The sequence below is a fragment of the Podarcis filfolensis genome, assembly GCF_964270895.1.
Source record: "Podarcis filfolensis genome assembly, chromosome: 8".
Taxonomy (NCBI): Eukaryota; Metazoa; Chordata; class Lepidosauria; order Squamata; family Lacertidae; genus Podarcis; species Podarcis filfolensis.
Window position 1 is genome coordinate 5,550,932 of NC_139611.1, and position 143,799 is coordinate 5,694,730.

General features: G+C 45.1%; 2 protein-coding genes across 12 annotated transcripts; both read left to right on the forward strand.

Annotated features, from left to right (window-relative positions):
* The first annotated feature begins 1,857 nt into the window (after positions 1-1,857).
* Positions 1,858-87,460, forward strand: SLC23A2 (solute carrier family 23 member 2). 11 transcript variants are annotated; one of them, XM_083629440.1, is made up of 18 exons: positions 2,042-2,296; positions 6,195-6,250; positions 6,899-7,051; positions 36,861-37,125; positions 38,605-38,703; positions 45,739-45,855; positions 48,467-48,624; positions 53,599-53,687; positions 59,094-59,164; positions 60,401-60,582; positions 65,344-65,464; positions 68,207-68,363; positions 70,528-70,675; positions 72,283-72,388; positions 75,792-75,921; positions 77,593-77,730; positions 79,807-79,902; positions 81,219-87,460. In XM_083629440.1, exons 4-18 carry the CDS (start codon positions 37,021-37,023, stop codon positions 81,452-81,454), a joined length of 1,953 nt encoding a protein of 650 aa, XP_083485566.1. In that variant the 5' UTR covers positions 2,042-2,296; positions 6,195-6,250; positions 6,899-7,051; positions 36,861-37,020; the 3' UTR covers positions 81,455-87,460. The 11 variants fall into 11 exon arrangements, with proteins under 11 accessions (XP_083485563.1, XP_083485567.1, XP_083485572.1 ...); XM_083629437.1 differs by lacking the exon at positions 6,899-7,051 and having other exon boundaries at positions 1,858-2,296; XM_083629447.1 differs by lacking the exon at positions 6,899-7,051 and having other exon boundaries at positions 36,861-36,938.
* Positions 87,461-92,685: 5,225 nt separating this feature from the next.
* Positions 92,686-143,099, forward strand: RASSF2 (Ras association domain family member 2). The gene is made up of 12 exons (XM_083629628.1): positions 92,686-92,723; positions 109,396-109,487; positions 112,021-112,096; positions 113,561-113,712; positions 115,956-116,044; positions 126,223-126,383; positions 129,010-129,111; positions 132,474-132,525; positions 133,634-133,755; positions 135,480-135,577; positions 136,273-141,600; positions 141,920-143,099. The coding sequence occupies exons 2-11, from the start codon at positions 109,429-109,431 to the stop codon at positions 136,340-136,342; spliced, it is 981 nt and encodes a 326-aa protein (XP_083485754.1). The 5' UTR covers positions 92,686-92,723; positions 109,396-109,428; the 3' UTR covers positions 136,343-141,600; positions 141,920-143,099.
* The last annotated feature ends 700 nt before the right edge of the window (positions 143,100-143,799 follow it).

Genomic DNA, 143,799 nt, shown 5'->3' on the forward strand with positions numbered 1-143,799 from the left:
GCCATTCCTTTTGAGATGCTAAATACTTAGTTCCTGAATCCAGGTCACAGGCTCACCCTATTCATACACAATACGCCCTTAAGACAGGATTTGTGAGCAAAGAGACAATGGGGAGGTTTCCCCATTTCCTTCCTTACTGCAGAGAATTTTTGAGGTGGCTGGAAGAGTCAAAATGGCTTCATGACTGTTCCTCCTATACTATTTCAGACATGTGGTGTATATAGTTATGATCATAAATCAACAAGGCAAATACATACATATGATTTATATATATATGAGACCTTAAGGTAATATGAGACCTTCTGATCGGCAAGTCCTAGGCTCTGTGGTTTAACCCACAGCGCCACCTGCGTCCCATATGAGACCTTAGAATTCCTATAATACCAGGCAAAACGTGCCCTATATATTTTTTTAAAAAAGCAATATACTGTAGACCCAACCATAAGTAGTCAGGTGCTACCATGAACCCAGAAATTTTTTTTCCAGGAGGTGTTCCCTTTTTTCACCCCCACTCAGGTAGGCCACCTCTTAAAAGCTTTGGTACAAGCACACCTTGTACCCCACAGCGGCCAGTCTGATGCCTCAGTGGGAAGCCCACAAGCAGGCATGCTGGTGATTCCCAACCTGGTGGACTCCCAGGTGTTTTGGACTACAATTCCCATCAGCCCATCTATATGATTCAGGGGCGCTAAGTTCTAAAATCTTAGAATCATAGAATCATAGAGTTGGAAGAGACCACAAGGGCCATCGAGTCCAACCCCCTGCCAAGCAGGAAACACCATCAGAGCACTCCTGACATATGGTTGTCAAGCCTCTGCTTAAAGACCTCCAAAGAAGGAGACTCCACCACACTCCTTGGCAGCAAATTCCACTGTCGAACAGCTCTTACTGTCAGGAAGTTCTTCCTAATGTTTAGGTGGAATCTTCTTTCTTGTAGTTTGGATCCATTCCTCCGTGTCCGCTTCTCTGGAGCAGCAGAAAACAACCTTTCTCCCTCCTCTATGTGACATCCTTTTATATATTTGAACATGGCTATCATATCACCCCTTAACCTCCTCTTCTCCAGGCTAAACATGCCCAGCTCCCTTAGCCGTTCCTCATCTTCCTGGATGTTTTAACTGTGTATTGACAAATGTACTTTTTTCTGACTGACGGTCGAATAAAAGGTTGATGATGATGATATTCAGGGGCTGATGGGACTTGTAGTCCCAAAGAGCCGGCAGGCACCTGGGTGCTGGGGCTAAGCTAAGGGGTCGTTCTGAGACACAGAACCACGAGGACCTGTGAGAGCGTCACACGGAGTTGGGGGTGGGGAGCTGAACCTGTTGCATTTCTACCTGTCACCACAACTCAGAAGAAATTCGCCCTGAGAGGATGGAAAAGGGGAAATAAGAGAACAATTGGCTCGTTTTCTTATTTGTCCGCCACGTTTCCTTTGGGAGTTTGTTGAGCCACCTCCCCCCTCAAATGACGGGGCTGGATGTTGGCTGAGGCAAATAACAGCAGCAATAATAAATTCCCTCTCACACACATATTAACATATTCTGTACAAAAATACAGGGAAAAATAGCAAAAATAAATATATGGTCGAATTAACGTATTTGGGTCGACTTGCGGGTATAAGGCGGCATATAAATTCAATGAATAATAATAATAAAATAATATATCCTGCCCGAATACGTAATCTAGGCATGTCCACTCGTTCGTTTATTCCACTCCGAGGATTTTATGGAAAATAGGTTTTACCGTTTCATGTACATCGCCTAGATAGAAATATATAGAGATATACACACACAGCATATCGATTAATCCGTTTATGAAAACCAACAGCGAGCGCAGCAGCCTCCTCAGAGAAGAACAAAGGGGGCGGCGGCGGCGGCGCTATCTCCATCCCCGGCCTGCCGGGCCGCCGCCGCCGCCTCCCTCCAAGCCGCGGAAGGGGCCGCGGTGGGAGAAGCAGCCGACGCCGCTTCCGAGACGCCGCCGACGCCATCACCCCCGGGCGGGTGGGGGGAGACGCGAGAAAGGAAGGCCGGCTCTTTCCGCGCTGCCCGAGGGGCCGCGTCGGAAGGCGCCATCTTGTGAGGAGGGGGCGGCCCTCGCTGGCTCGCTCGCCTGCCCGCCCGCCCGCCCTCGCGTCCTACCTCCTCCGCCTCCTGCTCCTCCTCCTCTCCCATGCCTCGGCCGCCAAGTCCCCTCGCTCGCGCTCCCTCAGTCTCCGCCGCTCTGCGAGGGAGCGCAGCCACCCCAGGCCAACTCAGCCGCCGCCATTTCCAGCCGCTTCCAGCCATGGCAGGTGAGGGGAGGGAAGGTCGCTCGGATAGGGGAAGGGGGGGGGGTGCCCCGTTCTTCCATTAACGCCCACCTGTCCGGGCCTCCCCCCGAATGCCTCGCCCCCCCCAAAATATCCAGGTTATTTCTGGGCTCCTTCCCTCCCTCCCCGGCTTCGCCATCCTTCCTGAGCATCCCTTTCGCGTTTCTTTCCATGATCGCTGGTTTCTTCTTGCCCTGTCAGGCCCAAAGCCGCCCCGTTATCCTTACACGCCCGCCCAGGTGTCCACACGCCGCTTGGGACCCCCCGCCCTTGACCGGCCTCTCCAAGCATCGCCTTGCCCCAGAATAACGACCCCCCCGATCCAAAAAGGTGGGTCCCGCGCCCACGTCCTTTTGCATCTGCCTACCTCCCCGCCCCCCAATATAGCCCATTTTGTTCACCTCTTATGCCCTTCCCCTCTAAATATTCGGAATTTACACCTCTTTTTCTTTTGGCTACCTGGATCAGTAGTTCACGACTTCGCTTTCTTTCTACTCTTTGCATCTCCTGGTTTATAAGGCGCAGTTATTGCAACCCCCCTTTTTCTCTGCCCCCCCGCCCAATAATCCATACTAACCTTTGTACTGTACACTGTTTTGTGCAATGTTAATAGTTGCAGCATGCACAGCTGTCACACCCTTCCGCGAACTCCTCTTTACAATGTGCCTGGAGTCATTGATTCCCATGTGTGCGTTCACACAAATGTGGTCCCTCAGTTGCCCCTTCTTTCCACCTTGGCATCTTCTGCCTATAGGAATCCTGCCGTTCCTCTTCCCCCCACTAGACCCTGATGGTTGCAGCCTAGATACACATATTTTTTCCTCCATGCCAAGCATTTGCCATCATACCCTCTGCCCCTTTTCGCATCTTTTCTGAGGTGAGCGGCCCCTGGTTCTCTTTTCTTCCCACCCCCCACAGCTGATTTGAGTTCTGGCTTTCTACTTGTAGCAACCCGTTTCCTCCACTTATGGGCACTTGAAGTATCTTTCTGTTTCTTTTTATATTAACCCAGTTTGTTGCCTCCGTAGCTGTAACTACAAAAGCCTTGTTATCGTATGAGATATTCATTCCATCACTTCTGTTTCTCTGTCTGTCTCTGTCTCCCTGATAATGCCTTGTTACTACAGCAGATATTAGCCTCATTTTGCTCCCTTCTTGTTGGTACATTAATAATAGCATTCTAGCCATTCTCTGTGTGATACCAGAGCGAACATCTAGCTAATTACTGCAGGGTTTTTGCCTTCAAATTGACTGCTGGAAAAGGATAAGAGGATTGAAATGGGTTGGTGCCAGCGAGAATCATCCATCTGATTAAAAATGAATGCTTTCTCCCTAACGCACTCCTGGGTGTAACCTCTCCCTTTCACTTGTATGTCCATCTTTTTTTGAAACAAAATGGGTGGCAGACATATAAGGCTTATAAACCAGGTGAAGAATTTAGGTTAATTCACCTGCAGTGTTAGACTACATTCCCTGTCTGGCTGGGACTAATTTAAAATTGATGCAGGGATAGTGTGTTTCTGTAACTTTAACTCATAAACTGCCTGCCTTTCAAACTAGGAAGCATTTATTGTATATTAAAATATTGGAGGACAAGGAATTAACTCTTCTCTCTTTCACTGAGCAGCATCATTCAAGCCTCTCCCCAGCTTATAGATAAAATGTATTCTCTAAAACTGAATGACGTAGCTGATACCTACTAATGTTGCTGAATCCATACACGTACTGTATTCTTAAAAGATAGTATATTCTACCAAAGCAGTATATGCACGGTCACTTTTCATCCCTTCATTTTGAAACTGACATAGGTATTCCCCTGCGCTTCAAAGATAAGCTTGGAACACAACCTTGATCTGCTCCTATTCTAGCTATTCTATCTATTTTCTTTGAATGCCCAGTTCCCTCTTGAAAAGCAAAAGATTAAACAATCAATGAATTTGCTTTGAATGACTGAAATAATTGCTTTTCCTTGTCAGAATTGATTGCATTGTCTCTCAAGGATTCTGGGTCAATGAGTGCTCTGTTGCTGGACAGTTTTTAACCCTCATTTTAGTCCTTGTTTAACTGGAAAGTTGGAGACTCTGCAGGACTGGAAATGCTGGACAAATACTGAGTGTGGGTGTGGACTGACTATTTAGATTTGTGCATTTTGGGGAGGTGGTGCAAGAAGTGAGTGACACTGGGAAGAGGTGTCAGAGCAAATAATAGATTGGCCATTTGCAGCCCTCTACTGACTAGGAATTGAGAGAGCATCAGACAATTAATGTACAGAATCCTACCATGTCATGTAGTCCAAGCAGTTTGCTTATCTACACGATTGCCCTTGTTGACTGGATCTTGCACTCCAGCAGCATTGGAAGCAATCTAGATGTTTTTTTAAAGGTAGTTGTTAAAGATCATAGTTGATAGGAAGCTTAGTGTGAAATCTTAATTCTTTGATGGTCTGATGCTAGAAACAAAAGCTATCCTGGAACAACCATTGATGTTTGGTTAATAGACTGTAAACAAAAGGAATGAACAAGAAACTAGATTGGAGGGCAGAAATGAATGTTGCTTGGAATTTTTGTTTTTATCTGTAATTTATACTAGTAAACAGGTTTAGATGCACCATCTTAATACCTGATTAACTTTTAAGAACAAAGATAGGTCACACCTTAGCATGTATTCTTGCTAGCAGAGCATAATGCCTGGTGAATTGGGGGTGGGGCGCAGTAGATAACAAAGCACAGTATAAAATATTAGGATTATAGTCTCCTCTCCCAAATTGTTATTTTCCACTGTATAGTAGTGCCTTATGTTTTAACTCTTGCTCTACAGCCCACAATGCCAGTAAATGTTTGAAGTAGATCTCATTGATTTCAGACGAACTTGTTTCCAAGTAATCATGCTTGAAAGCAGTGAGGATTAACTGGAAATATCACTTCCATCCTCTACAGAATACTAAACTGCTTCCCTCCAACTTTATAGAAGCTCAGTGTTTGATTTTCACAGATTCTTCATGAAGTTATATGTAAGCTGTTATAATTAGGTGACATAGGGATCCTGCGTATGATCAAATATCAGCAGTGTAATTGAAAACTATTGACCTGTTTGGTTATGTAGGCAGTTAGAAAAGTCCGCTCTGCCTAAAATAATAGTGGTTGAGCAATTAACTGTAAGAGCAGGATGCAGTTTTGGTGCAGTAAGTTCTCTTCTGCTGTTGCCTGTGGATGTACCACAGGTCAAAGATGCAGGAGGTGCTTGACAGTCCTCAGTGTCTTAATTGGACGCACATAGAATGGGAAATGTAATGCTAGTAGCATCTCAGCTGTGTAACAACTTAAACACAGTGGCCGCTTCTCTGCATGCCAAGGATGGCTGAGACAGTATAAGTTGTGTTGTGTTTTATTTATATACAGTATTGCTTTTTGGCCCAAAGGTCTCCAAAGCGGTTAACAACATATTAATACAAAAGAAAGATACCACAAATACAATCAACCAATCAAAACAATATAACATAGCAAACCACAAAATACCCATCAGTTACAATGGATATCACAAGAAGATGGTCATATGAAAACGATCTAGTAAGCAATGCTAGGGAGTGTTGTAGGTATTGCAAAAGATGTCAGGGACAGGGCAGGATAGAATGCAAAGCACTGAAGGGGAATATGTACACAGCTGCATTTTTGTAGGCTTGTGTGTGGGCATTTTGAAAATGTGAATAATGCATGGATGGCCAGACTTTGCACAAGTAATGTACAAACAGTTGACAGATGTTGGGATTTTATTCTTAAGGCAGTCTTCCTCGTGAAAGTGCTTGGACAATAATAGTGTTTGTTAAAGAAGCTGTTATGAAAAGCTGTTCATTAAGTTAAAACGTACTTTTTGTTTTACTCAGAAACTGCAGGAAGAGGATATTAACAAATGGGAATGTCCTTCATGATGTCGAGAAAGGTAGGGAAAAGATTAAAGATGGAAAAATAAAGCTGCATTCCGTGTTCTGTTGCTGACTTCAAAGCTGGAATGGGGTGTAAAGAGGAACATGTTTTGACCAGAAGGATTATCTTTGGTTTTGATAAAAGTCTTAGGAAAATACTTTTCCAGCAATTTGTAGAGGAGCGAGGACCTTTATTCTCTTCAAAATAACAGAAATCGGGCTATTCACCAATTCTTTGAAAGCTTGAGGTTTGCACAGTTGACCAAAATTTTCTCTTGTGTGGCACCACCTTTCTAAATAGATCTGCAGCAGCCAGTCTTGCCTCCCAAGTCTCTGCTTCAGTAACATGCCCACCTTCAAATGAAATCTACTGGTTCACATTCTTGTTCTGAGCATCATAGATTCAAATGTTTATTACCAGGAGAGTTGTCATGCCCTGACATTTTCTATAAAAGGGGGCGTAGCTCAGTGGTAGGGCTGGAAAAGACTGCTGCCTGAAATCCTGGGAGGTAACTCCCACATAAGTTGTGGACTTACTTTACTTTTAGAAAATGTATAGTTAATGTGGTGACAGTGTTAGACCAGGGAGATTCAAGGTCTCACTCAGCCGTGGAGCTGCCTGGATAACCTTGGGCCAATCAACATTTTCCTTGTCTTCTGTACAGGGGTCTTGTGAGAATCAGATAGAGTGAGGGGCAATGTATGCTACCCTGGGGAAAGGATTAAATTAAAATGTTATAAATTAAACCAACCAACCTTCAAACAATACCTGATGCTGATTGCCTCTCCTCCCCCCAATATCCATTTCTGGAAACTTGGTGAGTCACTATGCTTGGCTTCTGCAGCTCACTGGTGGGTTCTAATAAATCTAATAAAGATTATTACCATTTTTAAAAGAATTTATCTGGCATTTATTTTTCCCCTTGGCATTTGTTCAACCTGTCTTCTCGTTGAAGGTTGTTGTAATGATTAGATACAACCTTCAGTGTCACGTGAAAGCTATTGCTTCTCTGATAGCTTGGTGATTAGTTCTCTGTCTTTGATCCACCAACTGAATGTGATCAGTCATCTAAACCTATTAGTAACCAATGAGGATGGGGTATCTAACTGAAAGTAGTTTATTCTAGCTGAGTCACTAATTTCTTAAGATGCATGCAGATAGTACCGTATTTTTCGGACGATTGGATGCACCAGACCATAGGACGCACCTAGTTTTCAGGGGGGGAAATCAAGGAAAAAATATGACCCCCCCCCCCGCAGCTCTGGGAGCAGTGGACAGGCTGCACGCAGCCTGTGCGCTACTCCAAGACCTTCTCCCTGCTTTTGCGGGAGGTGGCGGAATTCCCCCACCTCCCGCAAAAGCCCACAGGAGCCCCGCGTGACTCCTGCGGGCTTTTCGACCAGGAGGAAGAAGGGACTGAAACGGCCAGTCAGTCCCTTCTCCCTCCTTGGGGAAAAGCCCCCAAGAGCCGCTCGCTCTTTAAAGGCTGCGCGGCTCCTGCGGGCTTTTCTGCGAGGTGGGGGAATTCCCCCACCTCCTAGAAAAGCCAGCAAAGCCGCGCAGCCCATTTAAAGAGCGCACAGCTTTTGCCTGCTTTTGCGGGAGGTGGGGGAATTCCCCCATCTCCCGCAAAAGCCCGCAGGAGGGAGAAGGGACTGACTCGGCCAGTCAGTCCCTTCTCCCTCCTTGGGGAAAAGCCCCCAAGAGCTGCGCACTCTTTAAAGGCTGCGCAGCTCTTGCAGGCTTTTCTGGAGGTGGGGGAATTCCCCCACCTCGCAGAAAAGCCTGCAAGAGCCGCGCAGCCTTTAAAGAGCGCACGGCTTTTGCTTGCTTTTGCGGGAGGTGGGGGAATTCCCCCATCTCCCGCAAAAGCCCGCAGGAGGGAGAAGGGACTGACTCGGCTAGTCAGTCCCTTCTCCCTCCTTGGGGAAAAGCCCCCAAGAGCTGCACGCTCTTTAAAGGCTGTGCGGCTCTTGCAGGCTTTTCTGGAGGTGGGGGAATTGCCCCACCTCGCAGAAAAGCCTGCAAGAGCCGTGCAGCCTTTAAAGAGCGCACGGCTTTTGCCTGCTTTTGCGGGAGGTGGGGGAATTCCCCCATCTCCCGCAAAAGCCCACAGGAGGGTTGGAGAGTAGCGGGAAGGCGTCGCGCGCCTCCCCGCTGCCCCCCATCCTCTGGGGCTGGCGATGGGGGAAGTGCTGCTTTCCCCACCGCCAGCCTCGAAGCCGGGTTGGAGAGTAGCGGGAAGGCGTCGCGCGCCTTCCTGCTGCCCCCCATCCTCTGGGGCTGGCGATGGGGGAAGCGCTGCTTTCCCCACCGCCGGCCTCGAAGCTGGGTTGGAGAGTAGCGGGAAGGCGTCGCGCGCCTTCCTGCTGCCCCCCATCCTCTGGGGCTGGCGATGGGGGAAGCGCTGCTTTCCCCACCGCCAGCCTCGAAGCCGGGTTGGAGAGTAGCGGGAAGGCGTTGCGCGCCTTCCTGCTGCCCCCCATCCTCTGGGGCGGGTGATGGGGGAAGCGCTGCTTTCTCCACCGCCAGCCTCAAAGAGCAGACTCTCCTGGCTTCAGCGGAAGCAACGCGAAGCCTCCGGAGCACAGGCTTCGGAGGCTTTGCCTTGCTATCGCTGAAGCCAGGGAGCCTGCATTCGCTCCATAGGACGCACACACATTTCCCCTTCATTTTTGGAGGGGAAAAAGTGCGTCCTATAGAGCGAAAAATACGGTATATAGCAGGAGTTAACATGTATAATTGCATACCCTCCTCCTAGGGACGTCCTAGTCAATAATAATAATACTTTTATTATTTATACCCGACCCATCTGACTGGGTTCCCCCAGCCACTCTGGGTGACTTCCAATGTATATAAAAACATAATAAAATGTTAAACATTAAAAAAACCTTACCTATATAGGGTTGCATCCAGCTGTCTTGGTGAAGATAAATGTGGAGAAAAATGTTATGTGTCAGTCTGTGGAATGGATAACCTTTGCAGGAAAGACAGTGTGCTTCAAATCATTTAACTGTTTTTCAGATGACAGCTGAAATGTCTGCTTTTCAGTTGTTGCTAGAATACGTATTGCTGTACTGATGTATAAAGAGTTTAAGATTTGTGGGTCACTTTGCGAGATCTGGTATTGGCAGGCTACTGGAGTTCAAGCACCATACATGTGAGAAATTCTTAATAGTTTAGGCAACATACTTTCATTAAATAATCTGTACTGTAGCTCCAGACTTTCTAATAGCAGTAGGATAGGTTTGTTATAAGCAATTTGTAGGCAATTTGATTAGAAAGCAGTTTGGTTGAAGAAAGGATAGTTATAAATTACCCTAAAGGTAAAGGTAAAGGGACCCCTGACCATTAGGTCCAGTCGTGGCCGACTCTGGGGTTGCAGCGCTCATCTCGCTTTATTGGCCAAGGGAGCCTGCGTACAGCTTCCGGGTCATGTGGCCAGCATGACTAAGCCGCTTCTGGCGAACCAGAGCAGCGCACGGAAACGCCGTTTACCTTCCCGCCGGAGTGGTACCTATTTATCTACTTGTACTCTGACATGCATTCGAACTGCTAGGTTGGCAGGAGCAGGGACCGAGCAACAGGAGCTCACCCCATCGCGGGGATTCGAACTGCCGACCTTCTGATCGGCAAGTCCTAGGCTCTGTGGTTTAACCCACAGCGCCACCCGCATCCCCCATAAATTACCCTAGCTTGGTTATAAATCACCCTAGCTTGATTCTGCCAAAGAGAGATTTACATTGATCAGTTATTCTTGCTTTGCTCCACTCTCATTGTTTCTCCGCTGAAAAACTTGAATATATTCAGAAGCATAAACACAGATATTGTAACATTTGAGCACAGAGAAGCACTTTAAAATATTTTTGATGTCTGTCAGAAGTTTGTCGCTCATAAAGTTCTTCCTCACGTGTTTTGGAATAAAGTATGTGTTAACTTCACTGCCATGCCTAGTGCTTTGGCAAATAAAACGTCATCCAGTAGGATACTTCTACTGATATGCTTCCTCCTTGTCTCATGAGCAGGCAGGCTGCTAAACCCAATGTGAAGAATTCCAGCTGTGGCAGTAATTAATAGCCAAAAAATGATATGGAAATTGACATCCTCTGCTAGCACAAGACATTTTCGTGCCTGAGTTTAAAAAATCCAACCCCGCCTACTTAACATTAGGATATCCTCCCTTAGAAAGGTTGCCTGTATAAGCCTTGTTGAAATGAGCAAGGAGACAGTAGAATTCTTGTTGTGCATTCATATTAGCTTTTGTTCAGCAAAACATCTAAGTAGGTTGGACTGTATATGTCAGACCTATCCCTGCCCACCGCTGCCCTCAGTGATACCCAAAATCTGCTGCCCTACTTTGTCTAATGATGGTTGCCACCTCTGTCTGAACTTACTGAAGTTGAAATACCTTCATTTGCCCTGTTAAGTATTTCATGACAAGCATATTTTATCAAAAAGACATTAGGCCTCTGTCCAAGTTGTATAATAAGAAAATAGCATGTGTGTGTTGTTTTTTTTGGTAAGCAAGCTGTTATCCTTCATCCAAGGACCAGCTTGCATAATCATTCTTTAATGGCTCAGTGACTCTGACCTGCGTTCAAAAATGTATTGTGTTCCTTGTCAAACCTCCATGCTACAGAGTCAGGACTGTAGGAAAAGTTTTCAGACTGGATACATCCACGTTACTGCTGCTGTTTCAAGAAAGAATGTAAAGCACAAAGCCAATGGCTTATAGATAGGTGAAGCCATATTTGGTCTAGGGGGAAAAAATGAGATATTACTACAACTATAGCTAAAGTTGCACAAAAGTTGTACAAGAGCCAACTGGATCAGACAATGTGGAGGATGCTTAGTAAGGGTTTCTGTGGGATCTGCCAGAAATGTTCTTAAGTGATTTTCAAGCTCTCTATATGCAGGTAACTCTTTCTGTTTCAACATGTTAGTTGGTTCTCATAGGATTATGGGACATGTTTTTGATTGTTCATGCAGATTGTGGCCTCATCAGTACCATTAGTGCTTCTGAATGCTGATTTAATGTGCCAGGTGTTGTATAAAGTGCCTAAGTGACAATTATTCCTGCTCAGAGGCTTCTAATCTACAATAGATTATCATGATGGGGACTAGTCAGGTATTGGAACAAAATTGAGTTGGGGAGTGTCATGGCAATGGAGAAGCTTGGATGGTTCAGGAAAGGCTTTGTTAAGGTTATGTGAGATATGGAAAGGACTTTGAGTGTGGAAAGAACAAGAAGCTTCAGAAGGCATTCAGATTTGGTGGAAACCCAGCTATGTGGGTCTGTCAGATGGGTTTTGGGTAGTGGGTGCTTTCTGCCAACATTGGCTCTCATGGTTCTAAACCACTTGCTACAGCTATGTAATGGCTTTTTGCACCATATTTCTGTTGGTTAAGCTTCAGCTAAGCTTGGTGTAGACAACTGCTGGCCTGGCTCCCAATGTGGTGCTTGAAACTTGTGTTAAAGGTCCTTCATTTGTAACCCCCCCATTAGTAAACATATATTTAGCTTTAGGTGTAAATGTTATGATCATATACAATGTCGGCACCATAATTTTATTTTTAGAAGATAGCTCTTTGCCTGTTTGCTTTTTTATATTGAATCACTCTGACTTTCACCGATCATTCAATAACTTTTTAAGGCTTGGAACAATGCATCTGTTGTACTAATTATAGTTGGAATTGGTTTTTTTCTGAACACTGTTGTGACAGCTAGTAATTTGTTGAATGGACAGAAAATCACTGTTGGAGGCACTACAGATGGTGGGTCTCCTCAAAGAGGGGGATAACTAACTTCTCCCTGTAACTGGGGGAAGCATCAGACAAATTTATTTATTTCAATGCTTTTATAACCCAGCCTTCTTCATCAGTACAGTAGTGAAACCAACAAAACATTGTTAGAAACAATGGCAAACGAATTAACTGCAAACTGCTTAACAGCGAAGACTAAAACAACCAGTCATTGAACACCTAAAAAGCCTAAGGGAACAGATATGTCTTTACTTGTTGCCAAAAATGATGTGGTGTCAGCACTGAATGTACGGTACTTATAGAGGAAGGGCATTTCACAAATAGAGTGCTACCTTGTAGGATGCTCCACCACCCCGGGCAACCTTCTCTTAACAGTGTGATGTGAAGAAGAGCTGCTGTGCAAGTAAACAGGGTGTGTTTTATACATAAGAGGATGCACTGAGGTAGTTTGCATGCCACGCTAAGCCAAACCATGGCTGGGCATGAATGCATTAGTGTGTGACTACTTGGAGGAAAACTAGTGCTGCTCCACTCCCTCTCCTGGTCCTCCTGCACTGCCTTAAGCTAAGCCAGAGGTTGGTTATGCATTATGTCTGGATTCTGACCCACCCCCTGGGTGCGTAGGTGGGGGTCATGAGTTGTCTCACTGCAAGCAAAGCAGAAGCAGTAAGCCAAGGGAAACCTTGGCTGCAGCTCATGGTTTCTCTGGAGTGAGCCTGGTTTCTCTGGAGCCTAGGTTGGGATGTAATGCTAAGGCAAACATGACTTACCTCCTGGTAGTGTGGCTAGCAAGAGGATGAGGGGAAAGGAAGTGGAGTATTAGTTGAGAATTGGGCCACTCTGATTCACTGACAGAGTACATCACTGAAATTCTTATAACAAACTTGAAATGTTTACTAAAACATTAGCAGTGTAGTCAGAAGAATTCACATTCATTTCAGTGGGGCTTACTTCCAGGCAAATGGGTACAGGATCAAAGCTTAAATTTATTTATCGTTTATTAGCCTCTTTCTAAATCCCCATGTCAGTAACAAACTTTATTAAAAAGATTCATATCTGTTTACCCTAATTTTGATGTTAGAACAAAATTCATACGTAGAAGTAACTGATTAGTGAATTTGTAATTAAGTTCTGACTTCCCCAATTTTAATATAATTGAAAAATAGTAATGCCATCTTGCCTGCTAAAAGAGATCCATGTTGCCTGAAGCTTGATACCTCCACATTTATAAACTTTGTTGTTTTTTTAAAAAGATATTTATTAGAGTTTTACAAAAAAACAAAGTGTTACAGAGTAAAAGAAAACCAAGAAAACAAAGAATTCGAAAATACATAAAAAAGAAAAAACAAGGAAAATACAAAAAACAAATCCAACTTTTGGTATTTCAAAGCTCATTTGCTTATTTCCTTGACCTCCTCACACCTCCCCTTCTTGCATTCCCATTTACATAATCAATTCAGCAAATCCTTACCCTCTTTCATTTATCTTGACTCTATATCTTAACATATTATGACTCTATCTTTTCATCCATTTAACAATTCATTTTTGCATATTCTTATTAACTTTTGTTGCTGAATACCACTTATTGCCAATCCGAACATGATTTTAACATTCATTAATTTTACAATATTTCTGAAGATAGTCTTTAAATTTCTTCCAGTCTTCCTCCACCACCTCTTCTCCCAAGTCTCGGATTCTGCCAGTCATTTCCGCCAATTCTATATAGTCTATCATTCTCATCTGCCACTCTTCCAGGGTGGGTAGATCTTGTGTCTTCCAATACTTCGCAATAAGTATTCTTGTTGCTGTTGTTGCGTACATAAAGAAAGTTCTGTCCTTCTTTGGCACCAATTGGCCGACAATGCCCAGAAGGAAGGCCTCTGGTTTCTTCAGGAAGGTATATTTAAATACCTTTTTCATTTCATTATAGATCATTTCCCAGAAGGCCTTAATTCTTGGGCACGTCCACCAAAGGTGAAAGAATGTACCTTCAGTTTCTTTACATTTCCAACATTTATTATCAGGCAAATGATATATTTTTGCAAACTTGACTGGGGTCATGTACCACCTGTATATCATTTTCATAATATTCTCTCTTAAGGCATTACATGCCGTAAATTTCATACCTGTGGTCCACAACTGTTCCCAGTCAGCAAACATAATGTTATGACCGATATCCTGTGCCCATTTAATCATAGCAGATTTAACCGTTTCATCCTGCGTATTCCATTTTAACAGCAAGTTATACATTCTTGAAAGTATCTTAGTTTTGGGATCTAACAGTTCTGGTTACTCTGGTTTCTCTTCAGATCGTATAAATCTTTCGCCTTTCACATTTATAAACTTTGAACCTGTGAACCAGATTGCCTTGCCTGCTGTGTATTCTGTTTTGGGGAGCTAACAACTGTGTTACCAAGCAACTCATGAGACATGATTCTTATACTACCTTTGGTGAAGAATATTCTGTATGGTAGTAGCACATATTTTATAGTGATCAAGTGTCAAAAAACAACACTCATTTGTTTGGGTAAAAAAATGTATGTATTGTCAGAGTTGGTACTCTAAGTCAGGGTTTTCCAAACATGGGTCTCCAGTTGTTTTTGTTTCTTACATTTGTTTTATTGGTTAAAGGAAGTTATAACTCATTATAATAGTTAGTTGGTCACAAATAGCGGCTTACTTTTCTGCAAACTTGGTCCAATAAAATAATTTTGTGTTGATTTAGTTCAGCTTTCCCCAACCTGCTACCTTCTATATATTTTAGACTACAATGCCTAGCACTCCATCACCATACAGCTATGCTTGCTGGCAAAAACTGATGGGAGGGCACCTGGTTGGGGAAGATGGATTTAGTTGTGGAGTGAAGGCTATTCTTGAAAACCATTTTCTAGTGTGCCAGCAAGTTCTCTTACAGTTATGTTGGCCCTGCAGTAGTGAAATAGCACTTCTTTTTGACACTGCACCTTGAGCATGGCAGAACATGAATGGGAAGGGGGACAGAAGTGTTATGCCTGCTGTTAGGATTAATATAGTTGGTCAGCTAATTGCCAGGATTGTGGCAAGGCTCACAATTATCCTGCACAGCAGATTGCTTTATTAGAACCATAGCAAAATCAATAATGAAATCTGATTTTTGTTTTGTTCTTTTAAATGTTTCTGATAGGCACTTGCAAATCCAGAGTCTCTTGAACTTGCTTGAATGTTAGGTTTTGCCCTGCCCTGCTTTAAATTTTTCTCCTTTTTCTCAATTTCCTTAGCAGTTTCTCATATCTGTTCATACATGTGGTAAGAGGTGCCATTAACCTGTGGGATTCAAAAGTTGTTCATAATCCTTTTGTTCCAAACGCAGTGATTGCATTAACAATGTCCGCATTCAACGTGGAGCATTCTTATCCAATCCATAGTTGTAGCAAGCAGTTTTTTCCTAGAACTTCCTGCTATAGTAATTATGAGTAGGCTTAGGTAAAGGTAAAGGTACCCCTGACCATTAAGTCCAGTCATGGATGACTCTGGGGTTGCGGCGCTCATCTCGCTTTCCTGCCGAGGGAGCCCGCGTTTGTCCGCAGACAGCTTCTGGGTCATGTGGCCAGCATGACTAAGCCACTTCTAGCGAACCAGAGCAGCACACAGAAATGCTGTTTACCTTCCCGCCGGAGCGGTACCTATTTATCTACTTGCACTTTTGACGTGCTTTCAAACTGCTAGGTTGGCAGGAGCAGGGACTGAGCAACGGGAGCTCACCCCGTCACAGGGATTTGAACTGCCGACCTTCTGATCGGCAAGCCCTAGGCTCTGTGGTTTAGATCACAGCACCACCCGCTTCCCATATGAGTAGGCTTAAGTGCAAATAACTGAAGCAAATTGCCCCCCTGAGTGAGTGCCCCAGGTGAGAGATGGAGTGGTTTCTGACTGGAATGGTTGGATTGATCTCTTTTATTTATTTCTCTACATTCTACTATTATGATTAGAGGTGGGTTAACAGCAGTACAGTGGCACCTCAGGTTACAGATACTTCAGGTTACAGACTCCGCAAACCCAGAAATAGTACTTCGGGTTAAGAACTTTGCTTCAGGATGAGAACAGAAATCACGCAGCGGCAGCAGGAGGTCCCATTAGCTAAAGTGGTGCTTCAGGTTAAGAACAGTTTGAGGTTAAGAATGGACCTCCGGAACGAATTAAGTTCTTAACCAGAGGTACCACTGTATGTGTCTGGGTCAGAGACAGAGGAGGGGAATGAGGCTGCCATCTCTGTGGTGCTGGGCAGGGGGTGGTTTGAAGCTGGGCAAAGTTATGCAGAGACAACGAGGAGGGCTAGTTATACCACAGCCCTTGCTCTCTGTCTGCCGTATTTCAGAATCTAAGGATACTGGTTAGCCAACCCCATCCTCCTGGTCTGATGATCTTGCTATTAAATGTCAGGTCTGATTTGATTATGGGTGAAGGGGGTGGCTTGGTGTGCGTAACAGAGACTTAGGTAGGTGAGTTGGGTGGCCATATGGTCACCTGGTACAACACCACTCTGGGGCGGGGGGGGGGAGTTATAATTGTCCATAAAATGCTATTTCCTTGCCAGGAAATTGCTCCGATTTGGACATTGCCTTCTCCTTCCTCAGTTGACTCCACTGTGTTAAATTATAGATTGTATGCCTCTTGGGGTAGAGACCCATCCTGAAATACTTTGGAAAGCACCATTCTTTGTGAATGTGCCATACAGTACAAACAAACTAAATGGTTATTATCAATGGTATGATTTATATCTGGAGTAGGGCATATTTATCTCATGCTCTGTGGAATGTGCTGTTTTCTGGCTTTGCATTATCTCTCTTGATGAGATCAAAGCTTTTATCTTGGCAACAGAGCCAGCTATCTCATCTTTGCCTGCAGCATGAAACAGATGACCTTGTTTGCTGTAAAAATGTCCACTCTTCTGGTTCCGATTAGCTCTGTAGACTCTGGTCATGCACAGGAGCTGAGCAGGACTGTACTCCCACAGTCACAGGGAAGTGGAGCTATGGTACAGCACATGATTGGAGCCTAGAAAACCTGCTTTTTGTGTGATTTGAGACTCTGCATGGGAAGTCTTTAAGCTGCGAATACTCAAAGTACCCTGCAATTCACTGCCTGAAATATACTCCCCTGGGTGCCATTCCTCCTCCCTGCAAAGTTATTAGAGTTAGTCTGGAACAGGGGTCTGCAACCTTTAAGACAAAAAGAGCCACTTGGACCCATTTCCGAAGAAAAAAAAACTGGGAGCCGCAAAACTCGTCATTATAAAAATAACTTTTTTGTCACTTTTTTATTATTTCTTTGTTTGACCCCTCAGAATTACTCCTCCTCATAGAAATAAACGTTAAATTAACAAGTTACCTTTTTTGTGTGTGTGTTCTTCACTCCCCTTCAAAACAGTGACCAGCGTACATGCCCCTTACAATGTAGTGGGCGGGCAGGCGGGAAGGTGACGTCGGGATGGTGCGTGACTAACGCACGCACCGCCCCCATGCGACGTCACAGCCAGTACAGCACCCGCCACAGTGGGGAGTGTCGGGGCGCACAATGCGCCTCCTCCCCTCGCTAGTATCCGCCCGGAGCCGGGGCAAAGGTGTAAAAGAGCCACATGCGGCTCCGGAGCCGCGGGTTGCAGAGCCCTGGTCTGGAATATCCACAAATAAGACATAACCTGTAATGGATTCTCTCAAAACATTCTGATTCTCTCTTCCCTCTCCTTTTGTGCATGAGGTTCAGTATTACCCTGAAGCTAAAACTTGACATGTGGTTGCAAATGAAGAATTCCCAATCCAGTGTTTTGTTTTTAAGGTGCAACAAAGGGACCATTGGTGAGGCAGGTTTGCAGGGAAGGGCAGGAAGGAGGACGCCCTTCCCCTGCCCTGCCCTTTCCTCTAGTCAACCTGAAAGCCCAACCTTGCAGATTTGGGTTAAACAGCCACTGACTGCCATTTCTCCCCCAGAAAAGCACCCTGCCCCCTCCTTTTTATTTCTGTTTGCTACTGAATGTCTAGTGGAGCCCTGAAGCCTGCTTCACAAATATTTAAGATGTGCACATAGAAAAGAACATGTGATTATGTCATGGGTAGGCAAACTAAGGCCCGGGGCCCGGATCTGGCCCAATCGCCTTCTAAATCCGGCCCGCAGACAGTCTGGGAATCAGCGTGTTTTTACATGAGTAGAATGTGTGCTTTTATTTAAAATGCATCTCTGGGTTATTTGTGGGGCATAGGAATTCATTCATTCCACCCCCCCCCCCAAATATAGTCCGGCCCCCCACAAGGTCTGAGGGACAGTGGACCGGCCCCCTGCTGAAAAAGTTTGCTGATCCTTGGTATGTGATGAGCACATAGCTGGGCAACCCAGCCAGAAGGGTGTGATATAAATAATAAAATTATTATTGTCATATATACATAGCTCCTTGCCCGCATTCACTTAACAAGAAACCCAGAATTGCTAGTGCCTAATGTAAGGAGCAGTCCTGATAGACTTGTAAGAGTTAGTCTGCTATTGACTGCTGGTGGGTATGTCCTTTCCAGCACGTTCTTGAGCAGTTCTTGAAGGGTTGCTATATCCCCAGGCATCCATGGTAACCCTTATCCTCTCTGCTCTGTCCTGAAGCACTTGCTTCCTTTCTCCACCCTTCTTCAAAGTAACTTCCCTTTCAGCTTGACCTCTGCACACAGAAATGACATGCCAGCAGTTTTGCTGTGTCACTCTATATTGCAATGGGCATAAGCAGAGCTCTTCTGATTCAGGCCAGAACTCCCATCTTGTCCAGCATCTTGCTTCTTACAGGGATCATTCATAGCCATTGAGAAAGCCCACAAGCAGGGCTTCATTTGCTGCTCCCCAGCAACACAGGGGTGCCATTTAAGCATCTGTTCTCCTATACGTATCTCCTTTTTAAGAATATGTTTTTATTAACTGGTTTTTCTTGAGTAACAAAGGTACATAACACATCTCTGTTTAATAATAGTTTAGTCCTTCATACGGGTCTGCTATGTGAGACATTATTGTTATAGGCAATATGGCGTAGGGGGAAAGTGAAGTGGGGAGAGAGAAGGGAGGAAATAGAGTGCGGGACACACAGTAAACTTTCATTCTTCGGCATAGTATATGAGCAGAGCTTTTGTGTCAGCATCACGTGAGTACGTATCTTATTTTTGCTGGTGAAGTGAGAGGCCAGAGGGCCCAGGACATGGCTGGTTGTATTTGGCTGGTTGCAGTGTGGGTGGGTGTGTTGCTGGGTTAAACCAGCCATATCAATTCGCATGCTGTCAGGGGAGGTTGGTCTTTCTCTTGTTGGCCTATATATGCAATAAAGGGGAACCACACTGGGTGAAAGCGTTCTTTGTTTTCCCCCATGCTAATTTCAGTTTGTTAGTTAGCTTTTCGAGTATGACGGTTTCCCATACAGTTTGGTACCAGTGGTCCATGTTCACTCATGATAGGTCCCTCCAGTGTTTGGTTATGACACTCCTAACTTCTGAGAGTAAGTGGCTTATGAGTTTTTTATCATGGGAGTGTGCATTGTTGTCTTGGAAGATATTTTGTAGAACCGGTTCTGGAGTTGCAGATATATTGTAAGACTGCTATCCGAAAGGATTGAATTTGGGGGCAATTGCACCACATATGGAGGTATGTACCTATGGTGGTGCAGCCTCTCCAACACCTGGGTGTATCATTGCCAGTTTCTGTGGTATTAGGTACCACCTGTAAATTAGTTTCAAAATGAGTTCCCTCTTCTTGGCTGAGAGGGATTTGAAGGGCAATTTAGTCCACAGTTTTGACCATTGGGTTGACTTTATTTTGTATATTGTGCCGTGTTCCCATTGTAGTACGGAGTGTAGTGTATTGGAGTAGTGCTTTGTATATTGCTGATACCGTTCCCTTTTCTGTGTCCCTCTGTTGATAGTAGGAGTTTTTCAAAGTTAGTCAAGGGCCTAGTGGCAGTTACCTTTGTTGCTGGGTTATTTAAGAAGGCATGCAGTTGTTGTTGGGTCAGTCAGGGTATTTGGGTGTTCCCTACTTTGTCTTGTATTTCTTGTATCAGTATGGCGTTGCCATTTTGTAGGTGGTGTAGACCTTTGGCTTGCCAAATCTTTATTTGAAAGCTTTGGGATGCATGGTGGAACAGTGGGTGGTAAACTGGGCGATTAGAGGGGGACAGGGCTGGGACAGTATTCCTATTTTTTCTTTCAATGCTTTAAGCATGGTCTGTGTGAATCTGTTTTGTGTTGTGAGGGTTTAGAAATGGGTACACTGAGGTGAGGGTGTTTCAGATTATATCTAATTCTATGTGCACCCATTCTTTTGTTTCATCTTCTAAAATGAATATTGGGAATTCTCCATCCTCCTTCTGAGGTGGGGAAATGCAGGAATTTATTCTTGGCTTTCTATGTAAGAAGATAAATGAATGTAGTTTTTTTCTGCCACTTGCAGAGTTGGGTCTAATCACCTTTTAAAGGTGTCTTTAAAAGGAGGTTAGAGCACCGGGCAGCGAAAGCACAAGAGGCAGCACCCTGCTTGCCCCACTGCTTCTGCAGCCAGAACACCCCCCCCTCCAGTGGGAGGGAGATGTTTCAACGTATGGCATTGCCACTCATCTTCTCTGCCCCAGGGCGGAGCACCCTGGCTTTTGCCAAGTACGCTGTGAGGGGGCATTCTGTTGGCAGTGAAAGTGAGGGTGGGGCGGGGCGGGGTAAGGGAGAGACACATTCCCGTTTTATGAGATGTCCCGGTTATGGCATAAGCTTTCCTGTAGAACAAACAACTTCATCAGTTGCATTCTTCATGAAAAGCAAGTATTGTAAATGACAGTTTCACAGATCACATTCCAAATTACTCATTTCTTGTATGACGAAGTAGTGTCTCCAGGCTATGAAGAATCTTATGAGCCTGTATAATTTATTGAACAGAAACAATGGGGTGTCTGAGCGAATTTCAGACATCCCTTTCCTGAGGGGCAATTAGTTTAAGTGGAGGACTACAAGAATGGTCAGGAGACTTGCTCGAATCTCACAGTTGTGAGCTCACAGGCAGCATTTGACAGGCCATGCTCTTTCAGCCTCAGCCCTCCCCATCTATAATAGGGCATATAAATTTAACCTACATTACAAGGTTATTGTAAGGATTAAAGCAATATAATTCACATGAAACACTTTCGGGTGTGCAAAGTGCTATATAAATTGGAACAGATGTTTCCTTGTTCGTTTAATACTTTTATATACCCAGAGGAGCTCCAGGTGGCAAACAACAAGGGATAAAGCAACAAAGCAATGAAAACATATTGAAAATATCTTTAAAACAATACTGCATCTCTCTGTCATTGTTCCATTGATTAACATTTTCACCCTTTGTTCCATATACCCTTCAATCCCTTTGATAAATGCTATCCCAAAGTCCATAATTTCCATAATTCTCTTCATAAATACCCAAGGGACATTGTCAAACACCTTCTCAGCATCCAAAAATATTAAGATAGCATCTTTTTCATTCTTTTTTATGAAAACTTTCCATGAAAAATATAACAATGGAATATTTTCCACCCTGTATCACCCTGACTTTTTTTTTAAAAAAAAACATGCAACTTTAGTGAACAAATCCAGACATTCACTCTGTAGAAGAAATTAAAACATGCACCATCCATGGACCATTGTTTGAGCCTTCCCAAGCCATAGTTTATGAAATCATAAATAAACGTTGAAGCTGAGTTCTCCTTCCCTGGTTCATTTTCCTGGTTTATTAACTGACATTAAAACAGCCCCCATGCTCAGATGCAACATGTAATTTTGGCCTAATGCACAGATTTGTGGTGAAGCCAGTGCATAACGGCAAGAAGGGATGGGCTTGGAATTACTGCTGTCTATGCCAGGCCAATGTGAAAGGAGTTGCTATTCAGGTTAGCTATACCACTGAAGAGCAGTAAACTTGTTCTGGACGGATAGTTCTGTGGAGTTGTTGTTCAGAAGAACCTGGCAAATGATTCCACAAAAGTTATTTGCCTACACAAAATGTTTACTTGCCCACTTGCCCAAACATATTTGTCTTAATGATGGCGGTCACCTTAGTTCACTTTAAAAGGGATTAGACAAATTCATAGAAGGTAAGACTATCAATAGCTACTGGTCATAATGGCTGTATCCTACCACCAGGGCAACAGCAGTGAGAGAAGGCTACTGTGCTTATGTCCTCCTTGTGGGCTTCCCATTGGAGCCCATTGGACCTGGCTGGCCACCACAGAAAGCAAAATGCTAGACAAGATGAGCCCCCAGTCTTTTATGTTTATGTTTAATTTTATGTTTATGTTTTTATGTTTATGTTTTTATGTTTATGTTTAATTTTATGTTTAACCTTGACAGATTAGAGAACTGGGCCAAAACAAACAAGATGAATTTTAACAGGGAGAAATGTAAAGTATTGCACTTGGGCAAAAAAAATGAGAGGCACAAATACAAGATGGGTGACACCTGGCTTGAGAGCAGTACATGTGAAAAGGATCTAGGAGTCTTGGTTGACCACAAACTTGACATGAGCCAACAGTGTGACGCGGCAGCTAAAAAAGCCAATGCAATTCTGGGCTGCATCAATAGGAGTATAGCATCTAGATCAAGGGAAGTAATAGTGCCACTGTATTCTGCTCTGGTCAGACCTCACCTGGAGTACTGTGTCCAGTTCTGGGCACCACAGTTCAAGAAGGACACTGACAAACTGGAATGTGTCCAGAGGAGGGCAACCAAAATGGTCAAAGGCCTGGAAACGATGCCTTGTGAGGAACGGCTAAGGGAGCTGGGCATGTTTAGCCTGGAGAAGAGAAGGTTAAGGGGTGATATGATAGCCATGTTCAAATATATAAAAGGATGTCACATAGAGGAGGGAGAAAGGTTGTTTTCTGCTGCTCCAGAGAAGCGGACACGGAGCAATGGATCCAAACTACAAGAAAGAAGATTCCACCTAAACGTTAGGAAGAACTTCCTGACAGTAAGAGCTGTTTGACAGTGGAATTTGCTGCCAAGGAGTGTGGTGGAGTCTCCTTCTTTGGAGGTCTTTAAGCAGAGGCTTGACAACGATATGTCAGGAGTGCTCTGAGGGGGTTTCCTGCTTGGTAGGGGGTTGGACTCGATGGCCCTTGTGGTCTCTTCCAACTCTATGATTCTATGATTCTATGATGTCTATAAGGGTGGAGGAAGGCATGAGGAAAGTTTTCCTATATGATCTTGTAGAAACACTTTGCCTTCCCTGGGTAAGGTCAGCTGAGTGGTTATCTACAAGCCCTGTTGTAAAAGACCAGGATGGAAATCCACATTTTAGAGCTGTGGGCTCTGGCATTGTGGCTTTTCATCTGAAGCCAAACCATTGAACATAGTTGCTGGAGGCGTTGTAAAGGGACTGCTTAAGGCTAAACAAACACTGAGTCAAGTGTTAGAAGAAACCAGTGAAATTGGATGTCGGTACGTGTGCATATGTGTAGAACACTGCTGCTTAGCCCAAAGAAGAAGAAAACGTTGGAAATGAATAAATAAGGAAACAATTCCCGCATTACAGGGGGTTGAGCTAGATGACCCTTGGGGTGCCTTCCAACTCTACAATTCTATATTTAAAAAATGCACTTGCAGGTTAGGAAATATCACCTCTGTCTTTGCATACTGAAATGATGTATATGGTGGGGTCTTGTTTTAAGATTAATGAGAGGTCTTGGTGATTTATCAAATGTCTTACCTGAGCATTGTGATCAGTATATCAGTATTTTTAATTATTAAGGAAAGAACTAGTGGTATTGTGTAGTGGTTGGAGCGTTGGACTTGGACTGGGGAGCCCTGACTTCATATACTCCCTCAGCCTTAAAACTTGACTGGTCCAGAGATACTATCACTCAGCATCAGCTGCCTTGTATGGCTGCTATGAGGATGAAACGGAGAGGGTGAAATGGAGAGGGAGGAACCAAGTGTGCTACTTTGAGGTCCTTAGAGGAAAGGTAGGATATAAATGTAATAAAGGTATAAAAAAAGAAACATGGAAAGCAAAATGTATTCCCTTCCAATAGAGCTCCCTTTCCCATGCTCTGGCCAGGTTCTCAAGATGCCCTGCAAGTACATGGCAATGAGCTGATGTGAGCACTTTTTGTGTGCCGATATATCACTTGCAGTGCTGTACTAAATCCAATGCAAATCATGTTTATATAGTCCCAAATTTGTGGTGAGTGGATATTATTTTTGGGTGTTTGGGGGCAGAAGGAGCAAGCTCTGAAATGCTGATTATTTGCATATTCATATCTTTCCTAACATTAGAAAGAAAATCCTTTACAAGGATGCCATTCTTCTGAAATCAGCAATTAAATGTGCATGGCTTGTAATTTGCATTAATTATGGTGTAGGTCCTGTATAATTGCACACTGAAGGAGAATATGGAACCCACAGTGAATTAAATTCATCTGGAAACATTGATATGGGGAGACATGAGCTCTAATTATCTTGGTGTATTTTACCCATCCAAATGAATTATGAACACTGGACTTTGTTCAAGAACTAAAATATGTGTACAATAAGACTAAAATCTCCCACATCCTTTTTAAGAGTATGGCTATGATTCTCAGGTGGCTAACATCACTGGAGTAGAGTAGTTTGAGGGTTGCATTTTTAAATAGTTTATTTAAAATGTTAATATTTTTTGTTGTGTATTCTTTTTCCTTGTGTTCTGGATTTCATATTGCTAACTGTCTTCTAAGTGAGTTTATCTTGTAAGAGTTGTATAAACTAACACACTAAAAGAAGTTTTATAAAAAAAGTTTTTTCTCTTTGCGAAAACAATTAACTGTAAGTTTTGTCCTGTACTTTTTGTGGAACTGCCCCGCCTTTGGTGAGAGGTGAAATCCTCAAATCAATTTTTTAAAAAAACCCTAATTTATTTCACCTCTATATCATTCATATGCCAAACACATGAAATGATTGAACGGTGTGTTGGAAAACTTGTCAGAAGAAGAGAGATGCTTGCTTCCTCACATGTCCTTTGTGGGAATGAATTTGGGAGTGTTTTTGTGGGGTATTTGCACTAATATTTACAAAGTATATTTGCAGCAGAAAGATACTTCTGGTTTTAAAAAAAATTATATTTATTTTTAAAAAATATTAAATGCAAATAGTGAGTGAGATATTTATCTTTTGAACCGCCCTGAGATCTTACGATGCAAGGAAGTATATGTCTAATAAAATAAAATAGTAAGAGAACAGATCTTTCTGTGAGTGATGGAAGTGTATTTGCTTCTCAATTCTGATGGCCACTTTGTGGGTGTTGTTGTGTGTGTGTGCCTGTGTACTTGCCTGCCTGCCTTCCAGTAGCTTAATGGCCACTACAGGTGGACGCTAGATGGCGCTCTTGATTTGTATTTTTTTTGCATCGAAATGTCTGGGTTTGAACATTTATTTTTTTAGGGAGCAATTGCAAGTTAAGGTTGTGGTTGTTTTGTGGTTGTTTTGTGAGAGGAAAACTGTATTCTGTGCATTACCACAATAGCCTGAATTCTGAATTATCTACAAACCATATTAGTGCTTCCGAACTATATGCCATAAATGATTATTTATGAAATTATAACCAAATGGAATTGTACAAGCCAAGAGGCTACACTGTCAGCCCTTTTTAAAGACCCCTCAGGCACACAGCACAGAGTCATGTGTTTTGTCCATTTGTTATATTAATGAATCTCAAGCAAAGCTAATACTTGGATCTTGTCCCTTCAAGGAGTTGAGAGGGTCAGCCCCATGTTTGCCGTCCTGCTTGTATCAATCTTCCTCACACCAAGCTGATTGCACTGAAAGATACTAGGTTCCCAAAGGTCACTTAGTAGTAGTAGTAGTATTAGTAATAATAATAATAATAATTTATTATTTATACCCCGCCCATCTGGCTGAGTTTCCCCAGCCACTCTGGGCAGCTCCCAATCAAGTATTAAAAACAATACAGCGTTAAATATTAAAACCTGGTATTTTCCCATACACTTAAGAACATAACAAGAGCCTGATGGATCTGGCCAATGGCCCATCTAGTCCAGCATCCTATTCTCACAGTGGCCAACCAGATGCCCATGGGAAGCCCATTCCTGCAGTTTCCAATAACTGAACTTCAGAAACATTCTGCCTCCGACTGTGGCGGCATAGTGGCCAGTAGGGATTATGGGAAGGCTAGCAGAATTATCTGATGTGCCACTTTTTCTTCTGCACATAGAGTATTTGTCTTCATACATTGCTTCTCCATATTTAACCACCACTACTGGGAAGACCAGGGACGCGGGTGGCGCTGTGGGTTAAACCACAGAGCCTAGGGCTTGCCGATCGGAAGGCTGGTGGTTCGAATTCCCGTGATGGGGTGAGCTCCCGTTGCTTGGTCCCTGCTCCTGCCAACCTAGCAGTTCAATAGCATGCAGTGCAAGTAGATAAATAGGTACCACTCCGGCGGGAAGGTAAACGGTGATTTCCGTGCGCTGCTGTGGTTCGCCAGAAGCGGCTTAGTCATGCTGGCCACATGACCCAGAAACTGTACGCCAGCTCCCTCGGCCAGTAAAGCGAGATGAGAGCTGCATCCCCAGAGTCGTCCGCGACTGGACCTAACGGTCAGGGGTCCCTTTAACTTACTGAGAAGACCAAATGCAAACTCATTGACTTGTATGATAATATTGGAGAGAATGACTTTGTCTGATCCACCCAGAAAATTAGTAGCCATAGATAGCCTTGTTCTCCCATTAATCTGTCCAATGCTCTTTTAAAGGCATCCAAGTTGATGGCCATCCCTGCCTCTTGTGGGAGTAAGTGCCATAGTATAAAGGTGCGTTGTATGAAGAAGTACCGTATTTTTTGCTCTATAAGACTCACTTTTTCCCTCCTAAAAAGTAAGGGGAAATGTGTGTGCGTCTTATGGAGCAAATGCATGCTGTGCAGCTATCCCAGAAGCCAGAACAGCAAGAGGGATTGCTGCTTTCACTGCCTAGCGATCCCTCTTGCTGTTCTGGCTTCTGAGATTCAGAATATTTTTTTTCTTGTTTTCCTCCTCCAAAAACTAGGTGCGTCTTGTGGTCTGGTGCGTCTTATAGAGCGAAAAATACGGTATTTTCTTTTAACAGTATTGAATCTTCCAATATTCAGCTACATTGGAGGTCCATGAATTCTAGTGTTATGAGAGAGGGGAAAACAGCTTTTCTCTATTTACTTTCTCCATGTCATGCAGCATAATTTTTTAAGCTTTTATGATGTCACCTCTTAGTCACCTTTTCTCTAAACTAAAAAGTCCCAAACTTTGATCTTTGTGGTTAACCTTTCCCAACAATACAATACCCTTTTTTAGGTGAGGCAACCAGAACTGCACACAATTTTCCAGTTGTCTACAGTAATCTTATGTCATAACTTTATTTTATATTTATATATTTTACATAAATATATAGTTATTATACTTGATGGTACTAAATGAGATTAGTTATTAAGTTGCTTGCTGATAAATATTCTACAGCCTTTTAAATGTGTCTGTGGGAAGGGGGATTATTGTTTTGCTGTTTTGTTTTACTTATTTACTTGTTTTTATGCTCTATTTTATTCTGTGAACTGCCCTGAGATGTTATGATGAAGGGTGGTATAGTAGTAGTAATAATAATAATAATAATAATAATAATAATAATAATAATAATAATAGAGAATTTCCTGAAATGAGTGGGGAAACAGTTGGGTGCATACAAAGGTTTCCCCACATCTGTGACTTTACCTTTCTCTAATAGCACTTTGGAGCAGATTCTTTAGCACAGCTTGTAACTTGAGCAAACCTTTGCCACTGTGGCAGAAAATTGCATCCCAGCTTATGGTAGATGAGGCATAATTGCAAAAGTCGGTGCTTATGCTTTTGTTGTGGCCAAATTGCGCCACATGTTTTTTGCAATATCATGATAGATTGTTAGAACGATGTCTTATGGAACTTGATGACTAATTTTTTTCTCATGACCTATATTTTCAACAGTAAACTTCATGGATTGCTCTACATATCTGTAACTGATAATAGAAGTGGGTGAACCAGAATAATTTGCCAGTCTGACAATAGTTTTTCAGAACTGGGCATTCAGATTTTAAAGGACTTGGTTTCACACCTTCAAGGGGCTTTGCATACATATTTCACAATATGTAGAACAACTGATGATTACAGATGCAGTCTGCATTTTCCTTTTTAAGCTTGGTTTGCCGAAGCCAAGTACTGTTTAAAGGGATTGCTACTGTAATATTTACTCAAGGTTTCTAGTTATGTCAGAGGCATGTAGTAACACCATGTGACCATGTGGTGTGTCTTGGTATTTTTTAACAGTTGTGTAATGTATAAGCACTTACTCTGATAGGATGAAGTACAGTTATACAATATATGGAATATAAATCCTTCTGCATGGTGCTTGTGGGGCTAGTATGATCGCTACAGCTGGCAGCTGCTCGTAGGAAGCAGGCGAAACTATTCCACAGAGACTCTGCTATCTGCCCTGGTATCTTGAGGTAAGATAGTCATTAACTGGCTGAAAGTTGTAGCTAATGTACGAGAAGTTCAGCTAGAGAATCTATATGGGTTATATGCTGAAGTTTTGGTCTTGAAAATATTACCACTTGAAAATTTGAATTTTCATAACTTGAAGTTTCTCCCCTCTTCAAGTTATGAAAATCCAAATTATCAAGAAGTTAGAAGTGTCAGTGTATTTCTGTGTCCTGAGATAAATGAATCCAGACTAAATCTTAAAACTATTTTAAGTGTATTGTTAGTAGGGGTGGGGTTGCATAGTGTCTGGCTTGTTTTGAAACTTGACATGGCCATGAACTGACTAAATGGCCTTAGGCAGAAACTACATTGTCATAGAATCATAGAATTGTAAAGTTGGAAGGGACCCCAAGGGTCATCTAGTCCAACCCTCAACTAAAGCACCCATGACAGATGGCCACCCAACGATTGCTTCAAATCCTCCAGTGAAGGGAGTCCACCCCTTCTGAGAGAGTCTGTTTCACTGTCAAACAGCTCTTACTATCAGACAGTTCTTCCTGATGTTTAGTTGGTGTCTTCTTTCTTATAGCTTGAAACCATTACAGTGGTACCTCGGGTTAAGTACTTAATTCGTTCCAGAGGTCTGTTCTTAACCTGAAACTGTTCTTAACCTGAAGCACCACTTTAGCTAATGGGGCCTCCTGCTGCTGCTGCGCCGCTGGAGCACAATTTCTGTTCTCATCCTGAAGCAAAATTCTTAACCTGAAGCACTATTTCTGGGTTAGCGGAGTCTGTAACCTGAAGCGTATGTAACCCGAGGTACCACTGTAGTTTGAGCCCTACCCTCCAGAGGTTGCCCGATCTTCTGTGTAGCAACCCTTTAGATATCTGAAAAGGGCTATCATATCTCTCCTCCGTCTCCTCTCTTCCAGGATAAACATTCCCAACTCCCTCAACCATTCCTCCTAAGACTTGGTTCCCAGACCGTTGACCATCTTGGTTGTCATCCTCTGCACACCTTCCAGCTTGTCGTTATCCAGTATTAGCTATCTAATCTGCGTCTTGGGGGCAATAATATGAATCAAAGTTTACAAGATAATGTATGTGAAATGCTTTGAACAGACTAAACTGGAGTGTCTGTTTCTGATGAGGAAAATGTAGTTCAGAATAAAGCTTTCAGTTTTGGAGATTAGGTGGGTGTGAAGAGAAATAGATAAAACTTTGTAAAAATAGTCTTTCTATGCCACAGTCCTCTACCTATAGAAAGGAATGACTGCATATTAGTTTTCTTGAGAAATAACCAATCACAAAAATCATTATGTATTTTGTATCTTTATTGCTTGGCTTGAGAGGTGAATTGAAATGCTTTGTTCAGGAGAAAACAGCTACTTAACCCCCCCCCCCTGCTTCGTTATTTTTTGTGATCCAGACAAAAAAGTGGCAGTATGTATGAACACCAAGCAAGAACAATTCCTTTCACTTTTCAGGAGATCATGTAACAATTAGAGCAGGAATTTAAATTTAAAATATGCATTTTCATTCTGAATGGACATATTTTTGCTGTCACAAACTGAAGGCAGGGCATTGCTCAAGCACAGCTATTTTCAGAAACCATGAATTGGATATGCTTGAACTGTTGGTAAGGGACGCAGGTGGCGCTGTGGGTTAAACCATAGAGCCTAGGACTTGCCGATCAGAAGGTCAGCGGTTTGAATCCCCATGACGGGGTGAGCTCCCGTTGCTCGGTCCCTGCTCCTGCCAACCTAGCAGTTCGAAAGCACATCAAAGTGCAAGTAGATAAATAGGTACCGCTCCGGTGGGAAGGTAAACGGCGTTTCCGTGCGCTGCTCTGGTTCGCCAGAAGCGGCTTAGTCATGCTGGCCACATGACCCGGAAGCTGTACACTGGCTCCCTCGGCCAATAAAGCAAGATGAGCACTGCAACCCCAGAGTCAGCCACGACTGGACCCTTTACCTTTACCTAAAACTGTTGGTATTGTGAATGCCAGCGCTCTGTGTGTGTGTGTGTGTGTGTGTGTGTGTGTGAGAGAGAGAGAGAGAGAGAGAGAGAGAGAGAGAGAGAGATTGAGAGAGAGAGCTTGCTCCATGTACAGCATGGTGCTGCACTAGCAACAGTAACCACCACAGTTAAAGTGAACATTGGGATTCGATGGAGACAAAGCAGAGACATGCCCCAGTGCAAGGTATTTGACCCTGAGTGCCACCTCTACCTAACAGCACAAACCTACAAGCATAACATTTTGGGCTGACCATCTTGTGATCATACGTGGACTTAAAAGTAATCAGAAGAGGCCCTTTTACATGTATGTGTCCTGCCCCCATCTGAGGCATGGCTGATAGGAACACACAGAAAGGCTTTTTTGGGTTGGTGCACAAAGTTGGTAGAAATTCCTACTGAAGAGTTCCATGCTGACCCCTTGATTTCCTTGAAGCTTGAATTTGTTTTATTCTGGGTTGTTGTATTTGTTGTAAACCACTTTGAGTTTTTTCTTTAAAATATATAGTATAGAAATGAAAATCATCATCATCATCAATTGGGGGGGCGGCGCCTAGACATTCCATTGTGGTGACCATAACCTAAGTTTAAGGTGGCATTTGGCAATTAGCTTATATAACTGAGTTTCCAACACTGGTCTTAGCCAGTATGGCCAGTGGTCAGGGATGGTGGCTTTTATAATCCAAAACATATGGAAGGCATCAGTTCAGGAAAGATGAACTTAACACTCTGCACTTTTTTTGTGTGTGTGTGTACAGTGGTACCTCAGTTTAAGAACAGCCCTGTTTACGAATTATGCGGTTTATGAACTCTGCAAAACTGGAAGTAGTGTCCCAGTTTGTCAACTTTACTTTGGTCTAAGAATGGAATCCGAATGGTGGAAGGGCACTGGCGGTGGGAGGCCTCATTAGGGAAAGCACGCCTCGGTTTAAGAACGATTTCGGTTTAAGCATGGACTTCTAGAACGGATTACGTTCGTAAATCGAGGTACCACTGTATATACATATATATACACAATGGTACCTCGGTTCCTGAACAGCTTAGTTGTCGAATGAATCAGCTCCCGAATTCTGCAAACCTGGAAGTTGGTGTTCCAGTTTGCGAATGTTTTTTGGAAGCCGAACGTCCGATGTGGCTTCCGCTTGAGTGCAGGAAGCTCCTGCAGCCAATCAGAAGCTGCGCCTTGCTTTTCAAGCGGTTGTGGGAGTCGAATAGACTCCCAGAACGGATTAAGGTTGAGAACCAAGATACCACTGTACATGAATTGTGGTATAGATGCAGTGTGCTGTGCATATAATGAAAATAGATGGTGATGGTGAGTTTAATAAACAACAATCCCCCACCCCTGAATGACTTGGTCTTGACCAGGAATGTCCTGAATGTGTCTGTTGGACTACTGTTGATGGTTATTGAATATTGTAAGTTTCCATCATCCCACAGTACCTCCACAATATCCCACATTGCCCTCTGTGAGAGACTTGAGCTTCTCGTCATCTGTCTTCTGCACAGCCTTGAGGATTCATGGTATTTAGTGATTCCCAGGTGCTTCTTGTCAAAGCCCAAAGGGGAAGAGCAGAGAGTGAGAATGAGAATGAGAGTGTGGTGAGGAGGAAGTGGAGGCATGTAACACTTCTTCTGTGCCCAATGCCATCTGGTAAATCACTCTCAGCACATCAAAGTGCTATTAGATGTGCTATCTATTGTTTCTTGTATGTACGTAACTTCTTTTTTTTACGGATAAGCCACGAACAAGCTTTATAAATTAATTAGAGGGATTCACAGCCTTTCCCCCCTATCCTGACCTCCACATCCACCCCGTGTTAGTTCCATTCTTTCTATATTGAGTTTGAATCTTTGCGCTCCCTTGTTATGAGGGAAATGTGTGAACCAGCTATTCACCCAGTTTCATTGGTAAGTTGTGTTGCTAGAAATGCTTTCTTTATCTCAGCTTCATGGATGATTATGACTTCAGCCTGTCCAAGTAGAATTTCCCAGTTGATACGACTACTGTGGAAAGGCCAGCAAGCTTGTATCTTATCAATGACGCATCCAAATTTCTTGCATCCATCTTTCTGCAACCCTTTTTTTCCACTGGGAGAGAACGAAGGCTTATTTGGTATCACTGGTCTGACAGGTGCCAAATAGAGACTCAGAAGCTGCTGTCCTGTAATGAATTGGGAATTGTCTTTTGTGCAAAACTGGGGCTCTGCCAAGCATTGGTCTGCTGGCTAACTATTCTGGCTAATCAAAACTCTGCCCAAATACAGTAATTATCTGCTTCACTTGTTCAAAATGCTTAAAAGCATTATTGTTTTGCTAATCAGGACAGTCTGTGAATTTTTTTCCAAAATGTTCCTGGCCTGCTGGCCAATCTTTTGATATTGATGTCAGTCTCTTAGCCAATCTGATTTTCACTTATTTCCATCTTATTTCCCCACCTTAAAAGAAAGGTTTGTTGTCTCCCAATAATTTGTTGCAGAGTGCTGTGCCAGCATGTTTTTTCCACCCTTCAGGTCAGGTCAGAAAGCAGAAATATAATTATGAAGCATTTCTAGTTTACATAACTAGCTGGGCCTTCCGCTGTTGTGAAAATGGAAAGCAGAAGCTGGAGGCAGCTATCTTGAATGCATGGGTTGAATTAGATTCTAGCAAGCGTGATGTTTCCTTCCTGCAGGCCTTCACAGCCCACCAGCCTGAATCCAGGTCTTTCTGCAGCAGAATGTCTCTGACAGGTATTTGACAGACAGCCTTGGTAGGCTACCGAGACAGGGTGGGGTGGGTTTACTGAGTTTCTGGTGGGCTGCATTGACTTGGTTTGCAGGCCATTCTGTGCCTTCTAGGATCATTTTTCCACCACCCTCTCCCTTGCCCTCCTTGCCTATTTCTGGTTTTAAAATGTGCCTGTAATCATTCTTTCTAGGCAAGCTTTTGAGAAAAGAAAGGAAACAGTCTTTATTTTGTTAGGAAATTTTTGTGAGATTATAGAGGGATTTGTTTCTCATGGTGATTTCTCAAAGGCCATTCATTGCCTTTCGCCTCAGGAATGTGGCTAAAAATGCTACAGGCTAATTTTTTAAGCCAACACGAAGGAAGATCAGTGTAATACTCTTGATTGCCTTTTTTATGAAAGCATTTTGTATTATTGCTGTTTCTGGCTTCATGATTTATCATATGCTTTTTCTTGGAGTCGAGCACAACTTATGTTAGCTGCTTTTAAACTGCAGGTGTCCACTGATAGAATTTCAGAGCTGGAGCAGAACGTGCTTGTTGGCTACCTGCCATTCTTTGGAGGGAAATGAGTCATGGGACTTAAAAGAACGGCAAAAACCTGAGAGCAAAGTTGTTGTAACACACGATAATATGGTTGATCATACCCTTTTTGTTTGAGGAGGAATTTAGACTGAGGAAGGAATAATTGGTATCCCAGGAGTTTAGTCCAATCATTTCATGTGGCCCCCAACACTGCCTGTAGCCTAGTGGTTCCCAAGAATTTTAGGGCCTCCACCACCGCACACCCCCCCATTTCCATAAACTCATCCCCAGTGCCCCTACCCTATAAAAAGATTATTTAGTATAACACACGGCATAACACTAAATTCCATATTCAGAGACGTATTGTCCTTGCAGTGTAGGATCGGTCAAGACCATTGCACATGTCTTGTTCTAATGTCCCTTTTATGCAGTAATCCGCCACAAATGTTTGAGCCCCCTGCTGAAGGAGAGGTTAAATTGTTCTGACTCCTACAGGGTTTCCTTTTTATTGAATAGCTGCCAGCATGATCATATGGAGGAAGTAGGAGAATATCTGAGCAATGCCATGAAACAGGGGTCAGCAAACTTTTTCAGCAGGGGGCCAGTCCACTGTGCCTCAGACCTTGTGGGAGGGGGGCAGGGCAGACTATATTTTGGAAAAAAAATTTTGAACGAATTCCTATGCTCCACAAATAACTCAGAGATGCATTTTAAATAAAAGCACACATTCTATTCATGTAAAAACACCAAGCAAGCCCCACAAATAACACAGAGATGCATTTTAAATTAAAGGACACATTCTACTCATGTAAAAACATGCTGATTCCCAGACCGCAGGCCGGATTTAGAACGCGATTGGGCCGGATCCGGCCCCCGGGCCTTAGTTTGCCTACCCATGCCATGAAACTACGTCGTCATAAGACCTGAGTGGTACTTTTTAACCTTACTAGGCCTGTATAGTTTTATCTTAAAGCATCTCCTCCTGTGAACAGATGCCAATTTTATGTTTCGATTAATATATTCCAGTCTTCTCTATATGCCCATAAAGGTTGATTGATTGATTGAACATAACAGTTTATGTTAACCACTAAGGAAGAAAATAACACAATAAAATTCAAAACGGCAATGATTAGTTGCATATTTAATTCAAAATCCAATTAAAACTATTTACTTTAATTCAGCAAAATTGATTGATCCAGTGATACCAGCTTTTCAAGGTCTGATAGTCATTTACACCTCTAGCACCCCCTTGCCTCATAGCACCCCACTGTGTAATCTCACTGCCCCCCAGGGGGTGGTACTGCCCACTTTGAGGACCCCTGATCTATCCCCGGGTTTTTCTACTTCCTCTGTCCCTCAACTGCTCATGCAAAGGCAAAATGCTCTTTAACTTGCCCACCCAATGTGCATGCCGCCACCACCAGTCTGCCTTTGTTTTGCTTCTCTGGAGAGGAAGGAACTGAAGCGCCCTTTGTTTGTGTCTCAACTTATATAGAAGTGAGCTAAAGGAGAGAGCCTTTGTTATTGTCCCCAGGTCATTTAAAAGTGGACTCTCTTAACAATTCATTTGCTCCCCATGCGACTAACATATTGAAAGCCTGGTCTTCCCAGTCTTTCATTTCTCTCTTGCTCCCTTTACCTTCACAGCAATATATATTCCAAACAGCCTTATGCTAAAGGAAGATGATTTCCCCAAAACTGTTCCATGTGCCACCTGCCTTATCATTGAGTCATAGAATGGTAGCATCCCAATTTCCAAAAAGCCACTTGTATGTTCCATATCTCCTGTATTGCTATATGACTTTTAACACACAGTCCATGCTCTCAGTATTTTAGATGAATGTTAGCCTCATATTAAGTTAGAACACATATTAAGTGTTTTAACTTCAGTGGTTCTAAAGTAGAAGCATTATTGCACAGAAGTCGGATAGTAAAGGGAGTTGGTTAATTCACTCATGCAAAAAACAAGATGTAAGAGACTGTGTAAAGTGAGTTGTCAACAGAGGCAAACATCTCTGGACATTTTGCAAGTCATGTCCCTTTATAGAAAAGGGTTTTGGAGTAGCCTAAAAATGAGTATGTGAACTTAAAGGACATACCCAAGAATACTAACTGCAGATGGATGGAGCACTGGTTTGTTTTTGGAACATCTTTGGACATTTTGATTGTTTAAATCTGAGTTTGCGCAGTTATTTTGTGTGTGAATTAAATCATCCTTGTTCATTTATCAAAGGCAGTCTTTACACAGCTTTAATTTTATTAACCCCAGTTTCAGACTGAAATTTGATCTGCGTTCACATCTGTACTTTTGATTAGATCCATTTTTTTATTGTGACCAGCTTTAAATTGTCATAATGTGTGTGTTTGTGTGTGCTTTTTTGAAAGGTTTACCTACAACCAAGTGCGTAGGCAAGGTTTTTTGTTGTTGTTTTGCCTTTATTTATGTAAACAGCACCATCACTCAGTAGGTGTGGTGCTTCAGACTATGGTGTCAGATGGTAGGACAGGGACCTTTGCAGTTTATCATCTGAAATTCCTCAGTGGGGAGGCAATAGAGCAGTGTTCCCCAGTCTGGTACCCTCCAGCTGTTTTAGACTACAGCTGCCATCAGCCCTGACATTCTATGACTGTGCTGGCTGGGGCTCATGTGAGTTGAGCCCTAAGCATCTGGAGGGTACCAGGTTGATGAAGGGTGAAGTAGAAGGAGAGGAGGAAGGTGGGAGTATGGCTAAAAGGGAACGAATATATGCAGTTTGAAACTCAGGGTTAGTTTCAGTAGGCAGGGGATGAAAAGTAAGTGGTAAAACTTTATTTTGAGTTTTAAGGAAGAACTGGGGCAGGTCAGCCTTGAAAAGGGCTGAATGTCTCTTTCAAGATTCCTGTCACCAGAATCAAATAGGCTTGAGGGATTTTTCTGCTATGTTGCGAAGAGGGGAGAGACTGTGGCTGGCTTCTTTAGGGCATCCTTGGACATTGGTTGAAATTTTCAATGTAATTAACTTGTCATAAAACCTGGATTCTCGGTCAGGTTTATACACTGCAGCAAATGTCTTGTGGAATTGTATTGCAAATTTTTTACTGGTGTTTCATTTCTTTATTTCTAGGTGCCATAGAAGCACATGTTACTTACAGGACCTCATGCTCCGTTGTGAACTCCTGTGATGCTCTTCTGACTTCCTGAGGTGCCCTAGTTTTTAATTGAAAACCCTATCCCCGTACTAATAACTTAGTGACTACGTGAATTTTAGAGCATTGTGGGAAACAATGGGAATTGGCAAGAACACCACGTCTAAGTCAGTTGAAACTGGAAGTCCAACAGAGGGCAAATATGAGGATGAATCCAAGCATCCTGCTTTCTTCACACTACCAGTAAGTTGCATACTCCAAAAAGTTGCCTTGCTTCCCTGTGGTGGCACAATGTAATCACAAGCTTGGCCATAATATCTGCTTCTGCTTCAATCATCGTTCTCAGCGAGGTATTTCTAGACACTGATTCTCCAAAGTGTGCCCCATGAGGTCCAGTCAAAAACTCCCATTGTGTGGAAAATGCATTTTACAATAGCACAACTTTGAAAATAGCATGGGTCAGTGGTGACTTGTGATATGCCTTTCACAGAAAGCTTTACTGATCTTTATTTCTGGAGTAGAAGTTGGTTGTAAAAGTCATATTTGTTGTAAAAGCGATCTTGCTAATCTGAATCTTCAGAAAGAAAGAGCTCTGAATGTATTTTTAGTATGGAGAGGCGACTAAGAAAAAATAGTTCCATGGTTTAGAAATGAATTTTAGGGCTCTGTATGAATGACTTTGTTCAGAATGCAGGTACAAGTGTTGTGTACACTGATTAGATTGCTCAAGCAATTGGACTCTTACTCTTTGAGTACAGTTGACTAGATAGGCTTTGAACTATTGCATGCAAATGCTGATGATGATTATGACAATTTAGCCACAGGTTACCAAACCTCTTTCAAGTAATGCAATTCATCATTTGATGATATCTTGACATTGGTTCGTTGCAACATGGAAACATGAACTTGCTGACCATGGTTATTTGTTAGTCTAATTGTCATTTCCAGTATTTGAATAGTGGGGTTGTTCCACCTCTGTTCTGCCCTGTGTAAGACTGGACCAGAGGGTTTCTAGTCTGCTGTTACAGTCACTGTTTCCATACCAATGCTGTTTATATTAAGTCACAGGGGCTGATGTCTTTCTAATGTGTACATTTTGTTTCCTGTTGTGGCATAATGTGTATATCTCTTTAAATTGATAAAATACTGTTGACGGGTCCTGTGCTTATGCTGCAGTATTCCTGTTCTGTCTAGTACTGTGCCAAGTCTTTCAATAGCTCCTCCATCCCCGGTTCAGGGAGGGGAGTAAACCCAAACATGCCCTAAAAATCGGTGAGGTGAAGTTCAGATAATATTTTGTCTGGTTTTGGGCCGGTGGGGATGGGACAGTGCTTATCTTCTTTTCCTTTATGAAATGGCCAAAGGCCTTCAAAGAAAAATAAACATTGCACAAGTCAAAGTGCTGGGCACACTTGCTGCAGCACCAGCAGCCAGCTCTCTCTGTCTCTTCCAGCCAGCCTCCCTTCCTCGGAGGCTCATGTGACTATGTGGCATGAAGAGAGCTGCATGCTGCAGCAGCAAGTGCTTTTACCTGCACTTTCTTTTGCTTGTACATCAGCTGGCTCAAGCTGATGGGAGTTGGCTCTCGATGAATTCAGTATGTTGAAAATGTTGCGCTCTTCATTGAGAATAATAATTCCTGCGCTTGCCCTAGAGGATACATATATTTGAAAATCTATAGTAACTATTTTTATGTATTAATTCCTTTTTTCTTTTTCATAGGTTGTAATGAATGGTGGAGCTACATCAAGTGGCGATCAAGATACGGAAGATACAGAGCTTATGGCAATCTATACAACTGAAAATGGAATTGCTGAAAAGGTACCTTTCTGGAGTAGATTCTAAGATTGGCTCTGGTGCAGCCAAAGTTACTCCTTTGCTCAGCTCGGGATGCTTCACACACACTGGGGTGATCTCCAGGTGAACACTTGGAGTATTTTTGGAGGGAAGCCATGGGAAGGTAACTCAGTGACTGCCAGGAGGAGAGCTTGAGTGCTGGTAGTGTGTGGAGATGATGGGGAATTGCCTGGAGAATCAAGGTGGAGACTGTAATGGTGTTTTAAGGTTACAGAAATTTATCTGTTTGTTCATAACCTTCTTGTATCTTCTCTGGCTTGTGGCAGGCAGCACAGCTGGAAAAAAGTTCACTGCTACCACTAACTCAAAATGAAAGATAAAGTGTGGAGCAGCATTGTTGCATAGTCTAGGTTGATCATGATGAACAATAAATCTGATTCATGAAATCCTGTTTATTGCATAATTCTTATTACCATGTGATGGTTGGTTGTATGGCACAGTCTGCCAAACATTTACAGACAGTGCTTTTCCCATCCCACTAACAATATCCATCAGTAGAAGGTATGGTTTCTCAAGGGACACACCCTGGATTCAGTAATCAGTATCCTGACAAGCAGTTATGAAGAGACCTTGACAATCCTGTGGAAGCTCTTCACTCTCCTCTTGTTCTCAGTTTGACATTTCTACTAATTTTGCTTGTTCTTTGTCTTTCTTGTGGTTCCCTGACATTATCCATGTCTTTTGTTAAGACTTCAAGGCAATGTCTTTAGATAACAGTAAAACCCATAAATTCTGCTTACAAAATTAATTAAGCAGCTTGTGTCGTCTACCAAAGAAATTTACTTTGCCGTATTCAGGTTTTTGCAGACTGGGAAATATTTCAGCAAGACAGGGAAATATAAAAAACAAGGAGGCAAATTTCATTTCACAGAACTTTCCCCCCTGAACCTTAATAAATTGATTTTTTGCCATCACACACTTCCCTCTCTGCAATTCCTTGTTGCAATATTTAAAATGAGAGGTAAGATTATCTGGTTTCCCTCAAGGCCTGCTGGATTCATAAAGAATCTTTTGGAACTACAAGTTGCCCTTTTTGATCTTACATGATCTGCAAAATTACATTTAAAAGGAAAAAATAAGCTGAGAATCAGCTTTCTTTATTCTATATAAAGATAGTATTAGATGGGGGAGTTTCAGCATCACGTTCCCACCCCCTTTGCTTTTTAATGAGTTTATAAATGCTTTGAAATTTGCAGTTTGAGTTAGAGAAAAGATACAGTAAATAGGATGGAAAAAATGGGGGAGGGGCATTATCACTGATTACCTTTTAACTAATTTAATTCCCCTTATTTTCTATCCTTCCATAATTTAGATGAAGTGTTAAAGACAGGTTTCTTTGATTAAGGGAACATTGATAATTCTTGAAGTGAAAGCATCTGTTGGAAAGACTGTACTTGAACATTTTCATGTTTTGGGCCTTCATAATTTACCAGTGGATTTTAGGATTGTACATCATTTCCCTCATTTGTGTGGGCTGAAGTAGATGTTTTGATAATCAGTTTTCCTATAGCTGCAGTTGTCTTGTTGCACAAACCTCCTTTTTCCAGAGTCCAGCTATAAACACTGAGCTTATTCAAGAAGGCAAAATGACTGAGCGTTTCTGTTTTTAATGCCACCTTTGTTTCAGAGATTAATGTTGGCAGCCAGGGAGATGCAGGGGAAACGGTGCCAAAGTTGGACCACCTAGACTTCCAGGATTGTAGGTGGTGGCAATCGTAAGGGGATTAGACAACTGCAGCATGTGTAACTAATAGGATAAAGTTATACAACTGGGTTACTGGACTCCGGATTCCAAGACACATATTTTGAATATCTGATATCGGTTAAGTAATATATTTGCTTGGTCTTCACTCTGACTCGTAGAACAGAAGCGGCACATCTGCTGATACTGCAGCTGCTACCTTAATGCTGGGTCTGCTGCCTTTGTGATAGATTTATGTTATCATTCTTATTTTGAACAAAGGTCTCCCACATCTTATCACTCATCAGCTCTTCCTACACAAGCCTGCTTGTTCCCTGTGATGTGAGGAAGAGTAGGAAACTGCTGCATTTTTCATGCAGGAAATATCCAGTTTTAGAAAGGCATTGTTTTCATAAAATTAATTAGCAGGCTTATGTATTACAAGTAAAATTGGGCAACAGCAATGGGTACAGTGCTAGTCAGACTGACAAATCAAAGTTGTAACTACTTTTTTCTTCAAGTGTCTCTACGGAACTGAGATTTACACGCACACCTGATTAGAATCTGATACTTTGTTTTAAAAAATCACTTAATATCTAAATATAAAGGAAGTGCACACTATTAAACTGTCATGCCTTAAAATATTTACATGCTTTCCAGTAAAACAGTTTCCAACAATTTAGTTCAGTTACTTTTGGCTACTGGGAGTGGGGGGGGGCGGGTCTCAGCAAATGTGGGGGTCACAGAAAAGCTGTAGAAACCCGTCTTCATGCTGTTTTTATGTAGCATAACTAACGCTATTTTGCTTCTGTACAACTGCTTGCTAAATTAATGCTCTTTGCTTCTAATTCAGATATTTCGACAACAGATAAAATTAACACATCACTCTAAGTTTCATTGACTTTAAAGTTTAAACTTTGTTTACGTAAAAGAAAAGGTTTCGTCAAGCATGCTAACTTGGATCTCCATTGGTTTTAGACAAGTGCAAAATGTTCTTGAAAATGGTTTAGAAAACGCATGTCATTAGCCTGTTACGCACAGAGTTTGTTTAACAAAGCGCAAAGCACCTATGAGTTGTCCCACAGATGATCAAACAAACCATGGCTTGCTTTTCAAAAGTTTGTTTTGTTTTTTCATCTGCTCTTTGTATCTTGGTTACCATCTGAGGGGTCCAAAGAAACCATGGTGAAGGAAGGGTGATGGGTTTGCATGTAACACAAAGCCTTATACGAAAGCACACCCAGGTTCCTGAGCCAACGACAAACCCTGGCTTTAGACCAAACATAATAAAGTTAAGCCACTGGGCAGAGTTTGAACAATTATGTGCAAACCAAGCCACTTTTGTGTTCCCATCTTCAGCAGAGCTCCCGAAACAGCCATAGGCTAGGATCCTAAAATCTTAAGCAAGTTCACAGAAGGGAAGTTTGACATCTTGCCCTCCTCCCTGAAAAGCCTCGGGCAGGTGGGGAGCATGTTGGGAGACCAGCCTGAATTATATGGATGAGGTGTGGGGACTGCAAGAGAGAGATGGGGATAGAAAACCTTCCCTGTGCTACTTTAGGATCCACGTCTGATTTTGTTTGATTTCTTCCCCTCCCCCGGTAGCCTTGCTTCATCCCATGTTGTTCATGGGGAGTGCTAGACCTTCTAGGGAAGCACTGGGGAAAGCTTGGAGGGGGTGGTAGGAAATGTACTTTTGCTAATTTTCTTACCTTCTCTTAGGACCTAAGATATTGTCCTCAGAATGAGAATCAGAACTCCCTAAAGGATTTTCTTTTGGGGAGGGGGCTTGAGTTCTTCCTCCTGTCTTGTTTCAACCAAAATGTGCATCCTGGGTGGGCTGTAAGATAGACTGCAAAGGTTCTGTGCTCCTTTACACTGAATTGGTAAATAGTGCTCTAGGTCTCCTGGAATTCCTGCTTCTCAAACCCTTCCTGAGGAAGCTTTAAGTTATGGGTTGCGTATGGTCTTGATCCCCTCTTCTTTTAGTTTTCCTGATTATTCAGCACTGAAGAAATGTTTGCTGAAGACTGTGCTAGAGCTTCTCTTGAAAGTGTTTATTTAGGTTGCTTTTACCCCTTAGGCTACACTGCATGAGTTATGAGAGCCTAGTTCTTGATCAGTTATTTTTGGGAAAATGTTGTTGGCATTTTTGAGCCATGTGTTGGGATGAGCCAAGCTTCTTTCTGTCTTCTTCCTACTGCTCCCTTAGAAGGGTGTAGCCTTGAAATACATTCTGCATTCTCATAAGTTTAACTGTAGAGCCGTTTCCAAATACAATAAACGTACATCCCTTTTTGAATGAGGCTCTTCTGTCATCACACAACCCCAAATTCTGCTTTGTTTGTTTGATCTTTGGCAAGTTGGAACAGCTTCCATCAGGTCTGTGACGTCCCACTCATGGATGTTTGCCTTCAACCACACCTCTCTTCTTCTCTACATACAAAAGGAGTCCTGTGAGAAGGCATGGTAGTTGAAAGGCATTAAGAACATAGCCTTCTGCACCCCCCTCTCTCACCACCAGTCTCGCTGTCAGTGACTGTGTCCCAGAAGAGGGAGAATGGGAGAACCTCCCTATAGGCAGGAGCTCTGTGAGGAGTGTTCCACAGATCTTGCCTGCTCCCTGCCACATGCTACTTTGAGAAATCTGGCATTAGTACAACTAGGTGTAACTATCCTGCATAACAAGCCGTTTTCCTTCATTAGCATCTCATTCAGTTCAACTGATGTCAGCCATGCTGTGCTCAGGGTTGAGTTGTCATGGTTGAAATCACAACCACAGGGAGAACTTAAAGTTCCCGTCAAAACAAAACAAAGGAACTCTCCAATGCCTTCTACAGAAGTATGTGTTTTGTTACTAAATCGGCACTGGAGTGGAAATAAAAATTCACCTGCTTCATCATAGTTTCAATTATTCTCTCTGATACTAAACACAACATTGACGAGTAAATGGGTTTGGTTTGGGGCAGTGCTTTTTTCTGGGGGGACGCAGGGGTTCGCATACCCTTAAGCATTTTGTGAACCCAAGTTTGGCCTTATTGAGGGGCAGTTTTTCAATATGAGTAGGAAAATGAGAGTACCCCTAAACATTTTTTTTTAGAAAAAAGGATTAATTTTGGGTCTCCTGTTCAACAACCAAATATAAATAATCAGCCAAATATGGATTCAAGTCAGCATGGTAGTTATATAAGCCCTTCTTTCCACTGAGATTGGTAAATTGAAAACATCCCCCTGGCTGTGGCCAATAAAAAGTATCTCTTAACAAATATTTAAAATGACTTCTGTGGCTAGAGCTAGGCCAGTGGTTCCCAAACATTTTTTGGGCCACCGCCCCCTTGGTTCCATAAATTCATCTCCAGTACCTGCTACCCTATAAAAAGCATTATTCAGAAGGGCGGTTTGCACAACCCAATAAAGAAGAGAAAAACACAGTGAAATTCGAAACAGTAACAACCAGTTGTTCATTTATTCAGAATCCAATTTAAACTGTTTACTGTATTTACTGTAATTAATTCAACAAAACTGATGGACTTGATCCAGTGTGGCCAGTCTGATAGTCGTTTACACTTCTGGCACCCCTCTGCCTCTTAGTAGCCACTGAGTGATCCCACTGGCCCCCAAGGGATGCTACTACCCTCTTTGGGAACCACTGATGTAAGCTGAACAACTACTTCAGACCTTTTAGACCCTTTTATTCAGGGGTCAGCAAACTTTTCCAGCAGGGGGCCGGTCCACTGTCCCTCAGACCTTGTGGGGGCCGGACTATATTTTGAAAAGGGGAAAAAAGGAACAAATTCCTATGCCCCACAAATAACCCAGAGATGCATTTTAAATAAAAGCATACATTCTACTCATGAAAAAACACCAGGCAGGCCCCAGAGATTCATTTTAAATAAAAGGACACATTCTACTCATGTAAAAACACGCTGATTCCCGGACCGTCTGTGGGCCGGATTGAGGAGGCGATTGGGCTGGATCCGGCCCCCGGGCCTTAGTTTGCTTACCCATGCCTTTATTCCTAATCTGATGCCTATGTTTTAGTTTGTGTGTTTAGTTTCACTGTATATAGTTTAGCTTCACTGTATTTGTCTATTTGCTGAATTGGGGGAAGAGCAGGATATAAATAGAATAAATAAATACCTAAATCTGTTCCTTCCTCTGTCCTCCTCCGTCTGCTCTCTGTCTTCCTTTCCTCTCCAAAAGGTGGTTGTGGGCCATTGCCCATGTGGCTCACAATAGTGATCCACCAGCAAAAGACCAAGATTCTACAGGACGGGTTGTGGCGATTTACTGTAATTCTTTACCCTGCATTGGAATAAGAAGAACAACTAGCAATGAGGGGGTGAATCAGAAATGTGTCATGAGTAAACCTGAGGATACCATCAGTGTTGCTGATTTTTCACATTTTTGCTTACTATTCATAGAATCATTGTAGTTGCCAGAATTACAAGGGAGCCAACTCAGCGCTCTTGGCTTTCCAAATTATTACTATGAAATATGAAAGACTTCAGTGAACGCTTGAAAAATATTGGACAATGTATGGCCTTGATACTTACAATTACAGAAAGACCAGCATATTTGGCTTCTTCTCAGTGTCTTAATGTTTGATCCTTGAGCAGTTTTTACCATGATGCTTTCAAATGTTAAGCAGTCTAGAAACTTTATTTTTATGCTGGATTTGTTTCACATTGGGCCTATAAAGGGAACCATTGTTTTATCTCTTGCTCTAGTAAGTGTGGTCAAACGTTTTATCCTGTTGTGTCTTGCCTAAATTCTAATGCAACCCCGATTTGAGTCTAACTCACTGAAAATTCAGCTATGTGTGCTGAAAGGAATACATCCATTGTAGTAAGTAGTATTTGTACCATGAATTGTGAAATCTTGGTCTCTTATGCAAGGTTTGCCATTATTACTATATTTATTCTTAAACGCCCCTTTCCTGATGATATGTGATTTGGTGTTCCTCATGCTCTATTTGTTTGTGTAATCCAATTGGCCATCATAATCTTTTTGGCATAATGTGCCACGGTTATATTACAAGAAGGGAATAATGCCCTGCTTGTAGGCAAAGGGAAGAGGTTGCTTATATGAAAGGGTGAGCGTGTGTGTGTACATATCTCTTGCATACTAAGTTCAACAGATTACTTGAAAGCTAAAAGATCTTGCTTTTTAAGTTTGTGTATTGACGCTGCTTTGAAACGGGGCACAGATCTTGTCAAATGTGCTCTCGTAACCATGTTGCATATTGAACCGGTGCATTCTTCTCTAATACCTAATTACTAATTATTTGTTTCCACTGCTTGATCTGTTTTTAACAGAGTTCACTGGCGGAGACACTAGATAGCAGCGGAAGCTTGGACGCCCAAAGAACAGACATGATATACACAATTGAAGATGTTCCTCCCTGGTACCTCTGCATATTCTTGGGATTACAGGTACATATTGTGAGAAAAATATGGTGCTCTCGTTATTCCTACTCAGCTGAAAAAAGCCTTAACTACTGCAGGCAAGCAACACAGGAATGAAAGATTTCAAGAACTGATGTTGGCTTACAGACAGTTTTCTCTTTGGTCCTAGTTCTCTGAATTTTAATTGCTGAAGCTGGGAAGGTGAGAAGCCAGCTCTTCTTTCACAGTACCTCAATGCAACAGTAGCATATTGGTACACTGGAGAGGGCAAAAGTATTTCTGGAGCCTCTGGAAATGTTTGTCCTACTGCTTATATAGTCAGTTCTTCACCTCAAAAGTCCACATTGATTTGCCCCATTGCTAGGTGCACTTGGTGCATTAATTTGGGAATTCTAAATACAACCCATAATCTTGTACTGCTGTTCTACCAACGGGTGATCCTGGGAATTTTGGTACTGTAGTCTGCACAGCCTTGTAGCCAAAATGAGGTATTTTAGAAGCAGAGGCGGCTCCACTAGGAGTCAAAATGAGGTGGCTACCTCAGGCAGCAGGTCTTAAGATGTATTTAAGAGCATTAAGTAGGAGAGATACAGACCTGACCAAAGAACAGAACAAGCCCTATTGAAACAAATGGAAGCTTTGGAAGGTCATAGTAATGCTTTTGCAAAGTTTCCATTCAAGTCATTGGGTCTTGTGCAACAGAACTTCCCATTGCTCCTGTAGCCTGGGAAAGAAGTGCCATTTCGTTTGTGTGCTGCAGGGACTATACTGTCATCGATCTGGTCCTGCTGAAGGGATCCCTGTGTGTGTAGTTCAAGAGAAAAGACCCAAGGATCCTTTGCTTGCAGTTCTGTTTCCGGTCCTATGAGGAAAGGTTGAAAGACCAGGGTAGGTGTAGTAGCCTGAAGAAGAAAAGATTAAGTTGTGGACATGACAGTATCTGAAGGACTGTCATGTAAGGTGGAACAGCTGTGTTACTTGTTGCTCCAGAGGGCAGGACTTCCAAGCAGATGCCGACTAAACCTTAGGAACTGTTTGGCAGTGATGCAGACTGCTTTGGCAGCTGGTGGACTCTCCTTCACTAGAGGCATTTAGGCAAAGTCTGGATGGCTGTCTGTCACTGACTTCTGAATTGTAGATCCTGTACTGATCAGTAGGATCACTAGGTCCTTTCAAACTGATAAGCCTGCTGGCCCACAAACTCAATTTCCCCCATGCCCAGGAGTTCTGCTCTTGGTATCAAGGCATTTCTAAAGAAAAGACGCTTTCCAGTTTGTTTTGTAAAAAAACAAACTGCTTTTGAGTTCTTCATTTTTGCAGTGAAGGGCCATGCCCTTTGAATATATAGGAACATTTGCCATTTATTATGTAGTAAGACTTTGGGAGTTTGTCTATTTATAACTTATACAGCACCGCTATCCTTAGAGGAAAGTTTCCCAGAATCTTGCAATCAGGCAGAAATGAAGGATGGAGATAACAATTCATTGATTATCTCCATTACAATCTTACATATCAATCTTCAAATTATGTTCCAGATCCTGCACTTGGCAGGGAACTGAACTGGATGACCTCCAAGATTCTGTCTGACCCATTCAATTGTATGCTTCTATATCCTTAATTTTTTTAAGAATGACTTCATACCCTCCAACATTACTCTGATGAATATAGGGACGTCCCATTCCATAATGATAATTTTACTATTTATACCCCAGACATCTTATTGGGTTACCCCAGCACTCTGGACAGCTTCCAACATGTACAAAAACATAATAAATCATTCAACATTTAAAGAACTTCCCTATACAGGATTGCCTTCAGACGGCTTGGGGGTTGGATAACTCCATGCCCTCCAACATTTCTTTAATGAAAATAGGGACATCCTAAGGAAAAGTGGGACATTCTGGGATCAAATCAGAAACCAGGATGGCACCTCTAAATCAGGGACATCCCTGGAAAACAGGGATACTTGGAGAGTCTGAGACTTCCATAGTCTCTGTGCAGTGGTTCTGCTCCAAGTCTTTATACAGAATCAGTCTCTTAGTCTTCATACACTGTCAGCAGCTCTCCAGGGTCTTGGACAGTTCCTGTCAATGCAGCTACCTGAGATCCTTCTGCTTGCAGAGCAGGCACTTTACAACTGAGCTATGGCTCCCTCCCCAGTGTTTACCATATCCACACTACAGAAAACAATACTTTTCAGTAAGGTTTCTTGGTAGTATAATGTATACCTGCTGATTTTATTTTACACTGGCATTTCCTAACCCTTGGCAGGAATCTATCCCAAGTGACGTTCTGCATCGAAACTTAATTCCTTAGGGAGTGGTGATGCTGTGCTCTCCAGATGGCTTTTAACAACCTATTGCATTGTCTGTGGTCTTCTCGCTTCTAGTTTGCTTTGTGCTACGATGCAGCACCACTTCTGCTTTGCTCTTGCCAGACGGCGTGTGTCTTCACAGTTGAGTCCTGCTTTTGGAAATTGCTTATCCATAAGCAGGTGTTAATTGATGGTTGTTTGGAAGCAATTTGGAAATATATTGCGCTTGAAAAATAATGCTCTTGAGCTAATGGTAATGGTATAAACAAACGGAAGGCAATCATATATCATGTTTGTAAATAAAATAACCCTCTGTATTTGCAGCATTACCTGACGTGTTTCAGTGGCACTATAGCAGTGCCCTTCTTGCTAGCAGATGCCATGTGTGTTGGATTTGACCAGTGGGCCACTAGCCAGCTGATTGGGACCATATTCTTCTGTGTTGGAATCACAACTTTGCTGCAAACAACATTTGGGTGCAGGTAAGTTAAGAGGATGATATTTGACTGCCTGTTAACTGTTTAGAGGTACACCTCTCCCTATCCCAAGCAACTAGTTCAACTTTGGCCAGTGATTCAAGAATTAAAGGTAACGGTACCCCTGACCGTTAGGTCCAGTCATGGACGACTCTGGGGTTGTGGCGCTCATCTCGCTTTATTGGCCGAGGGAGCCGGCGTACAGCTTCTGGGTCATGTGGCCAGCATGACTAAGCCGCTTCTGGCAAACCAGAGCAGCGCACGGAAATGCCGTTTACCTTCCCACCGGAGTGGTACCTATTTATCTACTTGGACTTTGACGTGCTTTTGAACTGCTAGGTGGGCAGGAGCAGGGACCGAGCAACGGGAGCTCACCCCGTCGCGGGGATTGGAACCGCCGACCTTCTGATTGGCAAGTCCTAGGCTTTGTGGTTTAACCCACAGCGCCACCCGCGTCCCTCGATTCAAGAATTAGTGCAGCTTAAATAAAAAAGTAGGTTAGAAATAAGTCGCCCGCCTGAGTATACATGTTAATTTATTAAAACAATAATTAGCTACTGAAACATTTTTTTAAAAAGCATGACTGATATTTCAAATATCTGAATCATGTGAACCTGCCTTATGCCAAGTGAGATGGTTGGTCCACTGGTTTTCTCTGAAAAAAACTCCTTCAGAAGCCCTTCCCATCCTTCCGGTCATTTCCCGAGAGATGCTACTAACGATAGAGCATGGCGCCTTCTGCTTGCAAACATGCGCTTTGCCTCTGAACCAGGGCAAAGGGCCCTCATCCAGCTGCGCGCATTTGTGGCACATTAGCTATCCAAAATAGGGACCAAAAGCAACAGCAACTGACCTCTTCTCAGGCTAAAATTCACTTCTCTGCCTTGCTAACTGGGGGTGATTCCAGCTCACTGTAAGCATTGAGGGGATAAACTAGTTGATACAAGTATGGTTGTGGACAGCATGCACTGTTTTGTGGGTAGTTTTGCTCTCTGTGCCTTTCCAAAAATATATATTTAACTCCCACACCCCTCAAAAATATCCCTTGTGGTAGCAGGGAATTCTTCTCCAGTACTTCTTTCTATATATTTATCCTAAATGTAACAAAAAATTAAAATAATATTAACAATTCAATGTATTAGGCTCTTGTTATCTCCTTCCATGGCACCTGTTCTTCCAAGTAATATCAAGTCTTGGAGTCTTTCCCTCAAAAACAAGGTATTTGGCATAATTTACATATGAAATAGAATATTGGGTGGTAAGATAGCAGCAGCTCAGAAGGAGAGTTCAGTTAAGCCTGTTTAAATAAATGAAGATGATTGAAGAGAATCTTCCCAAAGAAAAACCTCAAGCCCTGGGCAATACAATTTCAAGTTTCTTGAATTAAAGTAGATATGATCTACCGTATTTTTCGCTCTATAGGACGCACCAGATGATAGGACGCACCTAGTTTTTTTGGGGGGGGGCAAGAAAAAAAAAATCTGAATCCCAGAAGCCAGAACAGCAAGAGGGATCTGGCTTCTGGGAAAGCCTCTTGCTGTTCTGGCTTCTGGGCTAGCCGCTGGGATAGCTGTTCTAGCTTTGCGCAAAGCCTCCGCAGGGCACGGGGAGCCTTCATCCCCGTGCCCTGCGGAGGCTTCGTGGGGCTATCCAAAAGCCAGAATAGCTAGAGGGCGCACTGCGCAGCGCTCCCTCTAGCTATTCTAGCTTCTAGTTTCGGGGTTAGCGGCGCAAAGCCTCTGCAGGGCATGGGGAGCCTTCATCCCCGTGCCCTGCGGAGGCTTCTGGGACAGCCCGCGAAGCCTCCGGAGGGCAGCGGGATGAAGGCACCCTGCTGCCCTGCAGAGGCTTTGCGCCGCTAACCCCGAAACTAGAATAGCGAGACGGAGCGCTGCGCAGCGCTCCCTCTCCCTGTTCTGGCTTCTGGGACAGCCTGTGAAGCCTCCGCAGGACAGTGGGGTGCCTTCATCCTGCCCTGCGGAGGCTTTGCGCAGCCATCCCCAAACTAGAGGTCCCGCTGCGCTCCAAAGGCTTCAGGCGGCTATCCCTGAATCAACGTGTAGCCTCCGGAGTGTGGAGGGAGCGCTCCCTCTGCGCTTTGGAGCCTTCACGTTGCTATCGCTGAAGCCAAGGAGCCTGCATTCGCTCCATAGGACGCACAAATATTTCCCCTTAATTTTTGGAGGGGGAAAAGTGCGTCCTATAGAGCGAAAAATACGGTAGTTTCATGTCAAGTGATCCACAGAAAGATATCAACTGTACCAATCTAAGGGACATTTTTTGTCCTTTGTCCTTTGTTTTTTCCTGACTTGCTCAGAATGTTCCTGCTGTTTCTTCCAAGACATGATGCTATAGTTCCCAGAAAGGAAATCTTGCTCCTCTCTGTGAACTGCCCTGCCCTGCTCTGTAATTCTTACAAACCTTAAAAGCAGTTCTTCCCTGAGCAGAGGAAGCCCAAAGGCTACAGCAACCATATATAAAAATCTTCCTTAAAATAAGCACTAGAAGACAGAGCTCTCACTTCTGGTTTTCTCCCTGCAAAAACCAGTGTTAAGCATGGTCAGTACTGGCACACTGCATTGTGATGAAAGCAGACTGGGGAAGTGAGATGGAGGGAGTGTAAGAATCTACACCACGCAGCTGGTTTCCTAAGCGTGAACAGGAAATTTGAGAATGGTACTTCTGTACCAGACTTCAGTCCTTTAATCTTCCCCTTTCTCTTTAAGTCAAACTTTTCTGTATTTTGCAAGCTCAAATTCCACTGGTACAAAAATACTTTTATGGTTTCTGGCTATTACTTCTGATTTTAAGAATCCAAGTTATTTATACCAGCATAGGTTCATCTAAAATACTGTTAAACATCTTCATTATTGCTCTTGCAACCTGGATGAACTCTTAAATGTGCATTAGTAGAACATAAGTGAATAGATACAAGATTGTTTGTACGCTCCAGCCTTTAAAATAGTCTGTCACAGTATCTCCAGATTTTCTCTTAAACCTTTTGGATTCTCTGTGTACCTCATTTTTAGAATGCTTTACGCTTGTTAATTAACAAAATGTATATACTGTTTGATTGTAACAAAACCTGTAACAAAGTAGCACTAATTCCTTCCACCCCACCCCGGTTATACCTGAAAGTATTTGCTGCATGCTAGCTGACAGGCTTTTGACAAAGGGGTTATTGTGACTGAACCGCTTGAGAAGCAAGAAATGCACTTGTTAAGTCTGATATGTCTCACATGTCCTAAATAAATTTGCTCGGAATAAGAAGTCACAGATTCTGTAAGATGCTAAAAAGATCAGTCCTTAATCACTATAAAAAGTGAACTCATGGCTTAAATGCAATTTGATTTAGGTATTGTAAAGACATGGACTGATTCTTATTTTTACCCCACAGAGAAGAAAGAAACCCTTTCTGGAACTAAATTCTAAACACTCAGTGATCTAACTTTTGAAGAATGTATTTAATTGCCTACACTTAATTAGAGGGCTTTTGAAAGGGTAATGTGTACGTGAGTTAGAAGAGCAACAACTTTACCAGGGGCAGAGCACAAGAGCCAACAAAATCCCCGTGATATTGAGTCATTCGCCCAGCGTACCTCTCTTCTATTGCAAAGAATAGTGTTCAGTTTTTGCTCCTGTTATAAATCAGGCGAATATTCCTTTGTGTTTCTTCCAGCATTGGCCTTACTTGATTGATATGGATAATTGTGTGGGTTGCTCTTAAAAAGCAAATGCCACGGCTTATTGCCTGTGCAAATTTGAGTTGTTTATGTACACTTTATAAATAATTATATTCTGCCAAAATATCTTGTATAATACAGATATTACACTTCACAAAGTTTAATATGTTGTCACAGCACCTCTCTGTGGTCACAAATACATTGGGTTTGTATCAACAGTGTCACTCAGATGATGGTAAGGCTTCTATCAGCAGAACGGGATGGGAATCTTTTGGCTAGTCCTCTTCCCCCCTTGTAGCTCCCCCCCAAAAAAACCCCACCAATCTGCTCTAGAATCAGGGGTTCCATGCCAACTTGAATAAAATATTGTGGGGGCCCAGATAAGGTAAGGCCCCCCTCACATAATTGATCACATAACGCAGTGTACACACAGCATTTGAATGGGAATGCCCATCAACTTTGTGGGAGCCGAAGCCCCTATGGCCCCTAGGAGTTGGCTCCTAGGTCTAGAACCTATTTCTTCCTAGGGCATGGGGAAGAGATTTCTAACCTGCCTCACACTGTAAGGACTTGGGTGGGTAGAGACATTAAAAATGAATAGAATCATAGAGTTGGAAGGGATACTGAGGATCATTTAGCCCAACCCCCTGCAATGCAGGAATATGCAGCTGTCCCTTACGGGGATCGAACAGGCAACCTTCATGTGATCAGCACCACACTGAGCAATTTTGGAACAATTACTGAGACTGCCTTTTATCTGGATCCTTAGCACGGAGGAAGGAGCTCATGTAAAGGAGCCCTGCTGGACCATCTGGTGCAGTTTCCTCTGACCTCTGAACTATGCACAGCCTGAGCATTTAGGACTTTGAATTCTACTGCATAATCAATACATGACTACAGTATGGGGAAATTATTTATTAAACTGTCCATGCCACTTTCTAGAAAAAAACTCCCAGGAGTGGATTGTATTAAAAAATATTATTTACCTGTCTCTTTCATGAGAGAGCTCACTCTAATATTGCCATTTTGCTAATTGGGTAATATAACAGTGGCTGTGGCTTGTCAGAAGCCCCCCAAATAGTCCACAGATAAGCTGGGATGTGGACTCCTTCCTCACCCTCATTTATCTTATTGGTATTTAAGTCAAGATTTTGTGTAATCTCGTCAAATGCATACTAACACATCCAAGAAGGACTTCTTCTGATCCTTCTTTTCCTTAGAAAAAAATCTGCATGGAAGTTATGACACTGCACAAAACGTTTGAGGTATCTCCTTTTTCTCTTTTTCTTTCTTTCAGGTTACCTTTGTTCCAAGCCAGCGCTTTTGCATTCTTGGCTCCTGCCAGAGCTATTCTCTCTTTGGACAAATGGAGATGCAACAACACAGGTAAGCAAAAGCAATTTCCATCTTAATCTTTCAGGTAGTTCAGAGCGGGAGATGAAATAGAGGAAAGTTGTCTCAATGCAGATTTAATCTAGGAGATCACATTGTCTAAAGAGTAGAAACCATATTGAATTTTGAAAATACCCAGACAAATGCAGCAAATTCCATAGCCTCTCCCCAGGGATTTGCACGCCAAACTGGGCTTCACATAAGCTTTCCAGGTTACTCTAGCATGCCAGTTTGGGCTTGACTCTAGCAGGTGAGTGAGAAGAGGTCGGTTTCAAGCTGGTTACTTACTATGTGAAGACTGTCTAACATGTTTTAGCCAAAGCTTTTGGTAAGTTGTTGTTGTTATATATTTATTTATACATTCCCCTCCCTTCTGGCTGGGTTTCCCCAGCCACTCAAGAGAGGTACCAGAATTTGTCTCACACTAGTACATATCACCTTGCCAACAAAGGCCCGTATAGTCAAAGCTATGGTTTTCCCAGTAGTCACGTATGGAAGTGAAAGCTGGACCATAAAGAAGGCTGATCACCAAAGAATGGATGCTTTTGAATTATGGTGCTGGAGGAGACTCTTGAGAGTCCCATGGACTGCAAGAAGATCAAACCTATTCATTCTGAAGGAAATCAGCCCTGAGTGCTCACTGGAAGGACAGATCCTGAAGCTGAGGCTCTACTACTTTGGCCACCTCATGAGAAGAGAAGACTCCCTGGAAAAGACCCTGATGTTGGGAAAGATGGAGGGCACAAGGAGAAGGGGACGACAGAGGACGAGATGGTGGGACAGTGTTCTCGAAGCTATGAACATGGAGTTTGACCAAACTGTGGGAGGCAGTGGAAGACAGGAGTGCCTGGCGTGCTCTGGTCCATGGGGTCACGAAGAGTTGGAAACGACTAAACAACAACAACAACAACAACAACTACACTCATTAAACAAGTTTAAAAAAAAGTGTGGGCTGCTAGTAGTGATGGCTGTATGGATCCTGCATCTTTAGGGACTTCAGTGTCTAGATGCAATAGTGGGAGAGGAATGTTGCCTTCATCTCTGCATATGGGCTTCTTTTACCAGTTGCTGGAAACCACCAGAGGGGAGATTGCTCTTGTGCTTGAATCCTCTTGTGCCCAAATCTAGCTTGCTGGTTTCCCATGGGCGTCTGGTTGGCCACTGTAAGAACAGGATGCTGGACTAGATGGGGTATTGGCTTGATTCACCAGGCTCTTCTTATGTTACTAATGTTGAATTCAATTGGCTACTATGGGAATTGGCATGGAATGATCCAGCAGGGCTCCTCTTATGAACATGCAACTCCCTCCCCATTTGCATGGGGGAGTTCTGCCCCCACCCTGATCCCTTTCTGGTGCCGAAAATGGCACACATGTGCATGGTCCTATGCATACCAAATGCACACAATTGTGGAATTGCCTGTATTCTTTTGTATACTTAAGTATAATGGTGTATGTATGACCTGTTTCACACAGCTGCCTAAATCTCCTCCTGTGGGTCTTCCCAAGCAATCTGAAAATATGTTGACGTATCTGTCTCTGCTCTTCTCTCTTCATGTGTCCTGAACCCCTGGCCACCAGTCCCGCTGGTGTATACAGTCCCAAGGGCAAATGTTAGTAGTCCCAACAGGTCAGGAAACACTGTCCATGTTCAATACTGAAAGCCAAGTCCATAGTCCAACAGTCAGGCCAGTCGGCCTCTGCAGCCGATCCAAGGGGTTCAGTCCTGTGAAGCTCTTAGGACAACCAAGCTGTGGTCATTCAACATGAGAAGTTGACCAGACACAGCACCTCAGCTCTGCTTCTCTTTTATCCCTTGAATCTTGATCGCAGCATCTGGGCTTGATAAGGCAGGTGACCCCCACCTGTCCTGAGCCTAATCCACTGACACACCTCCTCCTAGGTCAGCTAGTGAGCTGGGCTGGGGAGTCTAGCCTGCCTCAGCCTCCTAGAGACCCATGTACCTACAGGACCGCCTCTCCTGGTATGCCCCGTGGAGGACCTTAAGGTCCACAAATGACAACATTTTGGAGTTCCCAAGTTGCAAGGTGGGTAGATTGGTCTCAACTAGGGCCAGGGCCTTTTCATTACTGGCCCCAACTTAGTGGAATGCTTTGTCACAAGAAACTAGGGCCCTGCAGGATTTGACATCTTTCTGCAGGGTCTGCAAGACAGAGCTGTTCTGCCTGGCCTTTGGTTTGGACTCAGCCTGACCCTTATGTTTCCCTTCCCTTACAGTTTTGATCTATGGGCTACTTTTAAAATGAGGCTGCATTTTAAATTGCATTTTAAATTGGTTCTCTCCCCCCCCCCCCAATTATGTTTTTACTGTAATTTTACTGGTGTTAGCTGCCCTGAGCCCAGCTCTGGCCGGGGAGGGCGGGGTATAAATAATAATAATTATTATTACTAGAGCATCTACGCCTCAGAGTCTGACATGTTCATGGAGACCGGGGGGGGCGGGGGCTCTGGCTGTGGTGATGGGTCATGCTCCTCTGATTCCTGTGCACTGACCCTCATCCCCTCACCATCCTCCCCCCCCCCCCGGTGTGTGTTTGTGAAAAGAAGCTAGCCTTAAAAAGTACAGTTTGAACTTGGCTTTTTCTACTAACTATAGTTGAGCATAACTGCAGTTTGTCCTGGTCTGGATGTCACAAACAAGCTGTGGTTTGTCTAAAAAAGAGTAGTAGAACCCAGACTCCACATGGCCATGCCAGAGGAGGAGGAGGAGGTAGTAGTGTGTGAACCAAGTGTTTCAGTTTGTCCTTCTAATGCTAAACCATTGTTTTTGGTTCCATGGTTATGGTGAACCATTGTTTATTCACAGCAAACACTAAAGAATGAACATGATTTCTACTCTGAAACCCCATTTTTTATTATTCCTGCCTTGCTTATACAACATATTTATAGCATTATTTGGAGCCACAGTGTCTTGACTACATTGGCACATCTAAGGAAACTAGAACATGATATATTTTTGTGATGGTGGTGGTGGTGTGTGTGTGTGTGTGTGTGTGTGTGTGTGTGTGTGTGTGTGTGTTCATGCTCCTACGTATATTCTTTCTGACAGGTCTTAACAGGGCAAACAAGTATAAAATAGCACTAAGTACTTTTGGAATTAATTGGCGTGTTTACATGACTAGAGGCCAGGGCCAGATCTGTTACTTAAGACTACAGTGCAGCCAACGCTAATATTGCACTTGATGAGAAACAACTGTCCTATGAAGAAAGAGAGTAGCAACAGTGTCCACATTCTTAGCTGATTGCTTGCCTTTTCTGAAGGGGCTGCAGGTTCTTTTCCTGAGCATTTGAAAGCAGAAACCATTTTTGGGGATGGTTAGAGAGACCCTACAAGTCCCAAACTGGAAACTGGTCCAGTGATTACATAGGTTTTTGTTTCTCCTTGCTGAATGTGGCACGGCCCAGCAAGGAAGCAGAATAGGAAAGCACTCTGCTACAGATTTACCAAGCCCAGATGACTCAGGGCAACTTTGCTTTGAAGCACCTTTGGGAATCAAAATATATGCTGGCTTCCCAGGACAGCCTAAACAGATATCTAAGAAGATTATGTGGAATCTTTTTTGAGATGGTGGCCTATCATTAGTTCCAAAGCTTGCAAAGAGTTCTTACCTCATCCTCCAAACAACAAGTATTCATGAAAAGCGATTATTGTTCCCATGTTGCAGTGAGCAATTAAGGCTGAGAGGTCTAAGGTCAGCTCTATAAGTCCATGGCTGAACTGAGATTTGAACTCACTCCACTTGACATTGCAGGAAGTAGTTTTGCAGTATGGTAGGAGGTCCTGTGACATGCGGAGGAGCCAAAGGGAGGGGCATTGTTACCACCAGTAGTTAAAAATCTAAAAAATACAGTGTGTAATACATACATTCACCAAGATTCAGGGTCCTTATTCTACAAGAGTGATTTTTGTGTTGAGTAAATGTAGTGGAACAAGAAGCACACTTTCAACTGTATCTGCAGCTGCAAGAGAGGTTGGCATATTCCCGAAGTTTGATAATTCACAAATATTCAATATGAATATGATATTTTGGGCTGGGGGATGTTGCCTCTGTTTCCCTGATTGACTCGCCTTGGCTGGCTACTGATCTGCAGCTTCATGCACAGTCAGGAGACACATGTCCATATGCTGCTCAGCTGAAGTCCTAGTTCCTTCGTAGTCCTGCAAATCCTCTTTTCCAAATGGATGGCAATAAAAAGGCAAACACTTCCAAATTCTAAAATAATAATCTCAAAACAAGTGTACAAAATAATATGCTTTCAATTTTGTTTGTACAATAATTGTGCTGCTTTGGTTTTCTGGTTACAGAATCTGTTTTTGTGTAGAAGCTCAGGCCCCGCTGGGCATCAGTGACACTGAGCATATATTCTTGTGTCCTAATTGCAGGATTTTAGGTCAAATAGCCTGACTGCAGCTCTAATAGATCAGGATGGCTACATTCTACATGCCTCAGGGAAGAGCTACTGTATGGAAATTAGGAATCATAAATATAGAACATTTTGTTTATGAAAAGAATCTTTGTTCTTTCTTCCTTGACCACTTCTAACCTTCATGAGGCGTCAGACAGGAGCTGCTATTGCGGTCTAGCCATCCCAATTAACAGGCGACAGATCTGGAGAAATAATATGCAAAAGTCACTTTATCTGCACTCTGAATCACCCCTCTGCAGCTCTTAAGTGGACCTTTGCCTCCTTTTGTGCCAACTCTGGTTACTTGTCCATTCCTAGTTTCAACAGTCTTGAAACTGGCATTAGAGATTAGCCCTTGAGGAATGAATTCATCTAGAACACAGCCTAAATACAGAATGGATGATTTACAAATTATGTGAGGAAACAAATAAACAACGATGGGGTGGTGTTTAAAAAGCAAAATATATAAAATGATGTCCATAAGAAGTGCTGGGGGGTGGGGCAGATTGGTGGTGGTAGATCCTGTTCATTCACTAGAATGGCCAAACAGTTGGGTTAAAGCCGTAGAAGGAAATAGGAGGTTCAGCACTGTACTAACCTCAGGAGCAACTCATATGAGTGTTGCCTGTGCCAGCCTTTCTAGCCATGGCCAGTCAGATGCCAACTGATCACTGACAAGCAGATTCTGGAAGTGATGACTGTGCCTTGGTCTTACTACCCAGCATCTGGTATTCGGGGGTATCATGGTTCAGTATCAACAGAGCAAGTTGCTAAAGTTCTGCGGTTGTCTTTCTTGGAGATTTTCATAGAAAGGTTGGACAGGTTGGAGATGCCTGAAGCAGACTACCCTCTTTGTGTTGTAATTCTGGACTTGGGCACCTTCTTGTTTCATACAGAATTTAATGCTGGGGTGCATGGAATCGTTGTGCTTTATTTTGCCATAATGCGAAATATTTCTTTTTGCCTTCCTAAGCTGTAATGATTACCAATGGAACAACAGAACTGCTGCACACGGAACATATCTGGTACCCTAGGATACGAGAGGTAACTTGCACCATGTAATCAGTGCCATGTCCTCACTTCAGTAGGTTCTTTTCATCCAGATGCCCTGCTGCCTTGAACTGTTAAAATTGTTACCCTTTTTCATTCTTCTCTTTGCATGTAACTTTTTCCGCACATTCGTTACATGCAGGTTTTAATCTTTTCTGTATGTTAATTGTGCCTGCGAAATCCCCTCACCCTCCCCAAAACAACTTGAGGTGCACTATGGTCTTGATGGAGACATGCTCCCACGTCAGGGGAGTTTGGCATTCTGCATCTTGTGATATGCTCAGCTGACCAGTGATAGCCAAAATAACCAATTAGCTTCTAACAAATTATTGGATTGTCTCTGCTCTGCAATGAGGATAATCCGCGTTTATTGTATTTCTGTTTTGGAAAGCCAGGTACAATTGTAAGGAGTGCCCAGTTTCCCCAAAGCCATGTGTAGATTTGCTATTCGGTTTCTCCTCCTCCTCAAATGATCATTCGTTAGATGCAAATATCCATAAGAATCCAGGAGAGTTGTCTCACTCCAGGGGGAAAAAATAGAATAGACTCCAGTTCACACGTGTGTCATGGAACTTTTCTCCCATCCCATTGCTTTGGGCTGCCAGTTATTCCTCAATTTAAAAACATCCCCTCTCTCTTCCCCATCTTCAAACCGTAGTTCCATCCTGCCAAGAGGCCTGCAGCCAAGGGGGGGCTGGCAGTCTCCTGAGACCACAGCGCTGCTCTATGCCAGCCTCTAAAGAGCACGTGTGACCAAATGCATCATACACTCTGCCCCTAGGAGCTAAGAGCATCACCTCCGTGGCGCCACCAGCCCTTGCCGGTTCGATCTGAGAGCTTTAAAGGTTAGCTTGGAACCCAGGTCTTCCTGTATGACAGTGTGATGTGCTATGGACACAACGGCCAGGCTGGTCTAATGACCCCCGTTGTGCATTGAAAGCAAGCAGTGTGCTTAAGCGGTAAGAGGAAGTGGATGAAGTTGGGAGCTTTGCTATTGAACCGACTTCTGTTGGTACCACAGAACATACCTCTGACCTTCAGATATTCTTTAGCCCAGAAAACGTCTGCTTAAGCACCTAGCTGAATAACACATGCCATTGCCCAGTTCTGCCTTGTCACTGAATTATTTGACTTGCAGTTCATCCACCCATTGAAAAAAAAACAAAAAACCCTCAGAAGCATAGAATTTCTTTAAAAATCTAAATTACTATTATTTTTCTCTGTGTTCAGATCCAAGGCGCTATTATTATGTCATCTTTGATAGAAGTGGTGATTGGGTTCCTGGGCCTGCCAGGAGCGCTCCTGAGATACATTGGACCTCTGACGATTACACCAACTGTGGCTCTCATCGGGCTCTCTGGCTTCCAGGCTGCTGGAGAAAGAGCAGGCAAACACTGGGGCATAGCCATGCTGTGAGTATCCTTTGTCCCTCAACAGTTGATGAAGTGCAGTCAGTCAGTATAAAACAGCCAATGTCTGTCACTATTGATCATTGCCTCTCCTAGGGGGTACTAAAGGCCATTATCTTAAAATGAAGATGAATCTATGAAATGAGAATCCTTCTAAGTAATAACAACAACAACAACAACAACAACAACAACAACAACAACAACAACAACAACAACAACTTTTATTTATATCCCGCCCTCCCCAGCCGAAGCCGGGCTCAGGGCGGCTAACAACAATAAAACAGTACAACACAACACAACACTCTAAAATCATTCATTATAAAATTGATTCAAATCAAGCCACTGGCAACCATTGGGCCAGAGCTCCGCGAAGATTGCCGAGGGAGGGAGTCAGGCTGTGCCCTGGCCAAAGGCCTGGTGGAACAGCTCTGTCTTGCAGGTCCTGCGGAAAGATGTCATATTCTAAAGATGTTATATTCTAAAGTATTTCTTAAGCAATGGTGTGCTGGCTTTCCAGATGCCTAAAACAGCTAACAATGTAGTAGTGTCAGACTGGGAACTGGGAGACCAGGGTTTGAATCCCCACTCAGCCATGAAGCTTGGCCAGGGTGGGCACAACTACCAAGAAGGCCCTCTGCCTCATTTTCTGTAACATCACTTCTCGCAATGAGGTAACTGCCAGAAGGCCCTCGGAGCTGGATCTCAGTGAATGATGGGGGTGGAGACACTCCTTCAGGTATACAGGGCCAAAGCCTTTTAGGGGTTTAAAGATCAGCACCAACACTTTGAATTGTGCTCAGAAACCTACTGGGGTCCAATTTAGATCCTTTAAGACCGGATTTACATTGGATCCCAGTACATTTCCAATTCAGCAGCATCCCACTACTATTACAGAAAAAATGATTATGGGGCCTGGTGTTAACACTTTGCTCACAGAACTGTGGCATATTCATATGTTCAGAAGCAGAACGTCATTCTTAAGTCCTCATGCAATCTTCATGCATATTCTACTCCTCCTGTAAGTTCTAGGTTCAGTGGCCATGTCTAAAATGCTACCAATAAATTCCAAGAAATCAATGTGACTATTAGGAAAACTGTCTTCATTCCAAGTTGATCACTCAAATATTACCAGAATTGTTGATAATGTTTTTGTGTATGTGTGTTATCACATACAGTTATCACAAGGCAGTCTCTAGGCAACTTACAATCAAGTTTAAAAACATACAAAACTGTTGGAATTCCAAATTGGCCATCAAATTGGGACATCAATCACCAGGGACTGCAGGGAAGATTATCAGCAACCCAAAGCAGCCCTACCTTTAGAGCCTTGGCTCAAGGACCAGGTTCAAGTTAAATGGATTATTGACTCTTGGGGCACAGACTGACCTCTTAAATCAACGTTGTTATAGGAAGCAAGGCAGCCCTGAATTCACCCTGTCTCTGCAGTCTGACTCTGACCCACTTAATAGCAGGTGTGGATTGGAATGATGCATGAGGGGGTGCAGCCTGGTTGCTCTGGCAACAGGGATCCCAGCCCCCCCCCCAGCGTGAGGACAGTATGAGGGTATTGTTTGCCATAATCATCAGTGGCAAAACGGACCTGCAGTTTCAGTACATTTAGTTACATGATTCTGATGGCTAGGTAAAGGTAAAGGTACCCTTGACTGTTAGGTCCAGTTGCAGATGACTTTGGGGTTGCAACGCTCATCTCACTTTACTGGCCGAGGGAGCCAGCATTTGTCTGCAGACAGCTTCCAGGTCATGTGGCCAGTATGACTAAGCTGCTTCTGGCGAACCAGAGCAGCGCACGGAAACGCCGTTTACCTTCCCGCCGGAGCGGTGCCTATTTATCTACTTTAACTTTGATGTGCTTTCGAACTGCTAGGTGGGCAGGAGCAGGGACCGAGCAACGGGAGCTCACCCCATCATGGGGATTCGAACCACCGACCTTCTGATCGGCAAGCCCTGGGCTCTGTGGTTTAGACCACAGCACCACCCGCGTCCTTGGCTAGGACCGCGTAATAAAGAAGTCATTTCAAGTTGTGTGGGTTTTTCAATTCACAGAATCAGCAGCAGATTGAGGGAATAGTTAGTTGTGAACAGGTGTAAAAAAGTGTATGAAAGAGTAGAAGCTGGTCTTAGGATTTTGGTGAACCCTCTTCACACAAGCGCACCCCCAAAAAAACAACAACACCCCAGCAACTTTGTATAAATAATTTGACAGCGCTAGATCAAATGCTGTTCCATAAAGAAGTCATATTTTAAAACTACCATTAAGGCTTTCACGTTTTAAAAAAAACAGCACAAGAAGGCTTTCTTTTTTTTACTCATTCATGCTTAGCAGAAGGTCATGGTATCAAATGATGCCACTGCAGAGTTCAGATCTTTGTGCCTGAAGGAGAAGAACAAAGGTCTTTGTCTGTTTCCTTTTGAGGTAAAGGTGATTTCGGCCTCACTCTTTTATATACTGGGATGTAACCTGCCCTCCTAGAATTTCAGGAAAGTTTGTTCAGGAATTTGTAGCTGTGTTCTCAGTGGATTAGCATTTCTCGAAGCTGCGTTTGGCACTTAACATAAAGACAGCCTTCTTCCGGCATAGGAAGTCTGAACATGTATAATGGCACACACATTTTGTTGATAGGGGCATTCTGAGGATTTGGTTATGTAATTGGGAAGCCTGCTTATTTCAGAGGCTAACAATTTAGACCTTAAGTTTGCTTACTTTGGCCATTGTTTCACATCCTGTGGCAGCCAAGTGAGGAAGCATGGCCCCTGAGCAGTACATTTATTTAATTGATTTATTGAGCCTTTCTTGAGCTCAAGGCAGCTTACAGGCAGTGTTAATGCAGCTTAAAACACATTATAGAAACAAACACAGAAGATGAGATATCAGTCTAGCCCCCCCCCCCATTAAGCAATATGTAAATACCTAATAGAAAAATAAGGGGAAATTCCAGGTCCCCACACAGTGAAGATCTTGACCCTGAGCTTAAAAAGAGAACCTGGCTGCCTAACCTTAAAAGTAAAAAAAAAAAATCATCTCCCAACTACCCTACTGACACTTTGCAGACCTGTAATGTTGAGGAGACTGAAGATTAGATTTCTTTCTTAGCACTGGGCAAGGTTGTTGTTGTTGTTGTTGTTGTTGGTTTTGGTTTTGCTTCACTTCCTAAAATGTGGATTTCGGCAAGACTTCAAAACATGCTAAAGCCTAAGCCGGCCTCCCACTGTAGTAAGTCTGCTTCTCTCCCAGACAAAACTTCATCTGTTCTAGGGGAGTTTTGCAGGCGGAAAGGCAAATTCACTGTGGAATTTCAGTTCTTAAAGCTTGTGAGCGGAACAAATTAAATTAAGCTTATGCTTATAAAGTTCATTAAAAAAGAAAGAAAGAAATGGCAACATTAAGTAACTTTTTCATTTTAAAAGGCTAATATCTTACTTTCTCTGACTAAAAATAAAAACTTTTGCCATGATACAGTTATATTTCTGCAGTAGTTACTGTACTTTAAATGTGCAGTTTTACTGTAGTTTTAAATACACAAAAATAAAACTGAGAGGTGATATGATAGTCATCTTCAAAAATCTAAAGTGGTATCCCAAGGAAGGTGGACCAAGTTAGTTTTCTCCTGCTCCAGAGACTAGGACCCAAGCCAATGGATTCAAGTGGCAAGGAAGGAGATTCTGACTAAGCACGAGGAAGGAATTTATGACAGTATGAGCTGTCTGACAGTGGAACAGACTCTCTCAGAAGGTGGTGGACTCCCTGGAGGATTTTAAGCAATGGTTGGGTAGCCACTTGTCATGGATTCTTTAGTTCTCTACGTGGGGCTGCCCTTGAGACTGACCCAGAAACTCCAGCAGGTGCAGAATGCAGCGGCGAGACTCCTTACGGGGTCCTTGCCGCGGGATCACATTCACCCAGTGCTATACCAGCTGCACTGGCTCCCAGTGGAGTACAGGGTCAGGTTTAAGGTGCTGATTTTAACCTTTAAAGCCCTACACGTCCTAGGACCCTCCTACCTACGGGACTGCCTCTTCTGGTATGCCCCACAGAGGACCTTACGGTCTTCAAACAAAAACATCTTGGAGATCCCGGACCACAGGGAAATTAGACTGGTCTTGACTAGAGCCAGGGCCTTTTCGGCCGTGACCCTAGCCTCCTTGAACGCTTCCCACAAGAGACCAGGGCCCTGCGGGATTTGACCTCTTTCCGCAGGGCCTGCAAGACGGAGCTGTTCCGCCAGGCCTTTGGGCAGGATGCAGTTTGACTTACTTTCCTTTGTATAAAACAAGCCCAGAGGAGGCCCCCAACCCGCTCACAGGTCCTTGTATGATCAGTGGAAACAGTTGGCCCTGGCAATTATTAACCACTCTCAGTTCCACCCTGATAATTGCCACCTGCCCGGATTTTAACTTGCTTAAATTAATTTTAAGATGTATTTTAATTTATTGATGTCTGTTTTTATGCTTATTGTGTTGTTTTTATGATGTTAGCCGCTCTGAGCCTGGTCTCGGCTGGGGAGGGCGGGAAACAAATTATTATTATTATTATTATTATTATTATTATTATTATTATTATTATTATTATTTGCAATTCCTTCATTGAAGGGGGTTGGACTAGATGATCCTTTCATCCCTTCCATCTCTGTTACTGTAAGCACAGCAGTAACTGCTAGAAACTGCAGTTGCTTCTATTGGCTAACTATTACCTCAGTGAAGAGTTAATTGATTCATTAACTTTTCTCCTTCCTCTCCCTTCTCTAGGACTATTTTCCTGGTGCTATTGTTTTCTCAGTATGCCCGAAATGTCAAGTTCCCATTACCCATCTATAAATCAAAAAAAGGATGGACTGCATACCGGTTACAGCTTTTTAAGATGTTTCCTGTAAGTTCTCTCTTCAGCTTTCACTGTGTTTTATTGTTCTGTCTACTGGTGTTTATTTTAGTGTAATTCTATTTATTTTACAAAATTTGTATACTCCTTAACTGCATAAAATCTCCAAGCAGTTTACAAAGAATATAAAGTTTGCATTTCAAATGTGAATAAAAGTCAACGGTAAAATCTAGTTTTTAAAAAGCAAAAAGAAGAAAACCAACAGATAAAAATATTCATTGTAAACTAAATTTACAGTTTAAAGTACACACCAACTTTATATGTCTTAGTAGACTTAGTAGACTTGCATAAACAGGCCAGGAATAAAAAGGAAGTTCCAGAGTGTAGGAACTGTGACACCAAAAGATGAGAACATTATGTGGCACTTATAAAAGTGGCTGAGTGGGTACATATGTGATCCTTCAAGTAAACTGGTCCCAATATGATAATGGCTTTATATTCCAATAGTAACATCTTGAACTTGGGCTAGTAACCAATTGGCAGCCAGTGTAGAACTCTGAGCACGGGTGTTAGATGCTGACAGAATCCCACTCCTGTAAGCGTTAAATGCCGCAGCGTGGTTGCTAACTGCAGTTTCTGGACCAAGCTCAGGAATAACCCCATATAGAGCGCATTGCAGCAATCCAACCTTCAGTGTCACCAACGTCGCAGCTGTTGTGATTCAGCTAACCAGGTCCAGGGATTGCTGCAGCTTCTCATACGAGTTGGAGCTAGTAAAAGGGACTTCAAGCAACTGATGTTACCTCTGCTTCCAGCGACAAAGCTGGATCCAGAAGCATCCCCAGACCACATACCTGCTTCTTTAGGGCAAGTGGAACCCCCCCCCCCAGGGCAGGCAACTGGCTGATTTCTCAGAAATGGGAGACAATCACCCACAGTGTCCCGGCTTGCTGGGTTTCAAGCTCAGTTTAGTTTCTTTCATCTATCCCATCACTGCAGCCAGGAACTGGTTCAGGGCCCACGGGGCCTCTCCTGATTCAGGTCTTATGGAGAAAAAGAGCTAAATTTCATTGGCATGTTGATGGCACCTTGCCCCAAATCTCCTCCTGACCATTCCCAGCATCTTCAAGTAGTTATTCAAAAGACCATAAATTCTTTAATTAGCGAAAAATCTGGGAGAAGAGGAATGTTTTTGCCTAGTGCCTGCAGATTTGTAATGAAGGCACCAGATGAGCCTTGCTGTGGAGAGCATTCCACAAATGGGGAGCCACCGCAGAAAAGGCCCGTTCTCACGTTGCCACCCTCTAGACCTTGCACAGAGGAGGCACACAAAGAAGGGCCTCAGATGATGATCACAGGGCCTGGTTCATATGGAGAGAAGTGGTCCTTGGTCCTGTGGGCCTGAGCCGTTTATAGGTCAACATCAGCACTTTGCATTGGGCCTGGAAACTAATTGGCCGCCAGGGGAGTTAGGCCAAATTGACTTTATGTTCTGAAACCATCTTGCCCCAGTGAGCAACCTGGACACTGAATTCTGCACCAGCTGAAGTTTCTGAACCATCTTCAGAGGCAGCCGCAGGTATAATGTGTTGCAGTCATCTAACCTAGAGGTTACCAGAGCATAGACAACAGACGCTGGGCTATCCTTGTCCACATATAATAATAATAATAATTTATTATTTGCACCCCGCCCATCTGGCTGGGTTTCCCCAGCCACTCTGGGCGGCTTCCAACAAAGATAAAAGATACACTAAAATGTCACATATTAAAAACTTCCCTGAACAAGGGCTGCCTTCAGATGTCTTCTGAATGTCAGGTAGATGTTTATCGCTTTGACATCTGATGGGAGGGCATTCCACAGGGCGGGCGCCACTACCGAGAAGGCCCTCTGCCTGGTTCCCTGTAACGTGGCCTCTCGCAGTGAGGGAACTGCCAGAAGGCCCTCGGAGCTGGACCTCAGTGTCCGGGCAGAACGATGGGGTGCAGATAGGGGTGCAGGTGGGCCTCTAACCAAAGCTGATGGAAGGCACTCCAGACCACCCAAGCCACCTGAGCCTCACGTGAAGGGGATTCAGGCTCTTTAGTCAGAGGACTGCAATGAAAGATGTGGAGAGAGTGGTATTGAAACCATTCACTCTCCAAGGCATGGAAATTCAGGCTCAGTCAGTGAAAATTATTGGCAGTTTCACTTCAAGTTACCCACTTAAATGGTTTTTAAAAGAATTAAGCAGATTTAGCTATCGGGTCTGTTGATGGCAGTTTAGCTGAACGGAGCCTCCATGTCCATCAGCTGTGTATCTCTGATAATCAGATGCTGAGAATGAACAGGGGGTGGCCATCACCTTGACACCCTGCTTGTGAGTTTGTCTGCAGTTTCAGATAATGCTAAATCCAGTTCCTAAAGAGCTCTACAGAGTGTGCTACAGCATCCCCACCCCACCCCAAATCAATTTATTTATTCTTCCTCTGGGATCCACTCATTTTATTTTTGTAAATTGTTGTGAGTTTATCAGCACGCACAATGCTTAGTTTTGTCTTAAAAGGATTAATGGCGCTGCTTTAAGTGCTTATTTGGAGATATTCCCAGTTTGGGGAAATTGTATGAAAGGATCCATTTTGAACTAGAAGGGTCTTTTAAAAATTGTACAGGGAATGTATTCACCAAATCCTTGATGCAACAACTCCCCAAGACCAGTTTGGATATTATTATGCAGAGTTGGTAAGGAGATCCTCTGTGGGCAATTACTGTTTCCTTGCTGGTGTGCTTTAAGCCCCTTTCTGTTCCCACTGCAGATCATTCTAGCCATTCTGGTGTCCTGGTTGCTGTGCTTCATCTTCACTGTGACAGATGTGTTTCCACCTGATAGTACAAAGTACGGATTCTATGCACGCACTGATGCCAGGCAAGGAGTGCTTCTGGTAGCTCCATGGTTCAAGGTTCCTTATCCATGTAAGTGTATTTAGCAAGCACTTAAGGGAGAGTTCCCCACAAAGCTTTGCTCTTTGATACAGTTACTCCAGACTTACATTAGTTTATTTTTTCCCCCTGCACCTTGCATGAGTACAGAAGAAGTTACCTGGTCACTGGCATGTGCTTGCAGAAATGAGCATTTGTGATTCGGCTCCCAAGTTGCTGCCAGGTCTGTGGTTCAGCCGCCCAGGATCTCCAGTGAAAAGGGAGCAAGGCTGTGAAAGATCTCTGTCTTGGAGATCTGCTGCCAGTGAGACTAGAGACAATACTGACATATCTAGGCTGGTGGGCTAAGGCAGTTTCATGCCTCTTGGTTTAACTGTGGTTTGAATTAAGCTGATGGTTCCCTTAGTGCTATCTCAGCTAAATAAACCCCTTTCTCTTTGGCCACACCATGTTTGGTGGGTCAGTTTTGAAGGCAGATTCAGCTTTAGTGGGGGAAAAAATCTGTATAATCTAAGATGAGAGTGGGCAACCGGCAGATGCCTCTGGTAAAGGTTGTCCATGCTTCCACTCATGAGGAAAATAGACAGGTTGCATTAGATAAATATTCCACATTATTTTTAATCTAATTTTTGGATTTTTAAAATGTGATGTGCAGGTAAGCCTATCTGTATGTGATGCTAATAAAACTGGTAAGGTAAAGGTAAAGGACCCCTGAAAGTTAAGTCCAGTCGTGAACGACTCTGGGGTTACGGCGCTCATGTCACTTTACTAGCTGAGGGAGCCGACGTTTGTCTGCAGACAGTTTTTCTGGGTCATGTGGCCAGCATGACTAAGCCGCCTCCGGCAAAACCAGAACAGTGCACGGAAATGGCGTTTCCTTCCCGCTGGAGGGTTACCTATTTATCTACTTGCACTTTGAGGTGCTTTTGAACCGCTAGGTTGGCAGGAGCTTATGAACAAACAATGGGAGCTCACCCCGTCACGGGGATTTGAACCTCCTACCTTCTGATCGGCAAACCCTAGGCTCAGTATTGCAAAAGCTAAGCAGGGTACGGTATGGTTTCAAATTGGGTGGGCAACTGTGTGTTGAAATTCCCGCATTTCAAGGAGTTGGACCACATGACCCATGGGGTCCCGCCCAAATCTACAATTCTGATTCTATGTAAATGCATGTGGGAAGCCCTCCTGAGTAGATGGTACCAATTTATTATGCTGGCAGACTACATACGAAGTGTCAGTTTGTGTGGCATGACCACTGTTTTGAGAACACTATTGCCCACCCCTAAAACCCAGAAATTGGCCATCCTACATCTGCCCGATAATAAATGTTGGAAATGTAAAGAAAATGAAGGTACATTCTTTCACCTTTGGTGGACGTGCCCAAAGATTAAGGCTTTCTGGGAGATGATCTATAATGAAATGAAAAAGGTATTTAAATATACCTTCCTGAAGAAACCAGAGGCCTTTCTCCTGGGCATAGTCGGCCAATCGGTGCCAAGGAAGGACAGAACTTTCTTTATGTATGCAACAACAGCAGCAAGAATACTGATTGCAAAGTATTGGAAGACACAAGATTTACCCACCCTGGAAGAGTGGCAGATGAAGGTGATGGACTATATGGAATTGGCGGAAATGACTGGCAGAATCCGAGACCTGGGAGAAGAGTTGGTGGAAGAAGACTGGAAGAAATTTAAAGACTATCTGCAGAAACACTATAAAATTAATGAATGTTAAAATGATGTTGGATTGAAAATAAGTGGCATTAGCAACAAAGCTAACAAGAGTATGCAAAATTGAACTGATAATGGATGAAAATATAGAGTTATAATATGTTAAGATACAGAGTTAAGATAAACGAAAGAGGGTAAGGATTTGCTGATTTGATTATTTAAATGGGGATACAAAAAGGGGAGGTGTGAGGAGGCCAAGGAAATAAGGTAATGAATTAGGGTTACAAAAATGGATTTGTTTTTACTCTTCTTTTTCTTCTTTTATGTATTTTTCTATGTTTTTTGTATTTCTTTCTTTTTATATGATTTTTTAAATTTATGTTTTTGTAAAACTTCAATAAATATCTTTAAAAAAAACAACAACCCAGAAATTGGCCATCCCATGAGCTGAGAGAACATTTTACACCTTAAAAGTAATTGCTTTAAATACAGTAAGAACAATTATGGGGTTTTTTTTGTCTTCACAGTTCAGTGGGGATTGCCTACAATATCAGCTGCAGGTGTGATAGGAATGCTCAGTGCCGTGGTTGCTAGCATCATTGAATCAATTGGCGATTATTATGCCTGCGCCAGGTTATCTTGTGCTCCTCCACCACCAATCCATGCAATAAACAGGTGAGCCTCCCGAAAAAGTCTTCGCTTCCTTCTCACCCTTTGCTGTGCCCCATCTCCCTGGATTCAGAGTCCTAACTTCTTTCAGGTTTTGCAATATTATAGACTTCTGGGACCCAAAAATTCAGAACTGAAGCATATACGAGTTTGCATGTGGATCCTCATAACTCGATATTGCAGCATCAGTTAGTGATGTCGATGATCAAACTACCTTAACTGGTCAAATCCCACAGGCAGATTTCATATCACATTGCTTTACTTCTAACCTGTTTTCACTAGGGACAATTACACGTTCATCCGCAAGTCAGAAAGTGAATAATCAGGAAATGGTTCTATGGTTGTTTTTGCACTGAGCAGCCACAGAGAGAAAATTACTCCACTGCATCCTTCTCAGTCATGTTCCAACCTGATTCTGGTACTGCATTGCCCTGCCAAACATCCAGTTTCGCTTGGCTTCAAAATATTTGAATTGGCAGGGTGGTCAGCTGACCGGCCAGTTGACTACCTCTTTCCCTCTCCCCATCGTAAAGTTCAGGGTGTCTAAATAGTTTTAAAATATAGAATCAACATGTTTATTGATAATGATGCCTTTCCATTAAAAAACATGCTCAAAGCACCGTACAATAGCAGTGGGAGCACAATGCATAACAAAGATCAACAGTCCTGATAACAGTTCCATAACAAAAATAATATGCAACAATACGTAAGAAATACAACACCAGTGCAATGACAAATTCATACAGAACAATAATTATAATATAATAATGCATACAAAAAAACAGAACATTCAGTAGATGCTATAATGAAAAAGAATCATACTGAGAAGCTAGATATCAATTTGTGACCCCTATGCAGTAATAATAATAATAATAATAATTTATTTATACTCCACCCTCCCCAGCCAAGACCAGGCTGAGGGCGGCTTAGTGAAAGACAATAGCAGAAGTTTCATATGTAAAGACAAAAGTTAGCGTTAGTTTCCTTAAAACATGTTAGGCAGCTGGAAAGGACACGAGGAATCCAGAAAGTGAGAGTTGGCAAGAACTGCAGAAGAGGCAGAGATGAGAAGGTCAGGAAGAAGATGTCTCTAATGGGCTTGAGCTTTCTTGGATCTTTCTCCTGCAGGCAAGGAGATGGTGTGGCTTTTTCCTTTTGCTTGTATGAGGTTGGGGGGGGGGGAATCACTTTGTTTTATTTGTAGTACAGTCGTACCTTGGAAGTGGAACGGAATCCGTTCCAGATGTCCGTTCAACTTCCAAAACGCAGCTTTTGATTGGCTGCAGGAGCATCCTGCAGCTAATTGGAAGCCACGCCGGACGTTCGGCTTCCGAAAATCGTTCGAAAACCAGAACAATCACTTCCAGGTTTCAATCGTTTGGGAGCCGAAACGTTCGAGTTCAAAGGTGTTCGGCTTCTGAGGTTCCACTGTATTCTGTGTTACAAATGCATAAGAATATTTGACCAGTTGATGATGTCTTTAACTGTCATTACCCAGCCCTTAACTACAGTGGCTGCCAGTCCTGCTTGAGAGTTTGCCTGGCCTCAGCTGGTTTTCATGCTTTTCTAACATGTTATATAGCGTAATCTCAACATTTTCCTTCCAATTGCAGGGGCATTTTCATAGAAGGCCTTTCCTGTGTATTAGATGGAGTGTTTGGCACTGGGAATGGATCTACTTCCTCTAGCCCCAACATCGGAGTCTTGGGGATTACGAAGGTACATATCTGTTCAAATAAGCTTGAGATTTATCATGGTGGGAGCTTCCCCTGCACATGCCTAGTGAAGAGAGAGGGACTTGCTCAAGAGCAGAGTTCAGTTAAAGTTGTACATAGAAAACACAGTCTGATTGCTGTGTTATTATTTTAAAATGCACCCTCTTGCAGTCAGAGTACATCAGATCAGTGAACATGAGATGTTTCACGTGTCACTGCATGAAAAAGCTGGACTCAACTCTCCATTATCATTTGCAAATATGAAATGGGATGGTTCTTCCCACTTAAAAGCCAGGGCCTTTTCAACTCTGGCTCCGGCCTGGTGGAACGCTCTGCCTCATGAGACCAGGGCCCTGCAGGATCTGATTTCTTTCCGCAGGGCCTGTAAGGCAGAGTTGTTCCACCTGGCCTTTGGCTTGGAGCCAATTTGATTCCCTCCCTCTCTTTCTTTTTTCCTTTCCTTCTCCTCCTACGATGAGGCTACATTTTAATGTTTCAATATTTTAATGTTGTATTTTAATTTTGTTTTTAAGTTGTAATCATTCAACTTGTTTTTATTATTGCTTGTAAGCCGCTCTGAGCCCGGCCTTGGCTGGGGAGGGCGGGGTATAAATAAAAATTATTATTATTATTATTATTATTATTATTATTATTATTAAGTGGAATGCTGGGATGTGGTGAGTTAAAACGCTATAAAAGTCACATGTGAAACCCCTTTGGGATCTAACAAGTGCCAACACCGATGATATTGTGACACTTGTTAAAATTGTATTCTTATTGTATATTGCATTTTAGTATATTAAAAATCACACTCCTTTTGTGTGCGAAGCAATACATAAATTCAATAAATCTAACGTAATCTAAATAGTTTCTGATGTTTAGTTCCAGTAATATTATTAAATTATATGTATCAACTGCACTTTAGTTTGATTTGTATGTAGACGTCATGGTTTTAATAGTCTTGTTAGACATTGCCTTCAAACTCACCATAGGAGGTAGTACATAAATACTTTTATAAATGAAATAAATAAGCTGTGTATATACATACAGTTTAATATCCTTGAGGAATGGTTTGCAGGGAATGGAGGTGGTGGTTTCAGCCTCTCCCCCCTCCACCCTACATCTTGTGCTCTAAGTTGTACTTCCATCCAGCATGTTTTATACATGATGGAGACAGGTGCTTAAAGACACAAGATTTCTAGAGTCATGTGTAGCTTGGCCCTTAAATCTTTTTTTTATCTTCAGTGATTTGCTTGTGAAAGTTTGAATATGAACATCGCCATCTACTGGATGAAATTTTTTTTTAGGTGGGGAGAGGGAGGTTTCTTACAAAAATACAATGGTACCTCGAGTTACAAACGTCTCAGGTTACAAACGCTTCAGGTTGCAAATGCTTCAGGTTACAAACTCCGCTAACCTGGAAGAGTTACCTTGAGTTGATAACTTTGCCCCAGGATGATGAGAACAGAAATCATGTGCCGGCGTCACAGCAGCAGCAAGAGGCCCCATTAGCGAAAGCACTCCTCTAGTTAAGAACAGTTTCAGGTTAAGAACAGACCTCCAGAACGAATTAAGTTCGTAACTAGAGGTACCACTGTACATGGAAGTGCAGTAGTGGGTTGGCCCCATTTCCATAGCCTAATATTGGCGGTCTGCAGTTATCTAGGGACCTGTCACATCTGTTTTACCTTGATCTCGTAATTTCCAGTCATGGATTAAATAATTTCTGAACATGCTACAAGCAAATGTTACAAAGGCACTTTATGTATTACGTGTTTACTTCATAAAATGATTGTTAAAAATAAACCCACCCTTAAAATGGTTTACAGTTAAACATACAAAAAGTTAAAATACTAAAACTGATGAGAATTCACATCAATTTTCTGAGCATCTGGGCTTGTCTAAACAATAGCATTTTTAGCAGGCACAGAAAAGAATACAGTGAAGGCACTTACTTGATATCAGTAGGCAGGGAATTCCAAAGTATAGGTGCTGCCACTTTATACATCCCCTTAGGGCAAAATGTCTGTTTATGGGATTGTAGTAGAAATAAAGGCTGTTTAAGGAAAATAGCATGGGAAATGTTTTCAGAGAGGTATGTTCTGCCAGTGCAGCTTGCCTTTGTTCATAATCTTTTTCATTGTATAGATAGCATTAAATAAAGCAATGGGAAAGTGTGGCGGAAGAGACCTTTGCCCACACACAGAGTGTGGCGCAAGTCAAGTGAATGTTGATTGTCACATGGACTCTGCTGCTTGTGTGTTAAACTGTCAGCGCAAAAACTTTGCAAGGAATTGATTTGTGCTTCTCCTTTGTTTTGTGCAAAGCATCGCTTTGTTCAGTTGTGCTCTTCAAAGAGTGTAGCCCCAAGCAATGGAAATGTCTCTGTGTTATGTAACTCTACAAAAATAGTCTTTTTGAACTAAAATGCCCCAAAGCACGAATCTGTATTGCTGGGTCTCACATTCAGCTGATGTGGAATGTATCAAGTGGCTTTATCAGCTTGCTTCCATTGATAAATACTGGGAACACATGATAACATACTGGCCTGCGGTATCATCCTGTCAAGTGATCACATGATAACTGTGGCCATAGGGAATCGGCCTAGAGTGTTTGAAAAATAAAAATAAAAAGTTTAAACTTGCTGGGGTTGTGGAGCAAGGAAAAAGCTGAGGTCAGGCCGTTTTCACCAAACTAGCAGGAGATGGTGAGGTTTAGTTGGGATATCCATCTAATAACAGAGGCTTTTAATTCTCTGTGCCACTGAGTCCCTAATCTGTTTCCTCTGCAGCTGTTGTTGCAGCTACCCCTAGTCCTTCCCCTTCACTGCAGTCCCCGAATTGACTCAGAGAGATTGTTCTGTGGCTGGCAGTGCAATGCTCCAGTAATTAAAAAAGGCCCACCTGCATATTGATACACAGATCTCACCAAACACACACCCCATTGAGGAGGATCCTTCTTGTCCTTCAGCAGAGAGCCATCACGAACAAGTGAGCCATCAAGCGAGGAAATGGAATATTGCATTTAAATCAGCTAAAGATTCTATATTTTTTCCAGAGCTGCTGAGCTACAGCAGCCGTCAGCCCTAGCAAGCACAGCCACTGACTGATGAGTGTTGTAGTTCACCCGCATCTGGAGGGTTGAAAGTTTCCCATGTCAGTTTTACAACTTTGTGATGAAATCACAAGTTGTGATAGTGAAGAAGACAGTGGAACAGTCTCCCTCTGGCGGTTGTGGACTCTCCTTCCTTGGAAGTTTTTAAGCCATCTGTCATGGATGCTTTAGCTGAGATTCCTGCATCACAGAGGGTTGGACTAGATGACTCTTGGGTCCCTTCCAACTCTATGATTCTGAGCAACTGCCAGAAATGTTGTAATTTATCTCCCTTTTTGTTGTGTGATCCGTAGGTTGGAAGTCGGCGAGTGATTCAGTACGGGGCAGCGTTCATGTTGTTGCTTGGAATGGTTGGCAAGTTCAGCGCCCTCTTTGCATCCCTCCCTGACCCAGTGCTTGGCGCTCTCTTCTGCACTCTCTTTGGTATTTGAATTTCCCTCCTTATATTTTTGCCTGTTAGCAATGTGCTCTGTGCGCAGCCATGTCAGCTGCCACTTCTCCAGCTGTCAGCCGAGTCTCCTGTCTTTCCTCATGGACTTGCTTGGGAGAAGTGCCTTCCAGATGCTCACTTTGATGTCTGGTGATGCTGCTTCAGGGTGCAACCCACCTGTTTGCATGAGCTGAAAGGGCCAAAACCTTAGTAGACTGGCACACATCTCCCCCATTGTTTGTTAGGCTGCTGAGTAATGCTGTGCAGTTTTACAGAAAGAACTGGTGGCTGTGGTCTCCTTCCACAATTGGAGGCAGCAGTGCTTCTGAAGACCAGTTGCGTGTCGAGACCCCGCAGCCAGCCCCTCATTGGAAATAACTCACATAAGGACACGGATATTAGGTTTACGTTATTGGGCAAATTTTGGCCACAACTTTATTGAAATTAAAGAATGTGAGCGGTACTGGCTTTGGCATTGATTGGACCTGGCTATATCTGACTCCTACCTGTTATGCAGGAAGTCCCAGTAAGGGTAAGTCACCGGTAGGGGGAGCCCTGTCGATGCGAACCAACTCAAGCTCCCTCTGGTGTTCCCGTCGGGGTCGTGTCAAGGCCTTAGCCCCCCAGCCGGGCTTCAGACTAGATCAACACCCCCGGATTCCTTTAACAGAATACCCTTAAGCATGGAGGGGCAGGTGATGGCCACACCTCCCCTCCCCCACACAAGGTATGGCCAGTGCCAATTTGCCAGGTGGAAAAATTCCTGCCAGGCCCCTCGGACAACCAAGGCGACCAACCGAAGTCCATAGCAAGGCCATTGCCTAACTTGCAAAATAGGGAGGGGGCGCTGGTGATTGAGGAAGTGAGCCAAAGAGGAAGTCCTCTGGCTCGCTCCTCCGATTTAAACGGCCCTGGCCACGCGCCCCCTGGCCAGCGGGTTGGCTGGCTGAGCTCTGACATGGCCGGGATCCCCCAGGCAACGGGGGACAGAGTCCCCCACCCCCACCCCCTGGTGGGGAATGGGTGGTCACGCGGCGGTCCACTGCAACTCCTCCCCACTGGGAAGTAGAGCAGCTTTGCTGGAAACAGGAGGAAGGGAGAGGATGGCTCTTGTGCTAAGGTCCTGTTTGTGGGTTTCCCACAGGCAGCTGGTTGGCCACTGTGAGAACAGGATGCTGGACTATAAAGGCCATTGCCCTGTTCTAGCAGGCTCTTCTTATATTCTTAAAATGTAATGTTATTTATGTATCGGCTTGGTACTCATCACCACAGACTCCCAAGGCCAGGCATGAAACATAATAAATCAATCCCCTTTTTTTGTATGCCACCTTTCCAAAGTTAAAGCCATCTTGACACAACTACAAACATAAGAAAAGTAGTCATAAACAATCAGAAATGCACAACCAAATCCAACAATTTCCACATAAACCATAAAGATAAAAAAGCGTCAGCAACAACTCCAACAATCCCCCCTAAAAAATACCCCAGCCCAACATAAGTCTTCAAACTATCAATGCACCCTTAAGTGAACATCCATCTCCTACCTTCTCCAAAGATGGAGGTTGTTTTTGCTTTTTAATGGAAGGGAAATACTGGTGGTCTGTGTAGTATTTCACATTGCATACTGTAGAGGCTGAAATCCTGTCCTGTTTGTTCTTGTTCAGGGATGATTACTGCAGTCGGACTGTCTAACCTGCAGTTCATAGATTTAAACTCTTCTCGGAACCTTTTTGTGCTTGGATTTTCTATCTTCTTTGGACTGGTCCTTCCAAGTTACCTCCGACAAAATCCACTTGTCACAGGTACAAAAATTTCCTTTTTCTTATTCTACTACATGTATTAAAATAAGCTTATGCTAAAACATCTTGTTCTGAACAAAAATGCATTTACACAACCCATGTGGAAATGGATTTTGTAAACATTTCAACCTGTACTGTCAGCTGTGGCTGCAATTGTTAATCAGTCAGCTGGTATAATTACTTAAAGCTTTAATTGCAGACTAAGATTTGGTTCGCCAGCCATCCTCTGTGTTCTTGAAGGCTTCATAGGGCAGCCCTGAAAGAGACTTTGGTCCCTTTCCCCATGGTTAATAAAAATATCTCTTAAACATGGATCCTCCACAATTCTGAGAAGCTTTTTCAAGCTTTTTGAATCTGGTAAGAGAGCTCTATGGTATCTACTGTAAATTACTTTGCACTCAAGTGAAATGCCCACGATCTTGATAAAGACACATTTATTTTATTTTTTTTAAAAAGAAACCAAAAATTAGTTAATTAGCCAACTGGTTGCAAGTCCCTGTTAATGGGATAAAAAATGGGTTGACCAGCACTACTGCCTGTTTGTACAAGCCCAGTTCTGGGAGCGAGGACCCATGTGCATTTTAGGCCCTTTTACAAGATAGATCTTTCCGCAAATTAATGGGGAACATACTGTTGATGGATGCACAATGCTTTTTTCCTGCTTATTATTATTTGTTGAATTTATATCCCACCCTTCCTTCTGAAGGAGCCCAGATCCACAATGGGGGGGGGCATTCTAGAGCAGTTTAAACATTATAAAAACAGTGACACCTGAAAGCGGTTACGGTTAAACATTATTCCATCCAGTGATGTCAGGGATGCCAGGAACAGTATCCCTCAGCCATGAAATGCCTGGGTAAACAGGAATGTTTTCAAATTCTTCCTGAAAGTTAATAGTGGAAGCAGAAGCACCTCACTAGGGAGGGTTTTCCATAAACTGGGGACCACCACTGATGGCAAGGGCTAAATAGTTGAAGAACAAGTTAAGAGCTGGGAGTCTGTTAGGTATGTTTAGCCAAGAGAAGAGACTATCATATAGGAAAAGGAGCAAATTCTTTTTCTCTTGTTCCAAAGGATTGAAACAACAGGTTCAAATCAAAGATGATTTAGACTTGGAAGAACTAACAATGATGCATGCTTCTTTGACAGTGTAAGAGGTGGTGATCCATCTGTTAGAGGTTTTCAAGTAGAGGCTGTAGTAGTAAATTTACTGCAGTAGGTGGGACTAAATTTCTTTTTGAGGTCCCTTTCAGTTCCATGGTTCCATGAACCCAACTTACACTGAGTCAGGCCATTGGTCCATCCAGCCCAGTACTGCCTCCTCTTAACTGGCAGCAGTTTTCCAAGATGTCAGGCAGAGACCCTACTGCTACTTGCTACCTGATTCTGGACCTAGAACTGTCTGCATCCAAGGCCTGTGCTCTACCAATGAACTATAGCCCTTTCCTGGTAGGAGGGGAAATTGCCTCCCAACTGACTTTTGAGTAGTGCTGTACATTATGTCCATGTGAGGGATGGGGTGGATGGAATAGCAATATACCATATTTTTTGCTCTATAAGATGCACCAGACCACAAGACGCACCTAGTTTTTGGAGGAGGAAAACAAGAAAAAAAATATTCTGAATCTCAGAAGCCAGAACAGCAAGAGGAATCGCTGCGCAGTGAAAGCAGCAATCCCTCTTGCTGTTCTGGCTTCAGGGATAGCTGCACAGCCTGCATTCGCTCCATAAGACGCACACACATTTCCCCTTTTTACGAGGGAAAAAGTGAGTCTTACAGAGCAAAAAATACGGCATATTGTTTTATTTCTATTATTGCTTAATTACTTTTCAACGATTGTCTTTTATATGTTTTTAGCTTTTTGTATTTTATCTGAGTCATTTTAATTTGTGCAAGTTTCCTTGAGTCCCCGGTATGATGATGATGTTGATAAATATATGAGCATTGCTAAGCAATCCACATCACCAGGTGATTGTGCTGTGTGGACAGTGTGACTTTGGCTCCTGAAAATGTGCGTATGAATATGGCGGCTCTTCAGATTTTGCTCTAAGTCTCTCCCTCCCCTTTTATTCTTGTAGGAATAGCCAGCATTGATCAAGTGTTAAATGTTCTTCTCACCACAGCCATGTTCGTTGGGGGTTGTGTAGCATTTATTTTAGACAACACCATTCCAGGTGAGTAGTGTAACAGGCTGCCTTTCCCCAGTTTTCCTCCCCTGCCTTCCTGTTAGAGACACTGTGGCGCTTGAGGCTGAAAATACAAAGCACAGCCACAGGTTGACACAGAGCACAATCCAACAGTGCAAATTGTGTGCTCTTGGGGAATCCTCGTTCATTTCTGTGTGGCTCATGGGCTTGTAGGTCCCCTTCTACTCCCCTGAGGCAGCTGGAGCTCCTGTGCACAATTGCACGAGTTTCACTTTCCAGGTATCCTGCTAAGTGCTCAGGCTGATGGAGCGGGGCTAGCTTTCCTGTGAAAGGGGCTTAGAAGCACATAAGAAGAGCCAATGGCCCCTCTAGGCCAGCATCCTGTTCTCACAGTGGCCAACCAGATGTCCTAATGCAGGCATGTCCAAAGTCCATTTCGAGAGCCTAATTGGTTTGATCCGGCCCCTGTGGCAGTTTATTTCTTGGCATAAAATCCTAAAAAACTCAACAACTTTGGTTGGCCCTTAGGTTGGCCCTCACAGCCCTTCACTTCATCAAATCTTTGAAAAAAGTTTGGACACTACTGCATGGGGAGCCCACAAGCAGGATCTGAGCACAGAAGCACCCTTTTCTCCTTTGGTTTCCAGCAACAGGGAAGCATTGGTGCCTCCAACTGGAGAGGCAGAGCACAGCCATCATAGCTAGCAGTCACTGATGACCCTCTCCTCCATCAATTTGTCTAATCTTTTAAAGCCATCTAGGTTGGTGGCAATCTCTGTCTCCTGCAGGAAAGACGCAGGCGGCTCTATGGTCTAAACCACTGAGCCTCTTGGGCTTGCCGATCGGAAGGTCGGTGGTTTGGTTCGAATCCACACAACGGTAGTGAGCTCCCGTTGCTCTGTCCCAGCTTTTGCCAACCTAGCAGTTCGAAAGCACACCAGTGCAAGTAGATAAATAGTTACCACTGTGATGGGAAGGTAAATGACATTTCCATGCACTCTGGCTTTCATCATGGTGTCCCGTTGTGCCAGAAGCGGTTACTCACAGCCCAGAAAGTTGTCTGTGGACAAACGCCGGCTCCCTCGGCCTGAAAGCAAGATGAGCGCCGCAACCCCATAGTCGCCTTTGACTGGACTTAACCGTCCAGGGGTCCTTTTCCTGCAGGAACAAGTTCCATAGTTTAACTCTGTGTTGCATGAAGGAGGACTTTCTTTGCTCTGTCCTGAATCTTGCAGCATGCAGTTTCATTGGGTGTCCATGAATCCCAGTGTTATTAGAGAGGGGCTTATGTCTCCAATGTTCAGCTCTTGATGCAGCTCTCTCCCTATCCTTTTGATACCCAGGAAGCCCCGAAGAAAGAGGAATCCAGAAATGGAAGAAAGGAGTGTGCAAAGGCAGCAAATCCATTGATGGCATGGAAACTTATGACTTGCCTTTTGGCATGGAATTTGTGAGGAAGTACAAATGCTTCCGCTTTTTACCCATCAGCCCCACCTTCATGGGCTACACATGGAAAGGCTTCAGGCAAAACAGTGGCTGCCAGAGCACAGAGGAGGAGGACTCGGAGGCCACTGTATAGCCCCTGCTGCTGCAGCCCCTGTCGACCAGCTGCAGTGACAGACACCTCTGCAGTTCCTTGCTGACCTTGTTTTGTTTTATGTTTTTTGTATTTCTGCATTTTGAATTCTGGAACCAGAGCCGAAACAGATTATAAAAAATAGCTTTCCTATTGTGGACAGTGATAGCTATCTATAACGTCTCTCTATAATTACATTGTGCTTTTTGTTTTGTTTTTAAGAAGTACTGTTAGAATTGCTTTTGCTGATTTTGGCGGGTCAACTACTGTTCAACGTTTAATCCAGATCCAAAATTGGTAAATATTGTAAACACAGCGCTTAAGCAGGCTGTGTCTTTCCCATTTTATAGCTGATACATTCCATTTTTTTATTTAACTCTCATAAGCCCCCAGTCATTTGTTGGCATTATTCTGGCAAATTATACCAAAGTGTTCCATACTAGACAGTGCTTTCAAAGCTTCCCAGCATTGTGTATTGGGTGTACCGACAAGTGGTGCCTTTGCACAAGTTTCTGTTCCTAAGAAAGTGACATGGCTCTGGGGTGCTTAACGAGTCCTAGCTGAGCACCTTTTGTGGACAGGGTTGACTGGGGCTTTGCCTCTGGCTGTCGTCAAATTGCACATCCCTGAACCTGTCAGATTGCCTAAGCAGCTCACTGTCTTGCATCCCTGCAGGCCAGTCTTTTAAAAGTGATATTTATTAAGCAGCCAAATTCACTACTTCTCAATGGAGAACGGAACTATCCTGTTGTCTCTGGATTCGTACTGACCTGCTTCATGCAGTTCTGCCTGTCCCAGAAACATCCTTCAGTTAATGTTGCCTTTGTGTTTTCCTCCCTTTCTGAGCTTAACATGGGACCTGCTTTTAAAACAAGAGAGACTGTGTGTGCATCACTGTCCACTGGGTGGTTTAACGGGTATCGGGGGCCCACTGTGGGTGCCATTCAGACTCTTGATTTTTTTCTTCTACTAGTCTTGGCTCTGACATTACATAGCTGTTAATGCTCATCATGCATTTATAATTGTAAAAAAAATATTCCTGTGTAATGTTCTTACTGTTGCAGATTAGTTTTTAGACATCAGCATTTTGTTCCTTTCTTATTGTCGTCCCCCTACCCCCCGATGTGGCCCAAAAGGCATTTTTGAAGCGGTGGAAAGATTTGTTAGAGAGGCATTAGGGTAAGTCTTCTCTCAAAGCCTGTACTCTCAAAGTCGGTGTGATCTAAGGTGCTCCTGTTTTGTATCTCTCTTTTCTTTTTTAGTTCCCAAAGCAGGTACTGTACATTTGTTGTCAGTTTCTGAAGCATGAGAGGCCAGAAGCCACTCTTGTTGATTACTGAGGCTATTAGGGTTTGGGAAAGGTGTAAGGAGCTTTGATGTATCAGTATTGAATGGCGGGGAAGGGAAGGCAATCAGCAGATGGTGGGTGTTTCCTACCATTTCAGTGACATTTTCATTGTATAGCTTTTCACATCAGGGTTATTTCCCCTCTCTGATCTTTCCTCAGAGACCTTGCAGCAGTTTGCTGTCTTGGATTCAAACCAGGTATCATGAAAACCAGCCCAAAAAGTAGCTGCTTTTAAATTTTTTAAAAAGGTTAAATTGGGGCTGTTGCATGAGCTTCAGAAACTAAGGCCACAATCCTGTGCATACTCACCTAGGATTAAGCTCCATTGGGCGCAGTGGGACTTACTTCTGAGTAAAAGCACAGGGGCAGCATGTTTGCTTTCCACCTTTATTTTATGAGCAACCAAAGAAAAGGTGGGTGGAAAGGAACCGCCCCCCTATAGGTGGCTTATAATAATGCAAAATGCCAAAGCCAAGATTTTCCGCACACATTAGAGCAGCCTTCGCCAACTTGCCGCCCTCCAGATATTTTGTGCTACAATCCCCTTCTGCCCCAGCCAGCCTGGCCATATGGGAATTGTAGTCCAAAATCTAGAGGACACCAGGTTGGCGAAGGCTGCATTAGAGGGGCAAATGTTGTGTATTCATAACATTGTCAGAATTTAGTATATTCTTGTTTGGGTCATTTCTGTTTGCTAAGGTGCCAGTTGTTTGTTTATAGCAGAACTGAAGATGTCACTGAATGTGATGCACTACTGTAATAACACTCTGCCACAACTTCCCCATTTGCTTCAGTAAAAGAGTAGATCTCCAATAGTTTGGGCCCAGCCAGCGCAGTAAATAAGGAATATGGGCTCTTACATGTGCCCTGCCACCAGCTGTGTGGCTACAGCTATCTTGAGTAGCTTTCATATTCTGCTGACAACTGCGGCAAGGTAAGCACCCAACTTCTTCAGTAGCTGCTTGACTATGTTTATTGCTAAACTTCTCTTTGAGGGACATGCAGCTAAGAGCTAGTCCATACATCACACAGTAGCCAGGAAAAGAGGCGTTCAAGTGACCCACCCTTCTTGTCTCACTTCTGAGGTGCAAATGACGTGAGTTTTTAAAATGGAGTTCTACTGCCCTCCTGGGATATAGAGCTATGGAATGAAATGTTTCCAGAGTCTTGCAGTGTTTACAAGTGCAGTCCGCTTTACTCTGCGCCCCCATATATATATATATTCTGAGAGAGACGAGGCAGGTTCACTTTGAAAGGCAAAGTGGTTAAAGCGAAGGCCGTGGCGGGTTTTCTCTTGCAGAAGCAACCACAAGAGGGCATTGCAATTGCTGGTGCTTTTAGGAAAGATTTTTGACAGCCTGGATGCAGAGCATCCAGAAGGTCAGGTGCTTTTGCAGCTGTGGCAAGAATACTTTGTTGTCCTGAGAAGAAAGCATGCTTTTAACTTTGGAGAGAATTTTGAGAGTCCAAGATAGGAAAGTGTAGTGAGATAGCAGGAGATGGGAGTCAAGCACCATTAAAGCAAAAGAGCACAGCAGTGTTCTTTCACAGCTCCCATTAATTTCAGTGATGTTGGACACATAAATTTCTGGCAGATGGCACCTTGTGTTAATTAGTGGGAAGAACCATAATCTGCGCCTTGTCCAACTCTGGGATCAAAATGGCTTAGGACTGTATTCATAAGAGAGAATTCAGAAAACTCATTTTTCTGGATAACCTCCAAGGCCTGTGAATTTCAGTCAAGGGAAGGTATTTGGTGTACCTCTTGTTAACTTTTCAAAGTGGTGTATGATCTTCAGCTACCAGACATTGGGCTCCAACCATATATATGCTGCGTTTGGAGTAGATCCCAGTATTGTGTGAGAGCAAAGAACGGTTAGCTCCTTACATGTATCCTAGCTGGAAGGAAGTCAGAACAAAGTTGTGATGCTTTGAATTGTGTGCTTATTGTAGCCTCCTATCTTTCTGCTATTAAACAGTGCTGCCCAGACAGATCACCTTATGAGAGAGGTTGGGGGAAATCACTGACAAATTTCAGTTAAAAGAAATAAATATTCATGACTAAACCATCACTGTCATGTCAAAGACCTATAAACGTATATTGAAAGCAAAACAATTTCTGAGCTTTTGTATTTAAAATAAAAACCTATGTTAAATTTTTTTTAATTAAGTACTCTGCCTAAGATTTATGAATGTGTCTTATAAAATTATGCCTCTTGAATTTATATTTAATGGTTAATTTTATCTGTGATTGAAAAAAAAGTATTAATCAGAATAAGATGCATCAGGGAAGGAGTTTTTAAATTTACACAGTCAATTTGTCTTAACATCCTTTAATACTAACTTTCAATATGGCAACTTTGTACATGAATATTGCAGTATTCTATTTCCATAGACTTAAAAAAAACACTCAACGAGTAACATTTCCACCCAGGATAATAATTGTCACAGGTTTCCTGGGTGGGAGTGATATGATTGTCATGACAATGTCATGTGATAGAATTTCTTCATTGACGAATTGCTAGCGATTGTTTATACTTTATTTACCCATGCTTATGTCCTTTAAGTAAAAACGGAGAGAAGTTATTGATCACCTCTCTCTTGAAAACATTGGTACTGGAACAGCATTGCTTGTGTACTAGCAATGGAACATGTTGAGCCCAGAGCAGGTCCAACCATGAGACTAGATGCATGGCCATCTAACAGAGTAGCTTTTGATTCTGACTACTGTTCAGCAGGTGACACTGTGGGAAGCATCCACACCCTGGCCCCGGGGGAACAATCCACAGGGACGTTCTCCTACTTCCTTGAAGCAAACAGGGGTTAACTGTGCTCTTGCACGGCTGCTGTTCATTTCCATGAGGCTTGTGAAGGAGAACCTTGCTGCGTTAATTATTTTGTATATGTTTGGAGTCAGGAGGTGAGAACGCCTTTTGGATTTTCTGCCTCAAACACCAAAATGTCTCTGGCTGGTTGAGAATTAGAAAGAGATGCTAATCAGATGCAAAGATTAAGCAATCAGACCAAAACATGTCAACCTCTCACTGATGGCACAGTTAGGCTCTAGCCTTCTATCATCTATGAAGTGCCAAATTCTGATGGCATGCAGAACTTCAGGCTTCTTCCCATGTTATGGTTAAGGACAAGGAGCATCCTTAGAGCCACTCACCCTCTCTGTTTTTCACCTTGGTGCCTCCTTGCTTTCAGCCCAATCCCAGCCATGAACTCTGCAGGTAGGGTTCCTAAACGATTCCCATAGGAGTTGATGGGAGGAATTGGGGAGAGCCTAATGGTTCAGGAGCTGATGGTTTAAAGCCATTGGCTAGCCTGAGTCTACTTCACTGGCTGAAGTATGTTTTCCACATATATCAAGGTGCTCCAAGGATGCAGCTGCTGAAGGCCCTTCCTCTCTATTTGGCTGCTTTTGCCTCCCAGAAAGAAGAATAACCCAGCCTAGTGAAGGTGTTTCTGGGAAGGCATATGATAAGGCTGCTTGTACACTCTTGGGGTTTTGATAGCCCCAAATTCAAAACGGGCCATCTGGTTCTCGACCCCCGTTCCCTTCCCTTTGGTTAGATGCAAGGGGCAGAGCCTCAGAAGTGACTCCCATCCCACTTTCCCCTTTGCTCAGTGCCCAGAAGCAGCCTCCTTTCTCTTTACACCATAAAGTGGAGAGGCAGCCCTGTGCCATCGGACGTGTGCCTGCATTCCAAAGTGACGACGCAACTCATATCTCAATATGCATGACAGACCAGCACAAAATGGCCTTTCCCCCCCCTTTTCTTCTCCAGTGGCCTTCTTGAACCAAAAAATAACCAACCATTCACCACCAGAAGAAGGCAGCGTTGGGAGCAAGATACACTCACCATTTGTATTTTGTATTGTTTTCTTTTGCATGGTGCATGGTGCATATCTAGAGTTTCTCACTCAAACACTTTCTTAACCTGCCTGGATGGAGGAGAGCACACTGCTGGGGCTTCCCATTTTGTAGTGGTAGATCCTTTCCCATCTGTGCTGTGAGGCGGCCACGTGCTCACCAGTATTTAGCTTCTGCCCATTAGTCTCTATAACCGCTATAGTGCTGGGCTGCTTTAAGTATTGAGAATTCACCTTGAGTGGCATCAAAAACATTCCTGTCTGGTTATAATTTGCTTGTGGCTGTGATTAGTCATCAGTACATATTTGATAGCAGAGAATTCCCTTGTGTATTGCCTGACATCTTTCCAAGTGAACCATCTTGCTGTCAATCCAAACTCTAGTGCATCTTCTTTTTCTCCTCTTTGGTCTGTTCATAATAACAACTTTTGATGTAACAAACTCTTTTGACTGTTTTTTAGACAGTGGGGATAAATAATAATATTCTTTTTCCCATGAGTTGTTTTTTTTGTGTGAATGACTTTTGACTGCACAATCTCATGTTACAAACCAAGTTGGGTTTTTTCTCTGAGATGTGTAATTCTTTTATTGAGATTTTTATGAATTTTGTTGTGTTTTGTTGGGATATTTTTTTCTAACATTGCTTTATTAAACGTTGAAATATTTAAGAAATATGTAATATTTGGACCAGATGTTGTGAATAATAGTAGATAAATGCTATTTTATTCTGTATTTTTAAAAGCTGTTCAGTATAAATAAAAGTTGACCTAGATGCAACTTTGCAACTGGACTGTCGTGGTCATTCTTCTGAGACAGAAGAACCAACATTAAGATGAACAGATGGCCAGCTCACTCCAAATACTTGTTTAATAAGACGTAGTTGATGTTAGAGCCCAGAGACAGAGAGCTCTTTCTGTCTCTGCGCTACACTAGCAAACTCAACAGGTTTTCCTTTTTACAGGTACTGTAGACTGCAGTACCTTGGACAGCTACATCAGGGAAAGCCGGAAACTGGGTTTGCCTCTCTGTAACCCTTCGGTCCCCTTCTGAGTAACAACCTGGAGCTTTTTAACTTCAGTTTTTCCCCAGCATGGTGCATATCAGTTTGATTAATGCAATTGATTCTTGCAGTCCATGCGCTTAGGACTTCAACCAAGGGCCCCTACAGAATGAAGATGCCATTAGCCTTAAGGTTATTAAGTGCTGAACAAAATGTGTAGCAAAATAATTAAACACAAAGTCAGAGGTTGTCGTCCCTGCAAGCCTCCAGAAAAAAAATATAAATCCAGAAATTGAACCAGCTTCATCATCCTATATTGAATGTCTTGCAGAGTAAAACAGTAGCTCACCTTGGTCTTGTACCACAATTTTTGAATGGATATATACAGTGGCAAATGCTATTCTTTATATAGCACCACCAGTGTGTGTGTGATGTTTTACAGGGTTCAAGAGGGCAAGTCCCTGCTCTGATGAGGTGGTGACTGCCAAGTATTCTTTAGCTGTGGTTCCTGCACTGCAGGGAGTTGGACTAGATGACCCCTGGATTAAGGGTTTTCCAGAATAACTTGCTACCTCTTGCTTTACCCCCCCCCCCAAATAATCCTGGGGTTGCTGATCTAGTCAAATTAAGAGATGGATGAATTGTTGCCTGGTTCCCATAGCCCCAGCCTGTTCCCCCCCTTCCCCCTCCCCCTGTCATACCAGGGATGATGAAAGGTGCAGTCTGAAAATATCTAGGGTGGCACAGCCCCCACATCTCTGTCCCAAGTAGTTTCCTGCAGTGCCTAATGAGTTGGGTCAGCCCTGGTTGTATTTCAAAGGACAATAAAGATGGAGTAAAAACTGGTATTTCAAGAGCGATGTGTTTGCAGGATGCTGAAACAGGCCTCGAATAGCTTTTTCTGAAACAAAGCCTGTCTGATAATGCTCTCTTCCATTTGGCTTTCTCATTCCAAGTGGGAGTTAGCCCCACTCCCCACAAAAAAACAAACCTGTTGTTAGTCCAGGCACATGCCGTGTGTGAAATATTACCAGCTTCCCTCTCAGGGCTGTCTCCTGCGTGAGCTGGCTCTCTAGAAATAGTTCACAATTTATAAAGACAGCTGACTTACCGTATTTTTCGCCCCATAGGACGCTCTGTCCCATAGGACGCACCTAGTTTTTTGGGGGGGAAATAAAGGAAAATTTGTTTTCCTTTATTTCCCCCCAAAACCAGGTTGGGGAACAGCGGTATGGCGGCGCTGCTATCCGCAGCGTGGGGTATGGCGGCAGGCTGCTATCCGCAGCGTGGGGAGCCCTGCGGGAACTCCCGCGGGCTCCCCAGGCTTGCTGATAGCTTCCTGAAGCCTGGAGAGCTAGAGGGGTCGGTGCGCACCGACCCCTCTCGCTCTCCAAGCTTCAGCGAAAGCCTGTATTTGCCCCATAGGACACACACAGATTTCCCCTTCATTTTTGGAGGGGGAAAAGTGTGTCCTATAGGGCGAAAAATACGGTAACAGTTTCTCATCCATTCCTGTTAGTCGTTTCACTTCTTTGCCACCAAGGCCCCAACTTATGCAATAATTAGCTGGTGTGGGTGTGTATGAATGTGTGTGAATGCTTAGGATCCGTTTTCAAGAGCCACGATAATTTAGCTATTCCCAGAGGAACTAGTTGGCTCTTTTGTTAATATTATGGGCAACAATACTGGATGCGACTTGCCCAAATTGAGTTCTAATGAATGTTTAATGTGACACCGTAGAAAAGAAGGCCAAACTAATGGCAATAAGAAAACAGCCCTTTGTGGAGGAAAATAAAACAGAGGGTTTTACTTCCTTGCAATTAGATACTTGATACGGAGGGCAATCAGCACATACATGAATGATTGTGAATACTGCGAATTATTTCAGCTCAGAGGCACCATGCGGGAGCTTCAAAAGTGTGCAGAATTAATGTCAACGCACCTCTTTTATTGGTGGATAACCTTGGGAAACCTTGTTTTTCTAACTTGGGTTTCCTGAAGTTCATTCTGTGGAAGACTAGCAGTAATTTTAAAAGGGTTCACTAAAGAACAATAGGAGAGGATGTTTTGCATGTTTAAGTCCATTAGTGGGAGAAGCTCTGCCAACATCTGTAGCTCCTGCTGTGATTATGAAAAGCAGCATTTTCCTTGTGGCTCCCCAGGTGTGGGACTCCTCTTTTCCCACCAGCACAATAGAGCCCCCCCCCTACACTGTCTGTGTCCAGCATCAGATTAAGATGCATGAATTCCCCCAGGTTCATAGATCTGGCTGATGTTTTGTTAACCCGCTCCCCTTTTAATTAAAGTTGTGAATCCATGGTTCATCCGTGGAGCAACTGCGCTCCTCCATAGTCACCTGGGCACGGGGGCCACTAGGTGGCGCATCGGAAGATGGCTGACAATAACATCTCTCCGACCCACACAAGGTAATTTGGAGGCTATGATGGGGGTAATTAGCCTCCTTAACCCCCCCAGGATTGTGGGGGGGGGACGGCCCTTGCCTGCTGTGCCCTATACCACCCCCGAATTTGTAGGGGTGGGGGCACTAGGCACAAAGCCCTCCTGTGGGATTCCGGCACTCCTGGACGCCGTCCCTGATTCGCGCCGCTAGTCGCAAGCATCTTCAAAAGAAACAATTTGGACGAGATAAATTGCACATGCTTCAAGGAAAAAGGGGAGTAAAGACTGCTGACAGAAGAGATCTCTGATAACAAGACAAGAATAAAATATGAGAAGATACGTCAAGATACGGTATGACTGAGGGGGGAGGGGGGAAAAAACCTGCCTTCCTTTTTCTTATGTGATTTAACAAGAATCCCCTCCCCTAATGAGTCAGAAACTAAGGACTTAAGCTGTGGATTTAAGGCTGTGTGGAGATAAACTTTCGAACCAAAGCAATGTTTCAAGATGAAGCTGGAAAGCTAAGAATTTTGGAATGACGCAGTTAAAAATGCCGTCGCCATTTTGGGAGGCATTGTTGGAGCTCTTGGGTCTGGGAGGAGAAAGAGAGAAATAGAGTTGTTTACATATCGTGGATCAACTTCTCGGTGGGACTTAAGAGCGACAAATGCCAAATTTATGATGGAAAGAGCGATGTTATCTACGAAGGAGATATATGGAAACCATCTGGACTTAGTGGAGGAACGGGAAATCCACACAGGATTATTATTTTGCTTATCGGCTTAAGGAGACTAACAGAGGAGATCGTAAAGGAAAAATAGAAATTATATGAACAAGATATGATGTGGAAACACCAAGATAAGACTGGATAGAATTATGAATTTTGTTTGGACTGATTGGGACTGATTTGGACATTAACGCAGTAATAAGAAGATGATCTGAATCCCCCTTTGGATCTTGAAGTATGGGTTCCCCCAACAAAATTTAAAAATTTGGCTTTGTAATTTGGAATTTATGTGATGTGATTTAATTTGATGTGATTGGCCAGTTAATAAAAATTATTTTTTAAAAAAACATAGTCACCTGGGCACAGGAGGGCAGGTAACAAAGGAGGCAATCAGAATTCTAGAGTTGTGACTCAGGGTCCTCCAACCCCTGTAATGCACGAATCACAGCTAAAGAATCCCTGACAGGTGACCATCCAAGGTCTGTTTAGAAACCTCCAGTGAAGGGAGTCTCCTCCACCGTTGAACGCCTCTTAGTGTCAGAAAGTTTTTCCTAATCTTTAGTGGAAATCTCCTTTCTTCTCACTTGAATCCATTGGTCCTCTCAGTCTTCTCAAAGGACAAATGGCCATTGGATTCCAATGGCAAGAAAGGAAATTGTGACTCAACTTGAGGCAAAACTTTCTGTTGAACATTGGGATGGACTTTCTCGGAACAACAGAATTGGAGAGTCTGGAAGGGACCCCAAGGATCATCCAACCCCCCATGTGGCGGACTCTCCTTTGTTGTGGGTTTTCAAAGCAAATAATAATAATAATAATAATAATAATAATAATAATAATAATATATTATTTATACCCCGCCCATCTGGCTGGGTTTCCCCAGCCACTTTGGGCGGCTTCCAACAAAACACTAAAATAAATAACCTATTAAACATTAAAAGCTTCCCTAAACAGGGCTGCCTTCAGATGTCTTCTAAAAGTTTGGTAGTTATTTTTCTCTTTGACATCTGATGGGAGGGCGTTCAACAGGGCGGGTGCCACTACCAAGAAGGCCCTCTGCCTGGTTCCCTGTAACTTGGCTTCTCGCAGCGAGGGAACCGCCAGAAGGCCCTCGGCGCTGGACCTCAGTGTCCAGGCAGAACGATGGGGGTGGAGACGCTCCTTCAGGTATAATGGACCGAGGCCATTTAGGGCTTTAAAAGTCAGCACCAACACTTTGAATTGTGCTCGGAAACGTACTGGAAGCCAATGCAGGTCTTTCAAGACCAGTGTTATATGGTCTCGGCGGCCGCTCCCAGTCACCAGTCTAGCTGCCGCATTCTGGATTAATTGCAGTTTCCGGGTCACCTTCAAAGGTAGCCCCACGTAGAGCGCATTGCAGTAGTCCAAGCGAGAGATAACCAGAGCATGCACCACTCTGGCGAGATAAGTCCTTGCTCGGGGATTCTGGAGCTGCAACGCAGGGAAGGGTGGACTAGAAGACCCCTGGGGGTCCCTAACCAACGCGACGGTCCATTTGGCTGCCCTGGCTTCTCTTGCTGCAAAAGGGGCAGCAGGTTTTTGGAGGTCGGAGGCTAGCGAAACCCTGCCAACCCTGGAGGGCCCCCCCAGAGCCCGGGACCCCTAGCGCCCCTCCAGCTCCAGGCTCCGCTCGATAGCATTGTCTGGCCGGGCTCACCCCCCTCCCCAGCCCCCCAGCTGCGGGAGGAGCCTCCAATGAGCGCGGGGGGGGGGCGTCGGCGCGGCGATTGGCTGGGCTCCGGCGGGGAGGGGGCGCCCGAGAGAGAGGCCGGCCGGCCGGCGGGGGCGGGGACTCCTCCCCCGGCAGCTGCGAGGAGGGGATCCGGGCGGCGGCCGCCGTCGTCTGCTGCTTGCGAGGACGCCCAGCCGCGGGATCGGGGCCCGGGGAGGGGCGCTCCCGGTAAGTTGCAGCCGGACCTCGCCTGGTGGAGGGAGGGGGCGCAGCGAAGACGCACGCACTCCCCCCTTCCCGGGGGCCGAAAGACTCTCCGCATCTTCCGACGGCTGGACAGAAGAGACCCACGAGCTGCATGGGGGGGCGGGGGGGATGCTGCCTGGGGAGAATCGGCCGAGTTTGGAAGGAACCCCCACCCCGGAAGAAGCCCCTTTAGATTCGCGGGCGCCCAACTCGGAGAAGGCGGCTGCTCTCTCTGCGCCCTTCTTGGAGTTGGGCGGGACTGGCGGGGGGGTGTGGATCCCCGCAGAACCCCCAGGAACCCCGCTCCCCACTGCTTATCCCTGATCTATCCGCTCAGCCCCAAGCGCCTTGCTTCCGAGTAAACCCGTCTGGGGACGACGGAGAGCCGACCTAGTGATCTGGAGCCCATTCATCCCGGAGCGGGGCGCGGAGAAGAGGAGGGTCTCCTGCGCAAGCAGCTGTTCAGATGGATGAATGGAGCGATGAATGAATGGGAATTGGGGAATTGGGGGGAGGAGCGGGCCCCTTTGTGGCTTCCCTTCGTTGCACCGGGTGCTTGTGCAGGCAGGATCGGGCCCAGGACGACTTTCTGACACTCTCTGGGAGGAGAGTGTAGTTAGTGGTGAAGAGGAAACAGTTTGTGCTGCTGGGGCGGGGTGGGACAGGCCAGGACTCCTGGGTTCTCTCTTGAGTGGGGTGAAAGAAGAGGATATTAATTAATTCAGGAAGGCCACCCCAGGGACTGGGAATTTGGGGAGGGGATTCCCTTACTCTAAGTGGGTGACTCCTCCCTCCCTCCTTCCCCATCGCTTTGTGTCTCTCTATTCATCCCTCCCCGTGATGGACTGTCGCTGCCTTTGTGGCTGGCTGTACCATCTCCGCCCCCCCCTCCCCGGGTAATTTGTTATCTGCCACTGGGACTCAGATTCTCAGCTCCACAGAGGATGAGGAAGTGGGTGGGGAGGGGCGGCTGAAAGAGGAAGAAAGTGGGGCTTGTGAGTTTTGCAAAGTGCTGCACTACGCATAGGGGTGAGTCTGTCTGTTCCTGTTAACCATTAGCTTTTTTTGGGGGGGGGGTGGACTTTAGCCGGGTGGAAAGAGCTTGCATGTTACTCTTGTAGCTTGTACCCCAGACATGGCTCCTAAATGCACTGGATTGTAAATTTGGGTGTGTTCAGGCTCTCCCCACCCCCACCCACGCACTTTGAGATATTAAGTCCCATTGCATCTGATGAAGTAGGTCTAGCCTCAATAAACGTCTACCAATTTTTGTGTTAGTGCCAAAAGATTCTTCTCTTGCAATGGACTTAATTTCCATCTACAAACTTTTGCTTTGCTTCTCTTCTGCCTGCCTTTGAGACTCTCTCAAAGTCTTTCTCCCATTTTGTCCAGCTCTAGCAAATAACCTCCAGTATAATGTTTAATGTTCAGCAAGATCTCTTCTGTAGCACCACATCTGCATATTTCTTAATCTGCTCTGTCCCTGAAGGCTAAGGATGGGTAATATTCAAAATAATAATATCCAGCTCTGGAATCTCTGGCTCCCAAGTGCAGAAGAATCAGTTGCTGGCTGCCCCTTCTTCATTTCTTCCTCCACCAAGACTGTGTGAAAGAGGGGGTGGAGCACCACATTCTTCCCTGATAGTTCATTTGTGGTTTGTTCTTAGTTCTGAACTGACTCTGCAGGCAGCACAAACCAACAGTTCTCCTGTGCTCAGTTTTGGTGGGCAGCATGAACAACATTTAATTCTCTGACTTTTTCTAGTGGTCAGGTTGTTTTAGGACTACTAAACATATGCATTCCTAGCTTCAGCTTTTTGTGTTCTAAAAGGACCCTAACAATCTTGATAGCTCTGCCATTAAGACTCAGGCCTTCTCAATTTGTCACTAAGCAGTTGGGTCAGAGAAGATGCCATTCAGTGGTAGAACACAAACTTTGCATGTAAAAGGTCCCAGGTTCAGTCCCCAGCAGCTCCAGTAAAGGTAAAGGGACCCCTGACCATTAGGTCCAGTCGTGGCTGACTCTGGGGTTGCGCCGTTCATCTCGCTTTACTGGCCGAGGGAGCCGGCTTACAGCTTCCGGGTCATGTGGCCAGCATGACTAAGCCACTTCTGGCAAACCAGAGCAGCGCACGGAAACGCTGTTTACCTTCCCGCCGGAGCGGTACCTATTTATCTACTTGCACTTTGACATGCTTTTGAACTACTAGGTTGGCAGGAGCAGGGACCGAGCAACGGGAGCTCACCCCATTACAGGGATTCGAACCGCCGACCTTCCGATTGGGAAGTCCTATTCTCTGTGGTTTAACCCACAGTGCCACCCGCGTCCCCTAGCAGCTCCAGTAGGCCAAACCTAAACAGACCGGAGAGCCCCGCTTTGTTTAACAAGCCCCCCACCCCCAGAGGAGGACTCATGAACCCTGGAAACGCACTTGGGTTCAATGTACTCTGATCCACATCTGGGGACCTGTTTCGTACCCTTTCATGGCTTTGCTGCTCTTGAATTCCATGGCAGGTGGGATAGAAATGTAATGAAATAAGCAAGGAATGGATGCTAAACTAAATTCTTCTATAAAATAAATTATTGCTGAATGCTGAAAATCTAGGAAAAAAGATTTCAGAAGAGTTAAACAGTGTCTGGAAAACCTTAATGAGGCTTAAGTGAACATGCTGCATTAAGCAGAGAGAAGCATTTTTTGTTCCAAGCTGGGCTCGTTTCCTAACTTTTTGGAAGGGGAGATACAAAAACCAAATGCTCAAGCTGATTAATTTCTTTATTAGTGTGCCAGAGGGTTCCGAGATTTTCCCATTTGCCTAGCACAAGTGAAAACTAGATCCAGGCAACCAGGCAAGGAAACTATTTATTTACAAATTAGAAAAGGTTTGCCTTTGCCTTCCATGCTATTAAAGTGCCCAGAAATTACAATATATGAATATTTGAGCAGGCAGACTAATAATTAGTTTTGTTGGCTATGAATTCCACTTGGACAGGTGGAATTTATTTGCATAGGTGCACCTGGATGGTGCAGTGGCTTTGGGTGAGAGCTTGTGAGCTCCCACCGGAAGCCGCAGTCGCATGACCCCAGCAGTGGCAATGGGGGTGCCACCCTATGGGGTTCTGCAGCCTGACGCAGCCACTTTAGTCTGCCTTATGGGCTGGCTGGCTGGCCCTGATGCAGCCAAAAGTCTGGATTCGCTTTTTAAGGCTGTGGAGAGCTATAGAACTACGGCGAGCAAGGGAACTGTTAGAAGAGAGGAAACAGGAGAGAGGGGTCCAAGTGGACCCTGGTGCCTGCAGCCATAGAGACCTAATGGATGGGTTAATTGAAACAGAAGGAAGAAAGATCAGTGGGAGAGTGCAGGGTGGGTTTCTAAGCCAAGGATTTGATATTCTTGGCAGAAGGGTGCAGGGAACTGCAGCTGGCAAAAGGGAAGGCATTGCTTGGGGAGGGAAGTCCAGAGGCAGAGCCAAAGGGGGCGATTTCCAGAACTGTGAGGCTGCAGCACTTCTGACTTTAAGCAAAGAGCCCCAGGGGGAATTAAGCCACCAGGGCAGAAACTGTATCCTTCCTCGAAGGGTGGCAGTGTGTTGTTGTGTGCTTAAATTTGGCTAAAAACAACTTTTGAGAGCCATGGGGAAATCTGGCCAAGCCAAAGTATATTCAGTTCCCATTAATTTTAAGCCAAGTCAGCGGCATGTCCGAGTGCCTACGGCTGCTGCAACAGTAGGAACTTCCCCTGTTGAGCAAAGCAAGACTTGATTGGCACTTGGCAATGTAGCTTTCCATAAAATGTTGAATCGGAAGTTTCCTATCCCTGTTTGAAGAATAGTATTGGGGTTTCGTGAAATTACATCGTATTTTTATTATTGTGTGCTGCCCTGGGATCCTCTGGATTTAATTCAAGCAATTAAATAAAAGTCACCATGCAAAATAGGGGGAAATAATAATAATAATAATAATAATAATAATAATAATAATAATAATATTTTTTTATTTATACCCCGCCCTCCCCAGCCAAGGCCGGGCTCAGAGCGGCTTACAAGCAATAATAAAAAACAAGATGAATGATTACAACTTAAAAACAAAAATAAAATACAACATTAAAATAATGGAACATTAAAATATTAAAATGTAGCCTCATCGCAGGAGGAGAAGGAAAAGAAAAAACAAAGAGAGGGAGGGAGGGAATCAAATTGGCTCCAAGCCAAAGGCCAGGCGGAACAACTCTGTCTTACAGGCCCTGCGGAAAGAAATCAGATCCTGCAGGGCCCTGGTCTCATGAGGCAGAGCGTTCCACCAGGCCGGAGCCAGAGTTGAAAAGGCCATGGCTCTGGTTGAAGCCAGTCTAACTTCCTTAGGGCCCAGGACCACTGGGTGTTGCTATTTATGGACCTTGAGGCTCTCCGTGGGGCATACCAGGAGAGGCAGTCCCGTAGGTACGAGGGTCCAAGGCCGTGAAGGGCTTTAAAGGTCAAAAGCAGCACCTTAAATCTGACCCTGTACTCCACCGGGAGCCAGTGCAGCTTGGAAAGCACTGGGTGAATATGCTCCCATGGCAGAGACCCCGTGAGGAGCCTCTCCGTGAGGGAAATGTGTGCATGACTGATCTGCATAATTTGCCTAAGCTGAAGAAAGTTGTCTCCAGCTGAGATGGAGGCGGTTGCTGGAAGCCACAGGTGGAGAGAGGGCTCTTGTGCACACTTGCTGGTTTCCCATGGACATCTGGTTGGCCACTGTGAGAACGGGATGCTGGACTAGATGGACCATTGGCCGGATCCAGCAGAAGGACTGTTCTTATGTTCTTGCTTGCTCTTTCAGAAGGAAGCCTTAAATTTTATGCAAGATCCGCTGCTGGGGTCTTCCAGCGCTGACATGCTGTTGCTTCATTAAGAGTGTGTTAGAGAGACTGGCTTGCTGAGTTGCATCTGGGCTGGATTTAAGCCCTTGCTGCAGATTGCCACAGACCTCCCAGTCAGAAGCAGCAAAAAGTTGGGGGAGGCATGTGGGGGTGGGCTCACCTCAAGGCTTCGCTTATCTGAAAGAAGCTGCAGTTCTCAGGCCAGCAAAGATGATGGATACCAGTCCAGATCAACCAGGAACCTGCTTCCTTTCTGTGATTGGATGTAGCAGCACAAATAGAACTTCTGTCACATTCAGCTGCTACCATCAGGTGTCAAGAAACAGAGGCATGCATGTGTGAACCAGATCCTTGTGTGAAGCATATGCAAGATGCAGAATAGGGTGCAATTCACACTTCTATTCAGGGACGTGGGTGGCACTGTGGTTTAAACCACAGAGCCTAGGGCTTGCCGGTCAGAAGGTCAGCAGTTCGAATCCCCGCAACGGGGTGAGCTCCCGTTCCTCGGTCCCAGCTCCTGCCAACCTAGCAGTTCGAAAGCACATCAAAGTGCAAGTAGATAAATAGGTACCACTCCGGTGGGAAGGTAAACAGTGTTTCCGTGCACTGTTCTGGTTCACCAGAAGTGGCTTAGTCATGCTGGCCACATGACCTGGAAACTGTAAGCCGGCTCCCTTGGCCAGTAAAGCGAGATTAGTGCTGCAACCCCAGAGTCGTCCGCGACTGGACCTAATGGTCAGGGCTCCCTTTACCTTTACCTTTACATACTTCTACTCAGGATTGATTGGGCACCATGTAGGGATCTTCTGACATGTAGTGTTAGAGCATGGGTAGGCAAACTAAGGCCCGGGGGCCGGATCCGGCCCAATCACCTTCTAAATCCGGCCTGCAAACGGTCCAGGAATCAGGGTATTTTTACATGAGTAGAATGTGTGCTTTTATTTAAAATGCATCTCTGGGTTATTTGTTAGGGTATAGGAATTCATTCATCCCCCCCCATATAGTCCAGCCCCCCACATGGTCTGAGGGACAGTGGACTGGCCCCCTGCTGAAAAAGTTTGCTGACCCCTGTGTTAGAGTGTCAGATTAGGGCCTGTGAGACCAGGGTTCAAATTCCTACTCAGCCGGGAAGCTTGCTGGGTGATCTTGGGCCAGGGTTGTTGGAGAATAAAATGGGGAGGGGGAGAACTATGTGTGCCACCTTGGACTTCTTGGTGGAAAGAAAGGTGTGCTTTGAATGTAAGAAATAAGAAATCTTATACAGGAAGGGAGTGTGTGTGTGTGTGTGTAAGCCAAGATGGTAAATCTGTTGAAAGTACAGAATTAAATGATTGAAAGTTAGTCTCAGCAAACAGATGCTTAGTGCCATTTCACTTCCCTCTTGATCCTTTGCCCTGGTGCTGCCCAGGGGAGCTGAGCACCTCTGCTCTCCTGAACAGTCTGGCAGCCAGACTTTGGATTAGGGGGCAATTTCGCTGCTTCTTCACCTGGGTAGCAGCAGCTGGTTTGCAGAGCAGATGGCCTTGCTGGGATCAAGAAAATAGTTTTAAAGTTATTTTTAGTTTGGATTATGGCTTTTGTGGGGGGTGCCAGTTTGGCCCCCAAGAGTGTTTTAAGTATGTGAAATGGAAGCAAAATGTATTGTGGCTGATCAGATCCTGCCATTTAGGTTCTCTTGATTCTATAAGTTGGGAAACTGATGCCAAAAGAAGCCTGTTTCTCTTGTGAGAAAGCAGGCTGGGGTCTCCTTTTTTGAAATGGGAGCTGTCACTTCAGAGGATGGGCCTGCAGGCTCCCTGGGGGAGGCAGCCCAGTCCTCAAAGGTGCCACCGCATGGCATGCCTTCGTATGTCTGCCCTTGGCGTTTCTTGCTGTAGGCAAAGGTAACGCTCTGGGAATCGCAAGGAGCAGAAATTCTCTCCCTAAGGCCAGGAGTCATGCAAACCCCTCCATCTGTCCCTGTTTTCTGATCTCTGCTAGATCACTGTCCTGGTTTGGTTTTTGTTTTTACTCTTAGCAACAAAACAAAACCTTGTAAAAATGCTGCTAGATTTGGTGCTGTGCATCGGTTTTCAGGCGTCTCCCTGCTGGAGTTCCGAGTTGGCCAGCAAATGCATCTCTGCTACACTTCTCTGGCTTGCATCTTCCTGCAGCCAGGTGCCCACCAGATGTTTCAAGCCGGGGTTGCAGACGTGCTGTACCTTTGAAGCACATTCAAAGCACATTTCCCCCATCAAAGAATTCTGGGCACTGGAGTTTGTTAAGGATTGCTGGGAACTGTAACTTTGCAACTGCCTGGAATTGTTTGAGGGAAAGGATTTGCTCCAATTGTGCTTTAAAGGTATAGTGCAGGCATAGGCAAACTTGGCCCTCCAGATGTTTTGGGACTACAACTCCCATCACCCCTAGCTAACAGGACCAGTGGTCAGGGATGATGGGAATTGTAGTCTCAAAACATCTGGAGGGCATAGCTGTCAACCGTCCCTTATTTGGCGGGAAAGTCCCTTATCCCAGCGCTGTGTCCCGCTGCTGTCCCTTATTGATGATGTCCCTTAAATTTCCCGGGTTTCAAAGGAAGCAGCTCCTCTCCCTCCCTCCCTGCCGGCCAGGGAGGAGGGAGGCTCCAACTGTGTTGCTTGGCTGTGTTGCTCACCCAATAAGGAGTCTAAGAACGACTGGGGGGGTGGAGCTTGCATGCCTTGTGCCGATCAAATTGGCCGAGTTGCCTGGGGACTTGCCTTTGCTCAGCGCTTCCCAGCGGAGAGGTGACAGTGGTTTTCCTTGCTGCATCCCCTTTGCCGGGTTGCTGCGCTGTGAGAACCACCGCTTGAGGCTTCGTTTGGCTGCTGGCTGGGCTTTCTGCCTTTGGCTTGGAGGGGCTCAGAAGCTGAACATACCTATGCTTGGAAAACCCCTTATTTCGGCTGCTGATCCCTTATTTTCGAGGCTGCTGGTCCCTTATTTTCAAATCTGTAAGTTGACAGCTATGCTGGAGGGCTGAGTTTGCCTATGCGTGTTATACTGTATTACACGGCCTACAACTGCCATTTGTCTTAAGTCAGCATCAACATGCTTCCATCAGCCCCAGCATCTTACAGTTGTGTTGTCTGGATCTGATGGGAGTTGCCGCTCAAAACGTCCCAAAGGTGCCAGGTTGGTGGAGCCCAGGGTCGTGCATGCAGCTAAACACTCAAGATGCCAATCAATGCTCACTCTGTCGTTGTGCCCACACTTCAGCTGCTGAGCTGTCTCTTGGGCAGCTAGTAACTTATTGCAGGATGAATAGATGTTGGTAGTATATCTTTAACCTAAGGATCAAATGACCTCTTGGCATCTAAATGAGTTGAGCAGAAGCGACTGCTACAAAAGTGTGTGTCTGCATATCCAGCACTCACTCCCTTGTCCAAAAGGTTGGCTTATTATTTGTCATGAAACTGACGGTGTGTGTACATGCTGCTTCAGAGAGCAAAGTTACAGTAGAAGCAGGCAGCAACTCGCACACTACAGACACAGCTTGATCTAAAGAGGACAAGGAGGTTCCTTGTCAAAAGCCTAAAGACAGAATGTGTGGCGTTTGACACAGACTCTGGCTAAAAGTACAGCAAGAAGGGGAGAGGGGTGCGCATACCTGGAGCAAAGCTCTCAGGCTGGTCCTTGAGAGCACAGAGTGAAAATGGGTCCATGTTGGAGCTGTTAGAGCTGACAAACCATTGAAAGTGTAAGTAGTTTGGGGCCAATGTTGGGTTATGGAGAAGGGAAGGGGTCTTTTAGAGGAGTAATTCGGTAAGAACACCTTGATTCCTCTGTTTCATTATTCATTTCTTACAAGTTCCTGTCTGCTAGTTATTCTGCTTACCTGACTTAGTTTGTAGTTGAAAGAATATAATCCTAGTGAGAAATGACTAAATGGTTTATCTTTGTTTGTTTCCTGTCTTCTATGTAGAGCCCGTTCTTTTTGGAGGAGATGTGAATTAAATTTTGCTAACAACAGATTACTGTGCTGATATTTACATAAAGTCTTGAGAGATCAGGAAGCGTTCCAGGATGATAAGGACTCTTATCAGGGTCAGGAAAGTCCATTGAGGGGTTTATTTTAAATCAAGTTTATGCCAGCTGTACTGATGCCATGATCTGCAGTAATAAAACACTGGAAAAGTTCCAGTTGGCGCTCATCATTACGCAACCGAGTTGTGCCTTTGGCAGTGGGTCAGGGCGGGAGGAAGGCTCTGAGCCTTGGGGTGGGAAGAGGGAGGTGACCAGGGTGTCCCTGGATTCATTTATGAAATGCTGGTGGGTCTGGTTTCCTCAGTTCAGCTGTGGGACTGTCCAAGGCCCTGTTCAGCTGTCTGGTTCCCATCATGTGAAATAGCTTGCAGGGAAGTGTGGGGTCAGCCCCCTCCCTTTGACAGCCCCACACCAAGCACCCAGTGTTAGTCTGACAGAGTAGTCTCCTTTTCCATTTCCAACAGAAGGAACCTCCATCTCTCAGGGTTCCTGTCCCCATGTTGGAAGCAAACACACCCTGCTTCAGACTGAGCTACAGCAGAAACTGAAAATGGAGGTTTCCACTGGGTGTTCTTGAGGACCTCTTTGTGCATTCAGGGTCCATGGGTAGCCCTGACTGGCCATGGAAGCCAGGGACCTGAGAGACGAGGCTTTGATTTCCCCACTCGGCCATGAAGCTCACTGGGTGACCTTGAACCAGTCACTGTCTTCTGTTAGCCTAATGTACCTCACAGGGTTGTTGGGATTACATGACAAGTGGGGAAACCATGTACGCCACCTTGAAAAAATGCAAGAAGTAAATGGGTACCAGAAGGGACGCCGGTGGCGCTGTGGTCTAAACCACTGAGCCTTGGGCTTGCCGATCAAAAGGTTGGTGGTTTGAAGCCCTGCGATGGGGTGAGCTCCTGTTGCTCGGTCCCTTCTCCTGCCAACCTAGCATTTTGGAAGCATGCCAAAAAGTGCAAGTATATTAATAGGTACCGCTCTGGTGGGAAGGTAAATGGCGTTTCCATGCACTGCTCTGGTGTTGGTGTTCCATTGCGCCAGAAGTGGCTTAGTCATGCTGGCCACATGATCCGGAAAAACTCTGCGGAGCGGACAAACGCTGGCTCCCTCAGCCAGTAAAGCAAGATGAGCGCTGCAACCCCAGAGTCATTTGCGACTGGACTTAACTGTCAGGGGTCCCTTTGTTGTTGTTGTTTAGTCGTTTAGTCATGTCCGACTCTTCGTGACCCCCTGGACCAGAGCACGCCAGGCACTCCTGTCTTCCACTGCCTCCCGCAGCTTGGTCAAACTCATGTTCGTAGCTTTGAGAACACTGTCAACCATCTCATCCTCTGCCGTCCCCTTCTCCTTGTGCCCTCCATCTTTCCCAGCATCAGGGTCTTTTCCAGGGAGTCTTCTCTTCTCATGAGGTGGCCAAAGTATTGGAGCCTTAGCTTCATGATCTGTCCTTCCAGTGAGCACTCAGGGCTGATTTCCTTAAGAATGGATAGGTTTGAGCTTCTTGCAGTCCATGGGACTCTCAAGAGTCTCCTCCAGCTCCAGAATTCAAAAGCATCAGGGTAAAGGGGTCCCTTTACCTTTACCTTTAAATGGGTACCACATGCTCAAACAAGGTGATGGTGTGTGCAGAACAACCTCTTTTAAGCAGGGTAGCGCAGTGTGCTGTGGAGTTTATTTTTGTGCTTCTGCTCGTTGCAGGTCTGGTTTGTTCCACACCTGGTGTGGTTGGCCTCTTTCCTCCCCTTCTCTTTCCTCTGTTCCTTCCTCCATCACTCATCCCTGGGCAGCTGGGAGCTACGCTGCCACGAGGCAGATGGATGGTTCTGTGTCTCCATTAAGAGGAGAGAGGCTGACAAATGGAGCGACTTTCGGCAAGGCCAGATGGGAAGGGCTGCCTCCGAGAGCAGACCAAGATGGAGGAGAGTGGCTGAGGAGGCGGGGAGAGAGGGGAGGCCCAGTGGTCCTGCTGCAGGAGGAATGGACGGCAGGCGTAACAGCTGGTCCAAAGGCCAATGTCACTCTAGGTTGGATTATTGCAAAGCTTTGCATCCTCACAACACACCAGTGTTTGCACTGCACACAAAGGCCCCAGCATTAATTGTGTGGCTTTTTAAAGCTTCCTCAAAGAAGCTTAGGCAGGAGGCAGCATATGTTGTCTCCCCAGCGGCATTTTATCCCCATAATTTTTTTTGGGGGGGAGGAAGTGTGGCCCTCCAAAAAAAATTAAAATGCATGTGCACACAAAGCGAATGCAGAATCAGCCCTGGTGAGTAAACAGTGGGCGCTGGGCGTGCAATGCTGGGTGACTTCATGGCTGAGTCATTTCAAAGTGGGCAGGCAGTGCAAAGAATTCAAAATTTAAAACATCTCCTGCAGGTATTTTGATTTCGTCAATGCTCCTAAAAAGGTCAGAGCAGCTCAGAAGAATGAAAGCAGTAATAAAAACGTAAACTAGTTGACTAGAAATTAAGGCCTTACAATAGCGGGAAACTGACATGCACAGATAAAAAGAAGTCGTACTTCACGCGGGCCGTAGTTAAACTGTGGAACTCCCTCCCACAGGAAGCAGTCGTGGCCTTCAGCTTGGGTGGCTTTGAAAGAAGATGGGAGAGAGGGCTGTTGATGGCTACTAGCCATGACAGCTGCTCTCTGCCTCTGCAGTTGGAGGTAGCGATGTTTCTGAATACCAGTTGCTGGAAGCTGCAGAAGGGGAGAGGGCCCTGCTATACTAGATAGGCCTCCACTGGCCTGATCCTGCAGGCTCTTCTTCTGTCCACCAGTTTTTTTAAAAAAGTTCTGTTTGACTTGTAGCTCCAGCCCTCCTCCTCCTCCAGCTACACCCATTTGGGACCACTCTGCTCCTTTTTTCCTACTGGAAATGGGCCCGTGGTCTGAACTAGCACCTTCTTCTGCCCCTGCTTGCTTCTCTTTAGTGCAGCTGCTTCCAAAATCTCCTCTCTGGAGGGAGAGATGCTTCCTTGCACAGCTGGCTCTGCTCCTTCCTCCTAACCGGTGCAGTGGATGCTCAGAGTTTGGGTTGCCAAATAGAATTAAGCTCCCACACCAGAACATCTGGAAAAAGGCAGGAACTCAGCTGCTTCTGATGGAAATGGTGTCTGCGAATCACAGAAGCCTTGGAGCCTTATCTTTGAGGGGTCCTTTTGAGCAGGACGTGTGAGCTGTACTTTTAAGGGGGGGGGCAGGAAGGTTCTTTCTCAAGGACCTCAGTGCTGCTTTTGCCAGCTCTGAACCTCTCCTTGTTCTCCAGGATGCAGAATGGAGAGCTGGGGTTTCCTCTCCCCCCCCATTTTTTTATTGTTTTTCCACATTTATGACAAATATAACATATAATACACACAAAGGAAAAGACAGTACAATACTAAAAGAAAAGAAAAAGAAAAATATAAGCACTTATTACTTCTAGAACCCATTTTATCTTTCATTGTTATCTGACTTCCTCAAATCCCCCCTAACTGAATTTCATTGTATCACCTTGTAACAGTTTTCCAAAATCCTCTTTCTAATAAAATTAAATCCTTCAATTTACTATCTTCTTCTCTTTTCTTATTAGTCTAAATCCATAGTTCTTTACAACTCCTTCTTATTCTAATCCTAAGCCTAATCGATACTTTCAAGGGACTTCTAATGATCTTATATTACAATATTTAGCTAGATAGTCTTTAAACTTCTTCCAATCTTCTTGGTGTTCCTCTTCCTTCTGGTCGCGGATTCTTCCCATCAGGTCAGCCAGCTCCAAAAAGTCCAACATCTTCATCTGCCATTCTTCTACCGTTGGTATTTCTTGAGATTTCCAGTTTTTAGCTAATAGCAGTCTTGCTGCTGTAGTGGCATACAAAAATAATCGTAACATCTTTTTGGGGCAATTCCAGTCCTATTATTCCAAGTAAAAAGGCTTCTGGTTTCTTAACAAATGTATTTTTCAACATTTTTTTCAACTCATTGTAAATCTTTCCCCAGAAGTCCTTAACCCTGGGACACGTCCACCACATGTGATAAAAGGTGCCTTCTTTTTCTTTGCACTTCCAACATAAATTATCATTCGTGTGGTAAATCTTTGCTAATTTTACCAGGGTTAAGCACCATCTATACATCATTTTCATAATGTTTTCTTTTAATACCGTACATGCAGTAAACTTAACCCCTTTCTCCCACAACCTTTCCCAGTCTCCCAACATTATATTGTGTCCAACATCCCTTGCCCAGGGGTTTCCTGATTTGGTGAATGACTTGACAGTGGTCTGCGGAAGCCCCACTCTGGTCCTAGGTGTCAAGGATGGAGAAGAACAAATCCTGCAGAGCATCTGGTGGGAGTCTTTGGATTCCTAGTGAACTCTCTGCTTTTCAGTCCAGCTGAGCTGTTGTCCTCTGCCCCCTGCCCCCACCCGCCCCAAATGCATGCAGGAAACACCATCTGTTTCTAAGCTCAGGGCCAAACCAGGCAGGATGTGGGAGATCTAAGATGCAGCATTTGTGACTTTCTAGTTTAGAGAAAAGGCGAGTAAGACATGTCAGGAGTTTTTAAGACGAAGCCTGGCATGCAGAAAGTGGATAGAGATAAGCTTTTACTCCCTCCCTCGTAACACTAAACTTTTGGACATCCAATGAAACTGAACATTGGGAGATTCAGGACAGATGAAAGAAAGGACTTATTCACACAACACATAGTTAAAACTCTGGAACTTGTTCCTGCAGGGGCCGGGGTGCAAATCCTCCCCCTGCCCCATTCCCATACACCTGAGCCAATGCACTGGTGGAGATGGTTTTGCGGTTCCTGGCCTGGTTAGGACGGCTCTCCGTCTTGCCTGCTGAGTCCCCATCGCCCAGCATGACCCGGGCAGTGCCTTTGGCAAAGACCCTTGGCTGAGAAAGCAGACAGAGAGGTAGCCAGCCCTGGCTGTGTGCTTCCAGGGGGTGTCTTGCATGCGCTGCTCACAGGGTGTGCGCTGGCTGTGCCCCTCCCCGGCTGCATTTGTTTAAGGCAGCAAGCCTCAGGTGGAGCACTGTGGGAGAGGGGGCCTGTCCAAGTGCCCCCTTGGCTCGCTTGTGGCCCTCAGGTGCTGGGGAGGGCAAATGGTTTGTTTGTTTATTACCTGCCCTTCACCCTAAGGTTTGAGCATGGGTAACAATGCGGGTGGCGCTGTGGTCTAAACCACTGAGCCTTGGGCTTGCCAATCAGAAGGTCGGCGGTTTAAATCCCTGCGACGGGGTGAGCTCCCATTGCCTGGTCCCTGCTCCTGCCAACCTAGCAGTTGGAAAGCACGTCAAAGTGCAAGTAGATAAATAGGTACCACTCTGGCAGGAAGGTAAACGGTATTCCGTGCGCTGTTCTGGTTCGCCAGCTTAGTCATGCTGGCCACATGACCCGGAAGCTGTCTGCGGACAAACACCAGCTCCCTCAGCCTACAGAGCGAGATGAGCACACAACCCCAGAGTCGTGTCTGACTGGACATAACAGTCAGGGGTACCTTTACCTTTACAGCATTAAAGCACAATATTAATAACAACTAAAAACAACTTACAACCATCCTCTGAAAGCCGTACAATGCAGATGCCAGATGCACCTTTGCAGGGAGGGAGTTTCACAGCTAAGGGGCCACCACAGAGAAGGCCCTCTTGCCTGGGTCACCACCATGCCAAGCCTTCTAGGGTGGAGGAACTACCCAGGGGTCCCCCTGTTCTGATCTTGGAGGCAGCCTCTCAGGTCTTTGGAGCCTGAGACATTTAGGGCTTTAAACACCAGGGCTTTTTCCCAGCTGGAACTCAGTTCCGGCACCTCTCAGACAGACGCCATTGCCATTCTAAGAGAACAAGGGAGGCGTTCATGGTGAGTTCTGGCACCTCTTTTTCTAGAAAAATAGCACCGTTAAACACTAATGTGAGCACCTTAATTGGGTCCGGAAACAGCACAGCTGTTTCAAAATGGGTTATATGAGATCTAAGTGGAACCCCAGCCAGCCAGCTCCTGTGTTTGAAGTTTCTGAGTCATCTTCAAGGGCAGCCCCACACAGTGCATGTTGCAATGATCCAGTCCAGCAAACCAGCCAGAGCTGAAGAAAGGCACTCCCAGCCACCGCTGCCAGTCTTGAAGAGACAACGGCACAGTAGTTTGGAAATAGGGTGGGGGTGGAGAAATCATTTTCTCCTTTGCGTTGTGCAAGTCTTGAGCTTCCTTGCTGAACAGCCCCAGAAGCTGTTGCAGAAACAGACAGCTGTCAGGCTGGTTAGGAAGGCAGCTCAGAGGAGGCAGGAAATTCAGAATTTCGTCAGCCGCTCTGCTGGGAGGTGGTGATATTCTTAGTGCTTCTGTTTTGCTCCCCCCAACCCAAGAACAATGCTTGGCGGATGCAGCAGCGGATGCAGCAGTGTTAAGACTTCTGGGCTTCCTGCTTTGCGTCTTCAGATACAAAGCAAGATTTGTGGACACCTGTTAGGCTACAGCAGCCAAAACAAGAGATTATGCCCAGAGGTGGCGTAAGATGAAATCCCAGAGAGCAAGGGGAAAAAAGATCAGGTTCAGGGTGGCATTCGCCACAGGAGTCAGATTCAGCACTGGAGAGCTTTGCCTTTCCCTGTTAAGTATCTAGTCCTTATGACTTCAAAGATGTGTGTGATGCCTGTGAAAATTTCAGAAGCTGGACGGCTAATGTGTGGTCAGCTGGAGGGCTTCAGTGCTCTACAAAACCCTTTGTATCACTTAGCAATGTACAGGTTCAGTCCAAATTGCATAGCATAGCATAGCTTGGACTACTGCAATGTGCTCTACGTGGGGCTACCTTTGAAGGTGACCCGCAAACTGCAATTAATCCAGAATGCGGCAGCTAGACTAGTGACTGGGAGTGGCTGCCAGGACCATATAACACCGGTCCTGAGAGATCTGCATTGGCTCCCAGTACGTTTCTGAGCACAATTCAAAGTGTTGGTGCTGACCTTGAAAGCCCTAAATGGCCTCAGTCTTGTATACCTGAAGGAGCGTCTCCTTCCCCATCATTCAGCCCGGACACTGAGATTCAGCACTAAGGGCCTCCTGGCAGTTCCCTGGCAGTTCATTGCGAGAAGTGAGGTTACAGGGAACCAGACAGAGGGCCTTCTCGGTAGTGGTGCCCGCCTTGTGGAACACCCTCCCTTCAGACGTGAAGGAAATAAGCAGCTATCTTCTCTTTAAAAGACATCTGAAGGCAGTCCTGTTTAGGGAAGCTTTTAATATTTAATGTTGTATTGTTTTTAATACTTGATTGGAAGCCGCCCAGAGTGGCTGGGGAAACTCAGCCAGATGGGCGGGGTATAAATAATATATTATTATTATAAGAAGTAGGCAGAATACGTTATGCCAAAGAAAAGGTAATTCATGGAGGAGAGGGCTATTGGTGGCTTCTAGCCATAATGGCTCCTGAATGTTTTAATTGCTGTGTGTGTGTGTGTGCTTTGTGTTGTTTTGATTTGTGTAACCCACCTCAAGTCTCTGTCCAGGCAGAAGATGGGATAGAAATAAACACAGTAATTGCAGTAAGGCCTGAGGTGCTGGTCAGTCCATCCCACGTCCTGGTTCTCAGAATGGCCTTCCAGGAAAACAAGCAGGGGTATCACATTTCTGCATCTTTTGGATTCCCCTCCCTCCCTACTACAATCCATGGAACTAAAACCCATTAGAGGTCTGCAAAATCGCCATTGAATTGAACGAACGATTCGCATGTTCTTTTCATTTATCTCAGAAAGTAAATTGTTGTGTGCTTTAAAGCTGTTCCCGCCTCCCCTTTCACCACAGGCCTCTGTTCCTGATGAAAGACACTTTCCAAGGATGGACTACATAAGCGAGAACTACCCGGTCCCTTGTGGGCACGACAAGTACATTTCGAAGTAAGTCGGAGGCTGGCTGCGTGTCCCGGGCAGACCTTTGTTCTTTGCAGCTGGCACCAATCCCTGGGGTCTGGTGTGTTGGTGTCTGTGTATAACTGCAAGCACATGTAAGGAAGGGAGGAGAGACTTGAGTACCGGCAACTTGCATCTTATGCTAATCATATTTACGCAATTGGAGTGGCGGGGTGGATAAATGGGAGAGTGCGAGAAACCCACCAATCCTTGCTCTCCATTTATTTATGTTCTGCGCACGCCCAGAGAGTCTCCCTCACTTTTTTGGGCTTTGAGAAGGAGGCATGAGGACTCAAGGATGCTCTGAGAGCCCTCACACCACCTTTCCAAAGCCCAGTAAGCAAGGGGCTGTCTTCTTCACCGGCCTCTGGGAAAGAGGCACATGGGCTCTGGGACAGTTCTGGAGGCCGGTAAGGAAGGCGTTGCCTCACTTAGTGGGCTCCCAGAAGGAGAAGAAGAGTTCGGATTTGATATCCCGCTTTATCACTACCCTAAGGAGTCTCAAAGCGGCTAACATTCTCCTTTCCCTTCCTCCCCTACAACAAACACTCTGTGAGGTGAGTGGGGCTGAGAGACTTCAGAGAAGTGTCACTGGCCCAAGGTCACCCAGCAGCTGCATGTGGAGGAGCGGGGAAGCGAACCCGGTTCACCAGATTACGAGTCCACCACTTAACCACTACACCACACTGGCTCTGGCCCTCTTGCAACCTTCCCAGAGCAAGATAAAGAGTCCTCTCCCTGTGGGTTGGGGGCAGTTCCAGGGGCTCCTGGCTTCACGTGATTTTGTGTTTACACACTGACAGCCAGAACCGAACTGCTGCATAAACTGTGAGTTGCCTGTATGTCATGAAGCTGTGGGCACAGGGAAAATGAGGGCAGTTACAACCAGCCATTCATTTCTAGCCTAGAGAACTCCCTACAGGAAGAGGGACTTTGAGTGCATGCAATCAATCTCTCTCTCTCTCATTAAATTTTCTCTTTTACAATTTCATATTTTTTTTAACTTCTTTTTATTCATTTTCTATAACCAAACAACAGCAAAGAAAGAAAAAGAAAAATAGCCAACACATACCAAAAAAAGAAAAGAAAAGATCAACCAAATCAAAACACCTAAACCAGCCAAAAAACAAACATTAATTAACAATAAATAACGTTTGACTTCCCTCCATCTCGGTTTTGGGTTATGTGAATATTAAATCCATTCTGCAGTTTTTCATTTTTTAGCGTAAACACATCGCAAGGGTTATATTAAACCTACTGTGATTTTTATATCTCTAGAATTTGTTTCCATATATGTTATGAATTTAGACCAATTGTCGATAAACCTTGAACCTTTTTGCTGTCTAATGCTCTGCGTCATTTTTGCCAGATCCATATACTCAAATAATTTAATTTGCCAATCTTTAACGGTCAGGGTATTTGGGGTTTTCCAATTTTGTGCTAACAGAATCCTGGCAGCTACAGTTGCATATTGAAACATTATATAATCTTCTTTCTTAATCTCCTCTCCGATCATTCCCAGAAGGAAGGCTGTTTTACAATTTCAAATACTTATTTTGCATCCTTGATAGATCAATGACTTCCCTTCTTCTCTTTCTGTGGTTCATTTTACATATCTTAAATCCCTGCATATTTAACAAAAACTATACCAATCAGTATTCCATGATTATTGCATCCATCGAAACTTATTTACACTGTTGAATTTATCTTAATGCTGCCAGCATTTTCAGCTGTATACAATTATATTCCATATGTTCATTAAATGTTTTCCAGTCTTCTTTAAACATATGTTTTTCTTGTTCTCTTATTCTATATGTTAAGCATGCAAGTTGTGCATATTCTGTCAACTTAAGTTGCCATTCTTCTTTGGTTGGGACCTCGCATGTTTTCTGTTAAGTTGTGGGTTGACATAGCAGACGACACAGCGATTTCTCCAAAGCAGCTCTTTATTTTGTAAGCTGGAACAGAACTGAGCTGAGGAGCTCAGTCAGCCTGCTTATATAGAGCTACAGAACAAATGTAACTGTTGCAACGTTCTAAAACTATCCAATCACTGAACGTCACTTTTCGATCCTTCATTTGCATAACTATCTACAGTATCCCCCTGCTGGCCCAGGGTGAGAACTTCAGTACATAACATTTTCCATTTGGGGGCTAACAAAACATGGGCCGCAGATGCTGCATACATAAATAACCTTTTCTGACACCTGGGGATTTCATTCTGAATTATCCCCAACAGAAAGGACTCTGAAAGGACTCTCAGAAAGTGCATGCAGTTTTCTGATGGGACAATGAAATGTGTGGCTGGAGAAGCATGTTCTGTGGAACCCTGACTTTGCTGGAGGCTTCTCAGGAGAGCCATGAAAGTAGAGCAAGTTTGGGGTCAGGGGTCAGCTCCAATTTCCTTAAATATTTTATTGCAAAAGGCAGCAACTTTTGGACAAAGCCACTACATGTGGCAAAGAGAGCTGGACAACTCTTCCATTTGCTCTTCTAACAGCTCTTGTTCCACATCTTCCAGAAATGAACTGTTGTTGCACTTGAAGACCTACAACCTCTACTACGAAGGCCAGAACTTGCAGCTCCGGCATCGAGAGGTGAGAGAACCTATCTAAGCAGAGACAAGTTAGGGGAGAATGTTGTGACCAGGGGTGTGTGACCTGGGCACAATTCCAAAAATGAAACTCTGCACCCAAGTCACCAGAACTCTGCGCCTAAAGGAGCTGGGTCCTGCAAACGGCGTAATGCATGCAAAAAGGCTTCATAGGTGCATGCTTTTTGAATTATTGCAGTGCAGAGTTTACTCTTCAGTTTTAATTCCAGTTTTACTATTTTTGGACTGTGCAAGGCCCCAAAACTCTGACACCCCCAGACTCTGGGATTTTCCTTTGGCCTCCCCCTTTTCCCAACTCTTGAGAATTCAGCATGTGCTGCCCATGCACTTTTAATGATGCATTCAAGAGGGCTGGAAACCTGCTTTTAAAAACTAAAATGATCCTTCCAGAGGAATACAGTATGATTGCATCTTATGCACGTTTAACTCACACAGTTTCAACCACATGCGGTTGAAGGTGGGCTGGCTTAAAGCGTGCAAGTTAAATGTAAGCAAGGCGGAGAGCTCGAAAGCTCTTTTTGCACCAGGTCTGCTGGCGGGAAAAGCAATTAAGTGGTATGTAAATCTTATGAACCAAAATAAATATAGTTGAAACCAGCATCCTTTCTTTTGTGATTGCTTTTATTTTCACTTTATAATACACAAAAAGCAATGGCAGCAACAGTCAAGAGAAAGAGAAAAGAGCAAACAAAGAGGGGGGGATAAAGAAAGGATATGAGGAGAAAGGAGGGAATGGTACTATTCCAAAAGCAGTGTTATAATACCAGACAATTGTCCTTCAAGAGTAAAGGTAAAGGGTAAAGGGACCCCTGACCATTAGGTCCAGTCGTGGCTGACTCTGGGGTTGCTGCGCTCATCTCGCTTACTGGCCGAGGGAGCCGGCATACAGGTTCTGGGTCATGTGGCCAGGATGACTAAGCCGCTTCTGGCGAACCAGAGCAGCACACGGAAACGCCGTTTACCTTCCCGCCGGAGCGGTACCTATTTATCTACTTGCACTTTGATGTGCTTTCGAACTGCTAGGTTGGCAGAGCAGGGACTGAGCAACGGGTGCTCATCCCGTTGCGGGGATTCGAACCACCAACCTTCTGATCAGCAGGTCCTAGGCTCTGTGGTTTAACCCACAGCGCCACCCGTCTCCCAACCTTCAAGAGTACATTATCCAATAATGTTTATCCATAGGAGCGCATGAAACGAGGGTGGCTGCCAGCCATGTTCCTTTACCTTAATGTATTCAGTAAATGGATGCCAAACTTTTGAAAAGCTGTTCTTCATTTTCCGATAGTGCAGGGTTTGGGTATATGTTGTTAACATTTCCATTAGAGCTGTGGTCCAGCTCTGGAGGTAGAACCAGCATCCTTGGGGCTTGGGGAAGTTTTCTGCAGCATCCTTGGAGCAGGCCAGCTTCTGGACCATCCCTCAGTCCCTTCTCTCATGTGCCCTCTAGGAAGAAGGGGAGTTCATCGTGGAGGGCTTGCTGAACATCTCCTGGGGGCTGCGCAGGCCCATCCGCTTGCAGATGCAGGATGACAACCAACGCATCCGTCCTCCACCTTCGTCCTCCTCCTGGCATTCCGGCTGCAACCTGGGAGCACACGGGTCAGTACACAATCCAGGGCATGTTTGTGTGAGTGTGTGTGAGAAAAATATCTAGGGGTCTTAGCACACCACAAACTTAACATGAGTCAAGTGTGATGCAGCAGCTAAAGAAAGCTGATGACATTTGAGGCTGCATCAACAGAAGGCGAGTTTCCACATCGAGGGAAGACATAGTCCTGCTCTCTTCTGCCTTGGTCAGAGTCCTTTGTCCAGTTCTGGACACAACAATGTAAGAAGGAGCTAGAACATGTGCAGAGGAGGGCAACCAAGATGATCAAGGGTCTGGAAACCAAGCCTGATGAGGAATGGTTGAAGGAGCTGGGTATGTTTAACCAGGAGAAGAGGAGAATGAGAGGAGATATGATGGCCCTCTTCAAACATCTGAAGGGTTGTCACATAGAAGATGGAGCAAGCTTGTTTTCTGCTGCTCCAGAGGGAAAGACCTGAACCAATGGATTCAAATGACAAAGAAGGAGATTCTGACTAAACATTAGGAAGATCTTTCTGATGGTAAGAGGTGTTTGGCACTAGACTCTCCGGCACTAGAGGCTTTTATGCAGAGATGAGTGGCCCTGTGCCAGGAATGCTTTAGCTGTGGTTCCTGTCCTTCAGGGAGTGGGATTAGATGGGTCCCTGCCCACTCTATGATTCTATCTCTGTGACCGTTTTGTTTTAACTTTTTCTGTGATCAGGGACTTAAGGGAGGCTTTGAACTCGTGTAATATCGGTAAGGAAAGCGGCACCTTGATGTGTAGAAACAAGGGTGGGAGTGGATTGGGGCCAGAAACAAACTGAGGAAATCATAAACTTTTTTTTTAATGGGAAAAAATATCATTGATTTTCCTGAACACTGGAGAAGTAGACTTGGGTTTTAGGGGAGAGATTTCAAGTCCTACCCCTGCTGGGCTCACACTGCTCTCTGCCCCTTCTCCTTGGGTAGAAAATAAGATACGGCCAAGTCCAAGGCTGGTCTGTCTGCATCTAGGATCCCCATGAACAAGCCAACTTGGGAACTGCAAAATATGCAGCCCAGACTATACAAATGGCACCGTGACCTTGATTAGTTCTGCTTGTGGAACACTGTAATCTACATGATCACAAGTTGCAGATAAATAAAGAGTTTTTGTAAGTAGAAATTATAGTCAGGATGGCAACAGAGCCTCTTGGTTGCTGTTTTTGTTTTTAATGCTTCGCGAAATGCTCAGAAATTTCTGCTGTAACCAGAGTCTGTTGCTAACATGGCACAGATCCTTTCTACGCATTACACAGAAGGTGGTGGTAGGATTCTGGAGACTGGAGCTTCAGACTCCAGGGACGGTTGCAGTTTTGAATTTTCCCTGCCTGCAAAAAATAAGCGCACCTTGGTCAAAACATTTTGCAATGCCCTCTTCTTGTTTTAAGGGACGCGGGTGGCGCTGTGGGTTAAACCACAGAGGCTAGGGCTTGCCAATCAGAAGGTTGGCGGTTCCAATCCCCTCGACGGGGTGAGCTCCCGTTGTTCGGTCCCTGCTCCTGCCAACCTAGCAGTTCGAAAGCACTTCAAAGTGCAAGTAGATAAATAGGTACCGCTCCGGCGGGAAGGTAAACGGCGTTTCTGTGTGCTGCTCTGGTTCTTAGTCATGCTGGCCACATGACCCAGAAGCTGTACGCCGGCTCCCTTGGCCAATAAAGCGATATGAGCGCTGCAACCCCAGAGTCGGCCACGACTGGACCTAATGGTCAGGGGTCCCTTTACCTTTACCTTCTTGTTTTGCTGCATGCAGGGAGCTGTTTTACTAAGCAAAGCATTCAAAAATATTTAAGCCTCACACATAATTTTATCCCTGCTTCCTGCCTAACGTCCGACTTGAGGCAATTCTGACATCATGTTTTGAAAGTGTGCCCTCTGTGGTGTCCATGTGTCTCTTAGAGTCTGAAGTGGGGTGCAGAGGGCACACAGAAGATCATGCTGGGTACGTCTGTGGTGAATCCTAGAATTGTTGAGTTGAAAGGGACCCCTGATGTCATCTAGTCCAACCCTCCCCACAGTGCAGGAATCACAGCTAAAGAATGCATCTTGCAACAACAACAAAACCATCACGCTCACATAACTTGCCACTATGATTTTGTGCTATGTTTACTGTTGACACAAGCAGACGAACAATAATTGCTTGCATCCATCTGTGTTTTTAGAACACTTGGGAAAATCTTCCAAGGTATTTTCTAAGTCCCGAATTCTCTTCTTTTGTCTCTTCCCTACTTAGGTCAGTCATAAAGCCGTCAACCTTACCAGACATTCAGGTCACGGAAGCTGAGCCCTCGTTGGAGGGGGACGGAATTGATGGGGGAATTGGTAAGATAGGGGAAGTGAAGGATGCAGGGGGTCCTTACTGGTGCTAAGGAGTTGGGGGTCTCCATCTTCTGAAAATAATGCAATAATGGAGTATAATCCTTATCTATGACAATAACTCACTGTGAAGTGTAGTAAATCAGTTTCTGAAAGGTGTTTTTCTGGGAGCTTACCCCGTGCTAGGAGTGCCATAATTATGTGTCTAAAAGGAACAGAGCAATCTGTGTCTCGGGTCTAAATATATGTTTCAGAGTTCTCTTGTGATGTGGATGGTGCTGATCCACAAAACTCTCTTTATGTTCTTAAAAGGAATGACTTCTCCATACAGTTCAGAGTTAAACTTGCCACTTCCAGATGCAGTCACAACCTCTGGCCTGGGTAGCTCTAAAAGATGTGTGTGTGTGTGTGTGTGTGTGTGTGTGTGTGTGTGAGACAGATTTGTGGAGGTCAAGGCTAATCGGCAAGTGAGGGACGTGGGTGGCGCTGTGGTCTAAACCACTGAGCCTCTTGGGCTTGCCGATCGGAAGGTCAGCAGTTCGATTCCCCATGACGGAGTAAGCTCCCGTTGCTCTGTCCCAGCTCCTGCCAACCTAGCAGTTCAAAAGCACATCAGTGCAAGTAGATAAATAGGTACCGCTCCGGCGGGAAGGTAAACGGTGTTTCCGTGTGCTCTTGCTTCCATCACGGTGTTCTGTTGCACCAGAAGCGGTTTAGTCCTGCTGGCCACATGACCCGGAAAGCTGCCTGTGGACAAACGCCGGCTCCCTCGGCCTGAAAGCGAGATGAGCGCCGCAACCCCCTAGTCATCTTTGACTGGACTTAACCATCCAGGGGTCCTTTACTCTTTACCTTTTACCTTCCTCCATGGCCAGAGGCAGAGAGAGTGGCTGCGCTCAAGTCCTGCTTGTGGACTTTGCCAGAGGCGTCCTGTTGGCCCCTGTGGAAAGCAGGAGGATGCTGGCCTTGAGGGGCAGCCAGGCGCCTAAGAGTTCATGAGACCAGCGTGAAACACACACACACACACACACACACACTCTGAGTGGTGTGGAAGAATGAGCTTTGTTCCCCTTTTCCTTGGCAACACAGCCCTCCTCTCTTTAGAAAGGGAATAACAGGAGTCATTGTTAAGGAGAGTTGCCATGGAGAAATAAACATTTACAGGAGAAGCGCTCTCTCCCGCTCTCCCCACCACCCATCGCTCTCTGATCTGAGATCGGCCTTCCTGTTTAACAAAACAGAAAACCACCACGTGGGTTTTGGCATTTACCGGCTTTGTGCAATCTGAGCTGTGCCGTTCTCGCCTCTCCTCTCTCTTCTTTTCCCTTCCCTTAAAATACCAAAGCAAGCCAGGCAACCTCTGCTTAGATAGATCAAAGTCTCATCATCTGCATTGGTTCCCCCAGGACAAGAAGCACAAAGTAACCAATTTATTTGGAGTCGCAGGTGCAAGCTTTTGAGTCACACAGGACGCTTCAGTAGTCTGGATCTTCGGGAAGCAAATGTGGGAGGGGCAATGCCCCATGTTGTTGTAGCCACAGGGCCACCGTTAGACATTTCTGCAGTAAGGATTTTAATCCCACTCACTGCTTGGAAGACTAGTGGATTTAAGGTAAAATAGCTGATGGAAATTGCTGCTCAGAAACTTTTGTGCGAAGCAAAAGACAAAAACCACCCTAGCTGAGGTCTCCCTCTTCTTCCATGCGCAACAGTCAGTGGTTGAATATGTTTTGCTGTGTCTGTTTGGAAGCCCTGGGCCAGTTAGAAACTGCCAGGGTACCCCTCTTGTCTATCTGGCCAGCTGCCCTCCACAAGCAGTTGCCTTCAGCACTGGCGAAGGAATGGAGGGGGCGGGGAAGCATACCGCCCCCAGCACCATCAGTGAGGGGGTACCATTGTGGCCGCCCCCCCGAACACGGGCTACCCCCCCCCACTGTGCCAGGTACTACGCCTCCGTGGGTGATGCACCACACCCCCAGGAAGCACGCCACGCCCCCACAGGTGGTGTGCTATGCCCCCATGGGCAGCACTCCACGTCCCTGGGGGGCACACCATGCCCCGGTGCCAGAGTATGCAGCGTCGCCATTGGCCTTCAGCACTCCAGAGTACAAGTGAGCCCCTTGGGCTCCATGTTGCAGGAGAAGATGCTTGTGGGTCACACTTAAAAAATAATAATAATAATGGCCTGCCTCTTTTTGCCTTCCCCATAGCCAAGAGCAGGGCATGGTCAGGATTATCAGTTTTCTCTGCTGCAAAATCCGCACACACAACGCCAAGTTTTCAGAAACCCATTCAGAGTAAGACCATCACGATTAACTGATGTGCAGCCTAGGTAAAGGGACCCCTGACTATTAGGTCCAGTCATGACCGACTCTGGGGTTGTGGCGCTCATCTCACTTTATTGGCCGAGGGAGCCGGCGTACAGCTTCCGGGTCATATGGCCAGCATGACTAAGCCGCTTCTGGTGAACCAGAGCAGCGCATGGAAACGCCGTTTACCTTCCTGCCAGAGCGGTACCTATTTATCTACTTGCACTTTGACGTGCTTTCGAACTGCAAGGTTGGCAGGAGCAGGGACCGAGCAACGGGAGCTCACCCTGTCGCGGGGATTCGAACCGCCGACCTTCTGATCGGCAAGCCCTAGGCTCTGTGGTTTAACCCACAGTGCCTAATTGGGAGATGAAAACCAGCACCAGTCCATGCTTAATTTTATCAGTCAAAGATCAGCAGGCCATTTATTATTATTTTTAAGTGTGACCTTCTGATGCTCAAGTTTGAGGAAGTTTAAACCTCTGTGCAATAGCTTAGAAAGGATGCCCAGGTGAAAGGAGTGTTGCTCTGCCCTCCCAGAGAAAACAGCTGTGGCAGGAAGTTAGGTGTGGCACCCAAGGGGTTGAGCACATCAGAGGCACACATGGGCGTGCCTGGGAGCTGTAGAACATTTCTCGGCCTCTTTGTATTTCCTTGCTGGCAATGGGGTGGAGGCTGTCAGCCCTGGGGTCCCGAGGCTGATGGGGAAAGAGACACCCCCCCAAAGAGATCCGTCCAGGACTCATAATGTGCCACGTGAAGGCTGTGCTTTGCCTCCATAGTTGGCACTCGGATGCCTTGAAGGACTGGCAGTAGTGCTCTTGACCATTCTCTCTTTAACTGAGCAGTGTCCTAAAGTGAGGAGAGGAGGAGCCAGTCTATTGGTTGCAGGCCACACCCTGCACATGTCGGCATATCTGCTGAGAAGCCCTTGCATGAGGACTGTTAAACTGTGGAACTCACTCCCACAGGAGGCGGTGAGGTCACCCACCTAAATGGCTTTAAAAGAGTATTAAGCAAACTCACGGAGGAGACGGCAACAGAATACCAGTTGCTGGAAGCCACGGGACAGGAGAGTGCAGCTCTTATGCTCAAATCCTGCTTGCAGGTTTCCCATTGGGGCATCTGGTCGGCCACTGTAAGGACAGGATCCTGGACTTACCGTATTTTTTGCTCCATAAGATGCACCTGACCATAAGACACACCTAGTTTTTAGAGGAGGAAAACAAGACAAAAAATATTCTGAACGAAACAGTGGATGTATGATTTTTGTGGTTCATGCTGTGGCCACAGACATGTGATCTGATGGTGAATTTGGGGTGACCCAATGCAAAAATCCTGAGGATCCATGTGGATCCGTGCTTTGTAACCACGTTTTTTGCACCATTGCTGCTCCACACAACAGTAGGTGCGTGATTTTTTGGGTGCAGGCTGTAGCCATGGACATGCTATGTGAACTGATGGTGAATTTGGGGTGACCCAATGCAAAAATCCTGAGGATCCATGGGCTTTTACCTCCCCACTCCCAGGCAGCCTCCGCTAGCGTCCCTTAACTCTCTTCCGATCCCACCGATCAGGAGTTTCCTTTCAACACTCCCTTCCCTCTTGTTTACCTTAGTATAGTGTCTTTTCCTTAGCTGGAGCAGTTTTTTGCTCCTCCTTTTCTTCTAATTTCTCTCCTTATTGCTTTAGTCTTCCTGTCCCCCCCCCCCTTTGCAAGTTTGCTGTCTTTACCTCCCCCCTCCCAAGCAGCCTCCTTTATCTCTAGTGTCCCTTATCTCTCTCCCGATCGGCAAACGATCAGCGGCTTTGTTTCAACACCCACTTCCCTCTTTCAAAAAAAGAGCATGATCTGCTTTTTGCCCCTGGGCAATTTGGCTCCAGGGACCACGCATTCGCTCCATAAGACACACAGACATTTCCCATTACTTTTTAGGAAGAAAAAAGTGCATCTTATGAAGCGAAAAATACGGTAGATGGACCCCCTTTGGCCTGATCCTGCAGGCTCTTCTTATGTCACGTTTAAGATGTGTTTCTATTTTTTTGTTTCATTGTTTAATGCCACCCAGCTTGTTGCAGATCTGAAACAGGAGCAGGCTTGGGTGGGTTGACACATGGTGAGTTGAAATGTGAGTTTAAGGAGCCCATTAAAAATGGATTAAGAGGGATTTCATTATGTTCTGGGTCCACGCCAGGAATCTTAGAGGAACACTTAAGAGTCTGCTTTCCCTGCCACATCACATTCTCATCTCAAGGAGCAGCTGCTCAGAGAAGCTCTTGAACTAGAGCTCTCACCCTTTCTCTAGCAGGCGAAAGGGTAAATGCAGCCAGTTAGACCAGAGGTTGGCAACCTAAGCCCATGGGCCGGTTCCAGCCCATGAGCTTCCTGGAACCGGCCCACGGCTGTTCCGTGGATCGGCGTGGGGATTCCGTGCTTTTTTTTTCTCGACGCCATTTTTTTCCTCACCACAAGGACCGACTTCTGGGTCAGAAAAGCGCCGGCAATAGCATGTGCTCACCCGGAGGAACACCAGTACATGTGCATACTGTTGTAAACAAAAATTGCCCTTTCTCCCTTATGGGGTATCCAAGAGCCCATAGAGAGTTCTTACATAGGTTCCCTATTGGTAGGAGAAGATAACAGAGGCCAACCAGAGAATATTGAGAAGCAAAGCAGCTCGTAAGTTTGATCTTTATTGATCTGCTGCAACAGGGTGCTCCCCTCACCTGCAGGAGAGAGGAGGGACCCAGAAAAATGGTGTGCAAGGCCTTATAAAGACTTTTGAAATCGCCACCCTGTAGATCAAGACCACCCCCAGAAACATCATACATACATCACAGAAGGGGTGTAACCTAAGACCACCCCTCAGATACATCATACCTACATCACAGAAAAGGCGGTCTTAAAACGGAAATTTAAATGTTGTTTTTCTCCTGTAGTTGTTTATCTCCTGTCTGGCAGGTTACTTGATTGGATTGCCTGGGGAGCCTGGCCATTCTTTTGTAGTGATAAATACTTAGTTCCTGGGCCATGTCACAGGCTCACACCCTATTCAAACACAGACATACCCTTAAGACAGGATTTGTGAGGAAAGAGACACTGGGAGTTTTCCCACTTTGACCTTGCAGAGAAAACATTTGCTCAGTTTAGGAATCAAAATGGTTCCAGGTTGGCCTTCCTGTGCTGATCTATGTACGTGCTTGGTTGGTACACTTATGAACATTACCATATATCTAAGACCATAAAATTCCTGTCATGGAAAAGTGCAGGAAATAGCTTGAGTGCACGCATGTGCGCACTTGCTCCAGCCCACCAAGAGGTTCGCCAGGGAGTGGATCAGATCGGCCTCAAAAAACTTTGCCGACCCCTGAGTTAGACCATTGCAGCGAGGAAAGAGAAGCAAAGGTGGCACCAACATCTAGTCGTTACATTTAGAATATTCATTTGAACAACCTTAAAATATCAAAAACTTGCCTTCTTCTCTTTCCATATTTCATTTTGCATATCATAAATCCCTGCATATTTTATATAAACAAAACCATTCAGTATTCCATTATAACAACCATCAAAACTTGTTTACACTGTTGAATTTATCTTAATGCTGCCAACGTTTTCAAGTGTACACAGTTTCCCCCCATATATTCAATAAACATTTCCCAATCTTCTTTAAACCTATGTTCTTCTTGTTCTCTTATTCAGTATGTTAGGTCCACAAGCTGTGTATATTCCATCAGTTTGAGTTGCCCTTCGTTTTAGTTGGGACCTCACTTGTTTACCATTTTTGGGCTAACAAAACACAGGCCGCAGAAGTGGCATACATAAATAACCATTTCTGACACTTGGGAATTTTCATTTGAATTACAGTGGTACCTTGGGTTAAGTACTTAATTCATGCCGGAGGTCCGTTCTTAACCTGAAACTGTTCTTAACCTGGAGCACCACTTTAGCTAATGGGGCCTCCAGCTGCTGCCGTGCCACCGGAGCACAATTTATGTTCTCATCCTGAAGCAAAGTTCTTAACCCGAGGTACTATTTCTGGGTTAGCAGAGTCTGTACCCTGAAGCGTCTGTAACCAAGGTACCACTGTATCCCCAACAGAAAGGATTCTGGTGTTGTTTTTTTAAGTGCTTTAAAACATTTTTTTCAATTCATTGTAAATTATTTCCCAATACTCTTTTATCCTTTCACATGTCCACCACATATGAAAGAACGTACCTCTTGGGCACCCTATTTTCCAGGACTACATTCTTTCTAGTCATAGAATTTTAATGATTGTATACGGGCATGGAAAACAGGGTGCTTAGGGGTTAATGACCCCCTTCACAGCCACTGCAAAAGAAAGTCCTTCACACAGCAGAACTTAAACTCACCTCTCACACCGTTTCAAACCTCCCTTCTCAGCCCTAACCCTAAACGGTCTCGGTCCAGTATACCTGAAGGAGCGTCTCCACCCCCATCGTTCTGCCCGGACACTGAGGTCCAACTCCGAGGGCCTTCTGGCGGTTCCCTCACTGCGAGAAGCCAAGTTACAGGGAACCAGGCAGAGGGCCTTCTCGGTAGTGGCACCCGCCCTGTGGAACGCCCTCCCACCAGATGTCAAAGAGAAAAATAACTACCTGACATTTAGAAGACATCTGAAGGCAGCCCTCTTTAGGGAAGTTTTTTGTGTGTGACATTTTAATGTATTTTTAATCTTTGTTGGAAGCTGCCCAGAGTGGCTGGAGAAACCCAGCCAGATGGGCGGGGTACAAATAATAAATTATTATTATTATTATTATTATTATTATTATTATTATTATTATTTATTAAACTTCCTTAACCTATGGAACTCTCTCCTGCAGGAGGCAGTGATGGCTTTAATAAAACAGGGTTGGGCAGTTTTTTGGAGGAGGGCTATCGATGGCTATTAGCCGTGATAACTCTGCTCTGCCTCTGGAGTTGGAGGCAGTAGTGCTTCTGGATCCCAGTTGCTGGAAATCACAGAAGGAGAGTGTCCCTTGTGCTCAGATCCTCTCTGTTGGTTTCTCCCCCCGAGTCATCTGGTAAGCCACTGTGAGAACAGGATACTGGAGCAGAGAGGGCTCCACTGGCCCAGTCCAGCAGCCAGGCTCTTCTTATGTTCTTAATGTTCAGAGTTTGCAAGTTGTTGTTGTTGTTTAGTTGTTTAGTTGTGTCTGACTCTTTGTGACCCCCTGGACCAGAGCACGCCAGGCACTCCTGTCTTCCACTGCCTCCCGCAGTTTGGTCAAACTCATGCTGGTGAACAGCTTCGGGAACACTGTCCAACCATCTCGTCCTCTGTCGTCCCCTTCTCCTTGTGCCCTCCATCTTTCCCAACATCAGGGTCTTTTCCAGGGAGTCTTCTCTTCTCATGAGGTGGCCAAAGTATTGGAGCCTCAGCTTCAGGATCTGTCCTTCCAGTGAGCACTCAGGGCTGATTTCCTTCAGAATGGATAGGTTTGATCTTCTTGCAGTCCATGGGACTCTCAAGAGTCTCCTCCAGCACCATAATTCAAAAGCATCCATTCTTTGGCGATCAGCCTTCTTTATGGTCCAGCTCTCACTTCCATACATCACTACTGGGAAAACCATAGCTTTGACTATACGGACCTTTGTTGGCAAGGTGATGTCTCTGCTTTTTAAGATGCTGTCTAGAGTTTGCAGGGCGAGAGGCCAAATTGCAATGCACTTTCGATCACAATTGTTAGGGAGCTGTCATCCAAATGACCTTGACCTAGAAGGTTGGAGAGCGTTACAAATGTAGCCGAAGACACACTGATAAGGAAAGGAGTCTGTGAATAGCACATTGTTGACTTCTTCTAACAGTAAAAACACTGGCAAGGAGTTTATCTCTGGATAGTGGCACCACTCCAACTCATAGCAGGGTTGGGCTTGATGATCCCTGGGACTCCCTTCCAACTCTACGATTCTTTGAAAACCTCTAATGAAGGGGAACTTTTTTGGCTTCTGTAGCAACTAGGAACATTGGTTGTGCTGGCAGAATCGCAGCTGGAACTCGGAGCATTTCCAGGAAACAATTTTCAGTATTCGCCCCGCCTTTGTTTTCTCTGCTTGCTGCTGAACTTCCATAACCCTAACCCCTCACAGACACCTTCACTTAAAACTTAACAGCAGCATTCCATGTCTCCAGCGTCTGCCTTCACCGAAAGCAGCAACTTCCCATATCCTCTTTGGGATTCCTAAAGGTAAAGGGATCCCTGAGCATTAGGTCCAGTCGTGGACGACTCTGGGGTTGCAGCGCTAATCTCGCTTTACTGGCCAAGGGAGCCGGCGTACAGCTTCCGGGTCATGTGGCCAGCATGACTAAGCCACTTCTGGTGAACCAGAGCAGTGCACGGAAACACTGTTTACCTTCCCACCGGAGTGGTACCTATTTATCTACTTGCACTTTGACGTGCTTTCAAACTGCTAGGTTGGCAGGAGCAGGGACCGAGCAACGGGAGCTCACCCCGTCAGGGGGATTCGAACCGCTGACCTTCTGATCGGCAAGTCCTAGGCTCTGTGGTTTAACTCACAGCGCCACCCGCGTCCCTTTCTTGGGGAGTCCTACTCATGTGTAAAAGGAACACATGGAGAGGGAGAAGCCCTCACAAAGGGTTGGAGGGCAAACACTTCCTCATATTCCCCAATTCTCTGTTGTGGAGAGATGCTCCACACATAAAGGAGGTTTTGTGCTTCAGTTGTTTGCCCTCCAGCTTGTGAAAGGCAGCAAGGAGGATGGAGCTTTGCACGCTTTCACATTGCCTTTACTCGTGAGTAGAACACCGGGCTGCTTTGTGCGCATCATGCAAGTTCTGCTTGTTGCAAACTGAGTAACCTGCAGTAGGAAGAGTCTGTAAAAATTGTGAGCTGGTAGCACGCCCCATGCTAATGTGCTTCTCTTATTGGAAAGAGAAAACAAGGGGACCTGAGTCATTTGTCCCCTGATTCTGAACATCTTGTTTGTGGGCTTCCCAGAAGCACCTGGTTGGGCACATGTGGCTTGGGTCTGATCCTACAGAGTCCTTCTCATGCCAGAGAGGGAAGGAGGAAATCCCAGGAGAAGATCATGTAAGAACATAAGAAGAGCCTGCTGGATCAGGCCCACCTAATCCATCATCTTGTTCTTCAGTGGTCAACCAGATGCCCGTCACGCTCAAATCCTGCTTGCTGGTTTCCCATAAGAGCCCTCTCTCCTCCTGCAGTTTCCAGCACCTCGTATTCAAAAGCATTGCTGCCACCTGGTCCTTTACCTGCAGTTCAGACCCCGTAGGCCTGTATGTGTGTTGCTGGCTGTGTCAGAGGATGGAGCCTGGCCTCTTTTTTTTGAAAACTTTGAAAGATACATGTAGGGATAATCGCTGAGTCCGGAGGGAGGACACTCCCCACCCGCAGGCAGCCTCAGTCTGCCTGCACGCGTGACCTTCGAGTGCGGGGCACCCCCCCCCCAAACAAGCCACAGCTGTCTGAAAATCTTGCCCTCTGTCTGACCTTTTGCGGTCTCAGTAGTCTGTGGTGCCCTGTCTGTAACCTTTGTCTCTGAGACCTTTTGTCTCCTTCGCCATACACTGTGCAAGGGGGAAATGACGCGGTGGAAACAGGTGCCAAAATAGCTTTGTACCACCTCTCAATCTCGGGACTGGAAGATGTGTAAAGGTCACAGCCCAAAATGTATCTGCCTGGTTTGCATATTTGTGTCAATAAAAGGAGGCTCCACAGGGCTGGCCGGCAGCTTGCTTGCAGCTCACCTGTGCGCAGCTCACCTGCATTATCAACTCCTGCCTCATGTCCATCACTTCAGATACAGGTGTTTGGAATTTCTTTGGAGGAGGCTAGATTCTTTTGACGCACCTTTCCTGTCTCCTCCGTTTCAGATGACAACGATCTCAAAGCCCAGCAAGAAGAAGCGCCTCAGCTGATGCGGACGCGGAGTGATGTGGGCATGCGCCGCAGGGGGACTCTCCGCACCCCGAGTGAGCAGCGGAGGATCAGGAGGCACCGCTTCTCCATCAACGGGCATTTCTACAACCACAAAGTGAGTCTCCCAAGGAGGGTCTTCCTAAGGCGCCGGAGCATCTTGATCTAGGGATGGAGTCAGGTGCAGAATGTAGCTCTCGGTGCCTCCCAGTGAATTGTTAAGGCAGGCATCTTTTGTTTTGTTTTGTTTTGTTTTGTTGTTTTGTTTTGTTTTGTTTTATATGGAAGCTAGCCTCTATTATTTGCTTTATCATGTATTTGTGGCATTTTGTTCCAAGGAGTTCAAGGGAGAATATGTGGTTCTCCCCCCCACCTTACCATATTTCTCACTCCATAAGACGCACCTGACCATAAGACACGCCTAGTTTTTAAAGGAGGAAAAGAAGAAGAAAAATATTCTGAACAAAACAGTGGATGTATGATTTTTGTGGTTCATGCTGTGGCCACAGACATATGATTTGATGGTGAGTTTGGGGTAGCCCAGTGCCAAAATCCTGAGAATCCATGTGGATCCGTGCTTTGTAAGCATGTTTTTGCACCATTGCGGCCCCACGCAACAGTGTGTGCATGATTTTTTTGGTGCAGGCTGTAGCCATGGACATGCTATGTGATATGATGGTGAATTTGGGCGTGACTCAATGTAAAAATCCTGAGGATCCATGGGCTTTTACTTCCCCCCTCCAAGGCAGCCTCCACTAGCATCCCTTATCTCTCTTCCGATCCCTTACCGATCAGCTGCTTCCTTTCAACACCCCCTTTCCTCTTTCAAAAAAAAAAAAAAGCATGATCTGCTTTTCACCCCTGGGCTATTCGGCTCCAGGGATCACACATTCACTCCATAAGACGTACAGACATTTCTCCTTACTTTTTAGGAAGAAAAAAGTGTGTCTTATGGAGCAAAAAATACGGTAATCCCCACAACAACCTTGTGAGGTAGGTTAGGCTGAGAGGCAATGACTGGCCCAAGGTCACACAGTGAGCTTCGTACCAAGTGGGGATTCGAATTCTGATCTCTCCCAGGTCCTAGTCTGACGCTCTAAGCCCTACACCACATTCTGGCTTTCCCTGAGCAGAGATTGGTGCCCATGTACCATACTTATCCGTATATAAGACAAGGTTTTTTTCCTGCTGAAACAATGTCCAGAATTGGTGCTCGTCTTATACATGGTCAGTGCGTTGTTGGGACAGGGGATTGGTTGCTGGTGCAAGCAGGAGCTTGTCAGGGGTGATTGGGCGTGACTGGTGGCCGTGGCAAGGGCTTTTGCCCATAGGCTGCTACTGTAGTAATTGGGCATGTGATTAGGGTGGCTGCTGTCAGGGAGCGGGCAGACGATAGGTTGGTTTGGCGACGTGCGTGATAGCCACTGTCAGTCTGGCGGGTGAGTGAATTTTGGCCCTCATAAAGTTCATCTACTCTGGGCAATCCCCGCCCCCCCCAATCTCAAAAACTCTGGGCAATCTCCCCCCATTTTCTTAAATATACACGGGGGCGTGTTATACACAGAAAAATTCAATGTGTATAAAACTACAGAATGCTGGCAACGAGAGAATTCAAAAGCTCCATAATATTTGCTCCAAAATGTATGACCATTCCCCAGTTAATTTTTGAAGTTCTTTTTTTAAATTTTTTTTTATTAAATTTTATTAAATGTAACAAAAAAATGAAAAGAAAAAAAGAAATAGAAACAATATATAACCATACATTAAAACATTTATCTACACAATTTTCCAGAATGCAGACTAGAATAGAAGAAAGACAAAAGATAAAAGAAAGAAACAAGAAAAAGAATGAAGAGAAAAAATACTTTTCATACTCAATTTTATAATACTTTAACTATATCATAATGTTTGAAGTATGAATTTGGAATAATTGATTATAATTTTTGAAGTTCTTTGATGCCTGTAGTCAGTCCTCTTGCCGGCAATTGTTCTTTTCCTTCCACCATGTCCCCCAACTCCTCTTTCTCGATTCGATTTTGATTTAATCTTTGCATTCTGCTTTTCCAGGAACAAATGTTGAGCTCTGAGCGGTTCACAGGAATCATGTCAGCATTAAAAATTAAGAAACACTGGCAGTCCCTATAATATCAAGCGCAGTAGCCTTTTAATAAGGGACGCAGGTGGCGCTGAGGGTTAAACCACAGAGCCTAGGACTTGCCGATCAGAAGGTTGGTGGTTCAAATCCCTGTGACGGGGTGAGCTCCCTTGCTCGGTCCCTGCTCCTGCCAACCTAGCAGTTTGAAAGCACATCAAAGTGCAAGTAGATAAATAGGTACCGCTCTGGTGGGAAGGTAAATGGTGTTTCCATGCGCTGCTCTGGTTTGCCAGAAGCGGCTTAGCCATGCTGGCCACATGACCCGGAAGCTGTACGCCGGCTCCCTTGGCCAATAAAGTGAGATGAGCGCCACAACCCCAGAGTCGGCCATGACTGGCCCTAATGGTCAGGGGTCCCTTTACCTTTACTTTTAGCCTTTTAATAAAGCAAACGACTGCAACAAATTAATCAAAACAAGGAGCTCAATAAGATCTTCCATAGTTTCTAATCTGGCATGGCGTTAGGTCCCGCTCCTCCCTCAATACATGGCTCACACCTTCCTCTCTGCTTCTGTGGGCCTCCAGGGTTTCCTCTTGTCTAGATCACCCTGTGCTCCAGCCTTCTGATGGCTTTCTGCTCCTCTCCGCAGACATCGGTTTTCACACCCGCCTACGGCTCCATCACGAATGTCCGCATTAACAGCACCATGACGACGCCTCAAGTTCTCAAGCTTCTACTCAACAAGTTCAAGGCGAGTTTTGCAGCAACGTTTTGTACTGGCCCAAATCTGAGCTGGGAAAGTCTCCCAGTGGTGTCCTCTCCTCCTGGGCCCCTGTCCAACTCTGGTCCATTTCTGTGGGGCTTGTGGAGGAGGGTGGCCGTTCCCAGCCTTGCCCAGCCTCGGGGACCTCCCATCTATTTCGGACCACAACTCCCATCCGACTCAACTTCATACGGCAGTGCTGGTTGGGAATGATGGGAGTTGTAGTCCAAAATGGTCGTGCTGCCTGGGGCTGATGGGAGTTGTACCATGGAGAGCCCCCAAATTGGTGAAGGCAGGTGTAGGTTGTATATCTGTGTCTACTTCTCGTGATGGCACTGATGAACTGCCTGCTGTCACAGCTGCCTATTCTTGGACTGGACCCCTGTGTTGCAAAATGTAATAATCTACAAAAATGCAAATGCAACATGCTGGCTAATAACTGTTAGTCGATATATATTCAGTTATGAAGTCATTCAAAATATATGAATAAGCCACTTCAAAATGATGTATATATCATGCAACACATCTCACAAAATATACAAGTAACTACAAGCTTCATCTCCCAATCCAGCCCTGGATAGTGTCCCTCTTTTTGCAAGATTCTGATTGTTGGATCACCGAGATGACAGCTAACTTCCTGCTCAGTGTGATGAAGAGGAAAGCTGCACTAACTTCTTTTTCAACACCACAGCTGTAGTCGATACTCTGCACAATCGGATGAAGTTCCACGTAGCTTTATAGTACAAGGACAATGGAGCTAGGACAAATCTGAGGAGCTGAAGGACCCCTTTAATGATCCTCCTCCAGCCTCAGCAGTTTTTTGTCTTTTTATTCTTGAACTATCGGTCATTCAATGTTTTAAATCCCCTGTTGTTTCTGTTATCTCCTTCCCCCCCCCCCTTTAAGTATTTGCCCAGGACGATATCTACCTTTACCTCCCCACCCCCATTTTATGTTATGCTGTTATTTCTATGTATATCATGCTATGGCCACACGGCTAATGCAATAAAATCTATATATATATACAAGTTGTTATATGTATCAGAGTCAAACACAAATGTATTTGTGTTGTAAGCATGAGCAGCTACACCGTCCAGTGGGCACCGATCCACTAGCATGATCCCCATTTCTATGAATATTTAATTGATAATTATTTGGTATGTACCTCTTTATATAGGGACGTGGGTGGCACTGTGGGTTAAACCACAGCCTAGGACTTGCCGATCAGAAGGTGGGCGGTTCGAATCCCCGCGACGGGGTGAGCTTCTATTGCTCGGTCCCTGCTCCTGCCCACCTAGCAGTTTGAAAGCACGTCAAAGTGCAAGTAGATAAATAGGTACCACTCTGGCGGGAAGGTAAACGGCATTTCCATGCGCTGCTCTGGTTCGCCAGAACCGGCTTAGTCCTGCTGGCCACATGACCCGGAAGCTGTACGCCAGCTCCCTCGGCCAATAAAACGAGAGGAGTGCCGCAACCCCAGAGTCGGTCACGACTGGACCTAATGGTCAGGGGTCATAATGGCCTTTACCTTTACCTCTTTATATATTTTGTTCTACTATATAACTTACATGCAGGTTGCTCAGTTTTGTCGTCATTCATTGCTTGCAATGCCTTACATTCCATTTCCAGCTGATGAAGACTTTATTCCAAAACAGTTGAACTATTCCGGATATACTGTCCTTTTGAGACTTTTGTGAGATGTCTTCCTTTGAGAGATGGCTTGGCGTTCCTCACTATTCATTGATTGTTGGATTCTTTGTTTGACTCTGATACATATAACAACTTGTAGTTACTTGTATATTTTGTGAGATGTGTTGTATGATATATACATCATTTTGAAGTGGCTTATTCATATATTTTGAATGACATTGTAACCGAGTATATATTCACTAACAGCTATTATCCAGTGTGTTGCATTTGCATTTTTATACTCTTGGATTGGGTCTGGAGGCTGATATGCTTCACTGGGGGTGGAATAAAATAACATCTCCACCCCCATCGTTCTGCCCGGACACTGAGGTCCAGCGCCGATGGCCTTCTGACGGTTCCCTCACTGCGAGAAGCCAAGTTACAGGGAACCAGGCAGAGGGCCTTCTTGGTAGTGGCACCTGCCCTGTGGAACACCCTCCCACCAGACATCAAAGAGAACAACAACTACCAGACTTTTAGAAGACATCTGAAGGCAGCCCTCTTTAGGGAAGCTTTTAATGTTTAACAGACGACTGTATTTTAATACTTTGTTGGAAGCCGCCCAGAGTGGCTGGGGAAACCCAGCCAGATGGGCGGGGTATAAATAATAAATTATTATTATTATTATTATTATTATTATTATTATTATTATTATTAACATGAACAGCCCCAAAGGGCAGCCTCAGGCCATAGAGACTGGCTGCTGCACGTTGGCTATTAGCAGGCACCCTTGCGCTCATCAAACCTGAAACAGGAAGAAGTGGTTAGACCAGCTAGGTCTTGGTGCACTTCAGAGGTTGATGGACTCCAACTCTAGGGCTGATGGGAGCTGAAGTCCAGCAACATCAGCCTGGGCATCAAATTGTCTCCCCTTATAGAATCATAGAATTTTAGAGGTGGAAGGGACTCCCAACCCACTGCAATGCAGGAATCACAGCTAAAGAATCGCTGACAGATGGCCATGAAGGAGAGTCCGCCACCTTCTGAGATAGTCCGTTCCACTGTTGAACATCTCGCACCGTCAGAAAATTCTTCCTGATGTTTAATCGGATTCTCCTTTCTTGTTGTTTGAATCCATTGGTTTGGGTCCTACCTTTTGGAGCAGCAGAAAACAAGCTGTCTCCGTCTCTGTTGTGACAGCCCTTCATGTCTTTGAATATGGCCATGATATCTCCTCACTCTTCCATTTACCAGGCTAAACATGCCCAGCTTAGGGCTGTCTTAAGCATATGTGGTGCCGGGGTGCAAAGATCCACCCGGTGGCGTCCCCCCAGGTTGCCCAGTCCCAGGCGTGCAGGAGGGCGGAGCCGGCCGGCCACCTCAGCGTCTCACTGGCTCGGACGCCCCCAAACTCGAGGCGCAGAGCCACCCACAGCAGAAGAGCCTGCCACAGCGCTCCGACCGATGGGTGGGCTCTTCCCCGTACTCAATTCTGGGGCCCCGGACTCTCAGCCTGGAGCCCCCGAAAGCCTGGCGCCCGGGTGCCCTGCACCCCTAGCACCTATGGGTAAGGCAGACCTGGCCCACCTCCATCAACCGTTCCTGATAAGGCTTGGTTTCCAGACCCTTGGTTATCTTGGTCAACCTGAAAACCTTGTTCCGTGTCTCTCTCTGTGTGTGTGTGTTTTATCTTTTCTGTGTTTTCTTTTTTCTGTGTTCAGATTGAGAACTCGGCAGAGGAATTCGCCTTGTACATTGTTCACACCAGTGGAGGTGAGCAGGCTGTTATTGTGCCCTGGTTTCTTTTTTTAAAAAATAATAATTTTTATTTGATTTTACAAGCATAAAGTTATAGCAATACCAATTACATATCCATATTTAGAGATTTTTCTGAATCTCCAGACTTCTCACCATCCCCTCCATGGATCTTATTGTCAACATTTTCAACTGCATGTTATTTCATAATCCATATTTTGTATCTCTCTATATTGTCCATAGTGTATTGTGTGCTGGTTTCAATAGGGCTGTGGTTCAGCTAAGCAGTTATGGATTTAAGCTATGGGTCACCAGCCTAACTGTGATGCCACGGTGCATGGGGGGCGGGAAGGGAAATGAGTTAAGCCCACCCCAGCTGTTAACTTCGCCTGCCTCAAGCCCCACCCCCCTTTGTGCATTTAAAACATGTTTTAAAATGGATTTTTAAAAATATTTTATTTATTTGTATACTGCTATATCATAAAATACCAAAGCGGTTTACAACAACAACCTAAAAGCATACAATAAAACCATTTAAAATATTTTAAAAGTTAAAAGCAGGGATCAATTAACCATTGTGGAATGATGTATTTTTACTTGCCTGAATAGGCCTGGTGGAATAGACATTTCTTCAGCAGGCATTTAAAGTTGGCACAGAAGGTTCCTGCTGAATCTCCAGTGGCAGGGCGTTCCACAGGACTGGGCCAATGACACTAAAGGCTAAGTTTCTCGTTGTTGCTAAATGAACCTCACCAACTCGGGGAACGGCCAATGACGCTCCTGCAGATGGATGATAAAAATAATTTATAACAGTGTGAAGTTGCTGGTGGGAAAACCTTTTCACAGGTAGCCTTGAGAGCTGCAGTACTTGCCCACCCATTTGTACACTTTGGCCACAACCTCTCTTGACATAAGGCCCCAAGAGGGATGGACTATGGGTCAATGTGGCCCTTGGGTTGCAAAACGGCCCCCACCCCTTGCTTGGATGCTTCTCAGAAAGTTCTTGCTTGGTTGAGCTTGCCACTGCTGCTGTTCCCCCTCCTCTGTGTCTGGGGCAACAGGGTGGATTTAGGGATCCCTGCATTGTCTTCTTCAGTGCCTTATCCACACTCCCTGTTTCATGCAGAAAAGCAGAAGTTAAAGGTGACAGATTACCCGCTGATCGCTCGGATTCTGCAGGGACCCTGTGAACAAGTTTCCAAAGTGTTCTTGATGGAAAAGGACCAGGTGGAAGAAGTCACTTACGATGTGAGTTGCTGCTTTGCGGTGGAATCCTATTTCAGTTCGGAGACGGGCAGGTGAAATGATCAAGGGGTTGGTGGAGCAGCTTCCCTGTGGGGCAGCGTTTGAGGCTGGGGGAAAGGCGAGGAAGAGGTGACATCTTACCACCCCCTAGCTATGGCCCTGGGTGCAGCACCCGGGTGAGTGTGGACGCACCTCTCTGCTTCCATCCAGTAGTCGTGTTGAAGCCATTGCAAGCAGATCAGCCCTTCTCTGTTGGCTGGGTGGCACGGGGACCGAAACTTGGACCATATATTAAATGCATCATTACATTTAACTTGTCTGTTTTGAATAACAGCTGGGAATAGGGGAGGGAGTCAGGGTTGGGACTGCAGGGTCTGGGGAGAGGGGATTTAATGCTTCCTCAGCCCTTCCTCTACTGGGGTCTCAGAAAAATCTCTCCCACCCTCAGTTTCTCCCAAAGTGTCATTTGGTCCTGGTGGGATATTTGAAATAATAATAATAATAATAATAATAATAATAATAATAATAATAAATTTATACCCCATCTGCTGGGTTTCCCCAGCCACACTGGGCGGCTTCCAACAAAGTATTAAAATACAATAGTCTGTCAAACATGAAAAGCTTCCCTAAACAGGGCTGCCTTCAGATGTCTTCTAAAAGTTTGGTAGTTATTTTTCTCTTTGACATCTGGTGGGAGGGCATTCCATAGAGCGGGTGCCACTACCAAGAAGGCCCTCTGCCTGGTTCCCTGTAACTTGGCTTCTCGCAATGAGGGAACTGCCAGAAGGCCCTCGGCGCTGGACCTCATTGTCTGGGCTGAACGATGGGGGTGGAGATGCTCCTTCAGGTATACAGGACCGAGGCCGTTTAGGGCTTTAAAGGTCAGCACCAACACTTTGAATTGTGCCTGGAAATGTATGGGGAGCCAATGTAGGTCTTTCAAGACCGGTGTTATGTGGTCTCGGTGGCTGCTCCCAGTCACCAGTCTATCTGCCTCATTCTGGATTAGTTGTAGATTCCAGGTCACCTTCAAAGGTAGCCCCACGTAGAGCACATTGCAGTAGTCCAAGCGGGAGATAACTAGAGCATGCACCACTCTGGCGAGACAGTCCGCGGGCAGATTGGGTCTCAGCCTGCATACCAGATGGAGCTGGTAGACAGCTGCCCTGGACACAGAATTGACCTGCGTCTCCATGGACAGCTGTGAGTCCAAAATGACTGGTCCTTCAGGGGCACAGTTACCCCATTCAGGACCAGGGAGTCCTCCACACCTGCCCGCCTCCTGTCCCCCCAAAACAGTACTTCTGTCTTGTCAGGATTCAACCTGACAAGAAGTGTGGAAGTGTGTTGCAAGCGGATAGAAAGTGATTCTTTTAATAGGAGCAAGGAAAAGGGTTAACTTCCCCTCCTCACAGATCTCAGTCCTGATCCTGATTCTCCTCCCGCCCTGGTGTTAAACAGGAGGACTGTTGACTGTCGTTTGTCCTTAAGAAATGCACACAATTAAAGTAGGAAGTTTATGGGCTTCACCCAAAGCACCCCTGTTCCCCTTTGCGCCAGAAGAGGGTGCTGAGGTCTGTGAATACACAGTCATGGGTAGCTGATCAGGGCCGGTCCCAGCCTCAAGGCAGGAGATGTGTGTTTCTCAAGCTCTTCTCTGTGCCTGCCTCGCAGGGGTGGCGTGTTCCATCACCTTTCTGTTTTCTTCCCCCCCCCTTCCTGGGCAGGTTGCTCAATATATCAAGTTTGAAATGCCTGTCCTGAAAAGCTTCATTCAGAAACTCAAAGAGGAAGAAGATCGTGAAGTCAAGAAACTAAAACACAAGTAAGCTCTTCCTTCCCTGGATTCCAGTCCTCAAAGCACAATTCTTTCTGAATATATTTTAAGGGCCGAATCTGGGGATGTTTCCGTGGGAATTGCTTAAAATGATGCTTATGATGCAGAGCAGCCTTGGCCAACCTGGTGCCCTCCAACCAAGTTGGACTACAACTCCTAGCAGCCCCAGAGTCTCCACCCAGCTGCCCTGTTGCAGCCCAAACATCTGAAGGGCACCAATTTTCTTTATTATTACATTTACATCCCACATTTCCTCCAAGGAGCTCAAGGCTACACTTCTCCCTCCTTCTTCATGTTATCCTCGCAACATCCCTGCAAGGTAGGTTAGGCTGAGAGGCAGTGACCAAGAGGGGGATTTGAACCCTGGTCTCCCAGGTCCTACTCCAGCACTCTAACCGCTACACCGCACTGGCGCCCCAGTGGCAGTGGCATAGCGTGGGGGGTGCAGGGGGGGCCGGCCGCACCGGCCGCAACATCTAGGGGGGGGGGGCGCTCACACTCGCAGCTCTCTGCCCCTACCTGGCTCACTCACTCTAGGGGGCGCAAATTACTTGCCTTGCCCCGGGTGCTGACAACCCATGCTACGCCACTGCCCAGTGGAGAAGGCTGCTCTCTCCTCACCACAAAGGTCTGGGGTGCACGCCCTTTTCCTTTTAAGCTGTAAGACACTGCTTATTTTTCAGGTATTCTGTCCTGCGTGTAATGATTGAGCAACGATTAGAAGAGATCTCCGAAGGCCCGGCCACAATGTGAAGCCTTTGCCCTCGGGCGGACTTTGCTGCCACTACCAGGGGCCCCAGAAGAGCCACGTCTTGGAGAAGATTTGGAGACGAGCAAAGGCGGCTCTTCCTTTCTGGAGCAGAACTTGAACACAGAACCCACCTTGACCAACTGTCTTTTCTTTCCTCCAAGCTTTCCTGGAGGGAAAATTCAGCGGAGACTCTCTCTTTAGCGGCAGGAGACCTTTTGAGCACTGCTTGCTGGGGACAAACAAGGTAGCCACCAAAGCCTTTGCCTCTTGGCCAGCCTGGATCCAGTGGACCTTCTTGCCTCTCCAGCCGGGCGATTCTGAGGTTCTGTTGCTGTTGGGGGCATCCTCTTTGCATGCCACTAAAACACCGCTTTAACCTTCCAAGCAAATTTTGGCTTTGCGGTGGCAAGTCAGGGCCAGAGGAGGAAGTCTCCTCCCTTTTTTCTCTTTTGGTCATTTCTGAGCTCTAAGTAAAATATTCAGATTTTCTCTTCCCCCGCTGGGAGGGCCTAGTCTTAGTCCTACCTGCCCTTTCTCATCCACCCAGCCGCCCATTTCTGTGGCCTCTCCCTCTTGCTCTTCCCCATGTTTTTAAGCTGGGCTCTCACAGACCTACAGGATTCAGGCGCAACCTCCTCTGCGCACACCCTGTTGGATTGCAGCCTTGGCTGCTCCTTTCTCCCTGCTGCTCAGGCAGCAAAGTCGCCCGTGGCAGCTTGGCCTGGCTAAAGCCCCTTCCAGGAGTCCCTCTTCTTCCTGGTTCCACGGGGTCTTTGAGATGGGGAGAGGCGGCCAGGTTTTCATCTTGGCCCAGGTAAGGAGTGCCCAAAACTGGCTTGGGTTCACCTGTGGCTGAGGAAGTCAGCACACAGATACCTTCCCTGTACGGTGTCAAGGTGGGGGCAGCTGGGCTCGGGCCCCTTGGATGCCCTGAAGACAAGGGGCCACTGTAGTCCCAGGCAGCACCACTTTTCAGAGACTCTTTGGCTCAGCTGTTTAAATGGGCTCGTGGCCCAGCTATGCAGGCCAACAGTGCAAATTCCCTTTGATAAACCATTTTTTTAAAGGATGGCTGTTAACCCTGTGTTGGCCTTGCTATATATAGCAATGGTGCAAAGTTCCATCAGCTTTAAAAATGCCCGGCTTACTCTCCCATCCACTCATAAATAGACCCAAGAGCGAGTCGTGTGGGGCCTTGCTGCAGATCTTGGCCCTCCTACTTAAATCCTAAATGCATTCCTTCTCCTTCCTCTCCACCCCTTGCAACTGTAGACGTGCCATTTTCAAGAACCTCTCCCAGATATGGAGGCCAAATGCCCAGGAGGTTTTGCAGGAGAAGCTCTTGGGCTTTAAAGGGACATCCTTTCCCACCTCCCTTTGATGTGGGTTTAAAATGGCTGGGAAATAATTCCTCTGCATAAGGCAGTATGGCAAAAATCACCCGTGGGGGGAGCAGTTTGAAGCAAAGAAGGGTGTTTAACCCTCTCCCTGCCAACCACATTCTGCCTCTAGTTTTCATCCCTGAGCTGGTTTGCCTCCTGTTGGGTTCCAGGCATGTTCTTACACTTGCAGAAATGCTCCTGGAACCCCTCAGAAGGCAAGTCTTAGTTGAAGTGGGTCAGGAAAGGGTTAAGCATCCTGTTTCCCCTCCCCCCCTTACTAATGCATTCCAAAATGATCTCCTCCCTCCTTGAGCTGCTTTGCACTAACATAAGTGGCCAGCAGGTATTAACATGTATTTATGTGTAATATGTAGTCCTGCCCTTAGTGGCATCAGTGGAGCTTTTTTGAGAAAAGAAATAATAATTCAGAAGTTTTCCTACTTAGCCCCTGCATACCACCCCCCAAAAAGGATTCTTTTCTAGTGTGTTGTTGCTTGATGGGGCTGAAATCCTGAGCATATTTAACACTCCCTGAGGAAGCCTCACCAAAATTTTGTGGAACTTCCTCCTGGGTAAACCCACTTTGGATGTCTCCCCTCTTTCTTGCTAGCTAACCCTTTAACAACTTTTCACTTCTAAATTGCACTAGATTGATTGTGGATATTTTTTTAAGCTCCAGCCTTTTCTATTATTCTTTTATTATTATCTATATGCCAAATATTACATGCACAGGAAAATAACAGCAATAATTTATATAAATAATAATAATAATAATTTTTTTTTTTGGGGGGGGGGAGGATTCTAAAATGAACCAGCACATGTAAACCGCCTACTTATGATGCGCTTGGAAACAAGCTCTAAACAGCACAAACAGATTTGCAACGATGATTGTAGCCTGTGGACTGGATCCACGTTTAACTGTACTTGGAGAGTCCCACTGAAATCGATGGTACAGTACTTCATTGGGTCGACTCTTAAGTAGGTCTAGGTCTGTGTCCAGCCCTGTACACCAGTGGTTCCCCCACTTTTGGGGGGGCCACCTCTCCCTTGGTTCCATAAACACAAGCCCAATGACCCCCCACCCTGTAAAAAGGATTGTCCAGAATAGCGGTTTGCACCACCTGCTAAAGAAGATAACTCAAGACGGTAAAAATTGCACATTTACCCATAACCCAGTTAAAAGTATTTAGTTTAATTGATTCATCAGAAGTGATGAACTTGATCCAGTGATACTAGCTCTTCAATGGGGTAAAAATAATAATTATTATCAGCCATTTACACCTCTAGACACCTCCTTGCCTCTTAGCATCTCCCCCCCCCACTAGTAACCCCACTGGGGGGTGGAACCAACCACTTTGGGAACAACTGCTGTACACTCTTTAGTCCAAATGTACATTTCATTCCATTCTTGTTCATGGTTTCAGTCTCTGGTGGAAACTAGAGGCTGGATCGCCTTTTTAAAAAGGGTGAGTCTTTTTTCTGGGGGGGTTATTTTAAGAACTCTTGGGATCCAAGCAAGTGCAGCTCAGGATTGCAAAAGCTGACTTGTGTTGCTCTGGCTAAGGGTTCGGTCTCTCACAAACAGGGATGTGCATCTCTTGACGGTGGGCAACTGAAAGTGTGAACTGGCTTGTGTCGTGCGTGAGGTCATGTGAAATCTGCATAGAGTTCTGCCCATGCAAGAATTTGCAACTAACCAGTGGTAAAATGTGCATTCCTGAGCTAGGACCTAGTGCCTGAAGTAGACACACCTTCGCAGGCTTACGGAAGCCGTACCTGAGCAATGGGCCAGCGGAGAGTTGCCAACCATCTTGTGTTTTAAGGGCGATCCTGAAGAAATTGCACCACAGGGGGTTGGACTAAATGACCCTCTAGGTCGCAAATCCATGAATATCCTGGCGTATTAAACTTCGTCATGTAAACAAGGGCCACCCAGCAAAGTGCCCTCATTTTGGCACAGGGTTGGCTGATGGGCAACACACCTCCGATTGCAACTGGAGTTACCTGTGTGAGATTTAGCAATAATAGAAATGTACTCTTGACGGGAAGGACAGCATAACGTAGTCTCTGAAAGCTGTGAACTGAAAGGGCCCCAGTTCAAGTCTTACCTCTACTGTGAATTCATTAGGTGCCCATACACAAACCCCTTTCTCTGCCTCGATGCCCCTTTTGTAGAATGGAGGGGAGATAATACAGGTCTATTTTTCAGAGCTGTTGTAAGGATCGCAGAGGTTATGTATGTGGTGCGCTTTGACATCTTAGAATGCAGATATAAATGCTACGTTTTTGGCTAAAAAGTGGATGAACTGCTGTTTGTTTTACATGTGTTCTTTACAACTTCCTGACAGTAGGAGCTGTTTGACAGTGGGACAAACACCCTCAGCAGAAGGTAGAGGTTTTTAAACAGAGGTTGGATGGCCATTGGTCAGGGACTCTTTAGCTATGGTTCCTGCTTTGCAGGGGGTTGGACTAGATGACCCCTTTGAGTCCCTTACAGCTCTACAATTCTGAGATTCTATGTACTAATCAGGCCTATGTCTGGTTCTTCTCTGGGGTCTTATTGGGCAGATTTCTCTACTGTGTCCAATGATCTATGCTAGGGGATTTCAACCTTTTTCGGTCCACAGCTTCCTTGACCAACTGCACAGGGCCGTCCAACCCATAGGCTCTATGGGTGCAGGGCACCCGGGCGCCAGCCAGAGAGTTGAGTACGGGAAAGAGCCAGCTTGTTGGTTGGAGCACTGTGGCGGGCTCTTCTGCTGCGCTGTGAGTTGGGGAGTGACCGAGCCAGCAAGACACTGAGGCAGCCAGCCAACTCCGCCCTCCTGCACACCTGGGACTGAGCAACCGGTGGGGAGGGGTGCTGGGCGGATCTTTGACCCTGATGCCGCTTAAGACAGCCCTGCAACTGCATTCTTTCTGTGGCACCCCTGTGGGGCTCAGGAACCCAGTTGTGTCACCCCCTTGCCTGCCGAGCTGGCAGCATCTCACCCTTTTTCGAACACACTCCCTTGTGGAGTGTTCCCTCAGCCTCCTCCCCTCTCCTTGGGAGTCCTTCAGGCAGCCGCTACCACCACCTATGGTCTCTGAGTTGCCCCCCCACCCCAAAGAGAGGTGCCTCCTCCCACTGCCCCACAGGGGCCGGGGAAGCACCCCCTGGCCAGCCCCAGAGGCACCGTTCGCCTGGAAAGCTTGTAGCCAGGGCTGCTGCAACAAACAGCTGCACAAGCCTTTGGGAGGCAGAGATGCAAGAGGGCATCAGAGGAGGGAGGGAAGGAAAGAGGGACAGAGGCCAGTGTTGCTCGCAGCACCCCTGACCATCATTCAAGGCACCCTAGGGCAGCAAGGCACACTGGCTGAAAACCACTGCTCTTTGCAGCCACACCCAGCCTCCTGAAGAGGGGAGGGTTTTGTCGCAAGGCGCTGCTTACGACCATTCCTCCCTCTGCTCCAAGGAGCCCATACGACTGGCTCTGATCTTGGAGGTGAGCAAGAGATGCCTTTTGATGCTTCCAGCCCTTGCCTTCCTAGGGGCCAGCAGGCCCTTGGGGATGAAAGTCATCGGTGCGGCTTCTATCCCAGAACACAGAAAACTGCTCAGAGAATCTTCATATCGTTGGAAGGTTAACCTCAGAAGCCATTTAGTCAATAAGGGCCACCCACTGCCGCCATCCAAGGCAGCCTTGCCTCGTCAGGAAAGTCTTCCTAATGCATAGTTTAAATTATTGTAGGTTGAACCCATTGACTTGAGTACTGCTCTCTGGAGGAAATAAATTTTGCTCCATCATCTCTATGTGATAAGCCTCCCAAATATTCGAAGATAGCTCCCGTGTCACCTTAATAATCTCTTACCCTGCCCAAAATGTATATCTGAAGGAGTGTTTCCACTCCCATCGTTCTGCCCGGACACTGAGGTCCAGCGCCGAGGGCCTTCTGGCGGTTCCCTCATTGTGAGAAGCAAAGCTACAGGGAACCAGGCAGAGGGCCTTCTTGGTAGTGGCGCCCGCCCTGTGGAACGCCCTCCCACCAGATGTCAAAGAGATAAACAACTACCTGACATTTAGAAGACATCTGAAGGCAGCCCCGTTCAGGGAAGTTTTTAATGTGTGACATTTTAATGTATTTTTAATCTTTGTTGGAAGCCACCCAGCCAGATGGGCGGGGTACAAATAATAAATTATTATTATTATTATATAGTGCGGCTTTTGCAAATGAAATGATTGGCTAGGAAGAAAAGTTCCTCTCCCCACTACCAGACAAAAAAGAAATGTTGTGCCAAAAAATTGCTCCTAGGGCCTAGTTCAGATCCGAAGTAGAACCCAGTGGCGGTGCTTTTCCTGGAATGTACCATTTCAGGCTGGAGGGGAGTTGCTTCTTTGAATGAGGCACGCACATGGACCAATAGCACACTGGGCAAATGAGTAGGTGGCCTTCTGGCATGCTACATGTGTTGTGAGTTTACCAGGTGGAGGAGGACGACTAAGATTTGCAATGGCCACACACACCCTTGAAACCGAATTGGTCCTGTCCAGAAATGCTTTAGCACTCCACACTTCGGAACGTGCAAGTTGGCTTCAAGCTGTTCTTAAAGCTTTTCCCCCTTAGATCTGTGTTTACATCGCGGCTGACTTAAGCTGTGGCCCTCCGATGCAGGCTCGACTCCGACTCCCATCATCCCTGGCTGTTGGTCATGCTGGCTGGAGCTGATGGGACCAGGAGCTGATGGGACCAAGAGTCCAACAGCTCCTGGAGGGCTGCTGCAAGTTCTCCACTCTTAATCCACGGGGTTTCACCTGCTTCAGACAATATATTTGTTGCTTGGTAAGAATAAATTGCAGTTTCCATTCTGAACAGAATTGGTACCCGTTTGTTCTATCAGTGCTGTGTGCTACATTTCTGGAGAATCTGCTCTGTAGGGGTGCTTTTCTGGAAAAGCTTCTGTTGGGAGGCTTCCATCGGGCGAAAAGGGAAGTATCCTGAGGCTTTGAGCTTGCAGGGCACAAAGTTAATAAGCATCCAGGGATGCGTGAGTGTATGGATGCATGTGCGTGGAATTTTCCCCACAACCCCTAGTGAGAAAGCAGCTGTTTTTGCTGAGCTGAGCTAGCAATATCTTGATCTGTCATTCACATGCAATATAATACTTGGTGTCCCAAGTCTTCCATCTGCAGCAGCGCTATATTCAGAATTTATGTTTAGCTGGATTTTTTAAAAGAACAATTTCTTTTATCCATGGATCTCTCGAAGGCTTGTGCTGTGGGGGGAGAGGTTTGGACCATGGATTTTATAAAACCACCTTGTGAATACCACTTTATATAGTATGAAGCACATGCAACTAGATTATTTTGTTTTAATTAAAGCACTTTGTCAATAGAAATGCAACAGTGGTCCTCTGGTTTTATTCAGTTGTTGTGGGAAGAAATTGGGGAGAATGAAATAAGGGCACAGTTTGGATCTGAGATCCCCACAGCTCTGGAAGGTTTGGGGTTATGTGAGGACAAAGTTGAATTAATTTAGTAGGCCAGATAGGGACCGACTCCCTGAAACTCTACATTGTTCTTCTCAATAAACTTTTCCTTCTTTAAGATATGCCTCTTTGCCCAGGCTTCTGCAAGAAATGCTCAGCTGAGGTCACACTATTGCTTTTAAGTTTTAAGCTGCTTGCAAATAATATTGGTGGGTTTAGTGCACTTCTAGACTGTCACTAGTAGGGGGAGGGAATTCAACCTCACATTGGCAAATCACACATGCAAAATGTAGTATAAACACTGACAACTGGGAAACACTGGCCTGTGAGCGCTCCAGTTGGAGAACAGCCTTTACCAAAGGTGTCATGGGCTTTGAAGACACTTGAACTCAGGACGCAAGGGAGAAATGCGCTAAGAGGAAGGCACACTTGGCAAATCCACACTCTCGCCTGGAAACCAATGTCCCCACTGTGGAAGGACGTGTGGATCCAGAACTGGCCTCCACAGTCACTTACGGACTCATTGTTAAAACCGTGTTTATGGAAGACAATCTTACTCGGCTACGAGTGATTGCCAAAGAAGAAGAAGGACTAGATGGCCCTTGTGGGT

Coding starts and splice junctions, on each gene's coding strand:
- SLC23A2 (XM_083629437.1), top strand. CDS start 37,021: ATGGGAATTGGCAAGAACACCACGTCTAAGTCAGTTGAAACTGGAAGT. Junction 65,465..68,206: donor AGCTTTTTAAGATGTTTCCT/GTAAGTTCTCTC, acceptor TTCCCACTGCAG/ATCATTCTAGCCATTCTGGT. Junction 72,389..75,791: donor GAGTCTTGGGGATTACGAAG/GTACATATCTGT, acceptor TGTGATCCGTAG/GTTGGAAGTCGGCGAGTGAT.
- RASSF2 (XM_083629628.1), top strand. CDS start 109,429: ATGGACTACATAAGCGAGAACTACCCGGTCCCTTGTGGGCACGACAAG. Junction 113,713..115,955: donor TGCAACCTGGGAGCACACGG/GTCAGTACACAA, acceptor TTCCCTACTTAG/GTCAGTCATAAAGCCGTCAA. Junction 133,756..135,479: donor TGGAAGAAGTCACTTACGAT/GTGAGTTGCTGC, acceptor CTTCCTGGGCAG/GTTGCTCAATATATCAAGTT.